Raw genomic sequence first — 142,315 nt, 5'->3', positions numbered from 1 at the left:
TAAATGTAGTCAACTGATCTTTGGCAAAGGAGCAAAGGCAATACAATGAAGGAAAGATAGTCTTTTCAACAAATGGTTCTGGAACAAATGGACACCACGTGGAAAAAAAAAGAAAAAAAGAATCTAGACACAGACCTTAAACCTTTCACAAAAATTAACTCAAAGTAGATCATAAACCTACATGTAAAATGCAAATCTATAAAACTCCTAGAAAATGCCACAGGAGAAAGCTAGATGATCTAGGATACGGCAATGATTTTTTAGCTATAACACCAAAGGGACAATTTATGAAAGAAATCATTGATAAGCTAGACCTCATTAAAGTTAAAAATGTATGCTCTGTGAAAGAACGGTCAAGAGGATGAGAAGAGGCACAGAGTGGGAGAACACATTTACAAAAGACATTTCTGATAAATGTCTGCTATCCAAAATATGCAAAGAACTCCTAAAACTCAACAATAAGAAAACAAATAACCTGATGTTGAAAGTGGGCAAAAGACCTGAAAAGATACCTCCCTAAAGAAGATATACATGTGGCAAATCAGCATATGAAAAGATGCTCTACATCATATGTCATCAGTGAAATGCAAATTAAACAACGAGAAACCACTACATGCCTATTTTATTTATGTACTTATTTATTTGGTTGTGCCAGCTCTTAGTTGTGGCAGGTGGGCTCCCTAGTTGTGGCAGGTGGGCTCCTTAGTTGTGGCTCACAGGCTCCTTAGTTGTGGCATGTGAACTCAGTTGCGGCATGCATGTGAGATCTAGCTCCCTGACCAGGGATCAAACCCAGGCCCCCTGCACTGGGAGTGTGGAGTCAACCACTGTGCCACCAGGGAAGTCCCCACTTGCCTATTGGAATGGCCAAAATCCAGAACACCGACAACACCAAGTGCTAGTGAGGATGTGGAGCAATAGGAACTCTCATTTATTGCTGGTGGCAATGAGAAAATGGTATAGCCACTCTGGAAGATAGTTTGGCAGTTTCTTATAAAATCAAACTCACTCTTACTCTATGATCCAGCAATGCTCCTTGGTATTTACTCAAATGAGTTGAAAATTTATATCTAACCAAAAACCTATACACAGATGTTTATAGCAGTTTTATTCATAATTGCCAAAACTTGGAAGCAACTAAGAAGTTTTTCAGTAGGCAAGTGGATAAATAAATTGTGGTACATCCAGACAATGGAATATTATTCAGTGCTAAAAATAAATGAGCTATCTAACTATCTCTTCTCCCCACCCTTCCCCCCCAGGTAACCATTAAATTCATTCTCTAAGTCTGTGAACCTGTTTCTGTTTTGTAAGTAAGTTCATTTGTATCATTTCTTTTTAGATTCCGCTTATATGCAATAGTTAGGGAGTTTGGGATTGACATGTACACACTGCTATATTTAAAATGGATAACCAACAAGGACCTACAGTATAGCACAGGCAACTCTGCTCAATATTATGTAACAACCAAAATGGGAAAATAATTTGAAAATGAATAGATACATGTATATGTATAACTGAATCACTTTGCTGTACACCTGAAACTATCACAACATTGTTAATCAACTATACTCCAATATAAAATAAAAAGTTAAAAAAAAGGAAATGAGCTATCAAGTCATGAGAAGACATGGAGGAACCTTAAATTCATATTAGTAAGTGAAAGAAGCCAATCTTAAAAGACTACGTACTGTATGATTCCAACTATATGACATCCTGGAAATGGCAACACTATGAAGACAGTAAAAAGATCAATAGTTTCCAGGGCTTAGGAGGGAGTAAGGGATGAGAAGATGGAGCACAAAGAATTTTTAGGACAGTGAAACTATTCTGTATGATACTCTACTGGTGGATACATGTCCCTATGTGTTTGTTAAAAACCAATGGGATGTATAACACCAAGAGTGAACCCTAATGTAAACTATGGACTTAAAGTGATAATATTGTGTCAGTGTAGGTTCATTGATTGTAACAAATGTAGGCCAGTGGAATGTTGATAGTGGGAAAGGCTGTACATGTGTCGGGACAAGAGATACAGGGGAACTCTGTACTTTATTCACAATTTTGTTGTGAATCTAAAATGGCTCCAAAAATAAAGTCTATTGGAAAAAAAAAAAGGGACTTCCCTGGTAGTGCATTGGTTAAAGATCCGCTTACCAATGCAGGGGACACGGGTTCGAGCCCTGGTTCGGGAAGATCCCACGTGCCGCGGAGCCACTAAGCCCGGGAGCTACAACTACTGAGCCTGCGCTCTAGAACCCCTTCTCTGCAGCAAGAGAAGCCACTGCAATGAGCAGTCCGCCCACTGCAACGAAGAGTAGCCCCTGCTCTCTGCAACTAGAGAAAGCCCAAGTGCAACAATGAAGACCCAAAGCAGCCAAAAATAAATAAATAAGTAAATAAGTAAGTAAGTAAGTAAATAAATAAAAGACTGCCAATGAACTACATGGCATGATGCCATAATAATAGTCCTGCCTGGCATATGATTGATCACACCAGCCCTTCATTGCTTTGAAACTTCTGGCAACTATTTTGCAAGATCTGGCAATTTCCTTGGCCTTAAGTTGTGTTGTCTGGCAAGGCTCTTGCATGAATCTCCATTTGTAATGGCTCTTCACCTACTTTGGGTATCTTCCTCTCTTGGGTCTTCAAAGTGGACCAAGCATGGACCAGCAGCATCAACATCACAAAGGGACTTATTGGAAATGTAGCATCTTGGACTACATTTAATGTAGACTTAACGAAGCAGAATCTGCATTTTATCCAGATCCCAGGGGATTCAATGTGCACTTTGCACCTGGAGGAGCAGTGCTTCAGAAAAGCACTCTGGAGAGACTTCCCTGGCAGTCCAGTGGTTGAGACTTCACCTACCAATGTGGGGGGTGTGGATTCAATCCCTGGTTGGGGAGCTAGGATCCCGCATTCCTTGTGGCCCGGGAAACTAGGACATAAAACAGAGGCAGTGTTGTAGCAGATTCAGTGGAGACTTTGACAATGGTCCACATCAAAAAAGAAAGAAAGAAAGAAAGAAATGCACTCTGGGATTGCTCTGCAACAATATAGGGAATTGAGATCACTTCTCCAACAATGTATGCATTTGCTTCACTAATATCAATTTTGTACCTTACTGCTATTTCTGTATCCAGAAAGACCTTTCATTTCAATGCCAAATCATAGTATAATCCTTCTGAAGACATTTTCATTAGCAATTAAACTCAGCATGTGTAGTAGCCACAATGCATATAAATCTTTTGAAGTGCTGACAGTACAAAAACTAAGTTTGCACATGTGCCAGCAATGGCATCCACGTGATGAGAGCCACCTGGCTGACAGTTATTGTAAAACACAGCCTGATTTCAGAGATGTTAAAATGTGGGGGAAAATGTGAATTTTATTTAATTAATTAATTAATTTTATGTATTGTTTTATTTTTTGTGTATTTTAAAAGTCAAAGAGAGATTGGTTCAAGATGGCGGAGCAGAAGGACATACGCTCACTCCGTCTTGCGAGAGCACCGGAATCACAACTAACTGCTGAACAATCATCGACAGGAGGACATGGGAACTCACCAAAAAAACATACCCCACATCCAAAGAAAAAGGAGAAGCCTCAATGAGATGCTAGGAGGGGTGCAATCACAATAAAATCAAATCCCATAACTGCTGGGTGGGTGACTCACAAACTGGAGAACACTTATACCACAGAAGTCCACCAACTGGAGCGAAGGCTCTGAGCCCCACGTCAGGCTTCCCAACCTGGGGGTCTGGCAATGGGAGGAGGAATTCCTAGAGAATCAGACTTTGAAGGCTAGTGGTATTTGATTGCAGGACTTTGACGGGACTGGGGGAAACAGAGACTCCACTCTTGGAGGGCACACACAGAGTACCGTGCACATCAGCACCCAGGGGAAGGAGCAGTGACCCCATGGGAGACTGAACTGGACCTACCTACTAGTGTTGGGGTGTCTCCTGCAGAGGCGGGGGGTGGCTGTGGCTCACTGTGGGGACAAGGACACTGGCAGCAGAAGTTCTGGGAAGTACTCCTTGGTGTGAGCCCTCCCAGAGTCCGCCAGTAGCCCCACCAAAGAGCCGGGTAGGCTCTAATGCTGGGTCACCTCAGGCCAAACAACCAACAGGGAGGGAACCCAGCCCCACCCATCAGCAGACAAGCAGATTAAAGTTTTACTGAGCTCTGCCCACCAAAGCAACAGCCAGCTCTACCCAACACCAGTCCCTCCCATCAGGAAGCTTGCACAAGCCTCTTAGATAGCCTCATCCACCAGAGGACAGACAGCAGAAGCAAGAACCACAATTCTGCAGCCTGTGGAAGGAAAACCACATTCACAGAAAGATAGACAAAATGAAAAGGCAGAGGACTATGTATCAGACAAAGGAACAAGATAAAACCCCAGAAAAACAACTAAAAGAAGTGGAGATAGGCAACCTTCCAGAAAAAGAATTCAGGATAATGGTAGTGAAGATGATCCAGGGCCTCGGGAAAAAAATGGAGGCAAAGATTGAGAAGATGCAAGAAATGTTTAACAAAGACCTAGAAGAATTAAAGAACAAACACCTAGAAGAATTAAAGTACAAACAGAGATGAACAATACAATAACTGAAATGAAAAATATACTAGAATGAATCAATAGCAGAATAACTGAGAAGAATGGATAAGTGACCTGGAAGACAGAATGGTCAAATTCACTGCTGTGGAACAGAATAAAGAAAAAAGAATGAAAAGAAATGAAGATAGGCTAAGAGACCTGTGGGACATTAAACGCAACAACATTTGCATTATAGGGGTCCCAGAAGGAGAAGAGAGAGAAAGGACCTGAGAAAATATTTGAAGAGATTATAGTCGAAAACTTCCCTAACATGGGAAAGGAAATAGCCACCCAAGTCCAGGAAGCACAGAGAGTCCCAGGCAGGATAAACCCAAGGAGAAACACGCTGAGACACATAGTAATCAAACTGACAAAAATTAAAGACAAAGAAAAATTATTGAAAGCAACAAGGGAAAAATGACAAATAACATACAAGGGAACTCCCATAAGGTTAACAGCTGGTTTCTCAGCAGAAACTCTACAAGCCAGAAGGGAGTGGCATGACATATTTAAAGTGATGAAAGGAAAGAACCTACAACGAAGATTACTCTACCCAGCAAGGATGTCATTCAGATTCGATGGAGAAATCAAAAGCTTTACAGACAAGCAAAAGCTAAGAGAATTCAGCACCACCAAACCAGCTCTACAACAAATGCTAAAGGAACTTCTCTAAGTGGGAAACACAAGAGAAGAAAAGGACCTACAAAAACAAACCCCAAACAATTAAGAAAATGGTCATAGGAGCATACGTATTGATAATTACTTTAAACAGGAATGGATTAAATGCTCCAACCAAAAGACACAGGCTTGCTGAATGGATACAAAAACAAGACCCATATATATTATGTCTACAAGAGACCCACTTCAGACCTAGGGACACATACAGACTGAAAGTGAGGGGATGGAAAAAGATATTCCATGCAAATGGAAATCAAAAGAAAGCTGGAGTAGCAATACTCATATCAGATAAAATAGACTTTAAAATAAAGAATGTTACAAGAGACAAAGAAGGACACTACATAATGATCAAGGGATCAATCCAAGAAGAATATATTACTATTATAAATATATATGCACCCAACATTAGGAGCACCTCAATACATAAGGCAATTGCTAACAGCTATAAAAAAGGAAACTGACAGTAACACAATAATAGAGGGGGACTTTAACACCTCACTTACACCAAAGGACAAATCATCCAGAAAGAAAACTAATAAGGAAACACAAGCTTTAAATGACACAATAGACTAGATAGATTTAATTGACATTTATAGGACATTCCATCCAAAAACAACAGATTACATTTTCTTCACAAGTGCACATGAAACATTCTCCAGGATAGATCACATCTTGGGTCACAAATCAAGCCTTGGTAAATTTAAGAAAATTGAAATCATATCAAGCATCTTTTCTGACCACAACGCTATGAGATTAGAAATCAATTATGAAACGTAAAAAACACGAACACATGGAGGCTAAACAATACATTACTAAATAACCAAGAGATCACTGAAGAAATCAAAGGGGAAACCAGAAAATACCTAGAGACAAATGACAATGAAAACACGCCGATCCAAAACCTATGGGATGTAGCAAAAGCAGTTCTAAGAGGGAAGTTTATAGCAATACAAGCCTATCTCAAGAAACAAGAAAAGGGCTTCCCTGGTGGTGCAGTGGTTGAGAGTCCGCCTGCCGATGCAAGGGACACGGGTTCGTGCCCTGGTCCGGGAAGATCCCACATGCTGTAGAGAAGCTGGGCCCGTGAGCCATGGCCGCTGAGCCTGCACGTCTGGAGCCTGTGCTCCACAACAGGAGAGGCCACAACAGTGAGAGGCCCGCATACCACAAAAAAAGAAAAGAAAAGAAAAAAAAGAAACAAGAAAAATCTCAAATAAACAATCTAACGTTACACCTAAAGGAACTAGAGAGAGGAGAACAAACAAAACCCAAAGTTAGTAGAAGGAAAGAAATCATAAAGATCACAGCAGAAATAAATGAAATAGAAACAAAGAAAGCAAGCAAAGATCAATATAACTAAAAGGTGGTTCTTGGAGAAGATAAACAAAATTGGTAAGCCATTAGCCAGACTCATCAAGAAAAGGAGGGAGAGGACTCAAATCAATAAAATTAGAAATGGAAAAGGAGAAGTTACAACAGAACCACAGAAATGCAAAGCATCATAAGAGATTACTACAAGCAACTCTACACCAATAAAATGGACAACCTGGAAGAAATGGACAAATTCTTAGAAAGGTATAACCTTCCAAGACTGAACCAGGAAGAAATAGAAAATATGAACAGACCAACCACAAGTAATGAAATTGCAACTGTGATTAAAAATCTCCCAACAAACAAAAGTCCAGGACCAGATGGCTTCACAGGTGAATTCTATCAAACATTTAGAGAAGAGCTAACACCCATAACACCCATCCTTCTCAAACTCTTCCAAAAAACTGCAGAGGAAGGAACACTTCCAAACTCATTCTATGAGGCCACCATCACCCTGATACCAAAACCAGACAAAGATACTACAAAAAAAGAAAATTACAGACCAATGTCACTGATGAATATAGATGCAAAAATCCAGAACAAAATACTAGCAAACAGAATCCAATAATACATTAAAAGGATCATACACCATGATCAACTGGGATTTATCCCAGGGATGCAAGGATTCTTTAATATATGCAAATCAATCAATGTGATACACCATATTAACGAACTGAAGAATAAAAACGATATGGTCATCTCAATAGATGCAGAAAAAGCTTTTGACAAAATTCAACACTCAGTTATGATAAAAACTCTCCAGAAAGTGGGCGTAGGGGGAACCTACCTCAACATAATAAAGGACATATATGACAAACCCACAGCAAACATCATTCTCAATGGTAAAAAACTGAAAACATTTCCTCTAACATCAGGAAATAAACAAGGATGTCCACTCTCACCACTATTATTCAACATAGTTTTGGAAGTCCTAGCCATGGCAATCAGAGAAGAAAAAGAAATAAAAGGAATACAAATTGGAAAAGAAGAAGTAAAACTGTCACTGTTTGCAGATGACATGATACTATACATAGAGAATCCTAAAGATGCCACCAGAAAACTACTAGAGCTAATCAATGAATTTGGTAAAGCTGCAGGATACAAAATTAATGCGCAGAAATCTCTTGCATTCCTATACACTAACAATGGAAGATCAGAAAGAGAAATTAAGGAAACAATCCCATTCACAATTGCGACAAAAAGAATAAAATACCTAGGAATAAACCTACCTAAGGAGGTAAAAGACCTGTATTCAGAAAACTATAAGACACTGATGAAAGAAATCAAAGATGACACAAACAGATGGAGAGATATACCATGTACTTGGATTGGAAGAATCAATGTTGTGAAAATGACTATACTACCCAAAGCAATCTACAGATTCAGTGCAATCCCTATCAAATTACCAGTGGCATTTTTTACAGAACTAGAACAAAAAATCTTAAAATTTGTATGGAGACACAAAAGAACCTGCCAAAGCAGCCTTGAGGGAAAAAAACGGAGCTGGGGGAATCAGACTCCCTGGCTTCAGACTATACTACCAAGCTACAGTAATCAAGACCATACGGTACTGGCACAAAAACAGAAATATAGATCAATGGAAGAGGATAGAAAGCCCAGAGATAAACCCACGCACCTATGGCCAACTCATCTATGACAAAGGTGGCAAGGACATACAATGGAGAAAAGACAGTCTCTTCAATAAGTGGTGCTGGGAAAACTGGACAGCTACATGTGAAAGAATGAAATTAGAACTCTCCCTAACACCATACACAAAAAATAAACTCAAAATGGATTAGAGACCTAAATGTAAGACCGAACACTATAAAGCTCTTAGAGGGAAACATAGGAAGAACGTTCCATAACATAAATCACAGCAAGATCCTTTTTGACCCACCTCCTAGAGAAATGGAAATAAAAACAAAAATAAACAAATGGGACCTAATGAAACTGAAAAGCTTTTGCACAGCAAAGGAAACCATAAACAAGACGAAAAGACAACCCTCAGAATGGGGGAAAATATTTGCAAAGGAATCAATGGACAAAGGATTAATCTCCAAAATATATAAACAGCTCATGTAGCTCAATATTAAAAAAACAAACAACCCAATCCAAAAATGGTCAGAAGACCTAAATAGACATTTCTCCAAAGAAGATATACAGATGGCCAAGAAGCACATGAAAAACTGCTCAACATCACTAATTATTAGAGAAATGCAAATCAAAACTACAATGAGGTATCACCTCACACCAGTTAGAATGGGCATCATCAGAAAATCTACAAACAACAAATGCTGGAGAGGGTGTGGAGAAAAGGGAAGCCTCTTGCACTGTTGGTGGGAATGTAAATTGATACAGCCACTGTGGAGAACAGGATAGAGGTTCCTTAAAAACTAAAAATAGAATTACCATATGACCCAGCAATCCCATTACTGGGCATATACCCAGAGAAAACCATAATTCAAAAAGACACAGGCACCCCAATGTTCATTGCAGCACTATTTACAATAGCCAGGTCATGGAAACAACCTAAATGCCCATCGGCAGACGAATGGATAAAGAAGATGTGGTACATATATGCAATGGAATATTACTCAGCCATAAAAAGGAATGAAACTAGATCATTTGTAGAGACATGGATGGATCTAGAGACTGTCATACAGAATGAAGTAAGTTAGAAAGAGAAAAACAAATATCGTATATTAACGCATGTATGTGGAACCTAGAAAAATGGTACAGATGAACCGGATTTCAGGGCAGAAACAGAGACACAGATGTAGAGAACAAACGTATGGACACCAAGGGGGGAAAGCGGTGGGGGGTGGGGGCATGGGGGTGGGATGGGATGAATGGGGAGATTGGGATTGACATGTATACACTGATGTGTATAAAATGGATGACTAATAAGAACATGCTGTATAAAAAATAAATAAAATAAAATTCAAAAAAAAGAAGAAAATTAAACAATACCCTAATCTAACACCCCCCCAAAAAAATAGTCAGTGAAATATGACAAAATTGGTTGCTTCTGGGAAAGGAACAGGATGGCTGGAGAATGACTGGGAGAGACATTGCATTGTATACCCATTTGCATTTCGAGTTTTGAGCCTTGCAAATTTATAACATGTCATATTATATATATATGTATATATATACATATACATATATATATATACATATATATATATATATATAATATGTTTATATTTTAACTGGCTATAATCTTAACAAGACCTGCTTTGTGATTCCAGGACCCAAGCCCCAAATCTCCGAGTCACCTTTGGGCTCCTCAGTGGTAGTAGACCTTGTTTTTAATGTAGCTTAAGATTGAGTTGGCTTTTTGGCAGGCTCCCTCACATACTAACAGTTCATTTCAAGGTTATAGTAAAAAAAACAAACAAAAGAAAACAAAACCTCTAAAACTTCTAAGTCCCTTATCCATACTTTTTTTTTTTTTTGTCACGCCATACGGCTTGCGGGGTGTGGGATCTTATTTCCCCGACCAGGGATCGAACCCATGCCCCCTGCATTGGGAGTGTGGAGTCTTAACCATTGGACTGCCAGGGAAGTACCTTTTTTTCTGTTTTGAATGTGGAGGGATAGGTGGATGAGGGAGGAAGTTTATATTTATTCTTGTAAAATAGGATGCTGTTGGTGTCAGCCCATTTTTCTAAAACTGTGGTTTTCAAACTCTATTGTACATCAGAGCCACCTGGAGGGCTTATGAAAACAGAGATATCTGGGCCCCATTCCCAGAGTTGATTCAGTCCATCTTGTGTGGGGACCAAGAATTTGGATTTCTAACAAGTTCCCAGGTGTTGCTGATGGTGGTAGTCTGTGGAGTACACTTCTACCATCGGTCTAGCTAGCCTGTCCTTACGAGTCATGATGCCTTCTCCATGTATTAGTTGTCCCTCCCAGCCTGTTTTCTGTATCTTCATCTAAGTCATTGATAAAAGGTTGAACTGGGAGAGATCGAGGACCCAGCTTTGTAGCAAGACACTTCAGACTGACATGGATCCACTCACTGGCCCTTGTGGGATATGATGGATTTCTATGAGCGAGAATGCCAATAACCATACTCTTCAGCTTGTAAGTCTCCATCCTGTCCCTGGAAACAGCACGAGGAACTCTGAAAATCTTGCTGAAATCTAGGCAAGCCCAGTGTTCATTCTTGTTCATCCTTTTGAGGGTTGTTGTCATGCCTTAATTCAAGGCTGTGTGATCTTAGGCAACTGCCTTGTCTTCGTCTTCCATCATATTTGGGTGGGGCAGGGAAAGCTCAGGTGCACAAGTTTGAGTTAGTCTTTCTGCTTGGTATCACTGGTCCCTGAAGGACCCCTCTCCAGACCAATGGTACCAAACAAGACCCGGTGTTTTATTTAGTTGATTAGTTCCCGTGCTAATCAGAATAGGCCAGGATTTTGTTGCAGTAACAAACACCCCCAAATCCCAGAAGCTTAAAACAACAAAAGTTTATTTCTCATGAAAACTAACTGTTCCATGCAGGTTGGCAGGGTGGAGGGAGGGGAGGGGGTCATGACCTTGTCTTCACTCAGGGATCCAGGCTGATGGATGTTTCTTCTCAACTTGTGCTTTCCTGAGCATTTGCAGTAGGGAAACTGAGCATTGGATGACCTCCCACCAGAAACTGAATGCTCTGGTCTAGAATTGGCACACATGACTTCCACTCACAACTCCTGGGACAGAACTAATCCCACAACACTGCCCAACTCTGGGTCAAGGTGGGCAGAGAAGTGCAATCCTCCTACATGTTTGGGAGGAAAGGAGAATAGCCTATGGGTGAGGTTTAGAGGAATCCATGACCTTTGCTTTTATCTCCCTTCTTCACTCCCACCCTCTTCTTTCTCTCCATAAATAAGAGTCTAATGTGTTTGATGTGTATACTTTTATTTGTGTGTGTTCTTGCAAAAGATAGCATGTTGTTTTATGGGCATCTGCTTTTAATTTACATAGATGTTATTGTGCTATAGGCCTTATTCTATTTCTTTTCTTTTCACTCAACAGTCTGTTTTTAATATGCATTCATTTTGCAAAATATGCCTCTAATTTGTTACTTCTGATGGATGCATTTACTACATTTTACATATTTACTCACCCAGTGGTGGGCACCTAGATTGCCTCTAACTCTTTGCTATTACAATGCTAACATGAACATTCTTATAGATGGAATAATAAGGGAATTTCTTTGGGAAATTTACTTAGGAGCAGAATTGCTGGTTATGGAGTGTGCGTATTACTCAACTAAGTAGTACCAGATTGGCCCCCCTGCATCGGTCTGCACTCCTACCAACAGTGAATCAGGGTTCTCCTGCCTCCAAATCCCTGCCAAGCCTAGACATTAGCCAGCTTTCTAGTTTTTGCCCTTTTGATGGGGATGCCAGTGGGGTGTATTATTGTTTTAATTTTGTATTTCTTCAATTACTAATAAGTTTGAGCATCTCTTTAAATGTGTGTTAGCCTTTTGGGTTTTAATCTTAGAATTGAGCTATTTACAATTTTTGCCCATTTTTCCTTTCGAGTTCCTATAGGATTCTTTTTACTTGATTAGAAGGAATTTTTATATGTTTAAAACTACCCTTTAGGTCTTTGACGTCGCATATGTATTTTGTCAGTCTGTGAGATGAATGTTAACTTTCTTCATGATGTCTCTCATTGAATCATAATCCTTAGTTTTATAATCTGTCCATTTTTTTTGCTTATGGCTATGCTTCCCTGTCGCTGCATTCTCCTATATTATCATTTTCATGCTTTATTACTTTCCATTTCAAATTTAGATATCAAATCCACTGGATTTCCAGCTTTGTATAGTATTAGGAAGCAATGCAATTTTATTTGTCTCTATGTAGGTAGTCAGTTTTCCTAGCACAATTTTATTAAATACCCTGCTTTTTCTGCATTGATAAGTGGTGATTATTTATTATATATTGAGTTCTTATGCATACATTGGCCTATTTTTAAAAAAATATATCTATGTTTCATTTATTTATTTCTATCTTTTCTCCTTCTATCTTGATAATTCCCACCATAGGCTTCTCTTACTAATACATATTTTCAAAGAATCAACTTTTGGTTTTATTCATTTTCTTTATTTCTTTTGTTCTCTTACATAAAAAATTTTTGATTCCTTCTTATTTCTTAAGGCCTACTCTATTGCTCCCTTTCTCCAACGTCCTGAGCTAAATGTTTACTCATTTATTTTAAATCTTTCTTGTTCCCTGGTAAATATAAGTAAAACTATATATTTACATCTCCAAATACTGTTTTTAGCAATGTCACTTAGCGTTTGACATGTAATGTTTTCATTGTCTTTTAGTTGTAAGTATTATATAATTTCCCTTATGATTTTTTAACCCAAGGTGTTAAAATAGTATGTTATTTTGTTTCCAAACATGAGATGTTTAGTCATCATTTTGTGATTGGTTTTTATAAAGAAGCTTCTCTCTGGTCCTTGCAAACAGCTCTCTGCATCTCAGAGGCAGCACAGGGCATCAAATCGTTCTCATGCTGCCATGTCTTTGATGCAGCTAGGAAAGATTTCTCCACTTTTAAAGACTTATGTTTTACTTTTTTTTGTTTTTGAAATAGGTTAGACAAAAGAGGAATTTATCAGAAGGACATAGGGGTGCATCACATAGTCAAGTCCCGGGAAGGTCAGAGGGGAAACTGAGACTTAGAAAACCTCCAGCCAAGGACTTAAAAACCACCAGAACGCTCACCACCCTTTTCTCTGCTTCTGTCTGTGTATCAATTTCATTCTCTTTCACTGCACATGCACCAGAGAAAGACCAGGTGTTCTCTCTGAAATTCAACAACTCCTGGGAAAGTTGCTGATTGGCTGGCCACCTGGATCAGATTCCATCCCAGATCAATCAACTTCGACCAGAAGGGTGGGGTCTATAAGAAAGAACATGGCAGCTTCCATGACTCCAGTCCAAATGGTTAGAGTGTGACAGAGGAGAAGCATCTTCTTTCTTTCTTTTTTTTTTTTTCCAAAATTCAATTTATTGAAACTAAAACACACACACACAAACCAAACAAATAAAACAACAACAACAACCAAAAACAGTTCACTTATTTCTCCTACCCTCCAATTATAATTATTATTGGTCAGAAAACATAGTCTGTGTGATGATGATTCTCTGGTATTTATTAAAGCTTCCTCTGCAGCCAAGTACACAGGAAATGTCTTGTAAATATCCCATATGTGCTAGAAAAGAATGTGTGCTCTCTGATTTGGGTTGTAGAGTTCTACATAACCTAATAGCTCAAGCTTACCAATTTTATGTTTTAGGTCTTCAAGAATTCCGCCTTTTTGTTACTGTTATTGTTTCTGTGGGTCAGAAATTTAGGCGTGGCTTGATTGGGTAATTCTGGCTCATAATCTCTCATGAGGTTGCAATCAAGATGTAAACCAGGGCTGCAGTCATCTGGAGGCTCGGCTGGGGCTTGAGGGCCTGTTTCCAAGATTGCTCACTCACATGGCTGTTGGCAGGTGGCTGTTGGCAGGTGGCCTCAGTTCCTCACCACATGGGCCTCATCATAGGGCTCCTTGAGTGCCTTCATGAGATGGCAGCTGGCTTTCCCCACAGCAAGCAATCCAAAAGAGTGAGAGCAAGGAAGAAGCCGCAATGCTTTTTATGACCTAGTCTTGGAAGTCACACCCTGTTACTGCCTCCATAGTCTATCTATTAGAAGTGAGCCACTAAGTCCAATCCACACTCAAGGAGCAGACACTCAATCACCCCTTCAAGAGAGGATTATCAAAGAAGTTACACACATATTTAAAAACCACCCAACCTACTAATATCCTCTCTTAACTCTTTGAAGATTCTTAAAATAAATTCATATTGACTTTGCTTCAACGGATATATTTTGTTGTTTTCTGTGTGTGTGTGTGTGTGTGCGTGTGTGTGTGTGTTCCTTTTTTGACGGGATGTACCTCTCAGGTACCTGAAGTCCATGTTTCCATGGTGGTATCTAACACTGTCTTTTGGGCAAGTTCATGCCCTAGTCTGTGCCCCTGGATGAGTTTAAGGAGAGTGGCTTGGATGAAGCCAGGCATAGAGCCCCAGGCACCATGCAACCACTACTGATCCCCATTCTCCCCTCTCTGTTTGTGGCAGGGCCACCAACTAAAGCTTCTGCTCAGGGATTCGCTTTTGAACACTTAGAAAGAAGCAGTGCTGTGAGGTGGGAGCTCCCCCCCAGAACACTACCAGCCCTGGTGGTGGGACAGAGAAGGGGGGAGAAACGAATGTCTGGGGGAAGCTGGTCAACCACACCTGTTTCCACCAGTTTCTCACCCCAGCAGAGCTACTGGGGTTCCCTGATATTACCCCACCAACACCTGAAGCCAGAGCTATTGCTCCAGCTCCTGTCACACAGAGGGAGTGGGGCAGCAATGACCGTCCCAATCAATGTGGGGAAGAAGCAAGAGGAAGGATGAAAAGATCTCTTGCAACCCGTTCTCCCACGGATGTGTCAGGCCTCTCTACCCCCCGTTGATATCCCACTCCCCACTCTCCAAACTCCCACCACACACATACTGGTTCACCACAGCCTTTGGGCTTCCTGGGAGCTCACAAGGTTTTAGGTTTGTTTCTCAGATCCAAGCTTCTCTCTGCTTCTACGGTTTCTCCAACATTAATTTTGTGAATAGACACCCATAGCCCACGCTAGATTGCCACCTTTTAAGGAATCAGAGGTAATTCCACCCCTGCACTCCTTTCCTCAGAGTCTCTATAAAATAATGGAGGTAGTTTAGATCAGGGTCACACACTCCAATGCCTGCTGAAATAGGCAGATTACCCTGATGGGTGAAGCTGGCGATGGGTGAGGCAACAGGGAATGATGGGGCCTGGGGTGAATTGGAGTATGCCAGCACATGCTTTTTCTATTGAGGTCAGAGATACCCATTGCCCGGCAGGAATGTAGGCCAGTATCCTCATGAAGCCAGAAAGGTAGATTTGATGGGAAATTCATTTGTTTAAGCACGTGAGGGTTGAATTCAGCTGGGAGTCACTAGTTTGAGTGAAATCCCTGTCAAACCCCTGGTTTCTTAATCCCTAAAGATCCTTTTCAGATTTAACAAGCCAGGAGTCTTGGAGTCTAGAGTATTCCCCCCAAGTAACCTTTCAGGGGAGAACTTTCTCAAAAATGGAAACAAGGTCTGTCTGGCATAAGCCAGTCTTAACACGCCCACATGCAGTCTTGTCCAGTTTACCAGCCTGCTGTTCTTAGAGTCTGCTTGTTTTTCTTTTGGAAAATTAGAACAACATTTTCCTATTTCCAGTTAGGTGGAGCCTCACCCATTCTTAAAAATTCTTTAAAGATTACAAACATTGCTGGGGCTTGGAATGTAACCAAAGCAGCCCTTGTTGACTTCAGAGGATTTTTTTAAATTTTCTTATTTAAAAATAAACCTCACCTCATTCTGTGCTTTATTTTCCCTCACATTCCCTTCTTATGATATTCTATCATCATCTGAAAAATGTTTGTCTTGACTTTAAACTTCAGATCAGGTTTTGACTCTTCCGTCTCACACTTCCCCTTCCTCAACCTCCATCAGATCAATATAGAATTCCACCATAGCTGTGTGATCTTGAGCAAACTGTCTATACTTTCTGTACCTTGGTATACCCTTCTATAAAATGGGGAAGTTGAACTGGCTGGTCACCAACTCTCCTTCTAGAGCTGAGTTTTGGGGTTAGGGATCCTTTTGCTAATTGGTTAAAAACCGTGGACCCTCATTCCAGAAAAATGAACACATGGCTTATACTGGCTTACTTTGTTTTGTCTGCCAAGACTACCATTCCCCCCTTCTTTCAGAGGACATTCTTCCCTGACTTCAACTATTAGGCTCTAAATGGGCTACCAATAAAAATACTCGGCTGAGAAGAGTGAGGTGTCAAGTCCTTTTTGTTTTCTTCTGTTTTTGAATGGAACCAGAATGGAAGATTTCTTTTCCTCTTTGGTAGAAAGCCAAGGATGTGAATCCAGATCTGCCTGGGGCCATTTTCTGGCTTTGCAGAGAAAGCCCTTCTGTGTAGGCCACAGGGAGAGAGAAGCCTGGAGATTGGGAGGGGTGGGATGTGGGAGGGGAAGGGGTGAGAGAGTCCTCCAGGCATTTCAGGTCTGAATCCAGCTGTCCCTTAAACTAGCCCATTCCTACCCTTTCTTCCTTTGGTCCAATGAGCCAATTGTTTTTTTTTTTGGTTTGTGTGAGTTTGTATAACTGGCATTTGCAGCATAAGTCCTGGTTAGTATAGGCACGAACTTACCCTACTTTGTATCATATTGATTCTTACATTTTAATACTGTCCCATTCCTTGTCCTCATTGTCCTCACAAGATTCTAGCTAAGCTCTATTTTTTTTTTTTTTTGCGTTATGCAGGCCTCTCACTGCTGTGGCCTCTCCCATTGCGGAGCACAGGCTCCGGACGCGCAGGCTCAGCGGCCATGGCTCACGGGCCCAGCTGCTCCGCGGCATGTGGGATCTTCTTGGACCGGGGCACGAACCCGTGTCCCCTGCATCGGCAGGCAGACTCCCAACCACTGCGCCACCAGGGAAGCCCCAACCTAAGCTTTTTTAAGGCACCTTTAAAATGCCTTCTGCAACTCCTTACACATGTACTCAACTAGTTTTGACAGAATTAAACAGAATTTTCGTTATTTTCTCCTGTGGATTCATGTCATCAGCCCCCTCTCTCATAAAACTATAGTTTTTGGAGGACGAGGACACTGTTTTCTTCTTTTTAAAAGTTCCTGAAAGGTGCTTTGTACACAGTAAGAACTCACAAAATGCTGGGGATTGAGCTGGTGGTAATGACCACATCAGAAGAGAAGCCTGCTAACCTCGTGCGCTGTAACATTCTCAAACACGCTGTGTGCGCCGGCACCACTGACAGCGCGAGTCACATGGATGGATGACAAGGTCCCATGGCAACAGAGACCCTTCTGCCGGGAGTCCAGCCTGGAAGCTGAGAGTACACGTGACTCCCCCCAGCACCTCCCTCTCCCCAGGGAATTTCAGTCAGTCCCGGCTAAAGAGGACAGCAGCTTCTGGAATTTCCCCCAAGAAAGTAGCCCTGCGCAGTAAGAGCCTAAATAGGAATCGCAGTGGCCACAGCCACAGTCTGTTTTTAACACAAGGACCAGAAGGGCCTGGCCTGGTTAGTGGCTCCTGTCCTGGGAAGCTCCTGATATTATAGTGAGGGAGCTGGGTGCACACACAACACACATGTACACACACCAAACACGTTGTCAGCAGACAAATAACATGCTTTATCTACTTATGTAACTGCAACTTTTCAAAAACATTTCCTCAAGCACATTTACTGTCAGGAGCATGTGTGGAGGTGCGGGTGGATGTGTGAGGGTGTGATACCCTCAGTGAAGTATTCTGACTTGCGAGTCCCACATATCCGAGAACCTCAGCCGGGGTGGTTAAGGGGAGGCGAGAAAGCACTGGGCCCTGTTAGCCACTAGAGGGCACTGGGGAGCAGGACATCGCAAATTTGGGTGAGCGCCGCATTTCCCTCCCCGCATCTAGAAGGCCAGAGGAGGGGCCTCTTTAACAGATAGAGAGCAAGGTACGTGGCCAGCGGTGAATGAGTGGGAACAGAGCTGCACCACCCAGTACTGTGCTTTGGGCATTTCATGGCTTCCGCTACCAGGAAAGGCCAGGGAAGTTCCCCCTCTGTGGTTAAGCTCCAGCAGCCCTAGGGATGTGTCTTAGCTTCATTACAATTCTAAATTGGGCTTCTTTGTCCTAGCCAGTTGTCCAGCCCCTAAGCCAAATCTGTGTGTCTTCTGTCTCACTAAGGCACTGAAGGCAGGTCCCCTAGGCAGTGAGGGGATTAGGTAAGTGTGGGGAAGGAGATAGAAACCCACAATGGCCTTGTTGTCTTGCCTGAAGGCAGCAGCAGGAGACCTGCTTCAGGAGAAGGGCAACCTCAGTTTTTCCAGGTGAGTGGGTGTCCAGGAAGTGCCCACAGAGTTGCTTCCAGGACAATGAGTCATTTATTGGGAAAATGGCAAAAGAATTTATTCGCCAAGACTATGGAGACATTTTACCAGGGAACCGGAAGTAGGTCTTTTTCCGTTGCTGCCCTGATGTTGTCACTGGCAAGGCAACCCAATGTAGAAGACATCAAAAGGATTCCTGACCCTTAAAAGGCCTTTTGGGCAACAGACTATGGTCCACCCCAGCCCAGGATAGTTAACATACCAAGGGTGCTCCCCTGTGCTTAGAAGGGTCAAAGGAAACTTTCTCCCTTTTAAAATCCTCAACCCCACACCCCTTCTAAATCAGCAGAACGCATTGCCTTCTTATTGAATGAGCAGCTACAGAACCTCTGCTGGGTCAAGAAACACTTACTTGCTCTGCATGTAATAGACGAGGTAATTAAACTTACAAGCTTTTGCACAGTAAAGGAAACCATAAACAAAATGAAAAGACAACCTACGGATTGGGAGAAAATATTGGCAAGTAGTGCGACCGACAAGAGCTTAGGTTCTAAAGTGTACAAACAGCTCATACAGCTCAATATCAAAAAGAACAAACAACCCAATCAAAAAATGGGCAGAGACCTGAACAGACATTTCTTCAAAGAAGACAGACAGATGGCCAACAGGCACATGTAAAAGATGCTCAGCATCACTGATTATTAGAGAAATGCAAATCAGAACTACAGTGAGGTATCACCTCACACCAGTCAGAATGGCCATCAATAAAAAGCCTCCAAATGGGAATTCCCTGGTGGTCCAGTGGTTAGGACTCTGCGCTTTCACTGCAGGGGGTGCGGGTTCAATCCCTGGCTGGGGAACTAAGATCTCACAAGCCGTGCGGCACGGCAAAAAAAAAACAACCCAGAAAACTCTCCAAATAATAAATGTTGGAGAGGGTGTGGAGAAAAGGGAACCCTCCTACACTGTTGGTGGGAATGTAAATTGGTGCAGCCATTATGGAAAACAGTATGGAGGTTCCTTAAAAAACTAAAAATAGAGCTACCATATGACCCAGCAATCCCACTCCTGGGCATATATCCAGAAAAGAGGAAAACTCTAATTTGAAAAGATACATGCACCCCAATGTTCATAGCAGCACTATTTAAAATAGCTGAGATATGGAAGCAACCTAAATGTCCATCAAAAGATGAATGCATAAAGAAGATGTGGTGTGTGTGTATGTATATATATATATATAAAATGGATATATAATGGAATATTACTCAGCCATAAGAAAGAATAAAATATTGCCATTTGCAGCAACATATATAGACCTAGAAATTATTATACTAAGTGAAATATTTGTCAAAGACATATATGATATCACTTATTCATGGAATCTAAAAAAAATAATACAAATGAACTTATTTACAAAATAGAAACAGATTCAGACATAGAAAACAAGCTTATGGTTACCAAAGGGGAAAGGTGGGGAGGGATAAATTAGGAGTTTGAGATTAATAGATACACACTACTATTTATAAAATAGATAAACAGCAAGGGCCTACTGTATAGCACAGGGAACTATATTCAATATCTTTTAATAACCTATAATGGAAAAGAATCAGAAAAAGAATATATATACATAACTGAATCACTTTGCTGTACACCTGAAACTAACACAATATTATAAATCAAGTACACTTCAATTAAAAAAATAGATAAGGTCTGTGGAATGAATGATCATTTCATTGAGAAAATTAAGGGCCTAGTTAAATCCCAAACTTCCTTCACTCTCCCTCACACCAAGACTATTTTCCAAAGTGGTTGCACCATTTTATATTCCCAGTAGCAATGTTTGAGAGTTCCAATTTCCCTACATCCTTACTAACACTTTTTATTGTCTGTCTTTTTGGTTATAGCCATCCTACTTTGTGTGAAGTAGTATCACATGGTGATTTTGATTTGTATTTCTCCAGTGGCTCATGATACTGAACATCTTCTCATGTGATTTTTGGTCATTTGTATATCTTCTTTGAAGAAATATCTTCTCAAATCCTTTGCTCATTTTTAAACCGGGCTGTCTTTCTGTTGTTGTAAGTTCATTATATTCTGGATATTATTAGGCTCTTATCAGACAAGTGACTTGCAAGTATTTTCTCCCATTCTTAAGGTTGTCTTTTACTTTATCAATAGTGTCTTTTGAAGTACAAAAGTTTTCAGTTTTTTTTTTTTTTCCGGTATGCAGGCCTCTCACTGTTGTGGCCTCTCCCATTGCGGAGCACACACGCCGGACGCTCAGGCTCAGCGGCCATGGCTCACAGGCCCAGCCGCTCCGCGGCATGTGGGATTTTCCCAGACCAGGGCACGAACCCGTGTCCCCTGCATCGGCAGGCGGACTCTCAACCACTGCGCCACCAGGGAAGCCCAGTTTTCAGTTTTGATAAAGCCTAATTTATCTTTTTTCTTTTGTTGCTTATGCTTCAAGTATCATACATAAAAACCCATTGCTTGACCCAAGTTCACAAAGATTTACTACTGTTTTCTCCTAAGAGTTTTCTAATTTTAGCTCTTACATTTAGATTTTGATCTATTTTGAGTTAATTTTTGTATATAGTATAAGCTAGGGGTCCAACTTGTTTTGCGTGTGGATATCAACCAATCCTAGCACCATTTGTTGAAAAGACTTTCTTTCCCCAACTGAACGGTCTTTTTTTTTTTTTCTTGGCCATGCAGAGCAGCATGTGGGATCTTAGTTCCCCGACCAGGGATCAAACCCGAGCCCCTTGCATTGGAAGAGTGGAGTGGTAACTACTGGACCACCAGGGAAGTCCCCACCAATTGAATGGTCTTGACACCCTTGTCAAAAATCAGTTTCCCATAAATATGTGGAGTTACATCTAGACTCTCAGTTCTATTCCCCTGATTTATGTCTATCCTTATTCCAGAACCACATAGTCTTAATTAATGTAACTTTGTAAAGTAAGTTTTGAAACTGGAAAGTGTGAGCCCTCTAACTTTGTTCTTTTTCAAGATTGTTTTAGCTATTCTGGATCCCTTGCATTTCCATATGAATTTTAAGATCAGCTTGTCAATTTCCGCAAAAATGCAGCTGGAATTTTGATAGGGACTGAGTTGAACCTGTACATTAATTTGGGGAGTATTACCATCTTAACAATAGAACAACAGAAGTCTTACAGTCCATGAACAGCTATGTCTTTCCATTTATTTAAGTCTTCTTTAATTTCTTTCAATGATGTTTTGTAGTTTTTTATGTAAAAGTCTTGTGCTTTTCTTGTTAAATTTATTCCTAAGTATTTTTTTCTTTTTGATGCTATTGTAAATGGAATTTTCTTAATTTCATTTTTGATTGTTTACTTCTATTGTATAAAAATACTGTTGCTCTTTGTATATTGATCTTATATCCTGCAACCTTGCTGAGTATATTAGTTTTCATAGTTTGTGTGTGTGTGTGTGTGTGTGTGTGTGTGTATTTCTTCGGATTTTCTGTGAATAGAGATAGTCATCTCTGAATACCTGTAAATAGAGATAATTTTACTTCCTCCTCTTCAATCTGGATGTATTTTATCTATTTTTCTTGCCCGGTTGCTCTGGCTGGCATCTCCAGCACAATGCTGAATAGAAGTGGTGAGAGCAGACATCCTTGTTCCTGATTTTAGTGGGAAAGCATTCATTCTTTCACCATTACATATGATATTATCTGTGCGGTTTGTGTGTGTGTGTGTGTGTATGCCATTTATGAGGTTGAGAAAGTTCACTTCTATTCCTACTTTGGTGAGTATTTTTATCATGAAACGGTATTAGATTTTGTCCAATGCTTTTTCTGCATCGGTTGAAATTATTGTGGGTTTTTTTTTTGTCCTTTATTCTATTGATATGGTGCATTATGTTGATTGATTTTCATTGTTAAACCAGTTTTTCATTCCTGGGATAAACCCTACTTGGTCATATTGGGTAATCCTTTTTGTACATTGCTAGATTCTATGCATTCTTTTTTTCTATTTTAGGTCATATACCTACTTTTTTCATAGATTAGTTTTTACCCAGCTTCTTAAAATATACTTACATTATAACAATAATTCATATACACAATACAGAAATAGTAATTCTTTCAGTATAACAAATTATAACATGAAATATCAATGTCTTCTGCTTTATGTTCCCCAACCCACAACCCAGAGGTAATCATTTTGACATCTCTGTTTTGTGGCTCTGTCTTGGGGCCTTTGTTTTTTGGGGTTTTTTTTAGAGCAGTTTTAGGTTCACAGCAATACTGGGCAGAAGGTACAGAGATTTTCCACATACTCTCACATCCTGCACATGCATAGGCTCCCCTATTATCAACATCCCCCACCAGAGTGGTACATTTGTTACAATTGATGAACCTACACTGACATCATAATCACCCAAAGTCCACAGTTTATATTAGGGTTCACTTGTGGTGTTGGACTTTCTATGGGTTTAGACATATTTATGACATGTGTCCACCATTTCATATTTCTTGATTTATCAACGTTTGACTATATATAGGGTAAGTACTTTTCAAGCTCACACTCTCAGCTCCCTTCCCACCTATCCTCTCCCCAGTGTTGATTATCTATTTGTTTTCTCCTAGTGGTATGATAGATTGTGTTTTCAAAGTTGATTGCAACAATATCTCCCATCCCACATGCTCTCTGGCAGTAGTAATTTACCTTTCTTCCATAAAGAGATGGAGTCTATTTTTCCCTTCCTTTGAAGTTTGGCAGGCCTTGGGACCTATCTCGACCTATAAAATGCAAGCAAAGTGATAATGTGTATCTTCCAAGGCTGGACATTAAGAGATCTGTAACATCTGTCTTCACCTCTTGAAATGTTCCTTCTTGGAACACAGCCGTCATCCTGTGAGGAAGCCAAAGCAGAAGTTAGAGAGGCTGACATGGGGAAGAGGGGCCCCTGGCCGGGGCCCCCGGCTGAGCTTTAAGCTGGCAATGAGCGCCCACTGCTAGTCATGTGAGGGAGGCTATTTTGGAGCACCAAGCTATCCCAGCTCCTCAGCTAATGCCATGGGAAGCGGAGCCGCCCAACCTTGCTTTGCTTGAATTCATGACCCATAGAATCATGAGCAAATAAAATGATTGTTGTTTTCAGCCCCTAAATGTTGCAGCCGTTTGTTATACAGCAATAGGTAACTGAAAGACATGGTTAATTTATAATTTTAAATTCTATCCTTAAACTTCTATTTATCGATTCACTTCCCACTACATAAAATTTGTTCATCCTGTTGTGGACAAAGAATGTCGCCTGCCATTTCATTAAACAAAGGATATTGTGGCCATCAAGCCAGCAGCCACTGCAGCAGTTCCCAAGGGTATAGTCTGAGGGGATTCAGGCTGGAGAAAAACAGGATACTGACTCTAGATAGTTAAGACACATGTCAAAAGAATGATTTCAATAAGCCCAGACTCTTGCATGTTTCCATAAATAGAAAAGCACCAAAGTCATTAACATGAGATGTCTGTTTTTATGATTAGCAGTAATCTTTTGATGTTCCACAACATGGTTGGGGTTTTTTTGTTTGTTTTTCAGAAAAACTGCTATATATCCTGGCTCTTCCCTTACCTCTTTGGAATTGTCCCTCAAAGCTATCTGAAACGCTATTTCCCAGGCTAAAGTCCTCAGTAAGTTTAAGTTGTGCACTTTTTTTTCAGACACTGATCTTTCCCCCGCATTTCCCAACCTCTGTGACTGTATCATTATTTCTACTTTGTCAATGTTTAAAAAAGGTACGTTCTATCTTATAATTATGATAAACTATTCTGTGCATACAAACATACTCTGTGCAGTGTATTCTCCACATTATTTAGCTTTGCTCTGTCAAACATGGTAGCCATGAGTCACACGTGGCTATTGAGTACTTGAAATGTGGCCAGTCTGAATTGATTTGTGCTATATGTGTAAAAACACACCAGATTTCCAAGATTTAGAGCTAAAAAAAGAAAAGTGAAGTATCTCATTAATAATTTTAATATTGATTAAATGTTGAAGTGGTATTTTGAGTATGTTTGATTAAATGAAATAGATTATTAAAATTAATTTTACCTGTATTAAGCAGTTTGGGCTACTATAACAAAATACTAACAGACTGGATGAATGGCTTAAACAACAGATATTTATTTTTTCACACTTCTGGAGGCTGGCAAGTCCAAGATCAAGGTACCAGCAAGCTTCATTCTGAGGCCTCTTCTCTTGGTTTGTAGGTGGCTGCCATCTCTCTGTGTGCTCATATGAACTTTTCTTTTTTTCTTTATTTAAAATTTTAAAATTTATTTACTTTTTTTGGCTGCATCATTGACATGTGGGAACTTAGCTCCCCGACCAGGGATCAAACCCACGCCCCCTACAGTGGAAGGGCTGTAAGACACCGCTTGGTTAAGCAGTGTCTTAACCACTGGACCACCAGGGAAGTCCCACATGACCTCTTCTTTGTGTGAGTGAATAGAGAGAGAGACAGAGAGCTCTGGTATCTCCTCCCCACACCCTCCTTTTACTGAGATATAATTTACATACAACACTATAAGTTTAAGGTGTGATGATCACCTTATCATCAAAACATCAATGTCATGATTTGATACACAAATATATTGTGAAATTATTACCACAAAAAGCTTAGTTAAAACTTTTATCACGTCACATAATTACTTTTTTTTTTCAATGTGCGAACACTTAAGATTGACTCTTTCAGCAACTTTCAAGTATGTGATACAGTATTGTTAACTAGTCAACATGCTGTACATTATCCCCAGAACTTATCCATCTTATAACTGGAAGTTTGTACCCTTTGCCCACCATCACTCATTTCCCCCATCCCCAGCCCCTGGCAACAACCGATCTACTCTCTGTTTCTATGAGTTCAGCTTTTATTAGATTCTTCATACAGAATTTGCCTTTCTCTGTCTGACTTATTTCATTTAGCATCATGCCCTCAAGCTTCATCCATGTTGTTGCAAATTGCAAGATTTCCTTCTTTTCCATGGTCTAATAATCTTCCATTGTATATATAAACCACATTTTCTTTATCCATTCATCTGTTGATGGACACTTAGGTTGTTTCCATGTCTTGGCTATTCTGAATAATGCTTCAGTGAACATGGGAGGGCAGATATCTGAGATAGTGATTTCATTTCCTTTGGATAAATATTATACCTAGAAGTGGGATTGATGGTTTATAAGGTAGTTTTACTTTAAACTTTTTGAGAAACCTCCATACTATTTTCAATAGTGGCTGCACTAATTTACATTCTAACCAAAAGTGCACTGGTATCTCATCCTCTTGTAAGGACACCAATCCTATCAAACTAGCGCCCCACCCTTATGACTTTATTTAACTTTAATTACTTCCTTAGAGGCCCCATCTCTAAACACAGCCACACTGAGGGTTAGGGCTTTAACATATGAGTTTTGGGGGACACAAGCATTCAGCCCATAATATCACCCATTTCTTTTTACTTTTGTAATATGGCTACTAGAATATTTAAAATTACAAATGTTGTTCACACTATATTTCTTTTTTTTTTTTTTTTTTTTTTTTTTTTTGCGGTACGCGGGGCTCTCACCGTTGTGGCCTCTCCCGTTGCGGAGCACAGGCTCCGGACGCGCAGGCTCAGCGGCCATGGCTCACGGGCCCAGCCGCTCCGTGGCACGTGGGATTCTCCTGGACCGGGACATGAACCCGTGTCCCCTGCATTGGCAAGCGGACTCTCAACCACTGTGCCACCAGGGAAGCCCCACACTATATTTCTATTGGCAGCACTGGACTAGATATTGGGTTTAAAATTATAGTGGGCTGAATGGTCAACACACCCATCCAAATATGTCCATGTCCAAAACCTGTGAATGTGACTTTACTTAGAAAAAACTGCCTCACAGATGTAGTTAAGCTAAGGATCTTGAGAGGAGGATATCATCCTGGATTATCTGGATGAGTCCTATTTCCAATGACAGGCATCCTTATAAAAGACCCACAGATGAGAAGACACAGAGGAGAGGAGGAGACAATGTTACCCATGGATCCAGAGATTGGAGTGATGCAGCCACAAGCTGACGCGTGCCTGGAGCCACCAGAGGCTGAAAGACACAAGGAAAGATTATCCTCTCGGGCCTTTGCTTACACCTTGATTTCAGACTTCCGGCTACCAGAACTGTGAGAGAACAAATTTCTGTTGTTTTAAGCCACCAAGTTTGTGGTAATTTGTTACAGTAGTGCTAGGAAGCCAAAACATCAATAAATATCATTTACAGTATTAGGACACAAAATTATGATTGGATCCATAAAGAAATAAATGTAATTCTTTGTACTACACTTGTGCTGCTTGAAGGAGATGTTCTAAGAATCAAGGTCAAATGGATTCTTGTTTATGACACTCCATCTATTTCTCAAAATGAGCTTGTTTCAGATCAGTGGTTACTTTTGGTCAGAGAGGACTGACTGGGACATGAGGGAATTTTCTGGAGTGATAGAAATGTACTTTATCATGATAGTGGTGTAAATAAGTGATGTTAAATGAGATTACACATTTGTGGCAGCTGATTGAGTGGTACTGTTAAGATCTGAGTACTTTTCCAAATGTATATTATACCTCAATTTTAAATGAAACAAACAAATAGCTTCTGATGGGGTTCAGGGCAGGGTGCCCCAAAATATGCCACTGTGGCATGTTGACTGAGTTAAAGTTACTTGAGAAACAGCAGGTGCAAGGACACTCTGACCCTCCTCTCTGTGCCCCTGAAAGCAGGAAATAAATCTCCCACACAAAAGGTCCCTTCCCTGCACCAGGAGGTTAAGAGACACCCTTGTCGCCAGAGATAAGGAATTCAGCGCCCAGAAGGCTGTGTAAACAAACTCTACTTTGTTTCTTCACTAATTAGTACCCAAGCCTAAATTCCTTTGTCTTGTCAGTTCTTCACAAATTTATTGTCTCTTTGTCTAAAAGATATAAAAGCTGACCTGCTTTGGTCATTTCTTTGAGTCTCATATTTCTATGAACTCCCATACATACCAGATTAAAATTAGTTTTTTTCCTGTTAATGTCACATGTTAATTTAATTATTAGACCAGCCAGAAGAACCTAGAAAGGCAGAGGGAAATTTTTTCCTCCCCAGCACTTTATGTATGGATCACGACTGTCTTATACCACTTTTTGTTTTCCCTAGAGTTTTAAAAATTTCTTCCCCTTTTTTTCATTGATGGGGAGAAAAGAGCATCTCTTTTGTAAACATTATCTGTTGGTTGAAATCTACTTTGTCCTTGAAAGCATTCTTCATGTAACTCCTGGACCTCTTGTTCTAACTGAGTCACTAATTTACAGGTCTGTGGACAACTGTCAGTGTGGGATTTTTTCCCCCATTGTGCATTTCTTTTTCCTGAATTCCTTTTTCATTTTGCTAGAGTTTGTCCTTGAATTTTTTTTTCTTTTTTCCAGAAAAGGTGCATGGGAAGTCAATCGTCTGAGTCCTTACATATCTGAAAAAAAATTTTATTTGGGGCTTCCCTGGTGGCGCAGTGGTTGAGAGTCTGCCTGCTGATGCAGGGGACACGGGTTTGTGCCCCGGTCCGGGAGGATCCCACATGCCGCGGAGCGGCTGGGCCTGTGAGCCATGGCCGCTGAACCTGTGCATCCGGAGCCTGTGCTCCACAACGGGAGAGGCCACAACAGTGAGAGGCCCACGTTCGGAAAAAAAAAAAAAAAATTATTTGATCTTTTGGCAGGGCATACAATTATAGAATCAAAACAACATTCCCTGAGGACTTGGAAGGCATTGTTTCAATCCAATATTGCTAATGAGATGTTTGAGGCTAGTTGGATATTTATTCTTTTGCAGGTAACCTGTTTTTCCCTCTCCAGAAACTTAGGATCGCTTTCTTTCTTTTTTTTTTTCATTATCCTTAGAGTGCTGTAATATCATCAAGGCTGTGTCTAGGAGTTTTTTGTTTTGTTTTGTTTTTTTTGCGGTACACGGGCCTCTCACTGTTGTGGCCTCTCCCGTTGCGGAGCACAGGCTCCAGACGCGCAGGCTCAGCGGCCATGGCTCACGGGCCCAGCCGCTCCGCGGCATGTGGGATCTTCCCGGACCGGGGCACGAACCTGTGTCCCCTGCATCGGCAGGCGGACTCTCAACCACTGCGCCACCAGGGAAGCCCTGTCTAGGAGTTTTGTTGGGGTTTTGTTTTGTTCCTTTGTTTATCTTGCTTGACACATGAGTCTTTGCAAGCTGAAGATTCATGCCTTTCTTCAATTTATGGATACTTTCTTCTATTATTTCCATCCTCTCTGTCTCCTTCCTTCCTTTCTCCTTTTTCTCTGGAATTTTCATATGGACTTCTCTCCTGTCCCTTACTTTTTTTTTTTCCCTGTTTTGGAATTTCTTTATTGGCTAGCCCTTCAAGTGCTGGAGTTTCCCCAGCGACCAGCCAGAGGGTCTCTTGTCACTCACCACTTCCTCTCGGGATGATTACATCTACTCCCATAGCTTACCTCCCTCCTGTATTTTGAGGCCTGTCCAAACTATAATGCCATAAGTCTCAGGAGTTCAGACACAAATTTCCTTCTACCTGCTCAGTCCACACGGTATTTCACAGGTAACTTAAAATCCTAACGAAAATCACTTCCTTCCCACTTGTAAAGAAAAAAAACACACTCCTGTGTGTCTCCTTTACTCTCAGTTTGCTACTACAACACTTCTGACACTTCCGGTCACCATATGTGTGTTTGTGTTATTGGGGTGGGAGGTTCTCATATTAAACAATTCTGTGACACCAGCCAGATGTCCTACAGTTAACTCAATTCTGACACTATCTACCTGGAGATAACATCAGATCCACAGGTTAAGCACCGCCCCCCCCTCTAGACACCCATTGCCAGTCACATGTCCAGGTGGTCACCTGGGCTTCTGACCAACCAGCTATAAATTGGAGGTTCTCGCCACCCCTTCCTCGAGTTTGATTCATTCGTTAGAGCAGCTCATAGAACTCAGGAAAACAGTTTACCTACTAGTTATTTGTTTATTACAAAGGGTAAAGGAACAGCCAGATGAAGAGACTCATAGGGAGAGGTGCAGAAGCATCCTGAACATGGGCGTCTCTGACCCCGTGGAGTTTGGAGTGTGCCACCATCCTGGCATGTAGATGCACTCTTGTTCATCAACACATCCTTTTGGCTTTTTAATGGAGGTTTTATTACATAGACACAATTGATTAAATCACTGGCCATGGGCAATGGAACACACTTTGCAACTCCTCTCCCCTCTGCAGAGGTTGGGGGTGGGGCTGAAAGCTCCAATCCTCTGATCACAGGGTTCATTCTCCTGCCAACCAGCCCATCCTAGGGGCTTTCCAAAAGTCTCCTCATTAATATAAACTCTGGTGTGATTGAAAGGGGCTTGTTATGAATAACAAAAGGCATCTTGATGGGTCTTATCACTTAGGAAATTCCAGAAGTTTTAGGAACCCTGTGCCAGAAATGGGGGACGACCAAATATATATTCTTACTATAAATCACAATATCACACTATCCTTTCGCCAACTGTCTCCACATCCTTTGTCCCCTGTGTCAGTTAATGGCTTCACCGCCCAGACACTGGCAGACACTTGCTTCTGTCCCCTAGGCCTCGGGGGAGTCTCCTACACCCACAACACCTGTCCCTCCCTTTCCGTGCCACGGGGTCTGGCTCTGTTCCTGCCCCGGTTCTTTACTATCACCTCCTCCAGGGCTCCCTTTCTCTGTCCCACTATTTCCATTGTCCGCACTTTTGTGGAAATGAGAGAAAAGATGGGGAGGGAGGAGCGAGGAGGAGAAGGAAGTAGGAAGGGAGGAAAGATTAGAGGCTGGAGGGGTGGGTCATTCCTGAAGGGGGAAGGCTGTCGATGGGCCTTGGATCCGTACACTTGTTTTTATACTGCTGGAATGAGGATAAAATCATTCTCACGGATAGCCTTAAAGGGGAAAAGAGGTCAGCAAAGGGCGACAGGCATGCTGAGGGGTGAATGTGGAAGGGGGACATAGAGAGGTCCGGGAGAGGAGGTTCTGGAAGAAGGGAAAGAGTTCCCCAGCTCACTCTGTGTGCAGGGCTTTTTAGAACAAGTTGGGGGGGGAGGGAAGGGGAGCCCCTCCTTCTTCTCGAAACCCCCCTCACATCCCTAATGTGAACCAGGGGCCTCAGTCCCAGCAGCCCCACAGATAGTGAGGATGGCTCGGATCTGGGAATCCAGGAAAACCTGGATTGGTTCTGGTTGGACAGGAACAGGGTGGCAGAGAGAGGGATTTCTTTTTTTTTTTTGCGGTACGCGGGCCTCTCACTGTCGTGGCCTCTCCCATCGCAGAGCACAGGCTCCGGACGCGCAGGCTCAGAGGCCATGGCTCACGGGCCCAGCCGCTCCGCGGCACGTGGGATCTTCCCGGACCGGGGCACGAACCTGTGTCCCCTGCAACGGCAGGCGGACTCTCAACCACTGTGCCACCAGGGAAGCCCGGGATTTCTTTTAAGGAATGGGTTGATGGGTCTGAAATTTCTAGGACAGCTGGCAGGCTGGAAACTGGTGCCACAGAAGTTTTTCTTACCCAGGAAACAGATTTTGCTCCTACGACATTCAACTGATTGACTGGAGCTGACTCACAGGATGGAGGATCATCTCCTTTACTAAAAGTCAACTGACTCTAGTTAATCATGTCTACAAAATATCAGGCTAGCCAAAAGGTTCGTTCGGGTTTGCCATACACCGTTACGGAAACCCAAACGAACTTTTTGGCCAAGCCGATAGCTTCACAGCAACTCCTAGATTCATGTCTGATTAAATACTGGATACTCTACCCTAGCCAGGTAGACACATAAAATTAACCATCATTGTAGGTAAGGTGGGGAATAGAACAAGCAGATTTTGTGTTGCTATTTCAAGGCAGCAGAGAATCACGTGGAGTGGAAAACAGCAGTGTCTTCACATGACTCACCATTTTGAATGATAGTCAACCAGTTTCCTGAGGTTTAGCTCCTGTTGATTTGAACGCCGGTTAGTTGGTTTCACAGAAGCCCTGATGCTTTTCCAGCACCAGTGCTTTCCAACTGGATGTTGGATAATGATGGAATGGAGACTCAGATTATTTCCGGTGTTTGAATTTTAATAGGAGTAGGAAGGATAGGCCAATAGGCAAGCCATAACACCATCTTGGGGGAACACTGCTGGGTTAGTCAGCTTCCACTGGGTTATGATGCAGTAACAAACCACACCCGCATCTCAGTGGCTTGGAACAGCCTTGGCTTGTTCCTCACTCACGTTACATGTCTGTGGCTACAGCTCTGTCCATGTGACTGCTCATTCCAGGACCCACGCTGAAGGAGGATCTCCTATCTGGAACCTGATATTCCCATGACAAAAAAAAAGAGCAAGGTTGCTGCAAGAAACACGCAATGGCCCTTCAGGGCCCTGCTCGGAGGTGGCATCAGTCACTTGCACTCCCATCTCACGGGCGGTGCTAAATCACAAGGCCGCGTCTGACACTGTGGTGGGGAAGGTATCCTCTTCCCTTCATGGTGGGGATAACAATCCTTTCACAGGAAGGGAGAGCAGCAGATAATGGGAACCACAGCACAGTATCCCAGGCCCAGCCCTCTTGCTTCTCAGAGTTACAGCTGGCCTCTTTAACAGCATAATTTAACCAACACAGCTGACAGTGAAGAAAATCGTTTTACGCCAGGGAGTCCATGGGAGGGAGCACAGTAATAAAACCAGGTGTTACTGACCCGGGTCCTTGGACTCTTTAACCAATAGAAATTGATAAGAAGCCAGACGAGAAATTTAGGCAAGTCTTTACTGGGACTCTGGCTGCAGCACGAGGGAGAGAAAACAAGCAACAGGACCCTTGCTTGCTCCCTGGAGGGAGGGGGACGAGCTGGTCCCTTAAATGGGGTGACTGTAGGGGCGGATCAGTGGGTCTGGCTGGAGGGACAGCTTAGGCGGTCTGCCCACCCTCTTTGTGGTGCTGTGTGCAGGGATCACGCACAGGACCCAGCTTTTGCTCTCAGCACCTCACAAATGGCAGCTGGGTTTTGGCCTTTCCGTATCTCGTTCATAATTTGCCCTAACTGTGCATGTATACAGTGATTTTAAGCCCCTTATAGTTCTTTGTGTTTTGTTGCTCAAGGAGATGTTTGTCCAGGTGCAAGCACTGCAGCGAAAGGTCCCAGGTCCCAGGTCCCAGGTCCCAGCCTACCTCACAGGCACTGGGTGAAAAGGTCAGAACTTGGGCAGAGGGCTCTCTTTCCGGTTCCTGATATTCTGGTCAGGTTGTCAGAAGGAGGCCCAGCCCTCCTGGGGCTACTGGGATTTCCCTCTGGCCTGGGCTTAGGGCACTGCCCTCCCTGGGGTTATGGGTTCAGTCTGTCCGGGACCCTGATGGTAGGATTCTTTTGGGTGTTTTGTTCCCTGATAAACAAAGTGAGGGGACAGAAAGGATGAGCTGGCCACACTGCCTGAAACCTCAGGAAGTGCTGTGGTTTGGACTGCCGTAAACATCTGGATGCAGTTGGTGGTATGGGCAGATGCAGACGGAGAGGAGAACCGCACTCTTTGGAAGCCACAGGCCCCGATTTCTCTATTTATCGTTTCCCCCTCACCCCTGCCCCTTATTTTGGTAAAAGAATCAGATTGTTAGAATAGTTGAATTTCAGATCAAAAGCAGAATTATATAATCATAAAAAGTAAGATTGGAAGGGATGCTGGGTGCAGCCTATTGAAAAAAGAAAGCCCAGATATGGTACATGACCAGCCTGAGGTCTCCCAGGGAAAACTGAGCATGCTGCATCCCGTCACCCTGGGGACCCAGCATGCGGTGGGTACTGGGTCTGTGTTTGCTCAATGAGAGAAGAATAACAAGGTGGACTCATCCATGGATCCCACTCCAGGACTTCCAGGCGACAGGGCTCCCAGTGAAGGACCAGGCAGCAGTGTAGAGGTCTTCAAGATCTGAGAGTTCTCCTTTTGTTTACTTAGTGGTGGGGAAGGGCACCGTGATGCCTCCCTGATTTGTGACTCCAGCTTTTCAAGATTGTGTCAACTCAATGGAAAAGCATTTTTGGATGTCCTGTGAATAATCTATGACCCACATACCCAACAAGCAAATCAGCACACTAACTCTTGGGCCTATGGGTCTGGCATTTCTGGTGGGGAAATGGCAGAAGTGTCAATGTTGTGGTCTGGGGGAAGTGAGACTCTGAGACTTTACTTCTATTTCCTTCATCCAGACTTTCCCAAAGCTGGTGCTCTGAGATTCCACTTCAGAAGGTGAATGCGTACAGGTGGGAATGGAATGTAGGAAATGCCAAATTAAATAAAATTCAACAGGTTGTGTTAACAGTAACAAAGCCTATCTTTATTGAGCCCTTACTACCTGCCAAGCACTATTCCCAATGCTCTAAATGTACTTACCTAACAAAATGCCCATAAGGTAGATACTGCTATGAAAACACTGGGGCACAGAGAAGGTCAGGAAATTGTCTAAGGTCACACAGCTAGAAGGCAGTGAGAGCTGAGATTTGAACCCTGACAGTCAGGCTCCAGAACACACACTCAGCCTATATCACATTACCTCTAGCAATGATTATCACTATTGATTGAGCGCTTACCTTGGGAGTGGGAGTGGGGGAGCATTCGACTAGTGCCTTAGAGCTACCTTATTTCATTTACTCCGGAACAATCCCTTTAGGTGTGAGGTAATAGTTCCACTTAATGCATGAAGAAACAGGCTCAGAGAGATTGAACAACTCACCCAGGGTCCCAGCATTAATTTGTGGTGCGACTGGGATTCCAACATCGACTTGATTCCCAGATCCCTGCTTTCCCAGGTTCTTAAATGTTGATAATTGTTGAAAATGGATGATATATCCAAAGGGTTTAATTTTACTATTCACTTCACTTGTGTGTATATGAAAATTGCCTTAAAACAACAACAACAACAGCTATGCCCTTAGCCACTGTGTTGTCCAAATTCCACAGGTTCTGGTGTGTTTCCTTGATGGGTCAGGAAGGGAAAGAGGGGAAGGTTAGACCTGGGTCGGCAGAATTTCTTTTCCAACCATAGAACCCCTTTTTTTATTCTTTGAAGCATTGTGTGAGACAGGGGTTCTTTTTTTTTAAAGAATTAAAAAAATTTTTTTAATTTATTTTTGGCTGCTTTGGATCTTCGTGGCTGTATGCAGGCTTTCTCTAGTTATGGCGAGCAGAGCTACTCTGCGTGCCGTGCGCAGGCTTCTCATTGAGGTGGCTTCTCTTGTTGCAGAGCACGGGCTCCAGTAGTTGAGTAGTTGCAGTACGTGGGCTCAGTAGTTGCAGCATGCGGGCCCTAGAGCACGAGGGCTTCAGTAGTTGTGGCGCACGGGCTATGTAGTTGTGGTGCACAGGCTTAGTTACTTCGTGGCATGTGGGATCTTCCCGGACCAGGGCTTGAACCTGTGCCCCCTGCATTGGCAGGGGGACTCTTAACCACTGCGCCACCAGGGAAGTCCCAAGACAGCAATTCTGAGCCCTTTCTTTGGGAAGCGGATCTCTCTCTCTGTGGGGACACTCAGCCCTGCCTGGGTCTGTGCCATCAGAGAGCTGCCTCCTGGGTGGCTCTGGTCCTGGGGCTGGGTATCAGCAGGAAGTCAGGAGGAGTGGGGGAGCTGGGTCCCATGGAGCTGGCTGTCAGAGGATGTGCTCTAGACACTGTCCAACCAGGCACTGAGGAAGCCTCGCTGAGCCGTGACCTGGGATGTACCGACACACCCGGGGTACAGGAGAGGGTCCCCGAGTATTTCCAGGTCGCTGCGGGAGGTGGATGTGTCACATCAGGCTGGGAATCTATTACCACAATGTGTCTTTGTCACACACCTTTTCATTTGCAAAGCACTTTCCCACACAGCAACTCACTTCATCTTCATGACACTCAAGTAAGGTGGGCCGGCTGGTGTCACTTCCTCCATTTTATGGCTGAGAGAGGAATGTATGTGACTCACCAAGGTCACACCATCAAGGTCACACAAGGGAGAGGGGGATGTGAGCCCAGGTGTCAGTGCCCTTGCCACTGTCTCACCCAGCATCGCTGGGTTGGAATCTTTACTTTTGGGGGATCTCTTTGGTCTAGAAAGTGTGGGTGCAGCTGGAGATCAGGTGGGCATGCTTGGAAGGGACCACACAGCAGGAGGGGTGGACAGAGCTGGGTGTGAAATGCCTGCCTTCGGGAGAGATGGGTTCTTCAGGTTTAGGATGGCAAGAGGCCGGATTCTTGAGCAAGGGAGGCTGGAAGTGGAGGAGGGGCCGTAGGGAGGGAGAGAACAGGTGTAGGAAGGGATTCCAGGGACCCTTGGATCCTGACCGGTTTACCAGGTGTGTCCCTCTTGTGAGCCCAGCCTCCACTAGGGGTCGGCGGGTGGAGGGATGCTGAGCCTCCAGGCTGACTCACTGCTGGGCCGCCCCTCTCCTGCGTCCTCCCCTCCCACATTCCATCAGCCACTGTTCCTTTTACTGTTGTTTACTTCTGCTCTCAAACCTCCTCATTATTGTCTTGTGTTATCACCAGGGGTTTTATTATGAGTGACAATGACCTTCTTTGGTTCTTCGTTCCATGACTTTCTTAAAAAAGAAAAGAAAGAAAAAGAAAAGAAAAATAAGACATTTGGACATTTACAAAAAACAAAAGCAAGGTAGGGTCCTGTCATCTAGGATTGGAAGGGCATAGCCACCAATTACACTTCTGAGTTGAAGGAGCAGAATTGTGATTCTGGTTTGATATTTTTTGTTTGTTTTGGTAAAATATGCGTAACATAAAATTCGCTATTTTAAGGTGTTCAGCTCTGTAGGAGTTAGTACATTTCCAGTGTTGTGCAACCATCACCACTGTCTAGTTCCAGAACATTTCTTCACTCCGAATGGAAAACTTTTATCTCTTAAGGAGCCGCTCCTCATTCCCCTGTCCCCTAGTCCCTGACAACCGCTCATCTGCTTTTTTTCTCTATGGATTTTCCTGTTCTGGATATTTCATATAAACAGACTCATACAATACGTGGCTACTCGTGACTGGCTTCTTTCACTTAGCATAATATTTCTAAGGGTCATCTATGTTTCAGCGTGTATCAGTACTACACTTCCTTTTATCGCTGAATAATATTCCATTGCATGAATATACCACATTTTGTTTATCCATTTATCAGGTGATAAACATTTGGGCTGTATTCCACCTCTATGGTGAATAGTGCTGCTATGAACATCTGTGTACATGTCTTTGAATACCTGTTTTCCATTCTTTTGGGAATATATCTAGGAGTGGGATTGCTGGATTGTATGATATTTCTCGGCTTAACTTATTGAAGAATCCTGGTTTGATTTTTGATATGTAGTTCGAATCCTAATTTTAATGTCAGTTCCCCATAGAATACATGTAGAGTGATACCAAGCCACGTTTCAGGACAGGGGTGCCAGGTCATACTGCTAGCAGAGTTGCCTGCCAGGCCAGGGCTAAGAGACTATCTCCCCCATGGGCCTGCCAGCACCCCCTTCCTGCCTCTGGCTCCTGGGAGTTTGGACAACAATAATGGTAACAGCTAGCGTGCGTTTAGTGCTTATTATATTCTAGGCACTGTTCTGGATAAAAAATGTGAATGAAAGGACACTTACCCTTCTATTTGAACCCCTGCCCATGGCTACCTACATTGTCCATTTTAATATGACTTCAGTTGTTCAATAAAAATGTCTAGGTGTGTATGGGGTTGTGAGGTTATTTCACAAGCTTTGGCTTACTATGTCCCTGCCCCTCAATCACTGTCGGAGGATCATGTGTCTGAGGTCCTGGGACCTACAGGAGAGGTAACATAGTATAGTGATTGCTAACATCTGGGTTCAAATGTGGTCTGCACCACCTCCTAGCTGTGTGATCTGGGTCAGCTTCCTTAAACTGTCTGTGCCTATGTTCTCCATCTAGAAAAATAAGCACATCTTCACAGGGTTGTCGTGAGGTTGATAAGCCTTAATACATGTAATATACATGTGCTCGTCCTAACCCCCAGAACCTGTGAGTGTGACCTTATTTGGAAAAAGGGTCTTTGCAGATGTATTTAAGGTAAGGATCTTAAGATGAGATCATCCCTGATTATCCACAGGGGCCCTAAATCCAATAACAAGTGTCCTTATAAGAGACAGAAGAGGCAGAAACACACAGGGAAAAAGCCATGTGAACATGGAGGCAGAGCTTGCAGTGATGCAGCCACAACCCAAGGAATGCCTGGAGCCACCAGAAGCCGGGAGAGGCGAGGATGCACTCTCAACCTTGAGCCTTTGGAGGGAGCGTGGCCCAACCAACACCTTGATTTTGCATTCTGGCTTCCAGAACTGTGAGAGAATAAATTTCTGTTGTTTTAAACCAAGTTTGTGGCTTGTTATTTATATTTATTTATTTATTTATTTGTGCAGTCACAGGAAACTAATACCACACTTAAAAAACAGAACTCCTGCTAAGTGCTCGGTGAGTTAGCGACTATTATATAAGGGTTAGCTACGATCTTGTTTGCTAGGTGGTGTGAACTGCAGTCCAGGGTGTGCTGGGCCACAGACCCCTTCGGGCCTTACTTTGAGACTAGGGAGGGCTCTGCAGCTTTGGAAAGGATGTGGTGGCCCACGCTTCTATCCCCAGAGGACACCCCTTCCCAGGGAACCAGGGATTGACCCAGAATTTCAGTCGACCTCTGGACTCGGGTCAGGTCCCCCAGCATCATGGAACATCTGGTCACAGGGAGATGCTCCGAGGAGCTCTTCTATCAGGGCCCAGGTCTGGGGCTGCTGCTTTGAGGGCCTTTGGGACAGTGAGGACGTTCAGCCCACACTGCCCAGGGACAGAGCAGGAGCTCTGACCTGGTACGCCCGAGGTCGGCTGATTCAGGGACCTCACTCTTGTCTGCTCATCTCCTTGGCAGGCCATGGAGGAGGCCCTGGCCGGAAATGCGGCCTCCAGCTGTGTTCAGTTGTGGTGGCTTTGTTCTTGGGGGAGGATGAGGCTGAAATTCAAGGAATTTCCAAATGGAAATTGGAAGCAGCTGCTACACACAGTCAGGGCTTTCTATTGTCAGACTTGATTTTAAGTCATTAAATACATTACCTTGTTAATCTTTACGACCACCATGCTGTGCGTGCTATTACTTTGTTGCTCTTCTTAGGCATGGATCCAGGTTTGTTAGGCTCTGAAGCTTATAAAATTGGGGGGCCCTCTTTAAAAATATTAAATTGCAATTATATAATAATAAATACAAAATTAGGTCCAGAACCTTGACAAATGAAGGGTCGCAAAGCTTCCTTAGCTTTGCAAATGCAGAAATTAAATCTACAAGAGGCTATTTGCTCAAGGTCACGCAGCCTGTAATCAGCAAAGGGGGAATATAAAGCCAGCTCTGCCTGACTCTTCACCATCACACTGTGCTTCCCTGCAAATGAGAACACACACACGTAGCATCGAGTATGTGCCAGTACTGTTCTAAGCACTTTACATATTTTAAATCATTTAATTCTCACAACAACCCTGTGATGTACAAGTTATTTTTACTCCACACTTTTGTATCTGACATTGAGGCACAGAGAGGTTAAGTAATTTGCCCGAGGTCACACAGCAGTAGATGGGAACCCTAAGAGACTGGTTTGCTGAGACATACAGTTGGAGTTTGTGGTAAACAGAACCTAGAAGGTGACCTTGGGTCATCTTCAGTACCAAGTGCTCTTGAAAAACAAAACAAAACAACAACTGAACCTGAACCTCTTGTTTTATGGCTTCTCTAAGACCTTAACTTGTAACCCCAGCCAAAACCTTGGGTCTCAGCCTGAACTTACGGCAACTTTGTCAAGATCCAGGGTTTAAAAGAGAATAAACTGTATCTTAAAGAGATAGGGTGGTGAGTTTATCAGAACTCATCTTATTAAACGATATGTATCATATTCTTTTTAGTTTTTAAGATTTTTTTTTTTTGATGTGGACCATTTTTAAAGTCTTTATTGAATTTGTTACAATATTGCTTCTGTTTTATGTTTTATTTTTCTTTTTTGGGCATGAGGTATGTCGGATCTTAGCTCCCCAACCAGGGATCGAACCCTCACCCACTGCACTGGAAGATGAAGTCTTAACCACTGGACCACCAGGGAAGTCCTTGTGTCATACTCTTTTTTTTTTTTTTTGCCGTATGCGGGCCTCTCACTGTCGCGGCCTCTTCCGTTGTGGAACACAGGCTCCGGACACGCAGGCTCAGTGGCCATGGCTCACAGGCCCAGCCGCTCCGCGGCATGTACGATCTTTCCAGGCCGGGGCACGGCCCCGTGTCCCCTGCATCGGCAGGCGGACTCTCAACCACTGAGCCACCAGGGAAGCCCCTGTGTCATACTCTTTGACCCAATCATTCTTACGGTAATCTGCTCTGAAGAAATCATCTTAAGGATGATGCTTTATGCATAAAAGTGTCAACTACAGAGTAAAAACTGGAAAATAATTCAAATGTTCCACAATAGCAGAATGGTTAACAAATCATGGATGAAGAATTGGACAACAAGCAGACGTGATGTTTACAGAGTTATGATAACATAGGAGAATACTTACATCATTAGTTTAGGCTTTAAAAATAGTTTATAAAATTATATATGTAGTTTATTAGTTATATATCAAGGCATAACACATTATTATAAAACATTGTGGCTTAAAACAACACAAACATTTATTATCCCACAGTTTGTGTGAGTTGGGAATCTGAGCACAGCTTAGCTGTGTCCTCTGCTTCTGAGTTTCTTGAGAAGCTACAAAGTGTCAATCAGAGCTGTGGTTTCATCCAAAGACTCAACCGTGGCAGGATCTGCTTCCAAGCTCACTCACATGGCTGTCGGTAGGACCTCAAGGCTGTTGGGATGAGGCTGCCCTCAGTTCCTTGCTGCGTGGCCCTCTCTATCAGGGCAAGCATATGAGAAGAGCCAGAGAGAGAGAGTGCCAGCAAGATGCAATTCAGTCCTTTATAACCTAATCTTGAAAATGACATTCTGGGAATTCCCTGGCGGTCCAGTGGTTAGGACTCCATGCTTTCACTGCTGAGGTGTGGGTTCAATCCCTGGCTGGGGAGCTAAGATCCCACAAGCTGAGTGGTGCGGCCAAAGAAAAAAAAAAAAAAGAAAGAAAATGACATTCTATCACTTTTGTCATACTATATTCATTATAAGCAAGTCACCAGATCCAGTGCACACCCAAGCGGAGGAGATTACACCCGGGTGTGACCACCCAGAGGTGGGGGTCAATGAGGGCCATTTTAGAAGGCTGCCTATCACACATGGCACAATTTTTAACTTTGTCAAAATTGCATCCATAGGACAAAGATAAAAAGAACACAGGTGGCCGAATGATGATGTGGTTCCTTCTGGGTTAGAGGATTAAGATATTGTTTCTTTCCTTCTTAAAATGCTTCCATATTTTCTAAAGTCCTGATAAGGAGCATGTAATTCTTGTGAAAAGATGTTGCTCAGTTTTATTGACTGCCCAACCAGGGAAGAGTCTGACCACTGTGGAGCCATGCTCCTGTGTGGGGTAGAGTCAATGCGAGGGCAGTGGGCACAGGATCAGGCCACCTGTACCCATTGCCTTGGTCTTGCCCAGGAGTGGGAATGGAACATCCTGACTCTGAATTTGAGCAGCTGGCCCCAAAGGGAAGAGGTAAACTGACACCAATGAGTTGCGAGCAAGAATTCTGGGTGACCTCTGGCCCATCCTGGATGCTGCTAGGGGAGGACTGCAGAGGCTGGCTTTAGACCCCAGTACTCTCATCTGGAGGATGAGGGGCCAATTCCCCAAAGACAGAGCCTGCTGCCTTGGTCTCCCCAGCCGAATACACCAAACTCATTCTCAACTCATATCTTTGCTGTCACTGATCCTCCTTTGTGGAAGACCCTCTCCTTTTTTTCTCTGCTTCAAGGCTCAATTTAAGATCTACTTCCTCATGGGGCTAGATCACCCCTGGGAATCCCAACTATACAGTATAGACTTACACCACTCATCCAACCTTTGGTCCTCTCTGTCTTGAAATGCCTCTTCTCCCCTTCTCTCTTGCAAAACAATAGTAGCTGATAGAGCTATTGGTCAGGTGCTTCCTCTGGACAGTTTACATGCCTTCTATGGATTATCTCATTTAATCCTCAAAACAAGCCAGGCAGCTGCTTTTATCAAATCCATTTTCCAGACAAGGAAGCAGAAGCTGAAAGCAGTGTAGTATCTGACTTGAGGCCACATAGCTGGGAAGCGGCAGGGCCAGGACTCCAAGAACATATACTAGTCTGCGTTTAACCTCTTTGTTCCTGACCTATCTTCAGATTAAGCTAGAAGCTCTAAGATGTGCCTTAGACCTCTTGATGTCCCCAAGGCACAGCTGAATGGCTAGAACTAACTGGGCATGCAATGTCAGTGGAGAAGTGGGGAAGGGAGTGTGGGCATTTTGAAAAGGTTCATCTCCAGCTGATGCCAAGCTTGGAGTTGGGAGGAGAAACCACAGATAGAAATGTGTTCCCTCTGCAAATGGGCCTCTGGGGTGAACCTGGTCTGTCAGGAGGCTAGATTCTGGATCCAACCTCATTGCCGTTAGGCCCCAGCCCAAAGTCCTGCCTTGTTCAGCCAGGGTCTGGGCCCCTTGCTCTTCTGAAGGCCGACCTTGAAAGCCAGGTCATCATGGAAGGGTCTGACTTTTACTTGGTGCCGGTGTCTCCAAAGATCTTAATAGTTTTTCTAGTTTCTACAAAGGTTCCCAAGGCCCCTGGGAACAGGATTCCAGTCCAAGATCTGCCATCCATCACTTTTAGCTGTGAGACCTTGGACAGGTCCCTTCTGGACTTCAGGGTCCCACCCGTGCCTGCTCTGCACCATTCCTTGTTCAGCAGTGCGAGCCAGTGCACATGCGTGTGTGTGTGTGCGTGCATGTGCTTTGTAAACCCCACACTCTTAACACCACTTCCTGTCACGCACTGGACATCCTGCTGGCATTTTATTTATGTTAACTCACTTTATCCTCACAGCAATCCAGCGAGGTACTCACTGCTACCCTTGGGTGTTGTTTTCTAATTCAAATTCTATTTTTTAATATATAGTAATTGAAACAATTCAAAACTTTAAAGTTCCAAAAAGTACACTCTGAAAAGTCTCCCTCCCTCCCCTGATCCTCAGCCACCCAATTTCCTTTCCTAGCGGCAATTTTTTGTTTATCCTTCCAGAGTCGCTTCATGTACACACAAGCAAACGTGTGTAAATATCATGTCTCCTCCCCCACCTTCTCCAGTGGTGTCACACTATCCATGCAGTCTGCACCTCGCCTCCTTTACTTTGCAATATACCCTCCCCTCATTATTTTAAATAAGAGGACCCTGAGATTCCCGGGGTTACGGAGCCTGGATGGCTAATCAGGTCTCTTTGAATGCAAAGCCTGTGCTGATTCTGGGAGGGAGCATCCACTGGCCTGGGCCTCCTGGGTGTGCCTATTCAGGGCTTTTCCTCAATGGGCCTGGGCAGCTCTGATTGCCATACGTCCCGGTGCCAAGAGAGCTGGGAAAGAACCAACCAGTGGCCCAGCCTGGCAGAAGCTTCTAGGACCTGGAGATAAAAGGGTTTTGTTCTCCTCCCCCTGAAGACTGTTAGAAGTTGGCCTGTCCGGCCATGCTGCCTTTCTCTCTGCTCTCTATAAGAGCAAAAACGTTTTCTCTTCCTGCCAAGACCTGATGGCAGTTCGGCGGGTCCTGTGGTGGTCCCTCCAAGGGCCCGGCTCCCACGCCTTACCTCCTTTTGATGGCCTTGCCGGCGATGGGCAGCCACGGGGATCCCTGCCAAGGCCTGGGGACCTGGCCTCCCTGGGAATGTGCATCTGCTCCATGTCTGGATCTAATTGCTGTGCTGGGAAGGAACTCTCCATGCCCATGGTCTGCGCCAAGCGGACTTCTGGGGTTGGCATGGGGGTAGGAGGCCAGAGAGAGCTGGCTAGCCTGGCTGATGAGGAAATGTCGTTGGAGTTAAGTGTGTTTCTCTGCTTTTCCCTACAAAGAGCCCCATTGGTGGCCTCTCTGTCACCTGCTGTCCCTCAGGCTCTCTGCTCCTCAACAACACTCAGTCTGAAAGGTCCACTGGGAGGCTGCAGGCGGCTTCCTTCCGGTGCACTTGCTTCCCAGGGAGCCTGCTCCCGTCCAAGCTCGCTGGCTGAGGGAGGGTGGCCGGGCTGGAGCCTGGGAGCTGCCCACCGCTGACGGTTCTGATGAGGTTTCTTCCTAGGAGAGCCAGTGTCGCAAACCAGGATCTATTCTTTTTGCCCTCAGAGCCTGGGCTTCCAAGCAAAACACCAGCAGCTGTGTGCCCAAGCAAACAGCAGGTGGGAGGTTTGTCTGGGTTGTCCTCCCAACTGTGAAATGGGCACAATGAGGAGATCTGATGACTGCGGGGGAGGCCAGATGAAGCGGGGACGGGGGCAGGCTACAGCCCGAGTCTTTATGGGGGAAGTTTGGCTGGAAGAGCAGAAATAGGGGGCCTGCTGGAGGGTGGGGAGAGGAGAGGGCTTTGTGTTGCCTGGGGTCCACACTCGCCCCCGGGGAAAGCGGGCCCTTAAACTGGCATTAGGGAGACATACCCCTAGGCATCTTCAGCAGTGAGTCTGTCCTTTGAAGGATGGCAAGGAGGGGCATCCAGTGTTTGGAGTATAGGGCCTGCCCCCTGACAACTGAGCGGCACGATGTGGTCTGAGCCCACTTCAAGGGGCTGCTGGTGGCAGCTTGAGGTCACGCAGGCCGGAGATTTCAGTAGCAGCAGTAGGGAAAATGGTCAGGGTGATTGGTGTGGGCAAGAAAGGGCCTGTTGATTCTCTGGTTGGGGGAGGGGGTATGGCAGGACAGCAGGTTTGCAAGAATTCTCTCGGAAGTGCTGGGGAAGCCAACTGGGGACTGTCACTCTGAGGACACAGGAGCCAGGTGCCAGTGTTAACGCTGAAGGGGGAGGGCTTTGAGACACTCCTCCCTCCACATTCATCAGGGAGGTCTGGCAACTAGTGGGCATCCACTTGCTACTTCAAAGAGGAAATGGGTTCTCAGAGTTCTGCTGAGATCCCTGGCGTTGAAAGGCTTTAGAGCTGCAGCTGGGAGGCCTTATGGAGACAGGCATGGAGTGTGCGGTGTGCCATTCCAGCTGTTTGTCCGGTCTCTGAGAGCCACTGTGGTCTTTGCCAGAGTGTGTCACAGGGTCCCTGTCTCCATCTGCCTTGTTAGCCTTGGATAAGCTTGCTTCCCGACTTGGCTTTGAGCCCCTTCTGGTCACCTTTATGTCCCTTTGGCACTCAGCACCAGCCTGGAAGTTACTAAATGCTCAGCGTAAGGATGGAGAATTCAGTGAATCATCTGTAACTTTCCAGGGTCACTTTGCAAGGGTGGATAAGTAATCTGGATGAACTGTGGCTAGTAATTTGAGGAGTCCCTCCCCTCCTAGTAGAAAAGAGGTCTTTTAGTAAATATAATAAGGCAGCAAAGTCAAGTTTAGAGGTGATGCGAAAGGTCTGCCTAAACAGCTGACTCTCACCTTGATGAATCTGACGGGGCCTCCTGCAGGCTACTAGGCCCCGCGCATCATGTAGCTGGTCCTGGTTACCCCACCACAAAAATGGCAGAGCCACAGGTTCCATCTCACTTTGGAGGACTCAGAATTCCATGGCCTTCTCGTGTGCTAATGTTGCCTTGGGGCCAGCAGGCACTCAAAACCTCTTAATTTCCTCCTGCCCCTTCTTCTCCAAGTATCTGGGGAAGCTGGGCTGAGGTGAGGGAGAGAATCTTTGCAGAGCTGGGCAGGTGAAAGCACGCAGGTTCTGCCTTCTTCCTGCGTCTGCCCCCAAGTGAACGTCCCCATTTTCACATCCTGGGTTGCCACCTTAGAGCTGATGATTTTCACATCTATCTGTATGGATCAAATGGCTCTCAGGAGCTTTATTGCCAACTTCCTGGATGCCTTAGGACATCTCAGCTTTACATTCCCAAACACAAAGATCACCGGAAGAACGATCTCTCCCCTACCCCCCGCTCCACCCCCGAGATAGAGGGGCGAAGGAGGAGGAGGGCCACCCTCCGTTAAGGATGCAATTGCACCTTTACAAGCGGTCACTTCAGAGCTCCAGCCGGCTCTTTGTGTGTGTAGCTGAGTGCAGCCTTTAAGGAGCCTGTTCTGGCTGGGACGCTTGCTTTCGCATCCTGGCAGCCCAAGGGGCTGGGGGCGGGGTGGTGTGAAGTTCTAACTCAGTATCTGAGGGTCCTTAGGGACATTGTTTTGTCCTCCTTAAGGGTTGGGTGGTGCTATTTCTGAGAACGAATGTTTGCCCTTTGGAAACCTGGGAGTATCTGATTCAGCAATGATGCACTAGATTAGTGAGAAAATGAAGAGGCTTTTCTGCAAGTCGCCTTGCTCGTGAGACCTTGAAGGGGTCTGGGCTTGGTGGGCCAAATCTTCCCCAGCCAAAGGCCACCACACTGTCAGGAGTCCCCAGGGCATTAATCAGTATTCTAGATTCTAGAAAGACAAATAGACTCTAGAATCTTAATTCTAGAAAGACAAATAGCTTAGACCTGTGGAAATGCTGGAGAAGGAGTAGATTCTGGCTCCAGGCCTGTGTCTCAGGGAGTTCCTCAGCTGAGGTTAGCAAACACTTGGAGAGTGAGGATGGGAGGGGTGCAAGGCTAGGAACTGGCACACACACACCCCCCCCACAAGGGTCCCCTGAGAAGGACTTAATGTTTTAGGATCAAGAGATTGGCAGTGCTAGGTAAGGGCTTTAGGAGCTCCAGGTCTTGTTGAGAACTGGAGGGTAAAACAAGATTCATTACAAACCATTGTTGACAAGGAAAAAAACTTTTCCTCTATCCTCTTATGATCTGTTTCTGAGGGCCTGTGAATTAAACTGACAAACGACAGATTAACAAGAATTTATTTACACACAGGAGTGCTCAGTGGTGAGTAACTCAAAGGGGGGTTACAATTAGGGGTTGTGTATTAACTTAGCAGGGGAAAGGGTAGAGGGAGAAAAGGCTCCTATGGAAGGAGTAGGTTTCTCTAGGAGAACTAAGGGGACATAAGAATGTTTGTGATATATTTGTCTGAAAAGGTGTGAGTGGTCTTTCTGTCTTCTTCAGAGCCCTAAAACTCCTCCAGAGAGGGGTTTACGGTAGGTTTACTCTTGGTCTCTTCCTGGGAGCAGACCCACCCCAAAGAGGGCATTTATGGCAATCCTCATTTCTCAAAATTTTCTGCTTTTAGTCATATCGGGAAGCTCCAAGAAGGCTTCTTTCTGCATCTACTGAGTTTCAGATGTCTTCAGCTTAAAATAATCTCTATACCAACTCCGAGGTTCTGAATGGGCCCTCACACCACCTGGCTTGGCAGTTGCTCAATAAATATTTTTGAATGACTGAATGAACACAGTAGGGATTAGGTAGGGAGGATGTTGATTGATGGCAAAGCACGTGTGACACGGGGGTTGGGGCAGGAGATGTGGTCCAAATTCCCCTCTCTGGTGAGAAGGTTGCCCCATACAGCCAAGCTGGGGTCCTTCTGGGTTCAGCAGCATACTTAGAATCTGGCGAAGACTGGGTAGACCAACTTCTTCACTTGGCAGCTTTACAAAAGTTCATCTGACATCTGCTAGGACTTGGGAGTTGAGTGCTAAGAGGTTTTGGGGCCAGAGCTACAGAGTAGTAGGTTTGGAGCAAGCAATCAGAAATTTTAAGTCTGCTACTCAGTTCATTGAGAGTTAAATAACAAAACTCAACCAAGTAAATTTTAAAGATCTAATTAGCTTTATTGAACGATTCATAAATTGGGCAGCATCCCAGGTAGCAAGTAGAAAGGAGCTCTGCTTAGCTGGAGAAAAGGAAAGATTTCTAAAGGCAGAGAGGGGGCAGAAAAAGGAAATTATTAGCAAAAAATGCATTGTTTCAGGCAAGGTTGCCCTCCTAAGGGGAACGGAATATCTCATTAGTGCTGACCAGGTAATTTCAGGTTGGTTAAAGATTACATTCCTGAGGGAGGTTGTAACTGCAATTAGGTTAGGTATTAAGTCTTGGTTTGCTAAAATGGGGCTTTAACACAAGTGATTCCATTTTGGACCTGTTGTCTCATTTTTTTTAACAAGAGGGTTGACTTTTTCTTGGAAGAAATGGCAAAATGAGTGTCTGACAAATTCTCCTGGGGCTGCTGACTTGAAAAGGGGGCAGCATAGGAGAAAGAAGACAGGTCAGAGACAAGGAATCCCTACCCTTAAAGGGAGGTCGTTTCAGCTGGAGGATGAGAGAGTGTTGCTTGGGGGTGTGGGGGGGTGAGGTTAGCCCGTGACAAACCCTCCTGGGCCTGTGCTTTACTAACCACCCCTTGACCCTGCCCAACCTGGGGCTCTGGCTTCAACCATCCCTGGGTTGATTTCCAAGAAAGGACTTGATATTCTTCCGGAAATGGCCTTGCTCTAGACGCAGGCAAGAGATGGGTTGTCCAGATGTCCGGCTGGCTTTGAGCAGAGTCCTTTAAAAATAGATCTTTCCAAGGCATTTCTTCCACATCCTTTCTGCTCTGCAGACCAAATCCCCAACCCCGGTGTGGGTGTATTTCTTTTCCACACAAGATGCTCACTCGTAGAACTGCTCTGGACCAGCAAGGCAACTTCCTTTCATGCCACTGACCTCCTGGGAAGGAGGAAAGGAAGCAAACTTTGAATGAAGTAAATAAATGTGCCTGATTAGCAGCTTGGTAGAGTCACCAGGCAGCTAAGATGGGAAGCTGGGGCTCAAATCCAGGTCCCAGGTCTAAATCTTCTGTGAAACACCCAACTGCCTGTCTCAGAGGAGCAGACAAACCAGGTGGGGAGGCATCACAGGGTGCCACTCAACTGTGCACAGGAGACCATTGGCTGCTCTGAGCGTCGGAGCTTCAGGAGTTCAGAGAAGGGGAAATTAGTTAGGGTGGAAGGAGTCACCAGGGAAATTAGTGAGCACAGTGGTCAACAGAAGTCCCAACAGAAGTGAGGAAAATCACATAAAGGAACCTCAGAATTTGGCCCACCCATTTGGTTTCAGAGAGAAAACACTTTTACATTTTTAAACTGAAAGCATATTTATTCTCCAGCGCTGGCCCCTGGCCCTTGGCCTTTGGCTTAAAAACAAAAGAAGGTTGTTCATTCCCTGGGCTGAGATATTTGCTCATAGATCATGATGTGTGCTTTGAGCATGTGGTCTTGGAAAGGGGGTGTGCATTTGGAGAGTGTGAGGATGGGACTGCTGTGCTATTCTGCTCCAGCCCATGTGATGCCTGCATTCACAGATGCTGGAGAGCTGAAGAGGAGGGGCTGGACCAGGCAAACTCTTCCTTCCTCTCCACCTGGATGGAGTTGGGCAGTGTTGACAAATACGTAATTGTAAACCGGCATCTTAGAGAGAGCGTAGACCTCAGAGATCACCTGTCCTCACTGTGCCTCTCAAACACTGTCTCCCTGACACATGCCCTTTGCTTAAATCTCTCCAGTCACAGGGACCCCACTGCCTATAACACCAATCTGTCTCCCAACGCATACATAGCTGCTGTCATTGGAGAGCATTTGAGCACTTTCTGGATGCTCCAGGCTCATCTTACATTCTCCCTGTCCTAGAAACAGCCATTTCTCCAAGGAACTCTCATCCCTTTTATTGGCGAATGGTATTGGAGACCAAGGTCTGAGCACTGAGGTGCTCATTGCTACCGGGGTGTCACTGTTTCTAGTCCCTCTCAGCAGGCAGAGCTAGGAAATAAACATATGTATTATAACCCTTGTATACACACATATCTATAATAATTTCTGTACCTACCCGTCTGTATCTAGGTTAAGTTAAACACGAAGTCCTACTGGTATCTCTGATTAATGTAGTACCATGTGGATTATTCCAGCCTCCTCCCTTGCTTATCTATAACTTCCTTCTCCAACAGTGAGAAGTCTGACTCCTACCATCAACCATCCATTTACTTACTTGTTTAAGCCCCAGCATACATGCGCATGTTAACCAGAATCCCCATGAAAAACAATTTTAGTGACTTTTATTGACTTTACTGACTAGGTTTCAGGGATTATGTACAGTTCCGTTTGTCTTTAGCCTTATAGTTTCCAGTCAAAACACTGTTTTCCAAAGTTACTTAGGTCAGTTCCTCTCCACTCCACTTCTCTCCTCATATAACAACAACTCGCACTGACGTTTTGTCATACATTTGCAATAAAGTTAGATTCTTTTGTCACAATCTGGTGCCCCCCAGCATCCCGGTTGATTTTTTAAAATTTGCATATGTTAAATTTCACTCTTTGTGCTATAGTGTCTATGGATTTGGCAGTTGGGTAGCATCATGTATCTACCATCCTAGTATTATACAGAATATTCCATCACCTAAAAACTCCCCCATACTTCCCCTTTGCGGTTAACCACTCCTGCTTCCCCAAACCCCTGGCAACCACTCATCCATTTTTCATCCCTATAGTTTTACTTTTCCCAGAACGTTATGTGAATGAAATCATATAACATTTAGCTTTTTTGGTCTGTCTTCTCTATCTTAGCAAAATGTGTTTAAGATTCATCCGTGTTGTCGTGTGAATCAATATCTCAGTACTTTTTATCACAGATAACTATTCCATCATATGGTTACACCACAGTTTGCCAATTCACCTATTGAAGGACATCTTGGCTGCTTCCAGTTTTTGATGACTATGAATGAAGCTGCTGTAAACATTTGTGTACAGGTTTTCATGTTGACATATGTTTTAATTCACTTGGGTAAGCATCTAGAGTGTAACTGCTCCTGGGTCATATGGTAAGTCTATATTAAACTTTATAAGAAACCACCAAACTGTCTTCCAAAATGGCTGTACCATCTTGCAGCCTCATGGGCAGTGAATGAGAGTTCCTGTTGCTCTGCATCATTGTCAGCATTTGGTATGAGCAAGTTTTGTTGGATTTTAGCCATTCCAGTAGGTCTGCAGTGGTATTAAATGGTTGTTTGCATTTTTATTTTCTTAGTGAAAAATTACGTTGAGCATCTCTTCATATGCTTATTTACCATCCATTTATCTCCTTTGTCAGTTTAGATTTTTTGCCCGTTTAAAAAGCTGGATTGTGTGTTTTCTTATTTTTGAGTTTTAACAGTTCTTTATTCTGGATACATGTTCTTTACAACATATGTGATTTGCAAATGTTTTCTTAGTGTGAGGCTTGTCTTTAATTCTCTTAACAGTGTTTTCACAGAGCAAACTGTTTACTTTTGATAAAGTCCAACTTATCAATTTTTCTTTCATGGATCCTGCTTTTAGTATTGCATTTCAAGCTCATCACCCAAACAGAAGTCATGCAGACTTTCTTCTAGAAGTTTTATAGTTTTCTGTTTTAGAGTTAGGTCTATGATCCATTTTGAGTTAAATTTTGTGTAAGATGTGAAGTTTAACTTTGTTTTTATTATTTTTTTGGCATATAGACATCTGATTCTTCCAGTACCATTAATTGAAAGAACCATCCTTTTTCCATTGTATTGCCACGGCACCTTTGTCAAAATTCAGTTGACCATATCGGTGTATACATTGTGGTCAATTTCTGAGCTCTCTGTTCTGTTCCTTTCTCAGAGCTTTTGCTTCCTCAGATCCTTCTAAGGCTGGCTTCTTATTCAGGGTCAGTGTGAAAATTACCTTTTTAAAGAGGCCTTTCTGGGCCACCCTGTTTAAACATGTCCCCCTTTCCTCCTCCTTATTCAAATCACATCATATTGTTGTGTTGTCTTTGCAGCACTAAGACCTGAAATTATCTAGTACTGGGTAAGAAAGTATTCAGGCCAAGGAGATACCATCCCACTGAACTCTAATCACATTTTTGTATTGTTCATTTCCCGTGTAAAAACTACACAAGATTTTTGTACATTAACCTTGTATCCTGTGACCTCGCTCAACTCATTTATTGGTTTTAATAGACTTTTTTTTTTTTTGGTGTGTGGATTCTTTAGATTTTTCTATATATGAGTGTGTCATCTGTGAATAGAGACAGAGATAGTGTTACTTCTTCCTTTCCAACCTCGATGTCTTTTATTTCTACTTCTTGCCTAATTGTCCTGGCTAGAACGTTCATTGCAGTGTTGAATAGAAGGGGTGAGAGCAGATCTCTTTATCTTGTTGCTGATTGTAGGGGAAACATTCAGTCTTTCACCATTAAGCATGATATTAGTTGTGAGTTTTTCATAGATATTCTATATCAGGTGAGAAAGCTCCCTTTTACTCCTGGTTTGTTGATTGTTTTATCATGAAGGGTTTTTTTTTACCAAATGCGTTTTCTGTGGCTATGGAGTTGATCATAGGTAGTGATTTTCCTTCTGAATAGTTTTAAGAAGGGCCTCCTGCCAGTAGTTATGTCTGACTCTAGTCCCAACTTAGGTATCAACATACCTGGTAGGGGAGATATCTGGCTGCTCTTTTTTTTTTTTTTTCCTGTGTCTAGTCTGACTAGAACACTATTATTAAAATTATTATTATTTTTTGTAAATATGTAATACCTGCACACGATAAAAAAGAATCATTTAGGAAAGAGTCAACCATGACAAGCAAGTCTCTTCCCACCCTGACACCCTGCTTACCTTCCTCTTTAGCAACTGCTATGCTCATTTCCTGGAATATTGAGGTGCTTTCCTGCTACAAGGGCCGAGGTGAATAGTTGCCCCAGAGACTTTATGGCCTGAAAATCCTCAAGTATTTTCTACGTGGCCCTTTACAGAAAAAGTATGCTGATTCCTTTTTTTTTTTTTTAGTCTCTTACCATTTCAAAGGATGCCGCTATGATATACTATGATATCGCTGTGTATGTCATTTTATACGTGTGAGTTTTGGTAGAGTGAATTCCTGTAAGTGGAATTGCTAGGTCTTACTGTCTCAGCATTTGTCATTTTCATAGATACTACCACACAGCTCTCTTGATAACTTGAACCAGTTTACATTTTCTCCCTTGAGCCCGTTCCCGTAGCTTCGCACTAACGGTGCGCTAATAATTTGATACTTAACAATCTAATAACTGAAACATGGTACTCGTAATTTGCATTTTTCTTATTATGAATAAGGTTTAGCATATTTTCTGAAGCCAACAGTTAAAAAATCAAAAAGCAAAGAACAAACAATTCCTTCTGAGCCCTTTCTAGCCCAGTCGACTCAGGACTCAGGGCCTGGTCACCACCAACACCACGCGGGATGCCGGGCGTGGCCGGAGCTGGAGTGGGTGGCCGCGGAGCCCTCGGTCCCCCCCCATCCCCTCCCAGCCGCGGAGCCCCGCCCCGAGTCCGCCTCTGGCGGGCCTGGGCGGAGCACGTGGCCCAGGGGGAGGTGCTGCGCTGCCTGATTTATTCCCGTCCAGGAGAAGGAGTGAGAACCGCCGGGTCTGAACAGCCCAAGGGCCGGGTCTCGGGCCCGCATCTCCACACCATGCCGTGCCCCCGTGTGCTGGCCGCGCTCTGCGGCGCGCTCCTCTGCGCCTCGGGACTCTTCGCCTTCTCTGGTGAGTCGATCGCGCCGCCCTCTCGCCCTCGCCCCTCCTCTCCGCGCCGCTCGGAAGTTCGCCGCCGCGCCCTCCCTCTACTTCCACTGTTTACAAACTTGGTCAAAGAGCCGGCGCCAAGCGGAGGGGCGACCTCTCCGGCTGCGCCCGGGAGGGAGGCGGGGATGCTCTCGGCCTCTCCTGCTGTCTCCGCGCCGGAGGGCTTTTGGCGGTGATAGAGGCTTGAGCGCTGGGCGGGGACTCGGGACACTGGGTGACAGCCCAGCCTCCCCCAGGGATGTGGTTTACACAGAACAAAGGAATCCGCTGTGTTGGGCCTCTCTTTTCCCATCTGTAAAATGAGGCCATTGAACTGTGTCTGACTCGCGCGCTCCTTCCACCAGGAAGTTTCTAGGACTCTTGTATTGATAAGTCTTCTCCAGCCAACCTTCCCTGGTAACTCCCTTCCCAGCCCTGGCGGCTGGTCAGTTCACTGGAATTTTATCCTCTGCTTCAAAGTAGGTGTCTGGTCAGATAAGCGAAGGGCTGGGGAGTCGGTGGAATGGAAGGGCCTCCAGCTGGGACCCAAGAGGGGGCGAGGAGCCTGGGGAGGGACTTGGAAAAGGGCTCCCTCCTGAGGTGGCGGCTCCTGACTACCCCCCTCCCCCTGCGGCCTTGGGCTGCTGCTTTATCTTCCTTGGTCCTCCTCCCCCGCCTAGGACGCATCCTGCTGGCAGCTGGGCCTCCAGCAGGGTGGTCATCATTTTCTCATAGAAATTGGATTGGCTGAAGCAAGTTGGGGGTGGGTGGGTGGGTCCCAGATGAGCCCTGGCTGTGCCATCCGGTGCCAGTCTGACCCCCAGGCTTGGAGTGGAAGCCTAAGGCCTCTCCAAGCTCCCCTGAGACATGGAGAGCTGGCTGGGTCTTAAAAGTCCCTTGCCACTCCTCTCTGGCTCCAGAGCCTGAGCCCTGGCAAAATGTCCCTGGGGAAATCTCCCAAAGAGGGTAGGACACTGAAATCCCAAAGGTGGTTTTGTGGAGGGTGACCTGGCTTTGTGGGAAGGGGGAAGTACCACAGCTGCAGTGCACAGGTGAGTCAGTCAAGGGCCTGCCAGATAGGGGAGACCTTTCCCTTTCCCTTTTGCCCACTCACCTGCTTTGCCCTGGAACAGTACAGGGAGAGGGCACTTTGGGAGGGGGAGAGAGGGGAGTTGGACCTTGCCTGGTCGGGAGCCCAGGGCTCTGGCCATTCTCAAGCCTCTGCCGTGGCAGTGCCCACCGCCTGTCAGGTCAGGGAGGGGATTAACCTGCTATTTAAAGCCAGTGACTAATAGCTCATTGGGAGCCTCCTTAAGCTCCCGAGGCCCACGCTGAGGTGGAGCTCTGAGGCCTCCATTGCTCATTAACAGTGTTCCCTTCCCTGGAGCCCCCGCCCTGGTGTCTGGGGCTTTGGGATCTCAGGAGGGCCTCCAGCCTGGGATGGCTTGACTCTGCAGTGAGGAAAAAAGATGTCTCATGTTTTACCCCAAATGACAGGTTTGGGTGTGGGGTCTGAGGCAGCCCTTCTGGGATGCTAAGTTCAGCTAGAAGGTGCTCTGCAGGCCTGGCTGACCTAGTGGGCTGAAGTTCACTCGAGTCAAGGGATTGGGGACAGGCTAACAGTACACATCTGTCAGCCAGGCCCCCAGCCAGAAGCTGTGATGTCCTCTCTAGCCCTCTTCACACCTCTACTCGTTGTCCAGTTTTTCTCAAATCTGTCCTCCTTCCTCACCCCTTCGCCTGACTTCCTGTCTTACCAGGAGGCCTGTGACAGCCTCCCTGATGCTCTCCTGGTTTCCTACCTCACCTGCTCCCGTCCTGTTTCCACACAGAGCCAGAGGGATCTTTGTGTAGCTACAGGATGCCTCCCCACCCTGAGCAGTGCATCCACATCTCTGCAGATGGCCTTTGCTTGACATTCTCCATCCCCAACTAAGAAATGGCTTCCCCACTCCCACCTCATGCTTGAGAATCTCTGACTTTTTTTTCCTGGTGGACAATGGTGGGGAGACTAAAGCAAGGTTAAGAGCCCTTGTTCTGCAGGCTGAAAAGTCTAAACTTGTCATTCTTAAGAGTCCCTACCAGTCTCCCTTTTCAGCGACGTCTTACTGTTCTCCAGCATACCATGTCCTCTGTGCTTCTGCTTTTCTGAAGAAAGTTCTTTCCTCATTCCCCAGGCTGACACCCTCCCACTCTGACTTTTTTTTTGGCCATGCCACAGGGCATGTGGGATCTTAGTTCCCTGACCAGGGATCGAACCTGTGCCTCCTGCATTGGAAGCACAGAGTCTTAACCACTGGACCGACAGGGAAGCCCCTCCCTCTCTGACTTTTAAAGTAGCTCAAATGTCCCCACCTCTGAAACTTCCTGCTCCCTGGCAGAAACCATCCTCCGCTGGCCCCTCATGCAGGCTTCCGTCAGAGCTCATGGCCCCTCTTCATTATGTGGTGACTTGTCTGCTGCTTTCCTCTGGCTTCTTGAGGCCTAGACTGCATCTGATTTCTCTGTCTTAGGGGCCCAGGATGTACATGGTAGTTGGCCCCCCAGATATTTACTCAATGAACGACTTGTTCCTGACTCAGAACTGTTATTGCAGGTGACTTCTGTGACTCCAGCCAGTGCCTGCATGGTGGGACCTGCTTGTTGGACCAGGACAGAAAACCCCCCTTCCACTGCCTCTGCCCTGAAGGCTTCACGGGCCTCATATGCAATGAGACTGAGAGAGGTACCCGCCCTGGGACATACCTGCCGCTTCCCATTGGCTCCCAGTTGCAGCCCAGGCTGCTGGGCTGAGCTCCTCCCGAAGTGGACACTGGTCCCCAGCACCCCTCCTGTTGCCCGCCAGCTTTTCCCTGGAAGCTCCCAGGCCACTTGGAAAGCTGGGTGCTTCCTTCACTTGGGCTGACTCACCTACCCGTGACCCTTCTTGGCTCCAGGCTGGCCCAGGCCCCATCGGGCAGATTGGGAGGGGGGAGGGACGAGATGGTTGGGGGAAGCGGGCAGTGGGCCAAGTTTGGGTGGAGGGTCCTTTTGGGCTTGGCCCATCTGCTTCTGCCTGTCCCCAGCTCCTTCCTGATCACCTGCCCATCTCACCTGCCTCCCTCTCCCCAGGTCCCTGTTTCCCAAATCCCTGCCACAGTGATGCCGAATGCCAGGTGATTGACGACTTCCACCGAGGGGATGTCTTCACCCAGTACATCTGCAAGTGCCCTCATGGCTACACAGGCATCCACTGTGAGATCGGTGAGTATCTGGGGGTGCCTGTTCCAGGGGGCAGACCCTGAGCCACAGTCCTGGCAGCCCAGGCAGTGTGCTGGCCTTATTCCTGGGTCAGGGTGCATTGAGGCAGGGGACAGAGCCTCAGTTAGGCCGGGGTGGTGTGTGGGGGAGGGGCAGGGGACCCTGTTGTCCCTCCCCAGGCTTCTTCCTGCCTGGCCCTCTCTCCTGGGACTACAGGCCAGGCCTGATGTCTCTGCAGGGGAGTGAGGGCTGGTGGTAACCCCAGAGGTCGTGGGAGTGTTATTTTATGTCACCATGAACCAGACACACAGCATTAGGGTAAAGTCTTGACATTTTTCTACCAAGAGGGGAAAACCAACAGATTCTTAATCTTTTGGGGCCCAGGAGATTAGTTAATAAGGTTTGAGCCTCGGGGTCTGACAGTTCTGGCCCAGGTCTGACCTCTGGCTTCATCACAGAGCTCTGGGAAGAGGGAGAGGCCTGGGCAGGCTGGGTCATCCCCTCACGGTCAGGCGCTCAGAGGCCCTGCGTGTGCAGAGAGGCTGACCTGCCTGGCCTGCTTGGTCATCCACGTGGCCACAGACCGGTGCTGGGCGGGTACCTGGCAGACCTGGCCAGCATTGTCTGTGCACGGCATCTCCCTCCTGGCCTGGCTGGGGTCCCTCCCACAAACCAGGACTCTTCTTCACCTGCTGTGGGGCGCGTGAGGCCATGTCTAGGTGCAGGGGTAGGGGAAGTAGGGGTGGCGGTGCCAGACGTCTGCAGTCCAGTGGCTCTGTCACTGAGCACTGCGGGCAGGGGGCTGGTGGTCCTGCTGTAGGCAGATGTGGGGCTGGGCTCCGGGAGGAGGAGGGAGGGCAGGGCCAGCCCGGTGGGAGCCGGCTCCTGGGGGAGAGCAGATGAAGTGCCTGTGACGCCCTTCATCTTAGAGGAGACAGCCCCGAGGGCCTGGGCCCTGGGCCCTGGGCTGAGGCCGATGTGTCTGAGATACTGGGTGGAGGAATGCGGAGGGGCAGGGTCGCCAAAGCTGACAGAGCCCTGGGTGGGGCCAGGTGGGCCCACTAATTATGCTGCTGGGAGCCCAGGTAACCCTGGGTGTGCCTGAGTGGGGATTACTCATCTAGCCTCCTTCTTCTTCTCGGCCTGGGGCCTGTCCCAGGCTGGATATGGCAGCACCTGGGGCAGAAGGCAGGAGGCGACCACAAAGCTGGAGGAACACCCCCAGAGAGACCTTTGCAGCCCCTCCTTATCTGTTACATGGTGTGTTTCCTTGGAGCCCACCAGGACCCCACAGGCCCAAAGAATGCACGTTTGGGGCCCTCTGGGTGTGGGCATGGGGGCTGTGCGGACAGAGCAGAGCAGACCTGGCTTCAGGTCTCTGCTCAGCCAGTGGCCGGCTCTGATCTCAGGTGTATGGCCTCCCTTGTGCCTCACTCTCCCTGCGAGAATGTCAGACACCAAGCTTGGCGTGAGCCTGGGATTTTGGAATAAGAGTGGATCTGTCCCGGGTTCTCTGCTTGGGAGCTGAGCCCCAGGCACACAGGCTCAGCCCCCAAGGACCACATCGCTTGGCCAGGGGCAGCTTCCCAGATGGCTGGGTCAGGACCAGTAGCTAGAAGGGGCAAAGGGTATGAGGGAAAACAGAATGGCACTCGCACCCCATCCAGAAAACTCCTGCCAGTGGGATTCTAGAAACCTCCAGGCAGATGTGCTTCTTGCTTTATGTGCAGTACGAGTACTGTTCACTGCTGTCTGAGGCGTCGCTTCTTCCGCAGCCATCCTCCTGGGGGAGCCAGGGACCGGGCTGGGTGTGGCGGTCCTGCTGATGGGGCGGGGGCACGAAGGAAGAGGAGGCCACGCTGCTATTCACTCAGCAGCCCACCCCCACCTCGAATAATTGCTGCTCCATATCCTGTAAGAACGAGACCACCTCCTGCAGCCTGCTGGGGGACACCAGCTGCCAGTCATGGCAGTACCATGAGTGCCGGCCTGCCCTAGAACCTTCTGGCAGCCCAGGGTCCCAACCCCCAGTGACTCTGCCCAGCCCCTCTCTTCCTCACTGTGCACCTTGTCTTGGTATCTCCTCCTTGGCCTTCGTTGTCCCTTCATGGTCTCTGCTCTGGGTCCCCGGCAGAGGCCACACTGTCTTGTTCTTGTGTCCTCTGGGCCCCGCATGCTCAGGTGGCCCTCTGACTGACCCCTCCCCCCTCAGTCTGCACCTCGCCGCTGGGTATGGAGACGGGCGCTATCGCCGACTCCCAGATCTCCGCCTCGTCCATGCACTTGGGTTTCATGGGTTTGCAGCGCTGGGCCCCGTATCTGGCCCGCCTGCACCTCACGGGCATTGTCAACGCATGGACATCCAGCAACTACGACAGAAGCCCCTGGATCCAGGTATGGAAGGGACGGCTCAGGGGTGCGTAGGGTGATGGGAATGAAGAAGGTGGGATGAGTGCACCTGCATTTGGGGGTCACCATGGGAGGATTCATAACCGGGATCCAGGTAGCATGGTAGCAGCTTCCCACGGGTGAAGTATCTTTAAGTAGAGGGCAGCTTTGGGGGGCCTGGAGTGCGTGGGCAGGATGAGGGGGAGTGAACACTAGGCTGTAGAGGGGCTCTTTGCACTGTGCGAGGCCTCTGGAAGCTTGTCCTTGTGTGCTTCCCTGAGCACTGGGCCCAAAGCCTGGAGAGGGCCGGATGAGAAAGCCGCCCTTATTTGTCCTGCTTGGGTTGTTCTCCTTCTGGGCTGGGGGAGTGATGGCGGTGAAAAGAACCTGGGAGATAGGGGTTCTGTCCTTCCTGTCCTGGTCCAGGTGAACCTGATGCGGAAGATGCGGGTGACGGGTGTGGTGACGCAGGGTGCTAGCCGTGCAGGCAGTGCTGAGTACCTGAAGACTTTCAAGGTGGCCTACAGCACCAATGGGCGCAAGTTCCAGTTCATCCAGGGTGCAGGGGAGTCAGGAGATAAGGTGAGGTTTGTCGTGAGCCCTAAAGAAGGGCTGTGGTCAGCAACCCCTGGGGCTCCAGCGCCGTTTGAGGGCCCCCAATGAGGTGAGAGTGCCCTGGGTGATTGGCCATGAGGTGGGTTTTCAGGTGTATCTTGGTTTGAAGAATTTGGGAAACCCAGATTGTGCCTGTGCTCTGTGGTTAAAAGTAATAGCCCCACTTTATAGATAAGAATAGTGAGACTCAAAAAGGTTCAGTGACTCGTTGAGGGTGGCGGTAGTGGTGGATATGGGATGCATTCAGAGCCGTCAGGGATACCATGTACAGTCATACAGGTTGTATACTGGTGTAATTACTGAGTCAGCACCATCCACGTCATGTTTGTGTACTTCTATCTGTGGGAAAATTGTTATAAAAACGTCTTTTGAGAAAGGAGTACCTTTTCCTAATTTGCACAGAGGCACCCTATAGATCACAGGTGGCCCTGTGCAAAAGACGGGGCTTTATGCCCAGGCCCCATGGTGACCAAGGTAGATCTGAAAAAGGGAATCTGTGTTGAGGGCTGTGAGGTGGCCAGAGGAAGGGCTGAGCCCCTCCTGGCTCTGCTAAGCCCACCTCTGCCTCCAGGCCCAAAGAGGAAGGGGAGACCACCCCAGGAAGTGGGACTGCCCACACTGACCCACTCCTCCAATCTGCCTCTTCTCTCCTAGATATTTATGGGTAATGTGGACAACAGCGGCCTGAAGGTCAACCTGTTTGAAACCCCTCTGGAGGTGCAGTATGTGAGACTGGTGCCCATGATCTGCCACCGGGGCTGCACCCTTCGCTTTGAGCTCCTTGGCTGTGAGTTGAATGGTGAGTGCTGGAGGCTGTGTAATCCTCGGAGATGGCTTTCCCTGCCCCCTCTTTTCTCAGCCAGGCTGAGCTGAGTAGGGTGGCAGCAAGGCCCAGGAACCTGGGCTCTCACAGGAGATGGCCCACAAGAGGGATCATCTGGCCATCAGCAGTCCTGCCCAGGTGTTTGCTCTTTGCTGGTCGGTAGAGGAAAAAAGACACCACTTCAATTTTCAAAATATTTTCGCTTAACTCTGATTGGTTCCTTGAGCTTCTAGAACATGTAGCATTAGTTCTGTTTTGCAGATGTCAGTTCCACGAGGGCAAGGAGTTTGTTTTGTTCACTGCTGCATTCCCAGTGCCTAGAACAGAGCCTGGCTCATAGGCACTCAGTAAATATTGATGGATGAGTGAGTGAATGAATGAATGAGGAAAATGAGGCCCAGATAAATTGTTTATCAGGGGCACACAGCTGGTAGGTATTAAAAGTTGGTCTGAATTCCTGGGCTTCTGACACCTACCCATCCACTGTTTCTTCCCCCAAACCTGTAGCCTGCATTCAAGAGAAACATGGGGACTTCTAGGGTCATAGGGCTGGAGATGGTGCTTTCTTTTTAAAGATTTTTTTTTGATGAGGACAATTTTTAAAGTTTTTATTGATTTTGTTACTATATTGCTTCTGTTTTATGTTTTGGTTTTTTGGCTGAGAGGCATATGGGATCTTAGCTCCCTGACCAGGGATCGAACCTGCACTCCCTGCATTGGAAGGTTAAGTCTTAACCACTGGACCTCCAGGGAAGTTCCCTGGGGATGGTGATTCTGCGGTACGCGGGCTTCTCACTGTTGCGGCCTCTCCCGTTGCGGAGCACAGGCTCTGGACGCTCAGGCTCAGCGGCCATGGCTCACGCACGGGCCCAGCCGCTCCGCAGCATGTGGGATCCTCCTGGACCGGGACACGAACCCGTGTCCCCTGCATCGGCAGGCGGACTCTCAACCACTGTGCCACCAGGGAAGCCCGGGGATGGTGATTCTTGTTGCTCTTTCCGGAGAGATTCTCAGATGGAGGGATGGTGGACCAGAAGGGGATAGGTTTCTGCTGAGTCATAAAAAATCTCACCACTGGAGAGGTAAGGGTGCAGAGGTTGGGCTGAGGGCCTTGTCTCTGCCCAGCTCAGCCCAGCCTTGCCTTCTCTGAGGTCTGGATATTTCCCTCTTTTTGCAGCCACAGTGCCACCTGCTGGCCACCGGCAGAACTGTAGGGCTCACTAGGCAGAGCTGCAGAGCAGAGGTGCTCGCTGTCTTTCTCATCTTAACCCAAGACCCACCCTCTGCTCCCCCTTCCACCCCCTGTGGCACCTCTTTCTGTTATCCCGTTCTAGTTACTGCCCAATACCACTCAGAGCTCAGTTCAGTGACTGTCTGGGTTTAGTCTTTTTTTTTAAGTATGAACTTGAGCCAGCATATTCTTGCTCCCAGGGTCACTGCTTTTTGAGCCTAACTGTTCTTTTTTTTAAAAATATTTATTTATTTTGGCTGCACCAGGTCTTAGTTGCGGCATGCGGGATCCTTAGTTGCAGCATGCATGTGGGATCTAGTTCCCCGAACAGGGATCGAACCCAGGCCCCCTGCATGGGGAGCATGGCGTCTTAACTACTGGACCACCAGGAAAGTCCCCCAAGACTAACTGTTTTAAGTGGGGAGTTAAAGACTTTGCCTTTTGCTAAAAGGAAATTCAGGCGATTGGTAAAGGACATAGACAGGTCTGGGGCCCCCCACCCTGGGCTCCTCTCCCTGGAGTCCCTCACTACTCACTGTCATAGTCTGAAGCCTTTGGCTAATTTCCAGCCTAGGCCTGTCACAGCCGGTTACCTCCAAGGCCAAGAGAGGGTGAGTCTGGCAAGCCGAGGAAGTGAAGTTTTTCTGTCTGCTTCCCTCAAGGACTGGACCATCTCCTTTCCCTTGTAGGCATTCCGGTCACCTGGAGAGAGTGTTGGTGTGTGCCTGTGTGCACATGCGTGGGGCTGAGGTCTGGGCATTTCTGGGCATGCCCTGCACCAGGATTCCTCTTCATCAGTGGGCAAGGTGTCCTTGGTGAATTGATTAGTTATTTAACTCAGTAGATAGACATTTATTAAGATATTTATTAAGCTCCTTCTGAGTGCCTGGCTCTAGGGAGCAATATTGGTGAGATTCCTGACCTCATGGAAATTGCATTCTAATGAGGGAGGCTGATGTGAAACAAGGATCAAATAAAAGAAAGGTCAGATAGCAGCAAGAACTATGAAGGAAACATTAGAGGGAGATGTGATGAGGGTGACTTGGGGTGAAGAGAGGGAATGGCATGGGGACTGCTGTGTTGGATGGCATTTGAGTAGAGGCTTGAATGATGGCGATCAAGCCACGTGAAGAACTTGGAAAGGGCATCCCAGGCAAGGAATTGACACATGCGAAGGCCCTGGGGCATGTGAAGGATAGAAGGGAGACCAATGGACCTGGAGCCTAGAGAATGAGGGGTAGCTTGGTGGGTGATGAAGCTGGAGAGGTAGGCAGAGGTGGACCAGGCAGGGGCCACGTAGACCATTTTAAGGATTCAGGTCTTTATCCTGAGAACAAGGGGCAGCCATTGTGGAGGGAGTGCTAATAGGACACGATTAGAGTTGGGTCTAGAAGAGCTCCCTTAGGCTGTATAGGGAGAATGGGGGCAGAGGGCCGCTGTGAGTGAGGGGAGGGACACGTAGGAAGATAAGGTGGCTTGGATCAGGGTGGTGGGGTCAATGGATTGGGCAGATTAGAGCCTTCTACTAAAGTGAGCTCCATGGACCAGAAGAATGAGCATCACCTGGGAGCTTGTAGAAATGCAAACTGCCAGCCCCACCCTTGACTTTCTGAGACAGAATCCTCATATTAACAAGGTCCCCAGGTGATCTATGAGAAGCACAGCTCTGGTACCTCATTTTATAGATGGGGAGTCTGAGGACCAGAGAGGGGAGGGACCTCCCAGGGTTGCATAGCGAGTGGTGGAGCTGACAGTCCTGCTCTCGGCTTGGCGCCCTGCCCAGGGCATTTTATGTGGAAGGCTGTCTGACATGCCGTAAGTGATGGGGGCATGAGCTGCTGGAAGCAGATGATCTGTAGAAGGGTCCCCCATGGGCAAATGATGCCTTGGTGTCCTCTGCAGAGTGTTCCAGCCTTGGGCCGGTCTCATGGCCCTCCAGGTCTGGAGCCGTGGGATGAGCCACCTCCCAGCCCAGCAGCCTCTCTTTGTGGGAGCAGGGTAGAGGTTACCTGGTGCACCACCGTCACGAGGAGATGGTACGATTGGTCGGCATCAGTACACTCTGGAGGCAAATGTCTTCACTGGCAAGGGAGTGAGCGTGTGGGGAGACAGTGAGGTAAAGCACTGGGTACTATAGTCAGCTCCCAGATGGAGCCATGACTTTCCAAGCCCACTCTCCCACTCCTCACTTTGCAAAGGGACAGGCAGTTGTACAGTGGTGATTCTGCCACGTGTGAGACATGCCCATCGTTCTTTTGGGAGTTTTATCTCCTGCCCGTTCCCAAGTGTTCTGGCCACCTGCAGGTGCAGAACAGCCAGCACATTCCTGAGTGTTTGGAGCAGGCCTGAGTGAAACCAAGGCCAGCTTCTCAGGTAGCCCTCCCAGGCCTCTCTGACAGCATGCCAGGTAGTGAGTGTGTGAAGGCCCTCTGGGAGGGGCTGTGGGGCAGGGATACAGGGTTGTTCCTGAGCCCCAGGAATTCTGACTTTTCTGCTTCCACCTGCTAGAGAGCAGGAATATTGTCCTGCTCATCGCTGGGTCACCACCAGGCAGGCCTTCACGGCTCTGGGTTGGTGCAGGAATGGTGGAGATAGTGTCACAGTGTGACATGGTGATGAGGAGTGTGTGTGTGTGTGTGTGAGACTTGGGCACAATGCTTAATGTCTGTCAGCCTCAGTTTTCTCATCTGTGGAATGGGGTTACTAATATCCTCTTCGTTCCGGTTTTTGTGTGGTAGATTAAATGACTGAAGTCAGCACTGAGTCAGTGAGATGATTGTTATTAGCACTCTTGACGGTTATCCCAGGACTCAGCGGTGTGAATAGCAGCTGTACTGTAGGAGTGACAGAGGAAGTGCTGTGAGTCCAGAGAAGGGAGAAGTCCCACCCGAGTGAGGTGGTCAGGGCAGGCTTCTTGGAGGAGGTGTCCCATGAGTCAGGCCTTGAAGGAGGGTGGAGGTGGTGGATCAGGGCCTGCCGTGGTGCAGAGGGAGAAGAGCGGTGGATGATCTGTGCAGAGCAAGTGAGGGGCGCTGGGTGGGAGCTGAGCTGAGGAGTGGGTGGGGCTGTCAGTAAGCAAATAGAATGGTTGGCCCTAAAAGGTGGAAGGATCTTCCGTCTGTTGTCTAAGAGGATGCCAGAGGTCGGTCAGGAGCCACAGAGTTCTTTCCCCTTCACCACCTCACGCTCATACCCCTGGGAGGCTGTGGACCCCAGATCTGGGTGACAGCACCCCCCTTGTTGGCAGGATGCGCCGAACCCCTAGGCCTGAAGGACAACACCATCCCCAGCAAGCAGATCACAGCCTCCAGCTTCTACAAAACCTGGGGCCTCAGTGCCTTTAGCTGGTATCCCTCCTACGCGCGGCTGGATAATCAGGGCAAGTTCAACGCCTGGACCGCCCAGACCAACAGTGCCTCTGAGTGGCTTCAGGTGGGTCAGGCTCCCTCTGGGGTGCAGGGCTGGGGTAGGTTGGCGTTGGGTGGGTTTGGGTGGGGCTGTTGGATCTATGACCCTGGCCCAACCCAGGCTTCTGTTCCCCAAGAGGGAGTTTCTGCACGGCCTTGTTTGTGTTCAGCTTTGCTCCTTCTTCCTCTCATATCCCCACCTTTCTCCTGATTCTGTAACTCCAGAGGGGGGGATGGTGGGGGAGCTCAGTGCTGCTTCCACCAAGGCCCCCAGCCCCAGGTGGTGAGTGTGTGTGTGTGTGTGTGTGTGTGTGTGTGTGTGTAGGGGTAGGGCCACCTCCATTGGCTGCCACAGGGTGATAGGGCTGAGCCCACGTACAGCAGGGCAGGATGGAGGAGGGACACCTCAGGATTTCTCTGCCTGCACTCAGAGGATGCTCTCTAACTTGCTGTCTGAGAACACACCATGTGACAGCCCTTGGATTTCATTGAAATTGGGAAGCACAGGAGAGTCATGGAAAACCAGAGCATCCACTCATTTTATAGATGAGGAAACTGGGTCCCGGCAGGGTGAGGATTTGCCTGGGGCTCACCCGCTTGTTGGCAGTGAGTTGGGTTTGCAGCCTGGGTCTTCGCACTGCTTGCCCAGGGGCAGCCGGCAGGCTCCCTGGGATGGGCAGGGAACTGGGGGGCAGGAGGGGCATCTCTAGGCCCCAACAAGCACATTAGCCTGTGGGGCTGGGTTCCGTGAGGAGCTGCCTGCCTTTGGAGTCCCTCAGGACCAATGTCAGGCTGTGGACAGCCCTGCAGGGGCCTCAGGAGCAGTTCATGTCCCTGTAGGCTATGGCCTTCCCTGTCCCTGTTCCTATCCTATAAGGGGTTGGCAGTGAGTTGGCTGGAGCCCAGGCTCTGAAATCTGAGCTTCATTGCATCAAAGTGCTTAACAGTGTCTGACAAAGTAAGTGGAATTATTTATGCCCATTTTATAGATGGAAAACTGAGGCTCTGCCAAGTGAAGTAGTTTTTCCAAAACTAGATTGTATGCCCCAGTGTGTCTGCCTTTTCCCACCTTACTGGAGATGGTCCAAGCAAAGAAGATGGGGTGGATTTTTTTTTTTTCCTGTAGATTGACCTGGGCTCTCAGAAGCAAGTGACTGGCATCATCACCCAGGGGGCCCGAGACTTTGGCCACATCCAATATGTGGCAGCCTACAAGGTGGCCTATGGTGACGATGGTGTGAACTGGACTGAGTACAGGGACCAGGGGGCCGTGGAAAGCAAGGTGAGTGTGTGTCCAGCTGTCCTTCCCTCCCCACTCCAGGGATGCCCTGCGAGTGGGATCCGGGACCCTGAGGGGAGGAAGGCTGGCTCTGGGGCCCTCCTGACCCCCTCTGTGTCTCTAGATCTTCCCTGGCAACATGGACAATAATTCCCACAAGAAGAACATGTTTGAGGCACCTTTCCTGGCTCGCTTTGTGCGCATCCTGCCTGTGGCCTGGCACAACCGCATCACCCTTCGCGTGGAGCTGCTGGGCTGTTAGTGGTAGGCCCGGCTGCAGTGACCGCAAGGGCCGTGGGGGCACCTGCCCCTTTCCTGGTTCTCCTGGCCTTCTGGGGACCTGCTGCCTTTTCCACCCGTCCTCCTGATTGTAGCTGACCTGGGGGCGGGGGTTTCAGTCGTCTCTCCCTCCCTCCCCCTCCCACGTGCCCGTGGTGCCTACCCCTCATGCCATCCCATTTTCTTAGGCACGGTGGGAGTTGAGTAGGTCTGGGATGGACAGGGAAGGGCGAAGTAGGGCGCGTGGGTCCTCCGTAGCGCCTCTCCCACACCCCCCATTCCCAAGGCCCTGGAGGAATAGGCCCTGAGGCCTCAAGCCGGAGAGTGCTGGTCTCAGGCCCCTCAGCCCTGGGGCATGATGCTGCCACTCTGCTGCTTCCGCCTAGCCCCCTGACACGTCTCCCTCATCTCCCTGGAGACCCCTCTTGCCCCCCCCTCCTGAAGCCTAGAGAGAGACAGAAGTGGGTGGGGTGGGTCTGTGGAGAGATGGGGGAGGAGGTGGCTGGGCCTGGGCCGCCCTCTGTGCTGGTTCTTCACCCCCGAGTACACAGGCAGCTTCCAAAATATATTTATATCACCCCTTGAACTCTGGCTGTGGTTCATCGTTGCTCCGTCAAAATGGGCTTTGACTTGGGCTGGTGTCCCCACCCTGAGTCCTCCCCAGAGTCCCAGCATTCTTGTGTCACCTGCCCGACTATAGAGAGGGAGGAGACTACTGGGGGGGGGGGTCCCACTGGAAGGGCCGGGACTCTTCCCCTCAATTCTCCTCCTCCAGACCCATGCAGCTCCAGGGCCATCGCTGCTGCCAGGTGAGTGCCCGGGGCGGGGCCTATGCAGAGGCTGTCTTCTCAAATGCCTTTGCTCCCTTCCCACGCCAGGAAGACAGGCAGAGGCTGCTGGTTTTCCCCTGCGGCAATTGCCATTTTCTCTGCAACTGGAGCGGTGGGCTGGAGAAACTATTAGAAACTCAGTGAACCTGGGCTGCTTTCAGAGCTGCAGGGGCCCCAGGACGGGGTACAGTGTGGGATGGGAGGGGCCAGGGCTCTGCCAAGTGGGTGGGGCGTTCCTGGCCCAGCACACTGGTTCCTGAGAGGCCACTGGCAACTCCACTCCAGGGCTGGGAGGAGAGCTCCAGGGGTACCCCTCTCCCCCCACCCCCTCACACCATGCAGGGGCCATCAGGAGGTGGCCAGTGGGAGGCAGTGCAGGCCAGTGATCTGGAAGTGGGGCTTGCAGATAAAAGAGGGACTGACTAGCTGGGAAAGGGCATATGAAACCACCCTAGTATTCAGCGCCTTGGGACACAAGATGGATTTTCCAGAACAGACTTTGGGAGCCATGCCTTTGTACACATAGGCACCTCTAGGCAGCAGATCTGGCCATGTGGCTGCCAAAGGGAGGGTGTGGCTTTGTTGGAAGTTCATCAGAGATATTAGTCTGGAAGTGGCTTCCCCTGCAAGAGCTCCTGTTGCCAGGGCTTCTTGGCTGGGCAGGGATGGAATAAAAGGCCCAGGCTGCGGTCTCTGAATGAACTGGGTTTGTGGGGCTCCCCACCCCTGGGGGTCTATTGGCTCACTCCTTCCTGTCTCAGAGCTCTCCTCTGTGGAGCTGCATGGGTTGGGTTTGAAGTCAGTCTTTCTGGGTGGTTGCTGGCTCTAGAACTCCCTCCTGGGAGCATTTCCTACCACCCAACCTGTTCAGGCCTCTCCTGGGAACTTAGCAGACAGTGGGAGAAACAGCCTTTTCCCTCCTGCGTCTCTTGGATGCCTCCTCAATAAGTAACTGCAGTTGAGCCTGGTTAGAAGCAGGAGTCCCACTTGCAGAAGGGGAAACCAAGCATCACTCCCATCTGTCAATTTGTCCCTCTTTGTGGCGTTGAATATTTTCTGTGGGCCAGTCTCATTGGCTGGTTGGCTGGGTGGGCTGGTGTCACAAGCCCCCCACCTGGACCAGGAGATCCAAGGTGACTATGGAATTGCCTAAGCCACCTCTTAGTCCCTTCTTCCTGCTAATCTTTGCAGCCTTGGATGTGTTGGCCACAGCCTTCTGAAAGTCCCCTTCCTGGGCCCCTGGACCTGGGCCCCCTCCCTCTTGACCCCTTCTGTCTTTGGCTTCTCTCCCTGAGCAGCCCCCTCCACTTCCACAGTGTTCACTATCACCTCCACAAATTTACTTTTTTATTCCTGACTGCAGTCCCGAGAGCCAGCTCTGAGATTCCACCTGCTGGCCAGCCCTGCTACTGGCTGAGACATTAAACTTGCTTAGCTGTTACAAAACTGACCTTCTCTGCTGTCCATCCCTCTCCCTACACGTGTGGCTGTCAGCACTGGCGTCTTTTGACCCGCCTCTCCCAGGAGTCTAGATTGCTTTCCGTTCCTGGTTTAAATATAGTGGAGTGATTGGGAGTGCTAGGCCTCAAGTTGAAGAACCTGGGTTCAAATCTTGGCTCTGAGTGACCTTGGGCAATTTACTTAAATCTCTCTGGGTCTCAGTTCCCTATCTGTAAGGTGGAAATAATAGAACCGACTCCATGGCCTTGAGACTGATGGAGAGAATGTACATAAGCACCGATGTAAAGCCTGGCCCATCAGAGGCCTCAAAAACTTTGGTCATTGTTGTTAGAAAAGCTTGCAACTTTCCTAATTGGAACTCGTGTCCTATTTATTTCCCCCTCCAATCCGTCCTGCGTCCAGTGCACAGACTGCTCTCTTCCTTATGGAGGAACTTTCATTGGCTGCCTTTTGCTCATCAAGCTGGCATTCACTTTGTGCCGTTTAGCCTCGTCCACCACAGCTCTTTGTGCTCTGATTTACTCCTGGCTGTGGGTGTGTAATGCACGTGCAGACACACACACACACACACACACACACACACACACACACGCTGTCAAGGTGTATTTAGGAAGAGGCTCTGGGTTCAGTGACCACTTGGCCAAGGCTGAAGGACCTCCTTAGGCTTTGCTGCTGAGGAGACGAAGGGGCTGTCCAGGCCAGGCCTCCTGTTTGTCTGGAGGGGAAAGAAAACACCCTGTCCAAACAGAGGCATCCTGGGAGGTGGCTGCTTGATGGCTGTGCTGACAGATGTCGGGATTCTAAGGTAGGGTCACCCCTGTTGGAGGACCAGTCAGAAAGGCTTCTGAGCGCCCCTGTGGGCTGCTGGGATCACCATCCCCCATCCTGTGCTCCCTCTCCTCCCAGGGCTCATTCAAGCCCCACCTCCTAGGGGCAGCATCCCCGTGCCTGACACTGAGTTAAGAGGCGGACTGGTGATTTCCTGACGGTCAAACTCAGAGGCAGGAGGGATGTCAGCGCCCCCTTGCCTTCTATAGGGGGAAAGGCGGGTATACAGAACGCTCACCCCTCCCCCTCCTGAAGGTGGGGGGCAGCCATAGTCCACCTGCAGTGTGGAGAGGGGCTCCACCTGCTTAGTCCCAATGCTTTTAGTAAACCGGGGCGTGCTAATGAGACCCTCCCTCTACAAACGCTCCGCTTCCATCCTCCCCAACTTCCTTCCCCCAGATGTGACAGCCTCAACTCCTGGATACTCCCTTCACATCGCGGCCAGCAGCTCTGCGGGTTGGGTGGTTTCCAGCCGAGTCTGGAGACAGCCCAAGTCTGTAGCACCTCCTCCCTTTGGGCCCAGCCCGAGGGAGGGAAAGGGGCGTGTGTTCCTTTAAGGGGCTGGCCCGCCGGGAGCGCGGGGATTTGTCCGCTGCCGCTTCCTTTCTGGTCATTCAAGATCCCCAAATCCTCCTGCTTCCTCGGACCCTGTCAGCCCGCAGCCTGGAGCGCTCGAGCCGTCGAGGAGCCGCCTGGGGACGGTACGTGGCTCAGAGGTGGCCGGGCTCCTGGGGTCCCCTGTGGGCCGGTTCCTCCTTTCCCGCTTTGGGTCTCCTGCAGGCCCCACGCCTCCCGGGGCAGGGTTGGGGAACCGGCCGGAGGAGTGAGCTGGGCACCGTGGGGCCAGAGCGGAGCTGGGTTGTGATCGCCAGCGCAGGTGGGGGGGCTCCCCCGGCGCCAGTGGGTTGAGAGCAGCGCGGGGCGCGGACTGACTTGCCTGGGACCCTTGTGCATAGACCCTTGTTCGCGAGGAGGCAAATGCCGAGGGAAACCAGTGGCCTCCGAGACCACAACCCGGGTCCCCTCTTTCCCACTGGGAGCCACCGGGTCCTTTACCGTCTCGTCCTGCCGCGGTCCTGCAGCCTCCAGCACAGCGCAACGCCCGCCAGGCTCTGCCCCGGGCATCTGTCCGATGCTTCCGGGGGCCGCGGGAAAGCTGGCAGGGGCTGGGGACAACTCGTGAGGCAGCGGGCAGGCGGACCTGCGCCTCTCGGCCTCTTACGGCCTGCTCTGGCCATCCCAGGGCAAACGCAATGGATGCCCGTCGGTTTCAGGCCTGGGTTCACTGGGGTTTCTGTCTTAGGGACAGCAGAGGGGCAGGGAGGGCTGAGGGTAGAGCCCTGGGTGGGAGACGGGATCGCTCAGGGAGGAATTTAGGGCTTTTGAGCAGACAGGAAAGAAACAGCTCCGGGCACTTGGACCCAGCTCTGTCACCAGCTCGCTGGGTGGCCCCCAGCAGCCTGTGACCCGGTCTGGACCTTGGCGTCCAGCGCCGACCTCCGGAGTGCCTTTGCTCTCTGCAACGAGGGGAGGTGATTGAGAGGGGCCCTGACCCCTTTCCCGCGGCCTTGCATGGGCCAGTGCGCTGGGAATGCTGGTAGGAAACACCTCCAGCTTCCACTTTCCGGGAACCGCAGGTTTCAAAGGCCCTTGTAAGCCTTGCCCAAACAGGGGGCACCGAAGTCAAATTCCTCTCAGGGAGCCGGGGCTGCTGCAGACCTGGAGGGCAATGCTGCCCTCTGCTGGTGTCTGGGAGACCTGTACTCCACAGCTGTGTAGTCGGGGTGGTCCGGTGGAGCTCCATCTTCCTTCCAAGTCAGGGTTCAGCTTATTCGGGTGTGTGGAGGGGTCCCAAGGCAAGTGGTGCTAGGAAAAGCAAGGAGATGGGCCGTCAGGAGACCTGAATTTTCTCTAACCTGTTTTCCGAAGATAAAGCCTTGGGTCTTCACCTCCCTTGGCCTCAGTTTCCCAACAGTGGCTGCTTCTCTTCTAGACGATGAGACAGAACAATCTACTGAAATCTTGTGAGACTCACTTTGTAAACTGTTAACAGTAGTAATCGTAGCTAATATTTTTTGGGTGCTTGCCCCCTCCAGGCAGTTTTCAAAGAGCTCAGTAGCCATTCTCTTCCTTAATCTTCACAAAAAGGTTTTCTGGTTGGTATTATTGTTGACTACCACTTTACAGATGAGGAAACTGAGGCTCCGTGACTTGCCCAGCGACAGACTGTTAGTAAGTGGGTGGAACCAGAACTGATTCCAGGTGGCCAATCTGATTCTAGAGCCTGAAGCCTGTCACTGTGTCTTCTGCCAATATGTATTAGCTACTATTTGTTGAGCGCCTGCTGTGTGTCAGGGGCTGAACAAAATTCATCTTTATAATTCTCACCACAGACCCATAGGGAGGTGCTACTATTATTTTTTACAGGGGAGGAAGTGGAGGCCCAGAGAGGTTGAGTAACTTGCCCAAGGTCACACAGCAGGATGCAGGTGTGTCCAGCCCTAATGCTGGACCCAGACCTGTGTGCCCAAGTCTGGGTACCTCAAATCAGCTGGAGCCACTCACTGCCAAGGTGACTGGGCTGGACTTGAACATGGGCCTTCCAGCTGGTGACATCTCTGTGGTGGTCCTGAGGGGCTGATGGCGGGGTAGCCAGCCTCAGGGAGCAGAGGCCATCCATCGCTCCCCTTGGTGGTTGTGGTTGGGGACTGGCCCGGGGCAGGGCAGCAACTAGGCAGCAGTTGCCACCCCTGATTCACACCCAGGACTCTGTTCTGTGTTTTAGCCTTGACATTCAGGGTGGTCCTTGTCCTCAGGCCCTGAGCCTGTTAGTATTCTGTTAGTATTCTCTGGAGACAAGGAAACTTCTGTGCAGATGAGTCAAATGACTTGCCCAGGGTCAGTACTCCTAAGGAGGGTCGTAGCTCCTGGACACAGGCTGATCTTTTCTTCAGACTCATTTTGTTTTTCCTGGCATCCCCCCACCTATTCTAAGGTTGCTTAACTGCTGGGTTGACATCCCAGAGGGATGTTAACCAGATCACACCTTTCCATTTGCAGCTGTGTTAATAAGCCAGGGAGTGAACCAAGGTGGGTGCTCAGACCAGAGGAGTAATGGAGAGAACTAGGGCTGTTTGTAGCTGGAAAGAGCGAGCCAGGATGAGGACATGCACTTGACTGAGGTAGGAAGATAGCCAGAATGATCCTTTTAGAATGTAAATCAGATTCATGACACTCCTCTGTGGAAAACTCTTCTGTAACTTCCCTTCAGGGCTACAGCCTGGGGCCTGTGACTGCTACTTGGACCTCATTTCCTGCCACCCTCCCTTTCTCTATCTCTGGGCTCCAATCTTACTGGCCTTCAAGCTGCTCCTGCCATAGGCTTTTGCCCTTGCTGTTCCCTCTTCCTGCAAAACTTTTCCCTAGGATTTTCAAAGCTCATGCCTTCACTGCCCATCCGCTTCTTAGGGAGGCCTTCCTGACCCATCCTGTTGACAGGACACCCCCACCCCCTGCTTCATCCTCTTCTGTCACGAGCCACATGTCCATTCACATCACATTATCCCACATGATGTTTATTGTCCGTTTCCCTGACTAGAGTGTAAACCCCACAAGGACCCCTGGTTTGTAATCCCAGTGCCTAGAACCATGCCTGGCACATGGTAAATGCATGATAAATATCTGTTGAGTGAATGCGGTCAAGTCCCAGCTCCTTCATCTATTACCTGGGTAACCTTAGCCAAGCAACCTAGCATTTCTGAACCTCAGTTTCCTGGTCTGTACAATGGGGATAATTCTGACATTGTGAGGCCTATAAGCAATGATGTTCATGAAAGTGTGTTGACAAGTAGAAGGCAGCCCTTCAGTATGACAGATTGTTATGGAGATTGGCTAAAAAGAGTTCAACAGAGTCCTGCCTCTACCACCTCCAGGCTGTGTCACCTTTAGACAGTTGCTTCATGCCTCGGTGTCTCTGTTTACTTAATTCACTTGTAGATTAATTGGGGAGAATGAAATTCTCCTTGCTGATCAGGGTGGGGGTGGGGAACTCTTGGGAGGATCAAGGGAGCTGTTGGATGTGGAAGCCCTTTAAAAGCCAGGGAGAAAGTGTGGTGCCCAGGCTCAAGGTTGTGAGTGTGTGCCGGGGTCTCTGAGGCTGGGAAAGGGTGCCTCGGAGACTTACACTCTGCAGTTCTCTAACTCTGGTTCTGGAGACACCAGAAGGTGCAACGGTCTGTTTTGCCTCAGCTCATGTTTCTGAACTGTAAATTACCTCATCCATGGTTGGTAAGAACCCTGGGGAAACAATGTCGGTAAAACATGGAATCACATTTGTCTGGTGGTGATTTTTTTTCCAGCTTGCTAATGTATTGGAGTGACTGAAACAAGAGTTCTCACAATTAAAGAGAAAACCTTAGCAATGTATGAATTCCTTAAGATAAATGCCGCCAGTCCTGCAGAAAGTGCTTTTCTTTCATACAGATGTCCCTCGCTATCCAAATGCTTGCTATTCACTGTCCAACACAGAAACCAAATAGATTTGAATAACACAGCATCCCTCCCTATCTGGATCCCCCAAATTCTCAATATCCAAACTCTTGCCATCCCAACTCAAGGATGCAATAGATTTGGTGAGGGAGGAATGCCTGTACAGCTGGTTTAGCTACTTAACAGAACTTAGCGTAAAGTTTTCTGATAAAAGTTGGAACCAGCTGAAGAAGTTGCAAAGACATTTCCTCTGTGTTAAAACAAAACAGAACATTGAAGAAGGTGACTTCACCCTGTGTCAGATTTTTAATTTTGGTAAATCCATTGGAATTTACCAAAATTGGAATCCAATGCCCCCAAGGACCTACATGTTGAAGGAAGAAGAACTTGCCCCAGTGGTGGGTGAAGTCTGCAAAGGACTGATTGATGGGACGTGGGTGCCAGTGTCAGTGGAGTGTTAACGATGCTGGTGTTTTTTTTGTTTGTTTGTTTGTTTTTAGAATTGCTCTTGTTTTTGTTAGTGCTCTGGTTATAAAGTTGCATATGTTTTGAGTAGTTTGCCCCAAACTTATTTTTCCCCTAACCTTGTTATTTTTTAATACATGATTTTACAGAAATACACGTTTTTTTCCCAGGCAGACGAAGATCACTTTGTGGCAGAAATGCCTGCATTTGCTCATCCTGGGGAAGCCGTTTCTCACTGGGGAGCATCTGTACTAGATGAGGTGCTGGAAAGAGGCTGGAAACGTTGCAGGCGGAGGCTGGGGAGCCCCTCTGCTCCAGGAGGCTCTGGGTGCCCAGGGACAGGGCGGACCCTGGGACATCCAGCCTCTCCAACCTCATTCCACTTTTCTCTGCATTCTAAACATGGAAACCAAGGAAGGGAAAGGAAACTAACTCCTACGAGGACCTGCTGTGTGCCAGGCAGTGGACTATGTGCTTTATACATGTCACTTTCCCTAGTTTGATATTGTGGTTCCAGGCTTTGGAGCTGGAGTGCGTTCAAATCCTGGCTTTGCTGCTTCCTAGCTGGATGACCTTGGGCAGATTATTTAATCTTTCTGTGCCTTGATTTTCCCATCTGTAAAATGGGGATACCAATAGGTCCCTCTCTAGAGGTTGTGGTGAGAATTAAGTGAGATAGTAAGTGCTCATTAAAGTCAGCTGTTAATATTTTTATGCTGATCATAGCAACCCTGCGGAGTTATTTTTTAGGCCAAGTGTGGCTAAGCTACGTCATGAAGAGACTCAAATGTGGTGGCTTAAATACAGTAGGACTTTCTTTTTCTCTCATGACACAGTGTAGGTGGGGGAGATCCAGGGCTGGTGGGGTGGCTCTGTCATTAAGCCTGTGGTTTCCATCTCTGAGTCTAAGGCGGCTACTCTGGCTGCCAACAGGTTGGGGGAAAGAATACCAAGGAAAGGCATCCCAGATCGTTTTCAGTGTAAGACCTGCATGTGGCATGTCTTATTTTTGCTCACAAGCATATTAACTGTGAGCATACTAACTGCACAGCATACATATAACAGAAAAGTGCATTATCAGGGGTCCAAACTTCTGTATTGGGTTGTTTGTGCTTAGGCTGCCCAGATCCAAGTCACCAAGAGGCTTTGTGGGTGTCACCTGGGGATTCCTCTTGGACAAGAAGCAAGGCTCATGGTGTCCTCCTGTTGTGCAAGGCACAGAGGGCAAGTCTGGGCCTTGGGCTCTCTGCAAAGAGGCCTAAGGGAACAGTGGATTCTACCCCTCAACTTCCTTCACATCCATTCCTTCCTCTCCAGCAAGAGCTCCTAACTGTTCTGGAAACAGGAATGTTTCCCCCACAATCCCACCACCCTTACAGGCCAATGCATTTCTTTTCTTTTTCCTCCCTCCCTTCCTCTCCCTTTCTCTCCTTTTGCTGCTCCCTCTCCTTCTGGTTCCCATTCACAGGCATTCTTAGGGCCACACACTTACAATCATAGCAGAGTGGCAAGTCTATGTTCTGCCTTGTCTATTCTAAATGATACCCTGAGCACTTTTCCACGTTGCTACATGATAATCACAGTCATACTTCCAAATGCCTGCTGTCAACTCTGGTCTTGCTGCCCTACTTTCCACTCAGCCCCCAGAGGGATGTTTCTAAGATGTAGGTCTGATCCTGTGGCTCCCCTGCTTAAAGCCATTACTGGCACCCTAGGGCTTTGGGGACAAAGGACAGGCTGCTGGGTCTGACACACAAGGGCATCTAGACTCTGGTCCTGCTGTGCCCTCTCCCCTCCTTTCCCCTATATCAGCCAGGGCCTTGGCAGGAAGCAGAATTCACCCTAGATGTTTCCAATAAGAGATTCTAACGATGCGATGACATTTAGAGAGGAGAGTAAAGTCAACAAACTAGGGAGTTGGGGCGCAGAGACAAGCAATGGCAGTCGACACCCCCCTGGCCTCGAGGGGAAAGGGGAGGAAAGAGTGTTACAAAGCCATGAGAGCAGTGTTGGGGAGAGGAGCCGCTCGGCGGAGTTGTGATCCTGACGGGACACGGGTACTGCAGAGACACAACCTCTCTCCCCTTCTGCCCATCTCCTGTGTGTGCCTCCTGTTGGCTGAATCTAGCTGGAAGCCAGAGGGCCTGGGGGCCTGGGAGGAGTGATCAGTGCAGGGCAGAAAAGAGCAGAGATGGACCAGGGAGTGGGGAGGGGGCACAAATGGACACCTGGCAGCACACCCCAGCCCTCCACGTGCTCTCTGGCCTCTGAACCTTTGCACTTGCTGTGGCCCCTCCTGGGTAAACCCTGCTGTCCTTTTCCACCTGGCTACCTCCTGTGTCTTCAAGTCTAGTTTTCTGTACCTTATCTTTGTACTCACCACACGATATCTCCTGCCTATGACTCTGCCCCTTCCCTGGACGGGGCTCCTCCAAGGTGTGACCCGGCCTTTTAATTGTTGAGAGTACTCAGTAAATGGCAATGAGCAGGGCAGGGATGGGGGGAGGTGAGTGAGGCACTAGCTTCATGTGCAAATTTAAGGGAGGGGAGTGTGTGTGCAAAAAAACTCAATAATCAAGAAATAATATTTTGGGACTTCCCTGGTGGTGCAGTGGTTAAGAATCCGCCTGCCAATGCAGGGGACACGAGTTCGAGCCCTGGTCCGGGAAGATCCCACGTAACGCGGAGCAACTCAGTCCGTGAGCCACAACTACTGAGCCTGCGCTCTAGAGCCCACGAGTCACAGCTACTGAAGCCCGCACGCCTAGAGCCTGTGCTCCGTAACTAGAGAAGCCACCGCAATGAGAAACCTGCACATCGCAATGAAGACTAATCCCCGCTTGCCACAACTAGAGAAAGCCTGTGCGAAGCAACAAAGGCCCAACGCAGCCAAAAATAAAATAAAATTTAAAAAGATATAATATTTTGATGCAATACAAAAAAATAGAATCAACAAACTACAGCCCATGGGCCAGCTGCCTATTTTATTTGCATGTCCACTGAACCTGGAATAGCCCCCCAGAAGTACTCTAGCATGGTATTAAATTTTTTTTTTTTTACCTTGACCCAGGATAAGAAATAATTTCACACTGTGACCCCCCACCCCCCCGCCACCGACCTCATCCCCACAGATATTTCTGGACTGAAACAAAAGCTCTGCAGTGCAGGACTCATCTTCACTAACCATGAATGCAACCTGTTGTTTCTAGTCTAATCTAGTCTCTTGGTTGTCATTAAAAAATGCTGCTCACAACTTTTCCAATTCAATCCCGGTGTTTGAAAAATGGTGATACTGTCATATCATCCTGCTTAATTTTCTCCATGGTCTTTTTGCTGCCTCCTAACTCCTGTTTAGGACTTGTTGGCTTGCTTGTTGCCCATCTTGCCTGCAGGGTGCAGTCCCCTGAGAGCAGGGACCTTGTCTAGCTCATCACCACTGTCTCCTTGGCCTCGAGAAGGGTGCCTGGCACACAGAAGATGCTCTACAATTTCCTGTCGATCGAGTGAATGGGTGGGTGCTGGAACCCAGGGGTCCCCGGCCCCCCGCCTCAGGGCTTCTCTCACTGGCTTGTTTTTCTCCTCTTCCCAGTTTGCCCCAGCCCCCAGCCTTCCCCGACGCCTGGGCGCTGCCACGTGCGGGACGCCATGGGCCTGCCGCCGCTGGGCCTGCTGCTCTCGCTGTGCTGCGTCTCGGGCCTGCCCTTCTACAACGGCTTCTACTACTCCAATAGTCCCCACGGCTGGAACCCGGGCAAGGGCCACGGCGAAGGTGGGTGGCCTCCTGGGTCGACTTCTGGCTTGGCCAGGTGACGAAGACCTGTCCTGGCCCCTGCTGTGTTGTGCAGGTTCCAGGCTGGGACAGGGGCGAGGGTATGAAGCCAGCAGCCCCTCTCCCAGCTGTGCAGTGGTCCAGCCTCGTTTCTAAGATGAGCAGAAGAGGTGTGGTTCTGTTACTCCGTGTTTGCTGGCCCCTCAGATGTGGAGCCAAGTGCACTGTAGGACAGTCATTTTTGCTTTTTATACTTTCCCCAAAGTCCTGCCGAATTTTCCAAGATTCTGCTTAAACATGACCTCCCCAGGTCTCCCCATTGGAAAGGGGGTTTGGGGTTAGGGAGATGTGAGTCTGAATCTCAATTTTGCCACTTCCTGGCTTCGTGGCTTTGGGCAGGTGACTTTTTATCAGTGGTTTTACACAACTACTATGTGTCAGGCATGCTTCTAGGTGCCTTACATATGTTACCTGGTACAGTCCTCCCAGAAACCCTGACATAGGCGAGGCCTTGTTAGGTGTAGCTGTTTTTCAGCATGAGCTCCTTTGCAGGGAGCCTCCCTGTCTGTCTCCTGCTTACCCCCGAGGCTACCCCCTGCCCCCACCCTGTGTACCTCCAAGGTCTCAAGTCCAGACCCAAGGTCCTGAGACCATGAGGCCCCTATAGAGGGGCTCAAGTTAGAGATGGGCCAGCCTTAGCCCATAAACCTGGTTCTTGTGGTGCATGGGAGGCTCTGTGTTTGTTTGTCCCCCTGAGCCCTGACTATAATCTCTAGAAGTCCTGGCCTCATCTCACTTGTGTTTCCGGGTGTTTGGGAAGAGTCGTGGTGGACAGTGGACAGAGAGTGAAGGGCAGGCTGTGGTCTCCTGTGGCCAGTGTGTTCGGGAAGGAGACTCAGGGGGGTTAAAGTCCCAGCCATCCACCCATCTGGGGGTGCTCTTGTTGCCTGCTACACCAGTTTGCTTCTTTTTTTTTAAAAAAAATATTTTCTATTTTATCTTTTTTTATTTTTAGCTGCGTCAGGTCTTAGTTGTGGCACGTGGGATCTTCCTTGCAGTGCATGGGCTTCTCTCTAGTTGTGGTGTGCAGGTTTTTTCTCTCTAGTTGTGGCGCGCGGGCTCCAGAGCACGTGGGCTCTGTAGCTGTGGTGTGCAGGCTTAGTTGCCCCGCGGCATGTGGGATCTTAGTTGCCCGACCAGGGATCGAACCGGTGTCCCCGGCATTGGAAGGAGGATTCTTTACCGCTGGACCACCAGGGAAGTCCCCCAGTCTGCTTCTTTTTTTTTTAACATCTTTATTGGAGTATAATTGCTTTACAATGGTGTGTTAGTTTCTGCTTTATAACCAGTTTGCTTCTTATACTAACAAACCTAGTGGCTTAAGACAACAGCCATGTGCTTTGCTCATGATTCCATTTGGGTCAGCATTTTGGGCTGGGCTCCATCTCTTCAGTCTTGGCTGTGCTCACTTAACTGATCGTGCCTGCGGTTGGCAGGCAGATCAGCCGGGGGCTGGTTGGTCTAGGATGGCCTCGGCTGGGATGGCTTGTCTCTGGTCTCTGCGTGTTCTCACCCAGCAGATGAGCCCAGTCTTGTTCTGATGGTGGTTGGCAAGGTTCCGGGAGAGAGAGTAGCCTCAGCAGGGCCTCCTGGAGCGTCGGCTCAGAGCAAGCACCACAAAACAGTCACTTCCACCATATTCATTTGGTCAAAGCAAGTGGCAGGGCCAGCAAGGATTCAAGGTCGCAGGGGGGCGGGGCATAGAGTCACCTCCTGATGGAAGGAGATGTAAAGTTGCGTTGCAGAGCGTGTGGATGCAGGGAGGGGTGCAGCACTGCAGCCATTCTTGCAATCTAGAACTCCTGGGCCTGGCGGGAGCTGAGAGTGAGGGTGGGTTGGCCTTTGCAGGGGTACAGATGTGCTGCAGCGGGTCCCCGTCTGCACCCGCCTCTCCCCCCAGGCATCTTCAATGGAGTGAAGCTGGTGGTAGAGACGCCTGAGGAGATCCTGTTCTCCTACCGTGGGGCCAACGTGACCCTGCCCTGCCGCTACCACTACGAGCCGGCCGTGGTCTCTCCTCGGCCCGTACGCATCAAATGGTGGAAACTGTCGGAGAATGGGGCCCCGGAGCAGGACGTGCTGGTGGCTATTGGGCTGAGGCACCGCGCCTTCGGAGACTACCGAGGCCGGGTGCATCTGTGGCAGGAGAGGGAGCGTGAAGTGTCACTGGAGATCCGGGACCTGAGGCTGGAGGACTATGGGCGCTACCGCTGCGAGGTCATTGATGGGCTGGAGGATGAAAGTGGCCTGGTGGAGCTGGAGCTGCGGGGTGAGACCCCAATGGGGGCTGGGTCCTGGGAACTACAGGGAAAGGGCTCTGAGAAAGCGTCCAAACCTCTGTGCTTTCGGCAGATAAACATTTAATCCTCAGAACAACCTCAGGAGGAAGCTGCTCTTATTCTCACCCTCATTGTACAGCTGAAGAAACTGAGGCACAGAGAGGTCAAGTCACTTACAAAAGGTCACACAGCTCATAAATGGCTGAGTAGAGGTTTGACCTCAGGCAGTCAGGCTCCAGAATCCACTACTCTCTACTCCCTCTTGCTCACATCCTGTTCAGAGAGAGGGGGACAAGAGCGGGGCACACAGCTGATGGAGACAGAGCTGAGATTCAAGGAGGGTTGGCAGGCAACACAAGCAAATGAGGCAGCCCAGGTGAGTGATAGGGAGTGGTGGGGACTGGGGCACACTCCTGAGCCCTCATCCATCTGAAAGGAGCTGCTCTATTCAAGCCCAGCCGATGATGCCACATCAGAAGCAGGCCTAGTGCAGCCAGATTTTCTGATTTGAAAAGAGAAGCTTATATTTTTATGTGAAATCTAACTAAAAAAAAAAGCAAACCAGTGCTGTGCAAGCCAGCCAAACTCTACACACTAGATCTTATGTATGGGTCCCTGTCGTGATCTCTACATGACTCCTACCTTCTCTGTCCCTAGGATGGGGCTCTGTGTCCTCATATATCTCCTACCTGTTAGGGAGGCAGCTGGGGGGTATGTAGAGAAGTGTGACCTGACTCCATGTCCATCCCATCCCAGCTGTGGTACCCTGGGTCAGTGCTTCACCCCCCAGAGCTGCAGTCCCCTCACATGTAAAATGAAGAACAAGGGCAGTTCCTCCTTTACCTCCTTTGAGGATATGAGGGTAAATGTGAGTCAAGGGCCTATCAATCAGTGCAGCTCTTTGCCATCAGCAGCCGCATCCCCACTCCACGTGGCTTAGATGGTGGCCCAGAGGTGGCCTATGACGTTGGGGATGGTGGGGAATGGGAGGGAGCCTGTGAGAGCCATTTGTCTGGGGACCACAGAAGCAGCCTATAGAAACAGGGAGCCCTCACCGTGTTCCTGCGGCTGGAAGGGCTGGGAATTTGGGACGGAACCAGGCATGAAATAAGGCCCCTGCAAACACACATGGAGGTTGTGCGCTGATTGTCAAGGCCCTGGGGCCTCTCTGCCCCCTCAACCTGGCTCTGCCCAGGGGACTGGCTTCCTGCCCCAGGTGATATTGGGGGTGTGGGGCCCAGATGTTCCCAGGCCCCTGGCCACAGGAAGGAGATTCTAAGGACTCCAGGCCCTGCTTCTAGACAACGTCAGTCTGAGGCACTAGGGACACCGCCTCTCCTTAAGGTTTCATCTGACTTGGTAGAGACTGGATCTAGGGTGTTTAAATTTTGTTTTATTATGGTAAAGTTTCAAACATGAATGGTGACTTTTGAGGGAGCCTATGGTACCTATAAGCCTCTGGCACCAGAAAGGGAAGCCCCCTGCCCAGGACCTCCCTGACCTTGAGCCTCCCCTTTATTAAGACCTTTTACCATCCCTCCTCTTCCCCTGAATTCCGTCTGTCCCACGTGGAAACTTGTATTCTCCTAGGAAGCTTCCGCATTAATGTTAGTGTTAATGTAGATGATGAGGTCTCAGCTACCGACAGGGAGAGCCAGAGCCCAACAGTGCACCCTCTCCTGTAGATGGCAGTACCTCCTCACTGGTGTCTTGGCTCAGGCTGCTGTAATAAAATACCACAGTGTGGGCACCATAAACAACAGCAGCAATTCATTTCTCGCAGTTCTGGAGGCTGGAAGTCCCAGATCAGAGTGCCAGCATGGTCAAGTGAGGGCCCTCTTGACCCTTGTCAAGTCTTGCAGACTTCTCGCTGTGTCCTCACATGGTGGAAGGGGCTGGGGGTGGGGGGTGGTCTCTGGAGTCTCTTTTAAAAGGGCACTAACCCCATTCATGAGGACTCCACCCTCCTGACCTAATCACCTCCCAAAGACCCCACCTCCTAATATCATCACATTGGGCGTTAGGATTTAAACATCTGAATTTGGGGGAACACATTGAGACCATAGCACTGGGGTTCTTGCAACAGCCCTGTGAATTAGGCCTTAGTCTCATTCTGTAGCTGGGGATATTAGTTAGCTGATTAATTCATTACCTTAACAGGCTAATAGTTTTCTGAGTACTGCTGTGTGCCAGTCTAGCTCTGGGAGGGAGGTGTAAAGCAGATATAGGCTCTGCCTCAGATTTGGATATTGGACAAGAGATGACAGGTTTACAGAGGTTTTCTGAGGGATTTTGTGTGTGTGTGTGTGTGTGTGTGTGTGTGGGTGTGTGTGTGTGTGTGTGTGTTGAGGGGAGCATCTCTCCCAGTAGATTTGGGTCTCCAGTCAGCTGGGCCCGGCCCACCCATTCAAGCTGCTTTTTCCTCCCTCCCCAGGTGTGGTCTTCCCTTACCAGCACCCCCAAGGGCGCTACCAGTTCAACTTCCACGAGGCCCAGTGGGCCTGCGAGGAACAGGACGCGGTGGTGGCCTCCTTTGAGCAGCTGTTCCGGGCCTGGGAGGAAGGCCTGGACTGGTGCAACGCAGGCTGGCTGCAGGACGCCTCTGTGCAGTACCCCATCACGCAGGCCCGACACCCCTGCGGTGGCCTGGGCCTGGCACCTGGCGTGCGCAGCTATGGCCCACGCCACCGCCGCCTGCACCGCTATGATGTGTTCTGCTTTGCTGCTGCCCTCAGGGGTGAGTGGAATGGCTGAGCACAGGCCTGCGGGTGGAAGGGCAGTGTCTGGGGAGCTTTCAGACCTCTCTGCCCACCCTGCTGGCACCTTCACCTGGAGGTCTGGAGCACCCGCACATGTTGAAGCCATGTCCAGCTGAGTTTTTTTCTGTTTGTTTTTTTTTTAAGTTTCCTGGTGTTCATTAGGGATGCTCTTTATTTTATTTATTTATTTTGGCCGCGCCTTGCAGCATGCGGGATCTTAGCTCCCCAACCAGGGATTGAACCCATGCCTCTTGCATTGGGAGTGTGGAGTCTTAACCACTGGACCACCAGGGAAGTCCTCCAGCTGAGTTTTGAGTGCTGTGCTGCTATTGCTTCGCACGAATCATTGGTTTACTCATTCATCCAACATTTCCTGAGTGCCCACTATGTGCTGGGGCCAAGGCTAGGCACTGGTCATCATAGACAAATAAAACACAGTCCGTCCTCACAAAGGAGCTCATTTCATGGGAAGATAAATGAATAAAAACAAATTGGTTCCGTGCCGTATCCCAAGCACTTAGAAAATTGCCTGGCACATAGTAGGTGCTCAGTAAATGTCTGAGTGAATGAGAGACTGATTGGTCCAGCAGAGGTGGGGCACCAACCCAGGGTGCAATTAGGGAAGGCTGGGGTGGTGTACCGATATGACTGGAGGAGCCCCAGCCCCATGGCAGGTAGGATGGCACTCTCAGAGAGGGAAGTTATCCCCCAACAGTATCCACTGCAGATGCCCATAGCCTGGCATCTCCCTAGGCTCAGAGAGCTGTCAGGTCTTTGGGGGCTGGTTGGTGGGGTCTGGATGGGCTGGCATTGCTCCAGGCCCTGTTGTCTTCTCTGGCTGCCCACTCCACTGCGCAGCTCTCACGCCCCACATCCAACAGGGCAGGTGTACTACCTGGAGCACCCTGAGAAGCTGACACTGGCAGAGGCAAAGGAGGCCTGCCAGGAAGATGGTGCCCAGATCGCCAAGGTGGGCCAGCTCTTTGCCGCCTGGAAGTTCCACGGTCTGGACCGTTGCGACGCTGGTTGGCTGGCAGATGGCAGTGCCCGCTACCCTGTGGCTCACCCACGTCGCAACTGTGGGTCCCTGGAGCCTGGGGTCCGAAGCTTCGGTTTCCCAGACCCACACAGCCGCAAGTATGGCGTCTATTGCTACCGGCCACGCTAGCGCCGGGCTCCAGCTCTGTACTCACGCCTACCCCATCCCCTCATGGGCTGTATCTATTGAGTAGTTCATTTTCCCTTGCAGGTTGGGGCAATTTTCATTTTGTTTTTATACTTTTCAACTGAAAAATTTTTTAAATACTATTTTTTTTTGTAAATCCCACAGATCCTAGATCTTCCCTTTACTCAGGTAGACACTCCAAGGCTCTCCCCCTCCACGAATCCTCCTGCCCCTCTCCTCCAGGACACTTGAGGTTCATGGGCTCATGAGGGTGCTCTCTGCCATTGCTGAGTCCAGCCCCTTTTCCCTGCCCCTGGGAGGCTGGCGCCCAGAGCTGGCAGTGGCATGAGATGCCAGGGCGTGGTGGCTGCAATCCTCCCTCCGCCTCAGCCTGAGGGAGGAGAGGGCATCCAGGGCGGCTGTGGAGCTGGGCTTTGGGCCTTGCAACCTCCTGCCCCCTCGTACTTCTTTGGCAAGCAGCTGGCCCACATCAGCATGGCGGAGGAGCTAGGGCTGGAAGTGCGTCCCTGGGCTTCTGTGTGACATCCCAGGGAAGAGAGAGACTTTCCTCCCCATTTTTTCCTTTTCTTAGTTCCAAATAGTCCATATTTTGTTCTCATTTTTCCCTATTTGGGGAGCAGCCCTCAGGTGTGTGTACTTTTTTTGAACAATAAATGGTGCTGTGACCCCTTCCTCTACCCCGAGTCCCTGCTCTGGGTCTCACTCTTTATCTCATTCAGTCTTAGGGCCCAGCTCCCTGCCCGGTGGGAATGGGGGACCATTCTGTCCCAGACTTCAAAGGTCGACTGGGTCTGTCCACTGGAGTGGGTGGGAAACACCATGGGCTGCCGTGGTCTGGCCTTGCCTGCCCTGGGGGCACCCTGCCTCGGGGGCTGGCCTAACATCTGGAGGTGCTGGCTCGCTCTCCCACCATCCCACTCCCGGCTGTGAGTCTGTGCGGACACAGCACAAGAGTGGGAGGTACCTCTCGGGGGACCAGAGGAAGCTGTGCCCTGCAGAGGATCTTGGAGACCAGCCCTCTCTGTGCCTCACCTTCTGTCCCTACCGCCCCCCATGTCAGCCTCAGGAAACCAGACCATTTGCCTCTGCATAGGCACACCTCTGTCACCCACAATCAGTAACGCACTCTATCCTTCACGTAGCCCAGTGCTTCTCAAAGTGTGGCCAGCACCACCAGCTTCACCTGGGAACGTGTTCGAAATGCAAATTTCTGGACCCCACCCCTGACCTGCTGAGTCAGAAACTCTGGAGTGGGACCCAGCACAAGCCCTCTCGTTGCTGATGCAGGCTCAAGGTTGAAAACTACTGACACAGTCGTGTTCCCAATGAATCAGTTAATTAATCAATAAATTGCATGATTATTGCATTCCTCCTATATGACCATTGCTGCATCCTCTGCTTTTGTCCACTGATCCTTTCCAGATCTGTAGGTAGCCTGGGTACACAAAAATACTTACCAACAAATACTCAACCACACACGTACACACCCAAAGAGACACTAGCAGACCCACACTGGCACACACTAACCAACACCCAGACACCTTCATAAACACAGAATCAATGCCCGCTGAGCAAGTGTGATGAGAGGGTGGCGCCGACCTGGCCTTCTAAGGAGGAGGCTGGCGGAGGGTCACTGCCTGGAGTGCACACTCCAGCTCGACTCAAGGTCTGTTGAGGGAAATCCATAAACAGTCGAAATCGTTTTCGTTGGTATCCTACAGCCTACTTAAGGGCAGGATGCCCAGACCTTTGTGCTAGCGGCTAGCTAACCATTTGACCTCAAAAATGTATAAGCAAGATTCACTGTTCCTAGGCTGTCTGCAATTTTTTTCTTCCCTCTTATAAATCCTGATTTTGCTTCTGTTCTTGGACTCTCTCTACCGATCGACTCTTCCTATGTGAGCAACCAGTGTAAATCAAAGGACCAAACTCCGGATTGTGGCCAGATGTCTCACTTGAGTTGTTCTTTGACAGCATGCCAACTGGCAAATCCATACACAGCACCCGTTGGCTGTCTCCACACACACACACACGCACACAATCCATCATCCGCACAGGTACACTTGCGAAAATAAAGCACCACAAGTGTGACTGTCCCAGGCTTTCTGATCAGGCAGGATTTGCAAGAATTCGGGGTCATTTGATCAAAATGTGTCCCCACTGCCCCCATACCTAAGAGCCCCTTCAGTTGACCCTGGACCATGGTCGCCTTCTCTTTAAATTAAGAAAAGAAGGGAAAAGAAAAGAAATAGATCTCTTCCAATGTCTTTATTATCATTATAATTATCATAATCTTTAGTTTTCAAAAATATAAATAGGTGCACGGAACCCTGGTGCCTGCACGGTCCCGGGGGTGGGGGAGGGAGGGGGGAGGGTTGGGCGGCATTCCCACTGGGAAGGAAATGCCCCCCGCCCAGCCCTGCCAGAGATCGAGATCGACACCTGCTGGGGTGGCAGACCTGGGTGAGAGGACTCTGGAAAAGGGTCCCTCGGAGGGAACCCGACCCCCACGCCTCGGAAGATCCCTCGATGGATCTCTCCTGCCCGCTCACCTGCGGCCGGAAGCCACCCCCTCTCCCCCAGGCTTCTCCCCCGCACAGATGGTGCAGCCCTCCGACTCTGTCTCATCCCATACATTCAGCTGCGGTTCCGCACTCTTCATGCCCTCAGGCTTCTGCCCCTTCCTCCCTCCTCCCTAGCTCTCCCTGGAGGTGAAAGAACCAACGATTGCACTGCTCTTGGATAAAGTCAGGAAACAAAAAATTACCTTCTTTATTTAACTTAACTCCTCCCCTTCTCCCCCTGTCCCTGCGCTGGTCCCTGGAAAGGCACAACGGGAGATTGAAGAAACGTCTCTAAACTCAGTCCACGGGTTACAATACGTTTGCGTTGCTTTGGCATTTGGGAGGAAAAATTAGATGCAGTTTTGGCGATTTGGGGGGGGTGGGGGGTGCATACACAATGTGGGATTTATTTTTTTTCCTTCTTTAATGGAATTCCTTATATGACAGAAAGCAACAAGGAGAGGACACCATCCCTGTGGGATGTCAGCCTGGCAAGGCTCCTGGGCTCAGCATCCTGGGCACATCCTGGAAGCTCCTCTCAGTGGGCCGTGCTGGGGCGGCTCCTCCGCAGGGGCCGTGAACTCCGCTTCTGTAGTCTGCGCTTGTAGGTAGAGGCTGGGGTGAAAGGGAGATGGAAACATCTGGGTGAACCCTGGGAAGAAAGTGGGCCAGCCCAGCCTCTCCCCGTCCTGACCCTTCTCCGCTGGCTCCCCTCCTTGCAGAAACCGTGGGCTCTGGAAGGCAGCCTGAGGCTTTACCCACTTCTTGGTTTTGACTTTTCTTGGAACCACCTTGGGCTAAGGGGCTTCGGGGCTGGTGTTGAAAAGGAAAGTGGGCCACCTGCTTTCATCGTCACCTTCTCAGTGCAAGTGAGCCCTCCCTGGGGGCAGCGGACATCTGTGATTGAGCCCACGGATGGTGCAGACAGCGGGGGGCAGGGAGGAGGATGTGTTGGCAGCATCTAACGCTGTGTGGGGCGATGCTCACGGTCTGTGCAGGTGATCCGAGGGTCCTCCCAGTGCCCGCTGGGCTGGCACCGGATGGTGGGCACATGGCGCTGGACAAAGCCCTCGGTGCACTGGTACCGCACCAGGGAATTGATCTCGTACCGGTCCTTCTTCTGCCCGAAGATCCTGGCGTGCTCCACCATGGGGGGCTCTCCGCAGGCCACTGAGGGGCAAACACCCTTCAGAAAGGGCTCTGAGAGGGTCTCCCGTGATGCCCCATGCTGGTCATGAGCCAGTATGGCCCCCTCTGGCTGTGAGGAGATGGGCTCAGAGCCCAAGGAAGGGGCACAGAGCCTGAACACCCAGCAGTGAGCCCTGACTGCTGGGGAAGGGGTGCTTTCATGCCGCACTAAGAATCTGGAAAACACTGGTTCTAACATTTGGGTTCCTCGATGATTTAGAGCAGCAGTAAGGGAATAAAAGGGAGAAAGGTGGGGAAAGAGGGCGAGAGCTGGGCAGACTGTCTGTGACTTCTCTATGAAAACAGTGATGAGGGGAAAGTGGGAACTAAACGAGGCCTCGGGGGCAAGGGAGGGGAACGAGGCCAGGAGCGGGAACAGGTCGGGGAGTGTCCTACCCGCACCTAGGTGTCCACAGACTTAAAGCTGATGATCAAGGCTGACAACTCAGACTCTGCGACTGACGGGCTTGGGAACCCCAGAGAGGGAGGCTCCCAACCTATGTGTGATTGTGGGTGACTTTCTGTGCTGATATCCAAGGCACCGTATGTGTGGAGGGGGTCTGTCCTCCTGTGACCTTCACCCTCTTCCTGTCCCTAGTGGGCTGGCCCTTTCCATCAGCTCTGGGATGCTGGCATTGGGAGTGGCCCCCCAGGTCAGCTCCAATCTGCTAGTTGGGCGGGTGAGGTGACCTCAACAGCCAGGAGTCCGGGTGACTCGCCCCAGGTCACACAGCAGAAGCCTGGAGTCTTGATTCTCTCCACGCTGCTTATCCCTCCCAGGCTGCTGCTTACCTGTGCCCTTTTTACACGTGAAGGGCAGCTGGTAATTGCAGGGAACGTCATTCCACTCGCCCTTCTCATGCCAGATCATCACCACGCAGTCCTCCCCAGTGGCAAAGAAGTTGTCCGGCTGGTTGGGGCGCCAGTTCTCAAATTGCTGTGGGTGGGAGTGGGGAAGGGGTGAGGAGGGGGCAGCCGCAGTACAGCTTGGCCGGACCCCTGCTCTCCCTCTGCATCAAGCCCCTTCCTGGCGGGGGCGCAAAGACTGCTGGGAGTCTGGTCAGGGCTGTCCCAGGTGCCACGGAACCCACGGGCCCTCCAAAGAACTGCTCACACCACCTGGCTGTGGTCCTTGCCACAAACTCAGAGCCCCCAGGACTCACAGTCCCTGTTAATGAGCTGACAACACTCTCCTCTTCCATATGGGCCAATGGGGCTCGTCACCCAGGCTGCCTGCTTGGGCAGGACTGGGAGGTAGAGATATGGCTCGCAAGTCCAGACTCTGCCATCCCAGGCTTCTCCCTCTAGCCTGACTCAGGGACAAACAAGTCCCCTTTCCTCTAATGTAACTGCTCCCCTCCCCCATGACCCTGTTCATATTCACCTCTTCCGGGGAGCCTTCCCTGAGGTCCTTTGCTGACCTCCATCATTTACTATGTGTACTGTTCAGCTGGCAACTATGTTGCTTTCTATCTGTCTGTCTCCTTGAGTGGACTCGAGTCCTCTGTGGGCAAGGAACCACTCTAAAGCTTCCACGTTCCCTCTCGGTGGTTTGCCTTCATTCATTCATTGCCTTCCTCATCCCTCACCCTTCCTTTCATGCCATTATTCAGTTGTGCAGCCCTGGCCTGGTCTCTAAAGGGACAAGAACGAGACACAATCTCTGATCTCAGGGCTCCCAGTCCAGCAGCTGCTCAGTGAATGTTTGCATGTGATTTGAATGTGTCTCTCTCTGGGGGTCTTTATTCATCTCCTCTGGGCCGCCAACTATCCCGGGTGCCCCCAGCAGAACTCACCAAGGAGTGTCCATCTGACCAGCGGAAGTCTCCTTCGATGGTCTTGTCATTCAGGCCGATCCACTGATAGTCCTGAGCATTGTCTGGAGAGAGGACGTGGGTATGGGGCGCCCTGAAGGTGTCTGAGAAACTTGAGCTCGTAGAGACAGAGGGGATGGAGGGGTGGCAGGAGCTGGGTGGGCTCCTAGGAGCGTGACACCTGCCTCCACGGTCCTGACAAGGGTCTTAGCACCTGCATGTTTGGAGTGCATTTGGACCATCTCCCTGAGCTGACATGGACTGGTGACAGGCTCGGGGTTAATCCAGGGCTGACTCTGACAGACAGTGGGCTGTCCTGGGTGCAGCCAGAGCCGTTGGCCCCTCAGGCGGCGGAAATGCCCTTCCCTCCCTCCCTGCCCCCGACCCCTGCTGCCTCACTGGGCCCAAGTCCGCTGACTGCTGTCAAGGGAGATCCTTCGCCCACGTGACCGTTCTCCGTTTGGGCCCCTGAGGCCCGGCGCACTCACTGTTGACAAATTCCTGCTCCTCAGGGGTGACGATGCTGCTCAGGTGTGACTGCTGCTTCCGGCACTGGCCCTCGGCGTCCACCCAGGTCGCCCGGTCGGGGAAGTGGCGGTAACAGTGGCCCTGGAACTTGGTCCAGCCCTTCTCACACAGCTTCTGGTCTGCAACACAGGTCAGGGGCTTGAGGAGAGGGCCTGGAGGCCGAATGGGGATGGCGTCTGCTGCCAGTCTCAGGGCAGGGATTCCTGCATTCACCCTGCCTTCTGTGTTGCTCCCCAAAGGAAGGGAGAGGCCCGACTGGATCGGGGCTCAAGTTGGAAGACAAGAGGCCTGGCCCTGCCCCCTCCTCCCCCAGGAGCCTCTGGGAAATGCCAGGGACTCTTTCTTTTCCTGATATTGCCTCCCACCTCCAAAGCTTTTCTCCTGTTGAAGTCTGCTCTGCAGGGCTGGCAGAGCTCAGCAGCCAGGTAAAAAGAGATGGGAAGGTAGGAGGTGTTGAGGCTTAAGGAAAAACATGGCTCAGAGGCCGTGAGGGGCTCCAGGGAGAGAGGGAGCTGTGGGGAAGTGTGTGAAGGGGGCAGCAGCAGGCGGTGCTGGGGGCATGAAATGGAAACTTGGGTGGGGACAGAGGAGCAGAAATGTCTGCTTTGGGTCCAAAGAAGACACAGAGCTCTAAGTCTATCCTATCAGAGCACACGATACTGCCTCAGGGTCCACGACCCAGGGACCCTGGCTTTTCATTCTATTTCTTGGTGGCAGATGGGAAGAGGGGAAGGGCTTCTCTCCTCCCAAGCCTACATTGGTAATGGATTCTGAGTCCAGCAGAAGGCACTGATGTGGAGCTTTTGGAGCAGAGCCTAGAGGGACAGACAGAGGCAGGTGGTGCTGGAACTGGCCCCTTCAGGCTTGGGAAAGCCATTAGGAGTGTGTCTTCCCAACTCGGCCTTTATTTTTTTATTTTATTTTATTTTATTAATTTATTTATTTAACTATTTTTGGCCACTCTGTGCGGCATGCGGGATCTTAGTTCCCTGACCAGGGACTAAACTCATGCCCCCTGCAGTGGAAGCGTGGAGTCTTAACCACTGGACCGTCAGGGAAGTCCCCAGCTCGGCCTCTAGTGACATTACATTGGTAGCTTTAACTGGCCCTCGTGAGAGCGTTATACCCCAGAAATTGGCAGAGGCTACAAATCAGGGATCCTCCTTCCTCTCTGAGAGTCAGTTGTTAAACACCTGCCAGCACGGTACGGGACAGAGGGAATTCCAAGACCCTCTTTTCTTTCTTCCCCTGGTGCCTCACAGGTGAAGGGCTGTCCCTAGCGCCCCGGGGCCATGAACCCCTCAGGCTGTATGGCAGTCTCCCTGGTCTGGCTGTTCCAGGAAGAAGGATGCTTAAGCTGAAGGGGTGGATGCTTGGCAGGGTTGGAAGACAGACACTTGGGAAGAGCAGAGAGAGAGAAGGGTTTGAGGCCAGCAGCCTTTGAAGAAAGAGGCAGAGCAGCAGGAAGGCTTAAAAGCATGCTGCCAATGCCTTCCCCAAGGGTTTGGAAAGAAAGGCAGAGAGACTTCAGAGGTAGCTGAGCACCTGAGGCGGCCAGAGACACGTCATCCCAGGGCTGATTGTGGGGTCCATTTTTGGGCCACCTGAGTGCCTGAGGGCTGAGTTGGGTGGGCAAAGCTGGAGGCAGCAGCTGTGCTGGGAGGGACCAGGGCCGTGCAGGATGGAGGCTCTGGGGAAACAGCAACACAATTCCAGGAAGGCTGCAAGAAGGAGCAGGGCCAGAGCCATGGCTTGAAGCACCCTTGGGGTGGTGAGCGCTCAGGATTGGAGTAGGAGAAGAGATGCAGCCCTGCTCAGTTGGGCGCCCAGGCCCAGGGCCCGGTCTGCGGGCTCTGGCACCCTCTCTCTGCTCCATCAGAGTGCAGAGCCCTCTGCGGGCCTGGCCTCCACTCCAGCAGGGCACTTCCTCTCCCAGTCTGACACCCAAGAGCTGTTGTCTGCGTGGACATTCCATGCCCTTCTCCCTGTGGCAAATATTCTGGCACCCTGGGGAGGAAATCCTTGTAACTCTCCACTCCCACCCCAGACAAGACCCCATGCACCAATTTCTTGGAGTCTTGGGGTGAAGGTGGAGAATGGGAGGCTGCAGGGAAGGAGGGTCCAGGCCAAGTCTTTTCTTCCAGAAGTTCCCCCACCAGTCTGTAACCTTGGCAGTGCCTCCAAGGAACATGCAATCCAAAACTACCTTCCCACTCTGATTAGGAGTTTCAGTTGCTGTCTGGAAGTTTCTGGGATGTCTAAATTGAGAGTTCATTGAAAATGGTTTTGAGCCCCTAAACACTTCCAGTTCTGCACGGACCATTGCTACTAGCAACTGCAAGCTCCACCTCCCCATTTCTGAGACGGGGTGGCCCTGAGATGGGGAGACTAGGAAACACTGAAGGTGAGCGGGCTGTGGGCTCAGTCTGGCCTCAGGAAGTTCGTGGCCCACAGCTCCCCTTGGCAGGGCCTGGCCCAGGTGCAGAAACTGAGGGGTTGGCAAGGCCCAAGAGAGGAAGCTCAGAGCCCTTGCAGCGAGGCTCTGTTCTCTCTGGCCAGCCTTTTGCCTTGCACAAGGGAGGGAGCAAGGAAGCGTGGACCGGAGTGGCACTGACGTGGCAGCTGTCACGGTGGCAATGAGGACAAGGTGACATGCAGCTGTCCTTGTGCATGCATGACTTGAGCATGCTGGTGACACGGGAGCTCTCAGACAGACAGACCATAGCTCTTGCCAGAGAAGAAGAGGAAGGCAGCTTGACCAGTGTGGCACGGTGGCTCCCAAGGCCATGGAGGGGCCACAGAGGTCCCGTGGGCAATACGGCAGGCAGACACATGCCCGTGGCCATGCTGGGAAGATCCGGGGCTCTCATCCGCAGCAAGAACCAATGACTCCCACCCATAGTGTCCTTCAAGACAAATGCATGGAATTGGCCCTGTCTTCTTAGTCTGATGCATGCACCAACTTTGCTGGTGGCATCTGGAAGCCCTGGAGCAGGTTAGTGTTTGAAAGGTCCCCCAGAGCCCCACCTTCCAAAGTGCAGGCTGGCCCAGCCTGCATGTCTCTTCTGCAGTCAGATCAGCCAGTGCCCCAGAGGAGGGTTTCCGCAGGGAACAGGAAGAGAAGGAGTGAGAGTGAGTGGGGCCGACTTCTCACTTGTGGCCCCTGAAGTGGCTATCTGGATGGATCTTGGGGGCCCCACAGGGCCTAGAACCTGTGGTTAGCAGGGAAGGATGAGGGAGGAAGAGGGGGTGCAGCAGTTAGTAACATTAGCTGAAGCCGAGACGGTCGTACCGATCTCACACAGGTCCCCTTGGTAGCTGGGAAGGCATAAGCATGTGAAAGAGTCGATGGCGTCCACGCAGGTGGCTCCATTCAGACAAGGGCTTGAGAGGCACTCGTCAATGTCTGCAAGAAACCAAGGGCCACCATTAGGACTCCTGCCGGCAACTCCAGCTCCACAATTGCACTGCAGCTTCTTTATGGGTGGCCAGCCCTGCTGCTCTCCAGAGCCCTGGATTTCCTAAGAACTGTTGCTGCTGCTGCTGCTGCCGCCATCTTGGAGAGCTGAGCCAAAGATCCAACAAGGGTTTTCTTGGATGTGTGTGGTTCTGGATGGGCAAGCTTGGAGCATGGGAGCCAGGTTTCCCAGTGGGTGAAGGGATCTGCTGCTTCTGAGGGCAAATGCCTACTGTGAGAGTGAGCTTGGAGTTCCTCCAGGACGTCTTCTCTTGTGAATATTTCAAGAGGCCTTGAGGTCTGAATTGGCTCTCAAACATGGTGGTGCGCAAGGACACTGGAATTCCAGTTCTTGAAGCGTGTTTAGAGCTCTTTCTTTTCCTAGCTTCTTCTGTAGTTATGAACCAAGGAAAGAGGACAAGGCCGTGCAGTACTAGAACAAACAAGCTAGAAGTGGTTCACAGAGTATAGGATCGTGAGAAAATGGCAGTGTGGGATATCCGCATGAGATTGTTAGATTTTTTTTTTTTTTTGGTTGCAGACACCTTCTTTGTCTTCAGTAAATTAGATTCTAGAGTATCTTATAAAGGTGAAGCCAACATTGTTATCTTGGGGGGAGGGACAGAGACCCAGCCAAATATTTCCCCATGTAATCTCCTTCCAGTTTAAGGCCTCAGAACATGGACATCTCCAATGAGTCATGATTTCTGGAAGGGCTGCATCCTGGCCAGTGGGAGACCAGTGTTTGAAGCCAGTGAGGCACTTAGTAAGTGGCCACCCACCAGCACCAGCCTGGGATACTGTCAGGTCCCCATCAGCCTCTGCTCCCCAGAAGACTCTTCTTTCCTTCTGTTCTTCTGGTCCAGGATGTTCTTTGTGATCCAACTTCTTTGTGGGACTTACATTGGTAAGTCATTGGCCTTTGCCTCAAATTTTCATCTGTTAGCCAAGGTGAGAACTGAAACTCCTAACCTGGTCTTTCTGCACTTTCAGAGAAGCCAGAGACCTAGAGGATCCTTCTACTCTCTTTGTATTCGTTCTCCAAAAACACCGGCTGGGTTACTTCCTCTGGGAACATTATAAAAGGTATTGTGAAGCTCCTCTTCCCAGGGGATTAATAAAATTCTGGCATGAAAGGGTTCCACTGGCTTATGGGGGCAGCGTGGTATGTACAGCTATGTTCATACAACCTTCAGGACCTGGCGTGTCTGTGGGTGGTCTCCATGTAGGCAGCTCCCTAAATATGTTCCAGGACTTAGTTCTTACCTCTCATAAGAACTGACTAGATCTTAACGTCAATCCTCTGATAAGAAGATAAAAGCACTTTCTTCTGGATCCTTTTCACTAGTGCATAGCCGATGTTATCTAGACCAGAGCTGGGTTTGTGCAATGGGAGGCCTGAAAATCTCAAGTCCTCAGGTATGTCTCTCTTCCCACGAAGTTCTTGACTTTATTTCACGGAGTGTACAACATGGGCTAGAAACCAACAGTTCCAAGTTTGAAACTGTTCCAAGCAAAACCAAAATGCATGGAGGAACGGACTGAAATCCCAGCATGCACTTGGATTCCCAGCATGCACCAGGATTCCCAGCAGCAGCAGTAGCAGCAATAGGTCAGGCCGGTGGGCGGAAGCTGGGGGAGGTTCTCCTGCTTCAGAAAAGCTACTGTTGTCTTTCGTCCACTAGCGTCATTATGGAAGATGGGAAGCACTGGGCAAGGGGGTATTAAGCAAATGTAGGCGCTAAAGCAGTTGTACAGAGCAGGGGACAGGAGTGGCCCATGGGGAGAAGAGCCAGACATCAACCCTGGGGCCTCTGGCCAACCCATGCGGGAGAGGGCGGGAGGGCGGAGGCCCCGAGGGAGGTCAGGCCAGGTAGCTTCCAGTGGTCCCAGAAGCTTATTTCACATCACTCGCCCCCACAAGGCGGCCTGAGGACTAGGACAGTTTTCCTTTGGTGTTTGGCCAGGGCACAGGATCTGAGAAGGCTGCAGGGACTGAAACTCAAGGAACCAGGTTCCCGGGCTCAGAAGCTGTTTTATGCAGGGCCCTGGATTCACAGATGAGGAGGAAAGGAAGGGCCATAATCCTGAAGACCAGAGAGCCTGTGAGTGGCTCTGGAGCAGCTTAGAGAGGGCTTCAACAGTAGGGAGAGGGCTGAGCATCCTGTGTGGGGCCTTCTCAGGCTTGTGGTGCATCCTCTCCCCTTCCACTGGCTGGAAGAGCCACTCTGCCCCTGATTTGCCCACCTCTTTCTGTGAAGGCAATTGGAACATTGCTTGTCTTCTGGAACCATGAGAAGAGTTGGGCTGGGCCCTGCTGTACTTTGGGTACCCCAGACAAGGTGACATCAGATGGAGGACAGGAAGGGCTTTGGGCAACAGGCAGACTGTATGAAAGAAGAGAGGAAAGAGAGGGAGCCAATATCTCCCCAAAATCTTCTCTGAGCCAGACACTATGTCTCACACACACTTATCCTCCCAGCGGCCCTATGGCATGGACGTCGCTGGGCCATTTTACAGATAAGAAAACAAATGAAGTGACCTGCCCATGCTGGTAAGTGGGGGAGACAGATTGGAGAAGGTGGAGGAGAGAATTAGACCATGAGGATGAAAGCTGGGCCTCTATTCCACATGGAGAGAGAGAGAGAGAGAGAGAGACACTGGAGTCCTGGATCTCAGCATCTCATTACCATTTCTGCTGCCCCAGCCAAGGGCTCACCAGTCATCACTAAGCAGGGACTTTGAGTCCTCTTCTCTCTACTCTAACCAAACGGGATGGTTTGTTCCTGAACAAGGTCCTCTAGTGATATCTCTAACTTAAGGGAGAAAATAACTGAGAACCCTGGTAAAGGTGAGGGTTCTGAGTTGGAGACCACAGGTCTCCACCCTGAAGGGGTCTTGTCCAGCTGTTGCCTGGGTCAGAGCCCAGGATTTCCAAGTTAGAGCTTATTTCGTTCATAGAAAAGGTTGAATGAAGTGACAGTAGGCGCTTTTACTCAAGTGATACCCAACCAAAGGGGTTGCCACTCGTAAATAGCATGGTATGAATGGTACCCCTCAAGTTGTTCTGTGTACAACCTGTGCAGCTGTATGTACTGACCCTGGACATGACTTTCCTGGACAAGGATAGGGGGAAAATCTCCTCAAGAAGCACAGAGACAATTTCTTAGCTCAGCAGATGCTCTGCACCCTGCAAAGACCTAGGATCAATCAGGATGAACAGAATTGAATACGTACACTCACTTTCTGGTGTATCACAATCGACAGAAGGATTACAAGAGCATATTTACCAGTTCCAATTTGCTTTAAAAACAAACATGATTAGATTAAAAGTATGTTATAGTTATTTATACTATCAAGTTGTTTATATTTTTAAAGTTTGATCTTGAATGTAACTTTAATATCCTGCTAAATTCAATTAGTTGCCTGCTAAAATCTGCCCATGGACTTCTTGGTTAAGTCAAGAAGGTGTAATTTGTATTTTCACTTGTAACCCTGTATTTTCACTTGCTTGGAAAGCACTTCCCCCCACCTCCCAGGGATAAGGTGTCACTGGAATTCAAACATCACCCCACTAGGGGGAGAGACAGAGTCAAGTCATAGATCAGAACCCCAAGTCCACAAAGTAAAAGATGTCAGTTAAACAGAAAAGAGGCTGATTAAATTTTAAGTTCATGCCCTTCTAACCAAGGATTTTAGAGAAATCCAGGCAATGCCAGTGATTCCTGGGAAATTGGATGTGAGATCTCTCAAATTTAGCTGCCCATTAGAATCACTGTGGTAGTTAATCTTTAGATTAAAAAGAATTACCACCAGCACCAGAGTCGTCCCCCCCCACCCCCCCCATCCCTACCCCCCGACCAAGTGAATCAGAATAGCTCAGGGCGGGGCCCAGGTGATTCTAAGGAGTAGCCAGGATTGAAGCCTCAGAATCAGAAATCTAATCCCCACAGGAAATACTGTATTAGCAATGGAGGTGGGGAGGATGCTTCTGCTTTTTAAGTGGATCCGAATAGGACGGTCCTGCTTTTCTTTTTTGGCCACGTTGCTAGGCATGCGGAATCTTAGTTCCCTGACCAGGGACCAAACCTGCGCCCCCTGCAGTGGGAAGCACAGAGTCTTAACCACTGGACCGCCAGGGAAGTCCCCAGTCCTGCTTTTAATTGCTAAAGAATCTAAGTATTCATTAAACATATTTATTTTGATGTAAAGAGTAGAGATTAATAATTTAGCAAGAACTTATTTGTGGAACGCTGACTAAACAAGATGACACTGATCTATACGGTCTTTTAACAACCTGTGGTTCCCAGTTCTAGAGCCAGATGACAGGTGGGTGATCTGTGGATACTGGACACCTTCTGCAGTCCTTTTGGAAGCACCAGATCTTGAGCCTTAATTGAACAGGAGCGACTTGGGACCCCACGGGTAGAGTCATGGACCCCAGATTTTGCATGTGGATGACTCTTACCACTTGCCCTTTAGAGATGACAAAGCTTTTTGTAATCAGTGGCTTGAGAGATGGGGAAGGGGAACTGGTCAGATGTACACAGATGGTCTTAATCCTCATGGCAGTGTTTCTCAGCTCTGACTGCACACTGGAGTCACTTGGGAGTTTAAAAAACCCCAGTGCTGGGCTTCCCTGGTGGCGCAGTGGTTGAGAGTCCGCCTGCTGATGCAGGGGACACGGGTTCATGCCCCAGTCTGGGAAGATCCCACACGCCGCGGAGCAGCTGGGCCCGTGAGCCATGGCCGCTGAGCCTGTGCGTCCGGAGCCTGTGCTCCGTGACGGGAGAGGCAATAACAGTGAGAGGCCCGCATACCGCAAATAAAAACCCAAAAACAAAAAACAAAAAAAACCCCCAGTGCCAAGGCCATTCCAATCAGAATCTGCGGGGATGAGACCCAGTGCCAAGGCCACAGAAACACTCCAATCAGAATCTGCGGGGGAGGGACCCAGGCATCAGAATTTTTTTGAAGCTGAGAACCGCTACCTTTGACCCTATTTACAAATGAGGTAGTGAGGGCTTGTCTGTGAGTGTCTAGTTGGACCAACTCCAATTCTACAGCTATTCTTCATTCTGGTTCCCCTGAGGTCTGGCTTCTAGCTCTTTAAGACCGACAACCGGTTGTTATGTTCAAGAGAAGGCTTCTTATTTAACCGAGTGTGTTAAACAGCAAATACCTCAGTTCTTGATTGGACTTGCTCAGTGAAGTTAAGCAAATCACTTAACCTCTCTGTGCTGCAGTTTCAAATGGGGATGATTACCAAGCTCTCAGAGCTGCCTAGGAAGAAACTGTGGGAAAGAAAGCCCTTTGGAAATATACACCATTAGAGAAAAGCTGTCCTTATAGCAGATAAGTTAAGGGCCATTGTCACCTACTTCTAATTTCAGAGGTGCCAGGACATGAGCCTTGCTGTGTGACTTCTGATACCAGCGTCACATTTTTGCTTCAAGCATCAGGTTGGGGAAGCAGTTGCTAAGAATGGAGAGAGGTGTCAGAAGATACCGAAAGAGGGCAAGGGGGTTCTGGTCCTGGTGGCTGTCCCCACCCCGGAAGTCCTGTCGGGCTCTGAGTCTGTTCCTCGCTGACCCAGGATGAGCTGGCTGACAGAGCTGAGCTCCACAACACTTCACCCAAGATGGGCCCCCTGCTGCTCTCCACCTGCACACCCAGACCCAGTGGGGGACGTGTCTGCACACCTGGCACGATGCCCTCCAGGGGCGCTGCTCACGGGACAGACAGAGCCACTCCCACTGCCGACTGAAGACTTTGTGTGCTGGAAAGCGCACAAGGTCTCCCCAAGTTTTCATAAGGGGCGGGCTCTCCCAGGACAGAGGCAGTGCTCTGCCTTCCCCTTGGGGGTGGATGACAGAGGGGTATGTCTATAGCTCCTGGGGTCACTGTGGCTCAGTGGAAACACTGTCCCCTCGGTAGAAAGGCCAGGACCTTCCTAGGAGAGCCTACCTTCTCTGGTCACGGAGGCCCATAGTGTTCTCAGTCACGGCCCCCCACACGTGGGCAGAGGCTGACCCCAAATCGGGAGACAGTGAATAGGTATTCACCTTAGTGCCTGTTTATATAAACATATATATTTCCTGTCTAAGTGCCAAGGATACAGCATCTTTATATTATGAGTATATAATGTATTATGAGGTGTTATTTTGCATATATATTAATGTCTATAAACACAGAATGCTTCTTTGTGTATGATGTAAAGGTATTTTGCATGTGTCCTAGGTATGAAGCCCTTTTAGGGAAGGCCTTGGGTCTCTGACGCCTGACCTCAGACAGGGCGGGGCTAAGGGCCTGGGAGCAGCGCAGAGAGCTAACCCAAGAATCTGAGCTTGGAGGGGACCGGGCGTTTCTTTTCTCAAGGGTGGTGATGTTCATGAGCTGAGATGTCCTCATGGCCACAGGCCTCAAGGTGCTCAGGGAGCGACAGGTAGATTCTAATCATCTTGTTTTCAGGACCACCTTCAATCAGAGGATCTCCCAGGCTCCTCACTCATCCCACAAGCTGCTTGGGCAAACAGGGGTCCCAGGGGGGTGGGTGCCCAGGGGTAGGGCACTGCTGGGTCACAGCTGACCTGGAGTGCCTTGAATCCTGACCTGGAGTTGCCTTGAATCACAGCTGACCTGGAGTGCCTTGAATCCTGGAGCTGGGAGTGACAAGCTCTGTCTGTGTCATCTCCTTCAGGGCCAGAAGGGGACCCAAACCCCGCCCAGACGCAAGCATGGAGGGGACCATAGGGTCTTTCCTGGAGGGCTCCACTCTGCATGACGCAAGACAGCCTCCATGGCGATTCCCTCCCGGGAGCTGTGGGGCATGACGGGGTCTCCTCAGCACACACCCTAGCTCAACATTTCTTTGAAGTCTCAAGTTTTATCTTCAAAATTCCAGCACGTTTTCATAAAACAATCATTGGCTTGACAAAAAAAACGAACTATTTCTCAGTTTAATTATTTGACTTTTTTTTCCTAAACCTCCATGTAGACCGGACGCTCTAGAAAGACGTGCCGTGTTTACCCTGTGCCTGCTACCCAGCACGTCACTGTGTACTCTCCTTCCCAGTGTGAGAAGCCTGAGCCCCAACTGACCTTGGTTGCCTCCTCCCAACCCCTCTGTCTGCACCCCCCATGGCCGACGAGGCTCTTACCTATGTCTCAGTGCTTGCCAGTGTGGCCAGGGGGACACAGGCATATGATGTGTCCCTCTGTCTCCCGGCAGGTCCCAGCACCACAGGGCTCCTTGGCACAGGTGGTGGGGTCTGCAACCCCCGGGGAGAGGCTGAGCATCAAGAATGTAGATGCCTGGGGTACAGCACAGCCTCTACGACCTCGAGGGTGGGGCCCGAGGCCCCAGAAGCCCACAAGGCTGGTTCTGGGTCAACACGCTTCTGAGGACCCTGTCCCTCCTGAGTCCCAGCATCTGGGAGTGGTTGGGGGCTCTCTGACCGGGGAAGGTCTCTCAGTACACAGGGGGAGGCAAGGGATCCCAACGCAAAAAGCAAAGGAAAATCATCGGCCTCCGGTGCCCAGTGCCAGGTTTGTGTCAAGGTGAGGCCATCACTACAGTGCACCCGCACGGGGTGAGGGTGGGGAGGCAGGGTCTAAAGGCAGGACGCAGCCAAAAGGACACTTCATAGTTCCTTGAACTGTGCAGGTTTTCACCCTGCACAAAGCAAATGCTGGGGGCATAAATGTCCTCAGCAGATTCATCCTCTCATCTCACACTCACTCCATGGGAAAGGGGCATAAGCAGAATTTCCAGCACTATCTAAATAGTGCCTCCCGTGCCAAGTACAGACAGCTGAATTCACATATAAATGTTTGTGTCATGTAACTCCACTGTAACAATAATCACGAATCTACAAGTGTGCACTGTGTGCAAAGTAGGACGCTTGTTCTCTACATGTTTATATCTTGCTTAATCTTTCTTGGTACTATTCCCGTGCTACAGATGACGCTCAGAGAGGTTAAGAAAATTGCTTGAGGCTGCACAGCTCATCTGTGCTCAGAACTTGAATCTACACGGCTACAGTCTGAACTACCCAAACCCATTTAAAGGAAAATAATCCCAACAATACCTGCCATGGTTGCCTCTGATTCATCTGTCCCTCCTGGAGAGTTTGGGATGGAAGCATCAGCTGGGGAGGTGGGTGTTTCGGCTGTTTGGGTCTCTTCTCCTGAGTGCACGGGGCTTGAGGACTCGATTTCTAGATGCGCCTCTGCAGGGCTCTGGGTCTGCTGAGTCCACTTGGATTCCAGGATGGTGGTGCTGATGACAACATCCAACCCCGAGGTGTGACCAGACAGGTCTCTGCTGATTTCAGTCCTGTCTCCAGAAGCCATGGGAGTGGCCGAAGGTGAGCCTGATGCCTCTGTGCCCACATCATAGGTGGTGGTTGACTCTCCGCTCACTTCCGGGGCAGCCGAGCCCTCCCTGGGGCCTTCCTGAAAGGCTGAGGTGCTACCTGTCACTCCCAGGCCTGAGGCTCCCTCCAGATCAGCTTCATGGAAGGTGGAGGTGGTTCCACTCAGATCAGGGGACCTGGAAGTGCCTCCGCTGGCCTCGGGGACAGCAGATGCTCCCACCTCAGCCTCAGGATAGGCAGACGTCTCGCTGCTGGATTCTGGGACTGATGCTGCTTCTACCCCAGACCCGGGGAACCTTGGTGCATCCCCAGATGCAGAGGTTTCTCCACTGGACTCAAAACGCTGGGGGGTGTATGTTACAGGGGGTCTTTGGCCCAGTTCCTGGGAAACAGTTGGTTCAGTAACACCCTCCACGAACTCAGAAATGATTAAAGTAACTTCTGGAAGTCCTGAGGCCTCCCCACTCGTGCTCGTGGGTGCAGAGGATTCTCCGCTTACATCAGTGGTGCCAGAAAAGTCCCCACTAAAATATGGAGTACTTGATGGCTCTCCACTGGGCTCTACCAGTCCAGACTGAAGTCCACTTAGGTCCAAAAGTCCTGAATGGTCTCCAGACATGTCTGGTGCTCCAGACGGGGCACCACTAAGTTCCAAAATGCCCGAAGGCCCTTCTCCTGCTTCTTGGGCTGTTGGAGCCTGGGTTACAGATTCCACCAAAGTTCTGTCTACAAGAGAGACAGTGGAGAAACCAGATGGAAGTCCACGGCCGTCATATGCTCCGGAGGGCTGGCTGCTCCCACTCTCAGCTCCAGAGGACTCTCCACTGACCTCAGCTACTCTGCTTGGCAGGCCACTGAATTCTGGAGGCTGGGGTGTAAACCCACTGGAGTCAATTACTCCAGAAGAGAGTCCACTGACATCCACTATCCCAGATGTGCCTGAGAGATCTGCCTTTCCTGAAGGGAGGCCACTGAGTTCTACGGACCCTAAACCTTCTTCTTCTTTAAATGTAGTTGGGGTCACTTCAACCAAACTGGTGTCCACGAATGTAATGCCAGAAGATTCACCACTGCCACTCATGGCACTGGAAACCAGGTCAGGGATTCTGGATGTTGTCCCACTGAACCCTGGTAACCCCGATGGCTGCCCACTGAGATCAGGGATCCCGGACGTTTCTCCACTCAGGTCGGTTATGCCAAATGGTGGACCACTGCCAGAAAGAACTCCAGAAGCTTCTCCACTGATTTCTGGTTGTCCGGAGGACAGTCCACTAAGCTCAGTCACACCAGATGTTTCCCCAGAAAACCCTGATGGCTGCCCACTGACCTCAAAAAGTCCAGATGTTCCCCCACTAATGTCAGGAAACCCTGATGGCTGTCCACTGACACCAAAGAGTCCAGATGTTTCCCCACTGATGTCAGGAGTCCCAGATGCCTGGCCACTGAGTTCAGCTCCTGAAGAGAGTCGGCTTGCTCCTCCACTAATGTCCAACTCACTGAAGGGCAGCCCAGATGTTTCTCCAGCACCACTGATGCCAATGGTTCCCCTTCCTTCTAGTTCACCTGCAGTGGTGGCTGTGACCACTTCCACCAATGTAGTATCCACTAGGGAGACAGTTGGGAACCCAGATGGAAGTCCACTGAAGTCAGGAAGGCCAGAAGATGGGCCACTTCCAAGGTCCACCCCGGAATACTCACCACTAAATCCAGAGGGAAGGCCACCTTCTTCTGGAGCTTGCCCACTTCCTAGGGTTCCAGAAGGTATTCTGCCAAGGTCCAAGACTCCAGAAGCTGACCCAATCAAGTCTTCTTTTCCAGTAGTCAACCCACTAAGATCCTCAGCTCCAGAAGCAGAGATCTCCAGACTTTCCCTTCCAGAAGGAAGTCCACTAAGGTCCCCTACTCCAGGAGCAGAGGTCTCTAGATGATCCTCACCTACAGAAGGAAGTCCACTGAGGTCCTCTACTCCAGAGACAGAGGTCTCTAGACCCTCTCCTCCAGAAGGAAGTCCACTGATGTCCCCTACTCCAGAGGCAGAGATCTCTAGACCCTCTCTTCCAGAAGGAAGTCCACTAAGGTCCTCTGCTCCAGAGGCAGAGGCTTCTGGACCTTCTCCAGAAGGAAGTCTGCTGAGATCCTCTATTCCAGAGGCAGAGGCTTCTGGACCTTCTCCAGAAGGAAGTCCACTAAGGTCCCCTACTCCAGAAGCAGAGGTCTCTAGATGATCCTCACCTACAGAAGAAAGTCCACTGAGGTCCCCTACTCCAGAGACAGAGCCCTCTGGGACCTCACCTCCAGAGGGCAACCTGTCAACTTTAGGAGTGGTGGTCCACGTAATTCTATCTTCATCTCCTGAAGCCAGTCCGCTTTCCACAGGCAGGCCTGAGCCCACTGTAGGGGTGAGCACACTGAAGTCAAGGTCTTCAGAGGGCAGCCCACTTGCAATTTCCCCTGAGGGCTGCCCACTGGAGTCTAGGTGTCCTGAAATTTCGCCACTGCCTGTGAAGTCACCACTGACTTCAGGCACCCCAGATACCTCCCCAGAGCCTGGCAGCTCAGTCCTGCTGGGCACTGGGGCTGAAAGTGTGGATGGCTCCTCTGAGGGGAACAGCTCCTCTGAGGGGAACGGTTTCTCTGAGGGGAACGGTTCCTCTGAGGGGAATAGCTCCTCTGACGGGAATGGTTCTTCTGAGGGCAACGGCTTTTCTGAGGGCAATGGCTCCTCTGAGGCTGAGGGCACTTCCGTTGTAGAAGGGCCTTCTGTGCTCTCCTCTGTTGCTGTGCTAGTGGGAAGCCATGTAGGAGGGACTCCTGGAGGAAAGGAAGAAGAAAGATGAGGTGTGGATTTAGTAACTCTGCCCCATTTTAAGCTCATGCAGAGAAGCTGAACTCCATTCCTTCCACAGTAAAACTTTTCTCTCAAGTGCTCAGAGATGTGTCCAGACATTTTCTAATGGAACCTTGCACAGCCTCTTGGGAAGGATGGGGACCAGGAAACTCCCCGCCACCCTCAGACTATGCTTTGTGAGACCCTAGGGGGTGCCATTCACACTAGTTACAGAAGGTGGGGGACTGGCTGGCACTGAAGACAGTCAAGGTCACTTTTCAAGTACTTCCACATTATTACCTCATTTATCTAAAACCATGATTTTTAAAGTGTGGTCTCCAGACCATCAGCACCAACATCACCTGGGAACTTGACAGAAAAGCAAATTCTCAGATCCTACCCCAGCTCCATTGACTTAGGAATTCTGGGGCGGGACATGGCACTATGTGTTTTTTTTTTTTTTTTTTCGCGGTACGCGGGCCTCTCACTGCTGTGGCCTCTCCCGTTGCGGAGCACAGGCTCCAGACGCGCGGGCTCAGCGGCCATGGCTCACAGGCCCAGCCGCTCTGCGGCATGTGGGATCTCCCAGGACCGGGGCGCGAACCTGTGTCCCCTGCAGTGGCAGGCAGACTCTCAACCACTGCGCCACCAGGGAAGCCCACACTATGCGTTTTAATAAGCTCTCCCTACCATGCTGATACTCCTTGAAAGTGGGAATTGTTAATCCGGACCCATCCCTCTGAGGCTGAGAGGGCCAGGTGATGTTTGCAAAAATACGTGAACTTTTTCAATTCTGAGAGCCCTATTACAGAGGACTTGGAAAATATAGAAAAAAAAGAAAAGAACAGAAAAGAAAACCCCACCATCCTAAATAATCATGGTTACATCATTTTCTTTCTGTCTTGTTTCCTTTGCCATTTAAAAATAACTAGCTGGGATTATACCTTGCATGTATTTTTGGGCTAATTTCCCAGGCAGAGAACATGAGCACAGAAGGTACTGGGTCCCAGTGGGCAGGTTTACAGCCTACTCTCACTTAAAGGAGAATCCTGGAGCGGGGGTGGGGAGTGCGATATAGCAGTGGTGACATGTAAGACGATTTTAAATGGATATATACACACACACACACATACATGTATTGGGTTGGCCAAAAGTTTGTTTGGGTTTTTCAGTAAGAGGCTATGGAAAAACCCGAATGAACTTTTTGGCCAACCCTATATATTTATATATATATATATATATATATATATATATATATATATACCACATATCAGAAAATAGACACTTACAGATATGATATAACGATTCTCTTTGAAATACATCTACATTTCTATTCAAAAGGAGGTCAATTTAAAGAAAAAGATACAGAGTTAATAGCAGTAGAGATGGTTCCCTGGTAAGGCTCAAATCAGCGAGGTGGTGGGGAACTGAAGAAATATTGGAAAACATTTCTATGGGGCCACTGGAGTCCCCTCCCATGGATAACTCCTGTTAGTGGCTGCCCGAGTCCTGTGCCAAGCCACACACTCATGCCAAAGAGGCCTTGGTTATTCTTGTCCTCGTGAAGGTCAAGGAAAGGGCCTCAAGCAGGTATGGCTGCTGGGTGAGGTCTTTGGGTTAGAATCCCACCTGCTCCACTGATGCACCTTTACCTTCTGGTTTTGCATTTCCAGTACCCAGAGGAGCACTTGGTGTGGCCAAATTGCTTGAGAACTGTGCACTGAATGACTGGATAAATTAGTGGGAAGCTTTGATATATTCCTTTCTTCAAATGCATGTACCCCTGGGCGAGTTGACTCTAAAAGGTGCACACAGGTTACTGTGCATTGCTCTAATTCAGCCTTACCCAAAGTGGGCCATGTTAAAAATGCTCCATGAAGGGGCTTCCCTGGTGGCACAGTGATTAAGAATCTACCTGCCAATGTAGGGGACACGGGTTCGAGCCCTGGTCCGGGCAGATCCCACATGCTGCATAGCAACTAAGCCCGTGCACCACAACTACTGAGCCTGCGTTCTAGAGCCCACGAGCCACAACTACTGAAGCCCGTGCACCTAGAGCCCGTGCTCTGCAACAAGAGAAGCCACTGCAATGAGAAGCCCTGAGAAGACCACACACTGCAACAAAGAGCAGCCCCCATTCGCCACAACTAGAGAAAGGCCACGTGCAGCAACGAAGACCCAACACAGCCTAAATAAATAAATAAATAAATAAATTACAAAAAATGAAAATGCTCCATGATAAAAAAAGACCCGCTGATCAGATTCATTTGGCACACACTGAATATATTGACCCGCTCTGCCTTACAGTGCATATTAGCATATCCAAGGCTCTGAGAAGGTCTGCAGTGGGGGAAATCTGTATCTTCCTGTAAGCCAGGATTTCCCAAACCTTATGGCTAGAAAACACTTTTTCCAATAGGGTTTGGGGGTCTTCCGATTTCATCCCATCAAATCCCATCTGATTTAATCATAACAGATGTTGCTCAGCAAGTTCTGACTGGGGACGTCTGGCCCAGAAGAGGGACACGGAAGGAGAAGTGGGGCAAGGAGACAGGTCACAGTCAGACTGCCACAGCCACCCCCTCCCAGGCCCTTTCCCCTCTACTGGAGCTCCCCCTGCAAGAGAGTTTTTAAGAGGTTAGAGAGTAGGGGTGTAAATGCAGGAGCACAGAGTGAGAGCCCTCTGATTGACACAGTGCTGGGCATTTGGGGTGCGTAGCTGGAAGACAGTGCGGAGAGACAGAGAGAGACAGAGAGGGAGAAAGAGAGAGACAGAGAGAGAGGGAAAGAGGTGTGTTTTATGAACAAAGCTGCCTTTTCTCTCCCTTGGGGTTGGTCCTAGAGGCCCGCTGAGGTGGCCAAAGTTGCCCACAGCGGCACGCTTAGCTAGTGTAAGGGCTGGGGAAACAGAGCACAAGTCCCAGGGGGAGACCACCCTGCCCTCCCCCCACCGGGGCACACCCTAGGCTGCCAGGCGTGTGACGCATTGGGACGTGGCCCGGAGCCTGAGCCACACAGACCTGGCAGTGGGGAAGTGCCCGCTGGCGTGTAGGCGGGCTCCCATTCCGTCTGGTTTTCTGGCTCAGTGGTGAAGTCTGGGATTGCAGTTGTCTCCTCCCCAACAGGGACAGCAGCCACGCTGGGCCCCACTTCAGTAGTGATCCAGTCTTCCACCTCAGGGCGCTCTGTGGGTGTGCTACCCTCCTCTTCTCCTGGAGAGGGCGCCGCTGGGATGCCTAAAGGGCATGTGGGTGGTGAGGGTTCCTTCTTACCAGTGACCCAATCCAGGCTGGCCCTTCTTGAGGGGAACTAGGGGATCCTGAGGTGGGCCAGGCCAGTGCACAAACCTTACTGGTCCTTGGCCTCCCACCACCCAACCCAGTCCAGTAGGATGGCTCTTGTCCTCAATTAATAAGAGCCGTTTGCATCAGCTATATCGATATGCACACACCATTGGCACTTTATTTCAGAGTGGTCTGGGGCACCTCTTCTGCAGAATCTATTATACCTGCCAGGCGTTGTTTAAAGGTGTTATGCATATAAAATCATTTTATCCCACAATGGCCATGTGAAACAGATACTGTTATCTCATTTACAGATAGGGAAACTAAGGCACAGAGGTAAGTGACTTCTCCAGTGTCAGTGGCTTCTAAGTGATAGATCTAGTCTTTGGACCCAAGTATCTGGTGCCAGACTCTCTGCTCTCAAGTACTGCAATGATGCTGCTTTTCTTGGGGACAGAAATTATATTCCAAGTGTGTCTGGATCAAAATCAGGAGAGTGCTATTTAAAATGCATGAAGCCATCCTGGCACTGATGGCTGAAGGCAGGATTCATTGACTGGGGGTAATTGTTCTGGTTTAGTGGGCTCGATTGGGAAGGAAGCCAAACTTCTTGGCAGTTATATAAGAGGCTGAGTTTACAGAGGGTTGGGCATGGATGGTGGAGATGCATGGGAGGAATTTACTGGGAGGCTAACTGGCTTGGCTTCTAATTCCCAGAGCATGGAGAAGGGTACTGGGACAAGAGCCTCATCAAATCCTCTGGGAGGGGATTGGCTTAGGCTGGCAGAGTGGGACTGAACTTTCTTTGAATTAGGTTTTAAAAGGGGACCTGAAAGTCTGGGAAACTTTGGGGTTCTCAGGGTTTTTTAAAATTAACTTTATTTTGAAATAATTACAGATTCATGGGCAGTTATAAATATACTGAGTTTTGATGTATAATATGTAAAATATGGCACAAGCCATTACCACAATCTACATTCTAGGCAGTGCATCTAGACCCACGGACCTTGTGAGAACTCATCCATTCAGAACCCAGCAAGGCCTTGGCCATGCCCACTGAGTTGTTTGATGACATCACTCTCAGAACTCTGGTAACATGGCATCGAGTACCCAGCATGGGTAAATTTAAAATGTGAATTTTTGGTGCTTGGTGAAGAATAATAATTTGACTAAACTCATCACAGAAATATTTAGAAGGTGAAAATTTGACAAAGGTGTACAAATTAAAACAGTATATGAATATATATGTGTGTGTGTTATTTACTTATAATAATAAAGGTAACATTTATCGAGCACTTACTATGTCCTAGGCACTATGCCAAGCATTCTGTGTGCACTACCCTTGTTAGTCCTTCCAGCAACTCTTTGAGGTAAAAACTATTGTATCACTATTTTATAGATGAAGCAGAGGAACAGAGAGGTTAAGTGACTTGCACAAGGTCACACAGCTACTAAGCAGCAGAGCCATGATTAAAATTCAGGTCTGCCTGATCTTAGAGCCCAAGTTCTTACTCACTTATCTCTATGTGTCTCTGGGAGCATTTTAGAAGGATGTGCTTGCCTTGGGGTCAAAGTCTAAGGTCATGCTATCTCCAGAGCTGCCCCTGCCCAGAAAAACTGACTTTTTCCTCTTTGCTGTGATGGATGGACGGAGGTCAGGGGGGATGAGCCGGGGGAGTCACCACCCCAGACAGAAGGGGTGCCAGAGGAGAGGTGAAGGCACATACCTCGGAAGCAGAAGGCGTGGTGCCGGGACAGCGGGTCCAGGAGGCCTGTCTGGTTGGGGTAGAGATAGACTGTTCTCACACCTGGCTTGTCCCCGCCGCAGGCAGGCCTTGGGGTGACGATGGGGTAGCGGAGGCTGCCGTCAGATAGCCAGCCAGCGTAGCACTTGTCCAGGCCGTGGCTCCAGGCAGCATAGAGCTGGCCCGTGGTGGCCAGTGTGGCGTTTTGGGTTTCACAGAACTCCTGTGCTTCCTGGAAGGTGAACTGCTCCGGGCGTGTGGCGAAGAACACCTCCCCTGGGGGCAGAGGCAGATGGCAGGTGTGACCCTCCACCCTCACGGCCAGAGCAGCCTCTGCTCACCCAGGGGCAGGGCAGCTGAAGTAAGATGAGTTGGTTTCTCACCATGGGAAGAACCTTCCCACCTTTCTGGATTCTCCAGTCACACTTAGACACCCTCTCCTCTGGCTAAGAGAAGAACTCCCTTGGGCACCCCGTGCTCCCCCTAACCACAGCACTTAGTCACTGAGCACTGAATGCTATGGACCTGCCAACCCACCCGCCCCACTGTCATCCCCACCCTGTGAGCTCATCGAGGGCAGGAGGTGGGGCCTGTAGCCCCTGTTGGGGGTTGGGGTCCCAATACCCAGAACAATACCCAGGTCTCTGTCTGATTTTGGGGAAGGAAGTTCACATTTACTGAAAACCTGCTTATACCAGGCACTTTTCATACACGTCTTATTTAATACTCAAAAAAGTCTGACATAAGCATAAATCAGCCATATTTTATAGATGGGGAAACTGAGGCCTAGGAGGTTAAGTAACTTGTCCAGTTCCCAAAACAAGTGAGTGGCAATGTTGAGATCTTTCTTGAATACGAGCATTTCCAAAATTGGGTTCACTGGAACGGTAATTTGGTGATTTTAATTGAAATGAAAAGAAATGAAATAAGACCAAACAAGGGTCTGTGTTTTTTGTTTTTTTGTGGTACACGGGCCTCTCACTGCTGTGGCCCCTCCCGTCGCGGAGCACAGGTTCCGGACGCGCAGGCCCAGCGGCCATGGCTCACGGGCCCAGCCGTTGTGCGGCATGTGGGATCCTCCTGGACCGGGGCACGAACCCGTGTGCCCTGCATTGGCAAGCGGACTCTCAACCACTGTGCCACCAGGGAAGCCCCAAGGGTCTGTGTTTAACTAAGCTTGGGCGATGCTTGGTTAAGCAGAGTTAAAGAGATATTTTTTACTGCAGGACTTGTCAGAGCCTTTGATTTGTTCATAGGCATTGGGATTCTCCATGAGGCAGAAGGTGTATGTAATACGTTTTGGTATAAGTAAATTAATTCATTTATCCTTAGAACTTATTGCTTTTTCAAGAAACCAACGCTCCCCCGCAATGCTGGGGAATCCACATGAACCATCTGGGAGGGAGAGGAGGGGCCTGACCTGAGAGACGGGCTGGGAAGCCCTTCTTTCTTAAACAGGATCCTTCCCCTGCTCCCCGCCCAGGTGGGAATGGGATTAGGTGGATGGTAATTCCCTCTTCTCTGTGTCACCCCATCAGCCCCCTGCCTGTCTAGAGACCAAAATGTGAGAACGTGGTCTGTACCATCGAGTCTGTCCACGTAGCAGTAGACATCGTAGGTTTCTGATGGTGGTCGCACGCCATAGGTCCGGACCCCCGGGCTGCTGTCCTTGTCACCCACACATGGGGTCCGTGGGCTCACAATGGGGTATCTGCAGAGGAGGATGGGAAGGGCGGATGAAGGCCTGTTCTGGGGCCTGGGGATGCAGGGCCTCAGAGTGTGGACGGCAGGTCACTTGGGGACTTGGGCAGGGTGTGTTTTCTGCTGTCCAGTGGGATTCAAACCAGGAAGGAACCTCTCAGGCAGCTCATTCCCTGTGTGGCTGGGGGAAGGGTCTGGGGGCCGCTGGGGGATTCCTGGCTTCAGAAGAAAGCCCACGGCATGGAAGGGCCAAGCTGGGGAAGACTGCGGGGCTTGACAAGGAGCTCTCTCTTTGTCTCTTGAGGTGAAATGACCAAGGAGTTAATGTCACCTAAGGCCCATCCCCACTGTCTCAGAATATGCCTTGATTCTGAGGGAGAAATTAAGGGATTAGCCAGAAACCACTAATTAATGGGCATGCAGTGTGGTGGGTGCCCGCTCTGGCTCCCCAAGCCTGACCTCTCATGGTTGGGTTTGGGTTAGGAGGGAAACCCAGCTAGTCTGTCACCTGACGGTCTGGTCCTGCAGCCAGCCAGCGTCACACTGCTCGTAGCCTGCTTCATAGGCGGCCTGGAGCTGTTTGGGCGAGGCGATGACGGCCCCGGTGCGCAGGCAGGCCTGCTGGGCCTCCTCAAAGGTCAGCGAGTAGCGGGAGGAGCCCGGGCGGTAGTGGAACACAACTCCTGGGTGGGGAGGAGAGGGAGAGAAGGAGAGACAGGTCAGGCTCAAGGCATGGACCAGATGCCACAATGCCAGTGACCATGGTGCCTGGTTCTCAAGGCTCTGCAGGTATGGAGGGAGCCCCGGCTCCTTGAGGAATGACCTCCCTTCATCCCCTCCTTCCTTTCCTACTCCCGATCTGATTCCTAGTCAAGCTAGTCCTCTCTGCTTGTTCAAACCACTCCTGAAAGCCACCCCCTTGAGAGTCTTCTAGGACTCTTCTGCCGTAAGTCTTCCCAACCCTCCTTTCTGGACTCCCCACTCCTAGGCTGCTCATTTTCCCCATTACTCTTGAAAACAAATGCATTTTCTCTTATTGTGGAAAGAATAAACAATCATTACAGAGCATTTGGAAAATATAGAGAAGGATAAGGAAGAAATCAAACAACCACTGCATTTCTTCCACTTGGCCCAGGGTCCAGGGTTCAGGGGATGGGTGGTTCTCCTGAAAGTGGCCACAAGAGTTTGTGTGGGTGCACCGGGTGTATTTCTGGGGAGTGAGCTCATAGCTTTTGCCAGATTCCCAAAGGGTCTGGGCTCCACACAGCTTATCCTGGAGCCCTTACTTACTCTGCCTCCCCCATTGCATTCAGCTGGACACACATTTGCTTTTGACACTCCCCTGGATGACTGGCCAGTTTATGTCACAGCTGTGGATCCCCAATCTGAGTCTGCCCCTGTTCTTGTCCTGTTCTGGGTTAGCTGTTCATGTGTCCATTGGCACCTTCCCATGTGGTGGCCGCGTGGAGACAGTGAGGGTCTCTCCAGCCCTGGGCCAACCCTGGGACTCAGCTACTGTTGGTGTTACTCCAAAACTTCTAAACAATTCTTCCTTCTCAACATACTGTATTAATCTGGGCAATTCAGGCTGAAATCTCACTTGGTGGTATCGTGGGTGTGATGGTGGATGGCAGTGTCCATTTGCCCCTCCTCCAGGAGGGGACACCACCAAGGTCCTTAAGGAGGCCACCCCAGTATGTCCTTCCTGATCATGGACTTGAGTCTGGGGACCAGCTGGGCTTTATGTGATGTGACATTCCAATCATCCAGACACTTATTAAGCACCTGAAACACCATCATCCCAGAACTGGGGTGGCAAACGTTTTCTGGAAAGGGCCAGACAGAACACATTTTAGGCTTCATGGGCTAAATGGTTTCTGCACAACTATTTAATCCTACCATGACAGCCTAAATGGCCACAGACAACATGTTACCAAATGGGTGTGGTTCTTTTTCCAATCAAATTTTATTTGTAGACATTAAAGTTTGAATTTTATATAATTTTCATTATATGTCACAAAATCTTCTTCTTCTTTTGACTTTTCCCCTCAAGTATTTAAAAAGGTTCTTAACTCTTAGTTCATGGGCCATATAAAAACAGAGGATGGGCTGGATTTGGTCCATGGGCCAGTTTGCTGACCCCTGTCCTGGAGGGTCAGTGCTGTGAGAGGCCCAGGGGTCACCCAGTGCAGCCGACCTCAAGCGGTTCTATTCTGTGGAAGTGCCTGATGGGGTTAGGAGGGTCCCTGGGAAAAAGAGCCCCCATTCTCCATCACACTTCACCTCCACCTGTTGATATATACCACCTATGACTTCATTGGAAGGAAATGCTTTGTGGCAAAAGAGCCGTAGACACACAAAAGAGCGATAGACACACAAAAGAGCATGGGTATCACTGGTCTGGCCCATCCCCCTTGTTTCACAAATGAGGAGAGTCAAGTCTGAGAGGAGGGAGGCTTGTCCCACGTCCCAGGTTAAGCTAAAGGTATAGAAGACCCAAAGGCCAAGCTCTTTCCACCTACCCTCGATGTAGCCCCCTGAGGGGCGGGCACTTACCCCCTGGCAGTCGTGGCTGCCCAGGGACCTCAGTTGCACCTGGGGCTGCGGTCACCTGCACGACGAGGTCCTCGCTGGTGAAGGCCGTCGGAGCGCCCAGGCCAGGTGTGGACTCCTCGGTAAAGGCCCAGGGCCGGGTAGCCTCTCCAGTCCTGTTCTCGGCCTCAGAGAAGGCGGTGGCCCCTACTTCGGGGGCAAAAGTGAAGGGCTCCTCGGGCTCCAGGGCAGTAGGGGTGACGTCAAAGACGGGTTTCACCGTGAGGATCACGTTGCCTCGGGCTTCACCCTCGGTGATGTTTCGTGGCAAAGGCAGCTCCACATCAGGCCAGGTCACCGTCTGGATGGTGATGTCCTCCTCACCACCCACCCCGAAGAAATCTTCTGGGATGTCCACAAAGTCTTCACCTGGGGCCGGGGGTTAAAGACAGGCATTAGTGCTCAGCCTGGGGCTGGCCTGGGGGAGCTGAGCAACGGACTGCCTCCTCATCTGCTAAGGAAGGAAAGCACCTACTGTGTGCTTGGTACCTGGCTAGGCCCATTGCAGGAGTCCTCAACGATTTGAGTATTTATTATAGGGGTGCCCACGATTTCCAGACTGTAAGAGAATGCAGTCACCAGAGCACAAGACTGACCAATCAGCTCACTGCTTGCAAAGCCATCTTGTTCCAACATCCCTTCCTGATTAATGCCAGCCAGTTGTCTCCTTACCTATCTTGTGAGTATCTGTTGACCATCTGATGTTATAACTAGCCAACCGGACAATGTAAATCCGCTACAATAAGAAATGGAAAAATCTTCCCAAGGATGCAGGGGCTCATGAAGTTGATGAAGGTGCCATGAGAGAACTGCCTGCCTCAGTCATGAGCAAATGGGGGTCTGGCAGAAACAAGCCATTTAGTAATTAACAAAGAGAGCAACCATGAGGATGCTAGAACTTCAAACAGGGTGGTAGGAATATTGAAAGGTTAAGAGAAGTTTTGGGGGAAATTCTAATTATTTTTGCACAAGTAACCCTCTTCATGTAAGATTAGGCTGTGGAAGTTAAACATGAAATGAGCTATGTTGTTGTGCTAGCACCAGTTTTGTCATAAAATTTACTCAACTCCAAATTATTCATTGTTTTTTTTCCCCTCCAATAATTAGCACTTAATTGTAAGTATAACCTAGACTGTGTAAAATATAAGATAAAAACATTTTTTAAAGTTTTAGTTTAGTTTTAGTTTTAAGGCTGGGTACGCTGCAGCCTTCAGTGCTTCTACCTTAGCTCCCCTAGGAACCCGTGAAAATAGGGGGTGCTAAGACAAGGGGTTCAGGTACCCAGTGGTCCTTTGGAGGGGGTAGAAACCAGCCCCCCATTCTAAGATCTCATCCTCTGGGCCCGAATTTCGGTGGCACGATCCCCTTTCCGGCCTCCAGCCCAAGCCCACCTGTGTAGCAGATGGCGTCGTAGCGGGATGAGGGGTCGGGGTATCCCGTCTGGTTGGCGTGCAGGTAGACAGTCCTCACGCCCAAGAGGTTGCCCCCGCAGTTGGGCCGGGCCTTGGAGATGGGGTAGCGCACGCTGCGGTCGGCCAGCCAGCCGGCACTGCACATGTCCATGCCACTCTGCCAGGCTAGGTAGAGCTGGCCCGTGGTGGCCAGCCGGGCGCCCAGCCGCCGGCACTCATTGGCTGCCTCTTGGAAGGTGAACTTCTCCGGGGATGTTGCATAAAAGACCTCGCCTGCGAAAGACACAGCCAGCAGGGTGAGGCGCTCCCTCCCACGCCTGCCCCATGTCCCCAGGGAGATCCATGTGGTTCCTTGGGGTTTGGCCTCTAACTTCTCAAAGCTCTGGTCCCACATGTCTGTATTTCAGATCCTGCCCTCCACTTCCTATGGGCTTTTGGGTGGGGTGATGTCAGTTTCCTAAAACAGGGACCAATAAAGAAGCTGCCAAAAAGACAAAGAAGTGAGGAAAGTGCAGAGCAAATGTGAGGCCCGGGAGGAAACTCCTGCCGGAAAGCATCTTCGCCCACACTTTTCTATGGAACTTCCTACCACAGGGGCATCTCTCCTATGAGTCAAGCATTGCCCACTGGAACAATCCTTTTTTTAAACTGATCTTTAAAAAAATATTTATTTATTCGGCTGCGTCAGGTCTTAGTTGCGGCACATGGGATCTTTGTTGAGGCATGTGGGATCTAGTTCCCTGACCGGGGATCGAACCCACAGCTCCTGCATTGGAGTGCAGAGTCTTAACCACCGGGCCACCAGGGAAGTCACTGGAGCACTCCTTTTTACAATTCCACATTCTGATGGGAAAAGCAGGCATCAGACTTTGACCCTAATAGCAGTGTTTCCCAAATTGGGGTCTCTAGGCCCTGAAGTGTCCATAAGGGCAATGGTGGGGGCCTGTGGGCTCTTTTTACTGTTTTTGAAAACGTAGCAAGGTTGTGCTGCAGGGAGGGATAGGGTGGTGGGCATCGCTCCCGGGGGTTGTTCTGTCTGTCCCTGCTCAGTGGCAGCTCTGGTTGGCCCTAATCAGTGTCTTTAATTAGCCCAAAGTGGGAACACAAATATTCGTTACTCAATCTACCGGCTTGGGCCCTGGGGTGAGAATGAGGAAAGGGGTCACGGTGGTGAGGAAGCTGGGGACGTTCCCTGCCTCACAGTGGCCATGTTGTCAGCCCTTCTCCTGCCTGGGCGCAGCCGTGATCTCGGGGTAGGGGTGGAGGTGCAGAGTTTGCAATGTCAAAATGGGTGAATCAGTGCTGATGCGGGAAGGGGTGCCATCCACTTGCCTGGGTAACTTGCTCAGCTCTGACCGTGATCAAACTTAACTCCCTTTACAAACCAGAGAAAGACTATAGGTTCCTTCTCACTGCCCCTGGTGCTCTCCAGAACTAGCCCATTGGAGTGGGCTGGATAGGGCTGGGGGCTGGCAGCACAAAAGCTGAGAGAGGGTGGCTGGGAAGCCAGCTCTCCTGGGAATGACATTTCTGATAGGCTCTCCCTGGAGTGGCCTGGGTGGGAGGGGGTCCTTTGTGAGGGTGACAAGGCTGAGCTGGGCTTTAATTGTGCAGTGGAGCTTGGGACAGCGATGGGCTGGTCAAGCAGCAGGGGTCCTGGCTGGGAAGAACAGTCGCAGGTGAGAGACCAGCTATAAATATTCTTGGGCCCAGTGATGGCCCAGTTTGCAGGTACCTGGGTCCACTGAGGCCCTCCCCCAACGTGGAGAGTGAGGGGGCCAGACACTTCCTTCCTTAACCCTTCCCTCCCCCACCCACGCTGGGCATGATGAGGCTGGGGGCCAGGGAGGGGGGCGGGGCAGGGGCGGGGAGGAAGTGGGTGTTGAGCAAAGCCCTGCCCAGGAGGAGGCCCCTGTGATCCTGAGGGTCAGCAGGATGAAAGGACTGGGGAGCCGGCTCTTGGGAGGTGGGGGGCGGTGGCCTCACCCTCCATCTCCTCTGCGAAGCAGTACACGTCATAGGTTTCATTGGTGTCACGGATGCCGTAGGTTCTTACACCGGGAAACTCATCCTTGTCCCCATAGCAGGCTTCCCTTGGAGTGTGGATGGGGTACCTGCCAGGAACCCAAAGTAGGGATGTGACAGTCAGGGGATGGAGGGGGCCAGTGGCCCGTGCCCTTGTATCCTCCTCCCTTGTGGGAGGAAACGGTGACTTACTGATGTGTTTGCTGAGATCTGCCTAGATCTGTGGGCTACTTGTTTCTACAGCTTTTTCCCCAGCTTTATTAAGATATATGTTTTCACTGTTACTGGTGATTAAAGGCGGATCCCTTTACTGAATATTTATTGGTACCAAACATGTTCTATCAGGAGCTTGCAAATCTTTTCTGTAAAAGGGCACATAGTAAATATTTTAGGTCTTACAGGCCATAGGGTCTTCATTGTGACCTTGCCATTGTAGTGTGAATGAAGAAACCACAGACAAAATAACAGGAGTGGCTGTGTTCCCATAAAACTTTGTTTACAGAAACAGGGGGTGGGTTGGATTTGACCCATGAGCCGTAGTTTGCAGACCCTTGCTCTGTATCATTTGAGTCTCACATCAACCAAATGAGGTGCTATTACAACTCTATTTTAAACTGGAAGAAACTGGGGCCCAGAGACGTTAAGCAATTTGTTCCAGGTCACACAGCTTCCAAGTATCAGAGTTGGGATTTGAGCCCAGCTCTTTCTGAGGCTGAGGTGTGGGCTCTTGCACTATGCTAGGCTGTTGTCTTATCTTGCTTTAAAAAAAAATGGCTAATGGGTTTTGTGTTCTAAGATCTTTTGCCTACCCCAAGATTACAAAGGTATTTCCCTTTGTTTTCTTCTTGTGGCTTTGTGGTTCTGGCTTTTGCATTTAGAGCTCTGATCCATCCCCAAAGAATTGTCTCATCTTGCTTTTACAGGCTTGATCACACAACTGCAGTCCCTTGAAGGCAGGGCTCTGACTGTCCTGCTGCACAACCTATTCCTCAGCAGCTGTGCTCAGGGAAAAATGCACCAAGAAGCTTAATTTACGTATGTCTTGCCTTATTAAAGACAAACTGAATGTAAAGTGGTTTACAAAAATGTATAAACAACAAAGTTTTAAAAAGATGTAAGTGAAGAAATCATGGCAAAGGGAAAAATGAGTAGGAAAAATAATCATGTGTAACTTGCATGGAGAAAATGCTCACGGAGCGCAAAGTTGCTAGTGGCCACTCACTCCACCGCAGGACAGAAGACCAAGGATTTGGGACAGGTCATCGGGGCCTGACCTAGAACTGGTCAAGGCATCCCTTCAGCCCCAGCTGAGGTTGGGCTCTGTGTCTGGCTGGCACCAGCTCAGTACTGTTCAACGTTCCAGCCCATCACCCACCCTACTCCTACGGTAGCCTGGGGATCACCTGACAGTCTGATCTGCCAGCCAGCCGGCGTCGCACTGGTGGAAGCCGTCCTCATAGGCAGCCTGCAGCTGCTCGGGCGTGGCGATGATGGCGCTGTTCTGCAGGCAGGCCCGCTGCGCCCTGTCGAAGTCCAGGGTGTAGCGTGTGGAGATGGCTCTGTAATGGAACACGATGCCTGCAAGACACGAGACGGCAAGAGAGCAGGTCAGGCACAGCCTCCCGTCACCCAGGCCCTTGCAGAATTAGGGCAGGAGTCAAGGGGATGTAGAGCCATCTGGTCGGGCCCCTAGCTGATGGGTGGCTCCTGTCTCCACATTTGCATGTGGTCCTTCTGCCTTTCCTGGAACACCTCCGGTAATGGGGAGCTCACTACCTCACAAGGCATCATTTTGGAAACCTGTGATAATTCTGATAATCAGAAAGTTCTTTGACTTGAACTAAAATCTGTCTCCTTATAATTTTTTCTTGCCATTCCAGGTCCCTATATTTGCTTTGCAGAAAGAGACACTTAGAGCTCCATGCACCCTCAGCCCAGGGGCATCCCAGTGGGAATCCTGTTTAAGGCACAGGCAGGAGTGTATCGTCTTTGGGAGAGTCACCCAGCAGAAAAAATCTGGTGCTGACTGAAGTCCTAGAGCCAACCAAGGACAACCATATTCCTTGGTCCATCGAGAGCAAGGGAACCAGGGTGTCCTCATCCCTTTCTTTGGCTTCTGGAACTGGAGATGGGGGAGGGAAAAGACACCTGGGTAGAGAGTCAGGAGACTGCTCTGGCTCACTTCCAGGGAAACTTCATTCAGGCGAGTCACCTAACCTCAGTTTGCTTGTCTGCAAAATGGGGATGATCACAAGGCAACTGAATCACAGGATTGATGGGAAGAATAGACTGTCATTTTCATGCGACTGTGGCCCTGAAGAATTTAATTCATTTAAATTCCAGAGAGAGTGATGTTACCAGCTCTGTGTTACAGGGCAAGCAACTGAAGTTAAGTAACTTGACTGAGGTGCAAACCATCAGGGTGAGGAGCTGGGATTTGAAAGCCAGACAGCCTGGCCCGAGAGAGGATGCCATTCTGGTTCTTCCTGCAGGTGAAGCAGGGCCCCTGTGGGAGGAGGCTCTCACCTTTCACCACGACCTCCACGGTGGCCTTGCTGTCCTCGATGCCGTGCATCACCTCGCAGCGATAGGTCCCAGAGTCATTGGAGCGCAGGTTTTGGATTTCCAGGGTGGCGTCGCTGGGGATGGCCGGGTAGTTGGGCAGCGTGACCCTGTCTCGGTAGGCACTGTTAACCCGCACCTGCCCTTCAGTCGCCACCAGCAGCACCAGCTCCTTCTCCTTGGAAATGTAGCTCCACTTGATTCTTGGGGCAAGGGGGGCGGTGGAGGGGGCGGTGGTCACGGGGTGCATGGGGTCGATGAAGTAGCAAGGGATGGTGAGGGAGCTCCCCAGGAGGACCCGCAGCGGGGACGGTTCAGGGATGCTGACACTCAGCGAGTTGTCAGGGTCTGTGCGGGAGACACGGGGGTGGGAGACAGACCTGTTAGTGCCCAGAGAGGACCACCCAGCCTCCCTGTCAGTGCTTCTGGAAATGACAAAGTCCCACGAGTGTGCTGGTGTCTATCCTGCGCCATATGGAATTCCCTTTCCAGAGCAGCTTTCTCAAGACCTCTGGTCTCTGTGCCTCAAGACAGGAACTATGGAGCCAGAAAGGGCTGCAGAGGAGGGCAGGGGAAGCTTCAGAGGGGAGACCACCTCTCTGTTTCTCAAACTGGCGTACCCAAAGCGATGCCAAGCCATAGGATAAACAGAACCCATCTTCCTGGAATGACAGCTTGACTCAAAAATTGGTAAAAAATTATCTGGGGATAGAAAAAATTAGGGAGGAAAAAATATCCACACAACTTTTTAAGCTAAGATATAAAAATATCCAATACTTAAGGAGTATAGCGAGGCCTGCTATAAGGAGGTCTGCTTCAGGCTCCATCCTGACCTTGCAGAAGGGTGAATCATGCTCTCCTGCTGTTGGGGGATCGGGAGCCTATAGCTGGAGAAGCATCAGAGGGGATCAGACGATTAAGTCTGCAAAGGGTCAGACTGGGGTGGGGCGGGATATGATTAGACCCCACAAAAACACATGGAGAGCATTGATAGGGAAGATGCAGCCTGTCTGCCAAATCCTGTTAGAAGTCAAAGATCTTCCTGGAATTGGAAAGAAGGTGCCTTTGAAAAAATAGCACCTTTCATGGAGATTCATACACTTATTGAATCTTTTTTTCCAGGAGAACCTAGAGGTTGAAAATAAAAATGTTTCAGGTATTTGTGGGTGGCAGATACATAACAAGGCAGGGAAAGGGGAGCCAGAAATGTTTGGGGTGAACTCTAACCTTTTGATGTCCTGGCCGGTCACCACCAGGCCCTTCACAGAAACCTCCCTCTGATACTCAACCCTAGCACGTGACACAGTGTGGTTTTAGTGGCGGTGGTTCTCTGGGGACAGCTGGAAGTGACAGCAGCGCCTGGCTCTACAGTTTTGAAAGCTCTCAACCAACCCTCGTGAACTGGGTGGTCTGTGTGGGCAAACCACCCCAGGTTATAGCCAGGGGTCCCAGAGCAAGAGTACAGATGGAGACCCATGGACCATATGTCTAAATATTTAAAAGCTATAAATCAAGCCAACAGATTGTTAAGTAAAACATGTTCTATCCTCTTATTTGACAGTGATACTTTTCAAAATGAAAAGCCAGATTCAAATTTAGAATTCTTGGATTCCTTAGAGTTTTGCATTGAGATATGTTGGCCAAGCTGGAGGAGGGGAAATCAGGGCCCCTTCTCTTCCCACCACAGCTCTGCACTTTGAGGGGTCTGTGTGTACCCCAGTCCTCACATCCCAGCCCTGTCTACACTCAGACAGCCACCCCTTCACCTCTCAGACTGGAGGCATGGTTCCTCCATGGGAGGATGGACTCAGAGGAACGAACCATGAAGCCCTGGAAGTGACTTGGGTCCAGCTGGACAGGGAATTCTGGGTGTTCTGGGTACCCAGAGGGAGCATAGATCTGAGCGGACACATCTCACTGGCCCTACAGATTCCTCATTCTTTAGGGAGCTTTGGGGCTGGAGGAGGGTAAGAGGGGCCTCTAGAGTGATGGCCCAGAGTAAGCACCAGGACTGGCAGGACTAGGCTCGGTTCCCCCATCCTCAGAGTCCAGTCCTCAGTGCCTGCTAGGGAGATGAGACATGAGTGGGAATGTCCTCACCTGAAACTTCTACTGAGATGGCTGCTGCGATGACTCTCAGAGTCAGAAACACGAAGAGTAAAGTGGTCATAGTTCACCTGGAAGAGAGGAGTTATTCGGAGGTTCAGATACAGTGAGGTTGAGGGTCATGTGTCACATGACAAGTGTGATAAACTCCTGGCCTGTGGATCTGAAATTGCATCTGGATAAAGAGGCTATACTGTATAAGCACAGGGAACTCTGCTCAGTACTCTGTAATGACCTATATGGGAAAAGAATCTAAAAAAAGAGTGGATATATGTATGTGTATAACTGATTCATTTTGCTGTACAGCAGAAATAACGCAACATTGTAAATCAACTATACTCCAATAAAAATGAAAAAAAAAAAGGTAAGGAAGCTGCATGTGACTCGAGAGATATCTTCTCCAAGAGTCCCCTCCTCACAAAACCTTCACGGATTTCTCAGTTTAATTACTGGTGTGAGGCTGGAAACCTCCTCCTACCTTTTCTAGGGAACCTCTCATCTTCTGACCAACAAAGGCTCATCCTAAAGGATCCCTGCAATGGTTGATTTTATGTCAACTTGACTGGGCTCCAATATTTGGTCAAACGTTATTCTGGGTGGGTCTATGAGGGTGTTTGGGGATGAGATTAACATTTTTTTAAAAGATTTTTCTTTTTTTTTGATGTGGACCATTTTTTAGTCTTTACTGAATTTGTTACGATATTGCTTCTGCTTTTTATGTTTTGGTTTTTTGGCTGTGAGGCATGTGGGATCTTAGCTCCCCAACCGGGGATCAAACCCACACCCCCTGCATTGGAGGGTGAAGTCTTAACCACTGGACTGCGAGGGAAGTCCCAAGGATGAGATTAACTTTTAAATTGGCAGACTGAGTAAAGCAGATTGCCCAGCTAATGGGGGTGAGCCTCACCCAATCAGTTGAAGGCCTGAGTCAAACAAAACGGCTGAACCTCCCCCGAATAAGAGATAATTTCTCCTGCCTGATGACCTTCAAACTGCCTTCAGACTCGAACTGAAACATTGGTTCTTCCTGGGTCTCAAGGCTTCAGACTCAGGCTGGAACAACACCCTAGCTCTCCTGGGTCTCTAGCTTGCCAAAAACCTCAGTAATCATGTGAGCCAATTCCTTAGAATAAATCTCTTTCTATATGTATACACACGTCCAAATGGTTCTATTTCTCTGGAGAACCCTGACTAACACAATTCCCCAGGCCCAGAAAAGTGACATGAGTTACCCAACCTCCCTGATGAAATCTGGACCTGCCACCAATTTCAAATTCAGGAATCTTGTGTGTTTTAGGATGGAGGATGCTCCAAGATTTGGGGCACAATTCAGGGGCCTGGTTCAAGTCAGGGGAAGGATGCTCACCCAGAGAGCTCTGTGGGATGGACAGATTAATAATTTAGGAGAGAAATGAGAGCCCAGGATCCCTGGAGCCCTCTTGCTGGCCCAAACAATGACTTCATGTGAATTACAGAAACAAACTTTCCTTATTGCCGTCTGCTGGAAAACTGTCACGCTAAGTATACTAATCTTTGAAGGGCATCCCCTGCATTACTGGGATCCTGACTCCAAGTGGGCAAGTGCAGGTAGACCCCAAGAAAACCCATCTGAAGTTCCAAGAGATCAACCAGAGCGGTGGTTCTCAGCTTTGGCTGCACATTGAGATCACCTGGGCTTCAGCCTGGTCCTTAGACATTTTAAAAGCTCCCCAGAAGGTTCTAACGTGCAGCCAGGATGTGGGCAGTCACACTGCCGACACCTGTGACTTGCACCCCATGACACGTGCCCGAGGATGTTTACTGAGCTGTTCTGTTGGATGGACCTGCATTGGCACCTTCCCTGCCCTCCTCTCAGTCTGTGAGCGTTTAGTCTTGGTTTAATGAGTGTTTGCATGCTCCGCCGGAAGGAGGGAGGAAGCCTGGAACTAAAGACAAGAAGGGAGCTTTCAGAGGCTGAGAGTAATGCCCAACTGAGGCTGCAGCCAGTGTCCCTGACCTCAACTCTGTCAGCGTCTGATGGCCCAGCAGGCGTCGCTATTGGCTCAGTCACCATCAGCTGGGGCCGGATGGATGTGAGGATGAGGGCCTCCCGTGGTCCCCATCTCTGGAATCTGTGTGGGAGGGGCGGGCAGGGCCCAGGACTCTGGGGACCCTCTTGGGTGACCCCAGTCTGTCATTTGAGTGATCTTTCCACTGCTATCCTTCATTCATTCCACATACATTGGGCACCTGAGGGATGAAGGGCTGTCTGTACGGGTGCTGCTGGGGCCACAGAGATGGAGCCATGAGGCACAAAATGAGTGGGAAGTCTGGGAAATCCCAAAGGCTTAAGAAGCAGCCCTTGCTTCTCCTCAGGGATGTTTCTCCTTAGAGGCTGTCTTCAAAAAGAAAAATCTCTGGGGCTCCAGGTTCTGGCTCTCTCAGGTCCAGTGTGATCTGTCATGACCAGGAAATATTCCCCCGGAGGCTAAAACAGTCAGGTGTCTCCTCCACTGTGAGGAGGGGGCTAGACTTGCGGGCCCCCCTCTTCCCAGAGCCTCAGGGAAACCGTGTCCAGACACAAGGCTGCCTGTTCTTCTTCCCTCAGGAAGACCCTTCACGGGGAAGTTCTGTGTATGTTTTCGGAGTTGTGCTTCTTTCCTCACTCTCTGAACAAGCCTGACATTGTCCGGGAGGCAATGGTTCTCTGTGGGGCTTGGGCCCGCTCTGTTTTTCTCCCTGGCCTCGGCCAGGAATGAAGAGGGCAGGGAGTGGGCATGGGGGAGGCGGGGTGTGGGCAGAGAAACTAATTTTATTTCTTCTTCTTTTTTTTTAAGACAAACTTTGGGATAGAAATATCGCAATAAATATGCTCTTGTGTTTGCGTGTGTTTTCTCAGCTGTAAAGAAAATAGGGAGAAATTCCATTCTGTCTGGATTCCAAGTGTCTCCAGGACTCACTGAGCCTTTATGTGATGAGATGGACTTTGCCAGTCCGTCAACAGGGAGGCCTTTCTCCATGGGAGGCAGAGTTAGTTGTGGCGAGGGGATTGGGTAGCTGGGACTGAGGAAGGGGGAAGGGGGCATCTGAAATGGAGGGAAGGAGGAGCCTGGAGAGTGGGAAGTGGATGCTGGGTGAAGGCAGGGGTGTGTGAGTGGAGCTTCTGTGGGAGCCATGTGTGTGAGGTTGGGTTCATCATCAAGGAATCGGCTTTTTTAGGAGAGAATTATTAGGAGGCTTGATGGGAGAAAGTAAGCTTGCTAGTGCTTTGAACCTGAGCTGAGGCTGCGTGTGTGCGTGTGTGTGTGTGTGTATGTGAGAGAGAGAGAGAGAGAGAGAGAGAGAGAGAGAGAGAGAGAGAGAGACCCATAGCTGAACACAGGAAAACCCACCTCCTCTTCAGCTAGACTCTGTCCCACGGTTGCCAGCCCTGCTGGGCCTTTGACCTTTATTCCATCAGATTATGGGATTGAATGGGCAGCTTGCCTGCTTGCCCTGAATTCCTATTCCAGCAACGTGCAGTGGAGACCCCCAGACCTGGGTCCCAGTCCTAACTCGGCCACCTCCTGCTCTAATAACACAGGACCCACCTCCACCGCTGTTTCAGAGACCGAGTAGGATAAGGTGCCAGGCAGGCCCCGCTTCTGGAGGGTGGGGGCTGTGTCTCTGGCTTGGTACCCAGCCCAGGGTCTGGCACTCAGCAGGCATCCACCAGCGCCACTCTCTTCCCACCTCCCTGGCGTCAGGCCCGGGTGAGCCCCTCAGAACGTGGGGACTGGAGAGGGTTTAGCGGTTACAGGGTGGCTTCTTGCCCTGGGATGAGGGTTGGACTAGATGACTTTCTATAAAGAATAAAACTGCGTTTGCTTCAAAAACAACATCACCACCCTACCAAACTTTGGAAAATAAGAAACTAGAGAAAATAAATCACCATAATCCTCAATCCTAATCCAACCATTATTCGTGTTTTGATAGTTTTCCTTCTGGTCTTTTTCCTTAGGCATCTACTTGCGTTTCATGGAGTTGTAATCCTTTTTGCATCCTATTTGCTTCTTCCACATAGCACAGTGGACCAAATGACTGCTTTTGGTTCCTTCAGAACTGATGGCTTTGGGGTTTTGCAATCATGACCTCACTGCCGGAAATCCTTTCTATGTGGCCGGGACAGGTGGTCTTCAGCCTCTAATCGAACAGGAAGTGCTCATTCCTTCACGGGGTGACCCACCCATGGCTGGACAGCTCCAATTGTGCTCAATATATTTCAAGATGGAGTCAGGGTGACCCACCCCTATTACAATTTCCACCCATGAGTTCTACCCTCAGGGACCACACTAAACAAGCCCACTCCTCTTTTATGGGACTCATGCCAGATCTTCAGGGGTCTAATCTGCTCTCCCATCTGCTGTTCTCCTATGGAGACATTCCTAGTCCCTTCAAATGTTCCTCATGTGGCTTCTCCTCCCTCCCTGGAGCCACAGAAAGTCAAAGCTGGGATAGACTTTAGTGAACATCAAGTCCAACTCTTCCATTTTACAGGTGAAGAAACCGAGGCCAAAGGAGGTAAGTGATTTGCTCAAGGCCACACAGTAAGTTGGAGATGGAGCCAGGACCAGCGTTCTGGTCCCGAGTTCTCAGGACTGGCTGTCTTAATGCCAGGTTTGTGAGCTCCACAAGGCGGCGACTGTGTCTGCTTGCTCCTCACTGTCTCCCTGGTCCCCAGCAGAGTATCCAGCAGAGAGAGAGGGCAATTAGGAAATATCTACCAAATGAATGAATGAATGAATGAACAAATGGAGGCCCAAGAACCTTAGAAGTCACCTCCTTCAACCCCAGGCCTCTGAGGGAGGATGCTTGGGCTGGAGGCCCACATCTGTTGAGCACCCATGAGGGACACGGGCCTTTGAGGTAGACCATTTTGCAGTCAATAAATCTCAGCTAGAGACATATATTGCTTGCTTGTGATGCGCACAGCAGTAATGATTAATGCTAGTGCATCAGTACAGTGTGTGACAGTGTGTGACTTTGGGAAGGTCATAGTCCAGGTACAGCCCAGGAGTGTCACCCCCCCCCCAGGGTCTTCCCTTCCCAGGGCTCCAGGGAGAGCCAGTGCTTGAAATTGGTCATGATGGGAGTATCTACACCATGGAAATCAGGAAACACTATGAACAAGGGCTTTTCTTTTTCTTCTTTCCTTTTCTGAGAGTGGGCTTACCAGCACACTCCTGGAAGTCACTAACACTAAATAAAGAAGGCAGCCGGCAGAAGGGTAATGAGCACTTCTCCTTTTCTAATGAAGCCTTATTCTTCCTTCGTTTTGCTGTCCTGCATGAGTTCTGAAGCTGACCCTGAAACCAAGGCCAGTTTGCCAGCCTGAGGGCAGGGTGGGGTCACAGTCATCTCCATGTCATATTCCCAGGCCCAGCCTGACAGCTACATTAGTGTGGACTCAGCAAATGTTTGCTGGTTAAGTGAATGTATCCACTCCCCCTTCCCTGACCCCGCAGGGCCCCCGTGTCCTCCGTGAAGTCTCATCAGGCCCTGCCCCTCACTTCTGCTCTCCCAACTGTGACTGCTTGTACAGCCACTTTAGCACTTATTTTTCTCTATTGTTTTACATACGTTAGCTTGGCCTCATCATGCAGACTGTGACCTCCTTAAAGTTAAAATCAAGCCTTAAGTGAAAAAAAAAAAAAGTCCTCCTGTGTTAATTCACACAGTGCGGGTCGGGTGGGGAGTGGGTTGGGGGTCGGGAACAACAAAAAATGGTATTTGACACCTACTTGTTAAACGAATGGGTGGATGCTGGAATTTAGTAGACGGGTTGACCAGTAAGATTTGTCAGTACCCAAGAAGCTCTGTGTCTGTGACTTAAGTCCTGAGGAGAGATTCAAGAGGACCAAGGTTAGCCATTCCCCTAGCCACCAGCCTCCAGCACATCATTTATTTGCAGGCTAACTTCCCAGTGGTGCCTCTTCTCTTACCACTCATGGATCCATGCATCTCAAGTGGTGGCATATGCACTTGAGATTGGAGTTTTAAACCCAGCATAGGGGAAGTGGTAGGGCTCCCACACCAAGGACACATCTGGCCAGAGTGACCCCAACTGCAGCTGCTAATTTTCCACATATTCTAAATAGACATGGTGGGGGGTGGTGTGCAAAAGGGGAGCCAGGAAACTGATTCCAGGAGAACATATACAAGCCCTCAGTTTTCCTAACTGCAAACTGGAATCAGAATGCAAGCTTCACCCCAGGAACACTGTGAAGGTAATTTTCATGGATGCTAATACTGTTTTTGTATTTCCTCCTCTTTCTCTTCTCTCCCTTTTCCATATTCTCTCTCCATCTATATCTTTTCCCATATAGTTGATTTCCTTATTCCTATTGTGTTACTTGCTTGGTCATCACCAAAGCAAAGTAAATTCTGCAAATGTTTTCCTGCTTTCTGAGCAATTAAGTGGGTCCTCTGAAAAAGGCTGCTGGCAGTGGGTGGGGGGCTGTAGATCGACCTTTCAAGCCCATAGTTTTGTCTAGGATTGGCCTCAAGCAGCACTGTGCTTAGACAGAAGGGCACAATGAGGTGGGGAGGAAGGGTTTTCCTCTGAGTTGCTTATAGCCTAGCAGATGGAGACAAACCTATACCCAGAGATAGCAGACATCAGTGAGCGGGCATTGGATCCTAACCTTGACCCTGCCTAGAATGACTGTATGACCCCGAGCGTCAGTTTTTCCATCTTTGACATGGGACAGAGTGGGAAAATTGGCCCTGGAGTTCTCTGAGATTCTAAATGCCAGCTCCACACAGTTCAGAATAGAGACTCATTTGATATGGGGTCAGAGTGAGTCACATCTCACAGTCACATCACAGTCTCCCCCATGGTTAAGAACCAGATCATCTGTTACTTGCCCCTGCACCAAGAACAGCATTATCTGGGAAAGTTCAAGCCCACTTGGAAAGATGTCCCTTGTGCCCTCAATGTGCTGGGGAAGAAGTGAGGGGCAGCAGGATGCAAAGAGGGGAGCTGTGAGGTTGTGGGGGTCCTGTCTAAGTCTCAGAGGAATTAGGGGAGGCTCTAAGGAGAGGAGCAAGGCTCAAGTGGTGGAATTGGGAGAAAAAATAAAGAAATCAAGAAATGACACAGGTCCATACCTGGTATCTCTGCAAATGTGGCCATGGGCTTATCTCCCAGCAGTGCCCTTGGCTTGGGTCTGGCCCTGCACTTTCCCATCCTTCCTTTTGCTCACACAGTTTGTTCTTTCCAGAAGACTCTACATCTGTAGAACAGCTCTACATCTGACCTAATCAGCCTTATCTGAACGCAGTGCAAATGCTACCTCCTGGGAACTTCCAGGTGCCCTGGCCTGAAACCATCTCCTTTCCGCCCATGTTCTTGTCATTCCTTGCTGTTACCACCAATTAATTAATGAATACATCCCAGCTTGTGACTTCTTTCCCACCGCTGGTTTAAACTACCAGGCCAAGCACTTATGGGGGTGTGTGGGTGGCTGGGTGGCTGGGTGGAATGGCTTGGGTGGAGGGCAGGGCTGTGTAGTGAGAAGATGGCTGTGGAGTCACATAGATGCTGTTAACTCACAGTCCTGATACTTATATGGGAACATAAAATCTTGGCCCAATTATTTAAGCCCTTGAAGGATTGGTTTCCTTACTTCTAAAGTGCTGATCAAATAGGATCTATCGCATAGGGCTTTCGTGGGGATTAAATGAGAGACACTGTGTGGCTCTCAGTAAATTTTGTCTCCTTTCCTACTTGTCCAACTGAATCCTCCCTCACTGAGGAAGGAGAAGAGAACAGCTGCATCATGTACACCCATCACGGCATTCAGTCTAGCATAGCCGCACTGAGCACCTGCCGTGGTCGCCGAGGACAGGGCTCTGCATGTAGTAGCTCCACAACCAACACGTGCTGACTTGATAAGAAGTTACACCCAAATACAGTTTATGCCTCTATCTAATTTAAATGATGGCCCATGAGGATGGGCTTTTGATCTGCAATGATAACAAACCATGGGACCCCCTCCCCCACCAACTTGGTTAACCTAGGCTCATTCCTGCATTCGCACCAAGCCTGGGCACAGGATGTGGGTTCAAGTAAAATTCTGGACTGTAAGTAAGATCCTAATGCTGCTGGGGTCGTATCCAGTGACACAAGACCTGTCACTCTCAGAGCTTCTCCGTGTTCACTGACTGAGGGCAGCCCTCCCGGTTCCACCCTCCAGCAACAGTGAGTATCTTACAGTCAGAATCAGCTTATACAGTGGTTTCAGGGACCATCTGAAGACTACCTTTATGAAGGGCTTACTATGTGCCAGGAACTATACTCTGATCATAATGGTACATAACGCCATGCTTAAAAAAACCTTTCAAAGATTGGTTTTGTTATCCTCACTTTACAGATTGTGAGATGACTGCTCAGAGAGGTTAAGCAACTTGCCAAAAGTCACACAGATAGTAAGTGGCTGAACTTGGCTTGGAACCCATGTCTTATGGCTATAAATTCCATGTTTCTTCTCAACATTCCCAGCCCCTCTACATTCATTAGTTTTACTCATTCATTCCACTCTTCAGTCAACAAACATATTTAAATTAAGGGGAAGATAGGGGATGTTCTCATTGAATTTCAGATCCAGAGGGTTTTAGGGATTGGTAGAGCGTAAAATGAGTCCCTAATTAGTTCATCAGAGGGAAATCCACATTTACTCCAGCTCTGCCCAGGACTACAGAGCACCTGGAATATGGGCAGGGCTGGGGGGATCTTGACAAAGATTAACACAGGGTCCAATCTGGATAAGGTGAATTCCCAAGTGAGAGTCCTAACCCACTCTTGGACCTTCCATCAGCAGGGAGGTCCCCAGCCAGAGCTTTGAGTCCTGTCTTTCCCTCTGTGCCTAGAAGTCCAATGGAGGAATGGCCCCTGCAGCCCAACATGGCAGCTCTTCCCCAAAGTCCTTCAGGCAAATTGCCTGAGGGGGGTCCAAAAAAAGATGGCCACTGCACAAATCCAATTCTGCTCTGCTGGGCTGCAGGCAGCCCTTGTTAACTTCTTTCCAGGGGTCTTCAGGGCTGGTTTTTAAAAGAGCTCCAATCAAGTCATTCTTGATTGAATGCGCCATGTCTCAGCCAGTGTCTGCAAAGGCATGAACATCACTTGCTCATGAATAATTGGCCTCCTGTCAGCCAACTCACCAGAAAAGTCAGTAGAGCCCTCCCTTGGGCTGGGTGTTCTGGACCTTTCTAATGTCCCGCCCTGCCACGTGAGGACCCTTGCCTCCACCAGCTAGAAGAACTGGCCAACCCCTCGCAGGGAGAGGCGACTCAAGGGAAGGAAGCCCTTTCTGAATTTCAGCTTCAGACATCAGCCCAATGAGCTATTTCTGCCAACGTCAATCTGTGGCCAAACTCCCTGTCCTTACCAAGGGCCAGGAGGATGCTCGTCCCACAACAAAAACAGCACTGGCCTTGGTTTGCTGAAGGTCTATGTAGGTTTGAAGGTAAAGGCCCTCCCTGCGGAGGTGGGTGATGTGCACAATGGGAAATTGGAAGGAGTAGACCCTGGTTCAGGGCACAGAGCACATAAAAGACTCTAGAAAACATCAATTTCTCCTCTCTCTGGCCTTTCTGTCATGATTCCCTTCACCCACCAATAAAGGTCCTTGCTAGTAATAACTGATCTATTGTGACAAGAGATATTCTGTTCTTCATCTTCTCTCTGGGGTCTACTTTGAACCCCATGCAATTTCCTCAAATGGCCTCTTCTCAGTTTCCAGGGAGACAATATGGTTTGGGAGAAGGTGGGTACCTTAAAAATACAACCTGAATTCATACCGTTGATTCATCACTTGCTATCTGGGTGAGCTTGGGGAAGTCTCTTGGCAGCTCTGGTCAGAATATCCATGGATGAGGCCTCTGGAAATGGCTAATTTCCAGTTAGGAGGAGAGGCAGGGAATGATGATTCCCATGACAAATTGCTCTAAACTTCTAATTTCCTTTAAATTATCAAACAGAAGTCTTTATGTCCCCTGAGTAGTCTGGTCCTGTCGGGTGGTGTGGCAGGAGGAGATAGAGGAAGGGAGCTTGTATCACACTGGAACCTTGAATGAGTCAGGGATGCTGAGCTCAGGTCAGGAGGGACAGCTAAAGCAAAAGGGATCTTGGCCTGGGCTTCCCTGGTGGTGCAGTGGTTGAGAGTCTGCCTGCCGACGCAGGGGACACGGGTTTGTGCCCCGGCCAGGGAAGATCCCACATGCTGCGGAGCGGCTGGACCCGTGAGCCATGGCCGCTGAGCCTGCGCGTCTGGAGCCTGTGCTCCGCAATGGGAGAGGCCACAACAGTGAGAGGCCCGTGTACCACAAAAAAAAAAAAAAAAAAAAAAAAGGGATCTTGAACTATATTTCATGGCAGAACAGGATGAATGTCCTTAGAATGAAGTCCAGCCCGTCCCCATGGCCTGTAAGTATGCTACATGATATGCCCTCGCTCCTGCACACACCTCATCCTACCTCTATTCCCAGCCACATTCTAGCTGTTTCTTTTCTTTTTTTTTTTTGCCGTACGCGGGCCTCTCACTGTTGTGGCCTCTCCCGTTGCGGAGCACAGACTCCGGACGCGCAGGCTCAGCGGCCATGGCTCACGGGCCCAGGGCATGTGGGATCTTCCCAGACCAGGGCACGAACCCGTGTCCCCTGCATCGGCAGGCGGACTCTCAACCACTGCGCCACCAGGGAAGCCCCTAGCTGTTTCTTGAACATAAAAACTTGTTTCCCTCTAAGGGCTTTTGTACCTGCACTTCCTTCTTCCTGGTACACTTTTCTGGATCTTTCACTAGTTGGCCACTCTTCATCATTTCAGCCTCAGTTCAAAGGTCCCTTCCCTGACCACCTTGTTCCCTCAACCCTACCCAGTGCCTCCCTGTCATGTCACCCCATTATTGTTTATTTATATCATTATCATTATTAGAAATTATTGCCATTTTCTGTTTGTTTGTTTATTGTCTGTTTCCCCTCCTAGAATATACACTCCATGAGGGCAGGGACTTTTGTCTGCTTCACTTACTACTCTACACACTTCAGGTGCCTGGAACAGTGCCTGTCACATAGCAGGTGTTCAACAAATATTTGCTGAATAAATGAATGAATGGTGCTTCATGAATGGGCAATGTTCTTTCTGGATGAAGTTCTGGAATGGAAGGAGTGTTAAGCTTAAGACTGATCATAACTGTTGCAAGTGATTTCAAAGCATTCTTGCCTCCACAGTCCTGGAATATGTTAGAAGCTCTAGGAGGAAGGGTAACTCCAAATGCGGCTAACAGGGGTAGCCTAGAGCATGCCATGGCCCCTGGGAAGATTCATCCACCCTCCTCTCCTGTTAAGAGAGGACCAGGAGTGGTCAGGATGGGCCCAGGGACCACCAAGCAGGGAGTAGTGGGTGACCCAGGAGATAGCATCCAGGGACAAAACAGAACTCAGAGTCATGCTGGCAGCCTGATGAAGGCTGCTTTTCTAAGGTGCCGGGAGTGAATCAAGTCCAGAGCTGGGAAGGAAGGCCAGCCATGATGGAACTTCCTAGGGTGGGAGGGAAGCAGCCAAACCTGGCCCCGAAGCCTATGACTGGACCAGGGTGGGCACCAGAGGGAAGAATTCAGCTCAGCACCACCAACCTTTCCCCGTTATTCCCACCTCTCCCCACTCCCAATTGCAATTTCCTTGTAAAACCAGTTTAAAGTGGAGAGTGGTACACAGCAAGATTAATGGATTCTGATTCACTCACCCGGGGACTGAGCTTTGCCCTGCTCTCTTTGTGGAAAAAAACCTGGTACTTGGGACATGCCCCTTCCTGTTCTCAGCCTTCCGTTCCAGCCTGGGCACTTTGGAGGTTTTCTCTGCATTAATTTCAGACGTTGTGTAAATATCAGGCCTGGGAGTTTGGAAGAGTATCCTTCAGCCCAAACTTTCCATCAGGCACAAACACCTTTCTTGGGGCAGGAATTTGGGCCGAGAACTGAGTTCCCTCAACTTGGCGCTGATCACCAACCTGGCAGGACAGAATGCTCCTTCCTGCAGAAGTTTGGGAAGGGGCTAGGGGACCAAGCATGACTCCTTGGTGGCCTCTCTGGGTAGAAACTGAGCCCAGGTTTCAAAAATGATCTTCAGTAATGGTTTCTAGAAGCCGAGGGTCCTTGCCAGAAAGGGCCACCAGGCATTTGGGGTTACAGCCAAATTCCTGAACAAAGCCGAGGGCCAGGTGCCTGAGATGCCGCTGAAAGGAAACAAGGGGCAACTAGCCCAACCTCTTAAACTCTAGGGGCGGATGCACGTTCTTGGAGTTTAGTCCTGGGGTCTAGTCATTTGGAATCAAACCTCATTCTTTTGACTCTAGTTTGCATGCCCTGATTCCAGGACTGGGAAGACTTCATAGAGAACATCCACTTAGCTCCTTTTGTGTCATGCTTCTCTTTGAGAGCCAATGGGAGCTGTGGACCTGGCTCCCAGAAGGTAATCTCTAAGCCCTTATTTAGCTGGGGGCCTTAGGCCATGCTGGATAGTCTATGCTAACAGTGTGATTTACGGTGGGGGTCTTGGGTCATGTGATATCAACGTGACCTCTGGAGGGGCTGGAAACTAAGGTCAGCCATGTGCATGGTCAGCCATGTCTATATGACCAACCTCCAGTGAAAACCTTGGACAGCCAGGCTCAAGTGATCTTTCCTGGCTGGCAACACTCTGTGCATACTGTAACCCATTGTTGCTGGGAGAAGTAAGCATTGTCCACAAAATGCCCTGGGCGAGCACATCTGGATGCTCATGCCCGGTCTCTTTGGGACCCTGTCCTGTGTGCCTCTTCCTTTTGCTGATTTTGATCTGTATTCGTCTGCTGTAATAAACCGTAACTTGTGAGCACAGCAGCTTTGCTGAGTTCTTTGAGTCCTTCTAGTGAATTACTGGACCAAGAGGAGGTCTTGGAGACCTCCTGAAACTGCACCTTTCTGCTACATCAGGTTAGTTTGTCCTGCCCAGGGTGGTTCAGTGTGGGTTGAGTGGACAAGACAGTGGACAAGCCCTCTTCTTCCCACAGCCGTCCGTCAGTGACACTGCTTTCCCTTCTTGGTGCATGTGCTCTGAAGAGCCGAGCATTCTTTTTTTGGCCCTCATGTGGAAGGAATAATTGCCTTTCATCTGGAAAAGTTCCAAGGACTTCTTGGCCCTCCTCCCTCTCTCGTTTCCTCTGTCAAACACCCACCATGTGGAAAACTCTGCGGCAGGTGATGAGGGGGATTTAAGGAAGGACCAGTGTGAATCCACCCCTGGGGCTCACTGTGGGAGATGGGAGATAAGATATGGGAATAAATCCTACAATACAAGGGGGGAGCCTCTCTCAATGAGAGGGCTCCAGAAGCTGCGATACAGAAATCACTCCTGTTGGGAGGACCTGAGAGAGCTTTGAAGAAGAGGTGGCTTTTGAGCTGAGCCTTGAAAGATGAGGACACTCTGGGCATGTGGAGGTAGGGAGAGGGCATTCTAGGAGGAAGGGACCACATGAACAAAGGCATGGCGAAAGGAGTGGATCCAACTGGTGAAGGATCAAATAAAGTTAGAAACAAAGTTGGGCCAGATTCTGAGGAGCCTCCAGTTTGGCTTTATTCTGTAGGTGATGGGGGGCTCTCGGGGGTTTGGGGAATGACCCGATCTAAGGTGTGTGTCAGGAGAAAATCACAGCCCCCACTATCTCTGCTGGCTGATCCTTGCTCTGTGAAGTTCCCATGGTGATCAGGTTCACCTCCTCCATTACAGCAGGAGCACATGCTCCTAGAGCATTTGTCTGCCTCTGCAGGGAAATTTCACCCACTGGGCTTGCCCATCCTTGGGCCTCCCTCGCCCACGAGCACCTACCATAACTACTTCCTCTAAAAATGGCTGTCTGTTGAAGGTTGAGCCCAGGCCGGGCACGGTGCGCAGCAGCAGTGTGAACAAACAAATCATGTCATTCAAGGCTCACAGTCATCCTGGGAGGGGCACCGTTACTAGTCCCATTTTTAGAAAGGAGGATACCGAGGCTCAGCGTGGGTAAATGACTTACCGTAAATCCCACAGCCAAGGAGTGGCCGAGCCAGAATTCAAATCCAGATTAGTCTGACTCCAAAACCAGTGCTCCTAGCCAATTCTCTGCTTCCCATGCCCGTGCCAGGGATGGGGGCAGGTGCTGAGGATGCAGCCTGTCACGAGTTTGTTCTTGTCACCCAAAGACCTTTGACAATCTGTGGCCTCAGCTTAAAAGCACGATTCAAAGAACGGACATTGGTCGTGTGCCTCCTACACGGGGAGGCTTCGCATTTTGACTCGAAGCACCAAGGCGCCTCGGTGCTGTAGAATAAGACCTCACAAGAGGCAGAGAGCTTGCTCTCTGAGCCCCTCACAGACTTCTCTGACTCTTGACTTGTTCGAGAATAGTCGGCGAAGAGGTGCAAACATCGGCGAGATGATGTTGCCCCCACCCCGCTCCCGTTTCCTCCCTTTCCAGCTGTCCCTGGCGTGTCCCCAGTTCTCTGCCAGCTGTTCCTGGCTGTGTAACTGTGCCCTGCAAGGCTGTCAGGATTATGGTGCCCAACAGCCTCCCGACAGGATGCCAGAGCAGCGAGCTTCATGAAAGCGCCTTCTAGGGATTCATGCCATCTGCTGCCTCCCAGTCAGGGTTTCTTCAACAACATTGTCCTCACAAGAAAGTTACCTTTCCCTTTTTAACAAATGGATCTCCTTTTTTAAAAAGCTGTGATAAATACACATAACATAACATTTACCATCTTAACTATTTTCAAGTTCACATATTTTATAGTTCAGTGGCATTAAGTGCATTCACATTGTTTTTTGTTTGTTTGTTTGTTTGTTTTTTTGCAGTACGCAGGCCTCTCACTGCTGTGGCCTCTCCTGTTGCGGAGCACAGGCTCAGCGGCCATGGCTCATGGGCCCAGCCACTCCGCAGCATGTGGGATCTTCCTGGACCGGGGCACGAACCCGTGTCCTCTGCATCGGCAGGAGGACTCCCAACCACTGCGCCGCCAGGGAAGCCCTGTTTCTTAACCATCACCACTATCCATCTTTAGAACACCTTTCATCCTGCAAAACTGAAATTCTGTACCCATTAAACAATAACTCCCATTTCCCCTCCTCCCCTCTCCCCCAGCCCCTGGCTACCACATTCTACTTTCTGTCTCTATGAACTGGACTACTGTCTTTCCTTTTGAGGAGGCAAATATATATCCGTAACTGGAAACATCTAGAGATCTTTGCATGCTATTTCTATTGGACAGGTTCCATGTTTTTCTGGACTGTTTTTTATATCCAAGGAGGCCTTCACGTAATCAGGGCTCTCCCGGGTACCGCCTGGCCTCCAGCATCCTGGGACGCCTTCACATACCCCAGAGAGGAGCTGCATCTTCATGGGGTTGGGCTCTAAAGCCGCACACAAGATGGAAACCAGGTATAATCAAAACTCACCCTGAAAATCTCTTAGGAAGGTGTCATGGTGGAGCCCCCCACATTCTCTCCTAAAGAGTTGAACACAATCATCTTTCTTCCATTACTGGGTGGGACTGTTGTTTATCTGAGCAGCAGATGAATTGCTTGTTAGGAGGGCCATGCTGTATGAGAAATACATGTCATTAAACCCTAGATACACGTGTGGTGCCTCAAAATGCTCTCACTCAGAGAAATGAGGGAACAAAGGCCAACTCTGGGAGCAGCAAATTTGAGCCCCTTGTCTCTGGCTCACTGGGAACACAGACCCATCAGCGGAATGCCTGCAGAGTTTCTTACTAAAGCATGGTCTCTCCCAGTGACCACCACTGCACTGTAGCTGAGCCTCCAACCCAGGATAGCCTGATGCCAATTTCCCTTGATGGAAAAATTCACTCACAGCTCCACAGTCAGCTGTATGAGGGCAAGGAACTAGGGCTCTCTGCATCACATGACGAGCACACATCACTTTCTCCGACCTAGCTTGTGGGCTTTCCGGAAAGTCAGGGAAAACTTTTAATTTCTCCTTTTGTATTCCCTACTGTGTCCAATAGAGAGCCTGGCATGTAGAATAGTCCAATTATGGAAAACTGTTTACTGATTTGGAAACATGTTCACCCTATATCATAAAGCTCAAAAAGCAAGTTGCAAAATAATATGTAGAATGCAATTCCATTCTGTTCTTACGTATACCTATTCACAGAAAAAAGACCAGAAAAATATATAGAAATTTAACTCTGGTCATTGTTGGGGGAGAGTTTACAGTAGATTTTAATTTTGAGCATTTTTATTTCCTAAACTTTCTATGTTGTTCTCTTATTTTTTAAAGGAAACATGTTTCTAAAAATAAAATTTTATATCCTTTAAAAAAATCTAGGGGCTTCCCTGGTGGCGCAGTGGTTGAGAATCTGCCTGCCAATGCAGAGGACACAGGTTCGAGCCCGGGTATGGGAAGATCTCACATGCCGCGAAGCAACTAGGCCCGTGAGCCACAACTACTGAGCCTGCACGTCTGGAGCCTGTGCTCCGCAACAAGAGAGGCCCTGATAGTGAGAGGCCCATGCACCGCAATGAAGAGTGGCCCCCACTTGCCGCAACTAGAGAAACCCATTGCACAGAAATGAAGACCCAACACAGCCAAAAAAATAAATAAATAAATAAAAAGCTGAGCTTACGTCCTTCTAAAAAAAAAAAAAAAAAAAGAATCTACACTCAGGACAATCGCAGTAGAAAATAAGGTCCAGTCCTGGCCGTTAGGAGAACTGGAGTTTGTGGGTCAAAGCCAATGGACTCCCCAGTGACCAAGGTGACAGCCAATTAGGGTTGGTGTGGGGAGGTAGGGAGGAGTGTCTCAGGGAGGAAGGGAGGAGGGAGAAAGTTGTCTATGTGTTAGAAGTCTTGGAAACCTGCTGGGAAACAGAATTTTCTTCTGTCACAGTGAGTGTTCAACAGACTTTGGGCCCAAGGTCTTTCCAGCTCATGGCTCCCTCTCCTAAAGGTGGCCCTGACTCTGAGCCAAGGAGTCCCCATGAAGTTCAAGGGCATGGTGTGCAGGAATAAACAGGGCTTTACACACACCCCCTGAAGGACAGGCCCCAGACTGGGTAACAAGCCCTGGTGCTTCTCTTTCTTATGCTAGATGTCAGAGTCTGGTCTGGGAAGTTCATCTTCTCTCAGGGCACAGTGCACAGAATAGCCAGGAAACCATGAACTTTATAATCAGAGAGTCATGAGTGCAAGTCCTGGCCCTACCACTTAACAACTTTGCCTCAGTTTCGCTATCTATAAAATAGGGATAATTAGACCTACTTCAAAGAGCTTCCTGCTGACGCAGCATGAAGTGTGTGTACATGGAGAGTCTGGTTCAGGTCATAGGCGGGCATTTATATCCTTTGTACTCAACTTGCTCAGTCTCTAGTTAGCTTACACGCACTGACCTATTGGAAGATATATCATTTATTTAATCTGCCTTCCCTGATAGGAATTCCTTTATATCTTACAAATGAAGCGTAGATCTAAAATATAACAGCAAGTCAATAAAGGATGCCATAGGCTGAATTTTGTCTCTCCCCCACCCCAAAAGATTTGTTGAAGCTCTAACCCCCAGTACCTGTGAATGTGACCTTATCTAGAAATAGAATCTTTGCAGATATAATCAAGTTAAGATGAGGTCATTACAATGGTACAGTAGGCTTGCTGCAGTTTCCAGGTGTGTCGGGAGACTTGTGCTAGCTTCAAGGTGGCAGGGAACATAAGGCTCTTGTTGCATCCCTCAGGTCCCTTCCTGCTCCAAGCTTGTATGACTACCTTAAGAGCATAAGTGGGCAGGAGAGCAACTGAGGAACTTCAGTTTGGGCAAGAGGAGGCAGTCACATGATCAGCCAACCCACTGCTACAAAACGTCAGGTTCTGAGACACCAGGAACGGGTCCGGGGATATTCATGATGAACAGCTTCGAGAGTGTTTCAAGTGCACTTGCTCTGTGCTACTTACCTTGGTTTAGCTATGTTATCTTGCTTTATCCTCCCAATAAACTTATAAGGGGAGAGTGATTATACCCAATTTGCAGATAAGGAGACTGAGGCATGCAAGACTAATCAACTCTGGCAAGGTCACACTGCTGGCGAATTGGCCAAACTGGGCCTGGAGCCCTTTGACCTGACTCCACCCCTGGAAGACAGTGGCCTGATGGATTTCTTGGTGAGTCCAAGTGCTAGATGTCATCAGGAAGGGAACTGGGAATAAAATGTAGGTGACAATGTGCTGGACACTCCACCACAAAAGAAAGACAAGGTGGAGCTGGAGTTCAAGGAAGGCCCAGAGTGGGCGGGGCCTGAGAGGACAGGTGCAGAGCTGATCGGGGGTAATGTTGCTTAGTGTGGACAGTGAAGGTGCAGAAGAGCTGCCCACTGAGGTCTTCAGAATCATGAAGACGTTGAGCTCTGAGGCCAAGGAAACCTCGTCTTGTTCTCTATCCTCTCCCCAGTGCCTGGCCTACCTCCTACCATGTCATGGGTAGTGCTGGGACCCTGCAGCTTGAAAGATGTACAGGAAATGAGATGAAAGATAGCCCATGGTCCATGTTGGGTGGCCCAATGATAGAATTTGAAGCTCCAAAGGTGGTAGAACCTAAAAATGTAAATTTATTTCTAGAAGCAGCTGCTCCCCAAGACATTCGATTCATCATGAACTGCTAAGGAAAGCTTGGAAGGGGAGTGGCCAGTCCTCTCCTCAGCTGGGTCCCGCTGATGGCAGAACATCAGCTGGCCCAGGTGACTATGCAGAGTCCCTGGGCCCTGGCCAGGGTGGGATGGGGCTACTAAGGTGGCTGGGCCAGTGGGGCCTGTTCTTAGACAGCTGCCACGTTCCGGAGATAGAGCATTGGGAGCTGGGAGACTGGGCCCTTGTTCCAGCTCTGACAGCCACACCTCTAGCCAGGACATACTCTTTTCTAGGTCCCAGCTTTTATATCTATGACAAGAGAAAGATGCACCACAAGATGGCTTTCAAAAGACATAAAATCAGAGTTGTTCTCATAGAACCTGACACAGACCCTCACAATCACTGCCCCTCTCAACTCACTTCTGTGGCCCCTGAGGGGTGTCAGAGACATCCGCCCCCATGCCGACTCCTTGTGGAGCATGGTTTGAAAAGCACTGGATTGAAGTCACTCAGCAGACTTTGACTGGGCACCTACTGCATGCTAAGCATTTTCTAGGTGTTGGAGACAGAAGACAATCAAGACAGACAGGGCTCCTGTCCCATGCAGCTTTTGTTCTTGGAGGGGCTGGGAAGGGGGCAGACAACCACCAAGGGAAACAACCAAGCAGCAACTTTTAGATAGTGATAAGCTACAGAGAAAATGCAACAACGGATTGCTGGGGACGTTGGGGTAGAAGTGTTCATCTTCTTGAAATTGGGTGGCCAACTTAAAGGCTTCACCGAGGAGGTGACATTTGGACCTGAATGACCAGAATGAA

The 142,315-nt window shown here is 49.1% G+C and overlaps 3 protein-coding genes across 4 annotated transcripts; 2 read left to right on the top strand and 1 right to left on the bottom strand.

The window, feature by feature from the left end:
* Positions 1 to 53,120: 53,120 nt before the first annotated feature.
* On the top strand, positions 53,121 to 66,772 carry MFGE8 (milk fat globule EGF and factor V/VIII domain containing). Of its 2 annotated transcripts, XM_065872878.1 has the most exons (9): positions 53,121 to 53,243; positions 55,858 to 55,986; positions 56,373 to 56,504; positions 58,714 to 58,895; positions 59,316 to 59,471; positions 60,159 to 60,303; positions 64,806 to 64,990; positions 66,092 to 66,247; positions 66,369 to 66,772. In XM_065872878.1, exons 1-9 carry the CDS (start codon positions 53,171 to 53,173, stop codon positions 66,504 to 66,506), a joined length of 1,296 nt encoding a protein of 431 aa, XP_065728950.1. In that variant the 5' UTR covers positions 53,121 to 53,170; the 3' UTR covers positions 66,507 to 66,772. The 2 variants fall into 2 exon arrangements, with proteins under 2 accessions (XP_065728950.1, XP_065728951.1); XM_065872879.1 differs by lacking the exons at positions 55,858 to 55,986; positions 56,373 to 56,504 and having other exon boundaries at positions 53,171 to 53,243; positions 66,369 to 66,506.
* A 3,541-nt stretch (positions 66,773 to 70,313) lies between these two features.
* Positions 70,314 to 85,331, top strand: HAPLN3 (hyaluronan and proteoglycan link protein 3). Its single transcript, XM_065872105.1, has 5 exons — positions 70,314 to 70,343; positions 78,185 to 78,364; positions 80,325 to 80,693; positions 83,138 to 83,440; positions 84,344 to 85,331. Exons 2-5 carry the CDS (start codon positions 78,241 to 78,243, stop codon positions 84,628 to 84,630), a joined length of 1,083 nt encoding a protein of 360 aa, XP_065728177.1. The 5' UTR covers positions 70,314 to 70,343; positions 78,185 to 78,240; the 3' UTR covers positions 84,631 to 85,331.
* Positions 85,332 to 87,750: 2,419 nt separating this feature from the next.
* Positions 87,751 to 122,895, bottom strand: ACAN (aggrecan). The gene is given in 18 exon segments (XM_065871766.1): positions 87,751 to 87,827; positions 88,200 to 88,382; positions 89,193 to 89,337; positions 90,197 to 90,279; positions 90,703 to 90,861; positions 94,035 to 94,148; positions 101,360 to 101,470; positions 102,290 to 105,388; positions 108,425 to 108,640; positions 110,416 to 110,709; positions 112,017 to 112,144; positions 112,643 to 112,817; positions 114,691 to 115,095; positions 116,118 to 116,411; positions 118,125 to 118,252; positions 119,567 to 119,741; positions 120,690 to 121,073; positions 122,826 to 122,895. Coding segments are annotated over 18 exon segments (6,240 nt in total).
* Positions 122,896 to 142,315: the final 19,420 nt, after the last annotated feature.

Source organism: Phocoena phocoena, chromosome 2 (genome assembly GCF_963924675.1).
Source record: "Phocoena phocoena chromosome 2, mPhoPho1.1, whole genome shotgun sequence".
NCBI lineage: Eukaryota > Metazoa > Chordata > Mammalia > Artiodactyla > Phocoenidae > Phocoena > Phocoena phocoena.
The sequence above is the reverse complement of the archived record's forward strand: the minus strand, read 5'-3'. Positions and strand labels throughout refer to the sequence as shown.

Coding starts and splice junctions, on each gene's coding strand:
- MFGE8 (XM_065872878.1), top strand. CDS start 53,171: ATGCCGTGCCCCCGTGTGCTGGCCGCGCTCTGCGGCGCGCTCCTCTGC. Junction 55,987..56,372: donor ATGCAATGAGACTGAGAGAG/GTACCCGCCCTG, acceptor CCCTCTCCCCAG/GTCCCTGTTTCCCAAATCCC. Junction 59,472..60,158: donor CAGGGGAGTCAGGAGATAAG/GTGAGGTTTGTC, acceptor CTTCTCTCCTAG/ATATTTATGGGTAATGTGGA.
- HAPLN3 (XM_065872105.1), top strand. CDS start 78,241: ATGGGCCTGCCGCCGCTGGGCCTGCTGCTCTCGCTGTGCTGCGTCTCG. Junction 78,365..80,324: donor GGGCAAGGGCCACGGCGAAG/GTGGGTGGCCTC, acceptor CTCTCCCCCCAG/GCATCTTCAATGGAGTGAAG. Junction 80,694..83,137: donor GGTGGAGCTGGAGCTGCGGG/GTGAGACCCCAA, acceptor CTCCCTCCCCAG/GTGTGGTCTTCCCTTACCAG.